Below are 144,179 nucleotides of genomic sequence, written 5' to 3' on the forward strand. Positions count from 1 at the left end.
ATGTCGGACTAAGTCCACCTGCAGGATTTAACATGACAATCCTTATGAGCTCCTCTTGGGGACATTATCAACCTAGTATCTCTAGGACACAGTTTCCTTCTATAATCAACAACACACACTATAAGTGATATCATTTCCCAACTTATCGGGTTTATTGATTCATCGAACTAAATCTCACCCATTGATAAATTAAAGAAATAAATATCAAATATATGTGCTTGTTATTATATTAGAATTAAGAGCACACACTTCCATAATAACTGAGGTATTTGTTCCTTTATAAAGTCAGTATAAAAGAAACAACCTCAAATGGTCCTACTCAATACACTCTAAGTGTACTAGTGTAATTATATAGTCAAGATAAACTAATTTCTAATTACACTACGACCTTCCAATGGTTTGTTCCTTTCCATTTTGGTCGTGAGCTACTGTTTATAATTTATAAGGTACTGATAACATCATCTTCTATATGTGACACCACATACTATGTTATCTACAATATAAATTAATTGAACAACTACAATCAAATGTAGATAAATTGACCAAATGTGATTCTTTATTTAACATAAATGTTTACAAAAGCTTAGGCTTTCAGTATACACTCCAACAATCTCCCACTTATACTAATGACTAAGCTGTCATATCTTCTACCTTACATCTGATTCCCATTCCCTCCATATGCCGATCGAAAGCTTTCGCCGGAAGGGCCTTAGTGAAAGGATCTGCCAGGTTATCCGCTGATGCAATCTTGGCGATGACAACTTCTCCTCGCTTCACGATATCTCGTATCAGGTGGTACTTATATGTTTACTTGCCTTATGAGCTCGTGGTTCCTTCGGAGTTTGCAACTTCATCGCTATTATCACAATAAATTGTGATAATTTTGGGCAAACCAGAATCACATCTAAGTCCATTAGAAAGTTCCCGAGTCATATCGCTTTAGCGCCTCAGGTGCTACATACTCGCCCATGGTTGAGTCCGAAACGCATTTCGCTTAACACTCCTCCATGAAATGGCTCCACCTCCTAAAGTAAACACATAGCCTGATGTAGACTTACTCGTTGTCCCTATCTAATTGAAAATCTGAATCCGTGTAACCCAGGGAGCAAATCGTCCGCTTGGTAAACTAGCATATAATCTCTAGTCCTTCTCGTGTACTTTAATATATGCTTTACCCATGATCCAATGTCCTTGTCGAGGTTACTCGATATTCTCTGACCATGCCCACAAGCAAAACAAATATCGTCTCGTCATGATTGCATGAATAAGGCTTCCTACAGCCGAGGCATAAGGAACTGCTTTCATGTCTTCTATCTCCTTTTATGTCTTAGGAGACATCTCTTTAGATAGAGCTACTCCATGCCTAAAAGGTAAGAAACCTTTCTTGGAATCATGCATGCTAAAACGAGCAAGGATTGTATCTATATATGAAGCTTGGGACAGACACAACATTCTTTTCTTGCGATCCCTTATAACTTTGATCCCAAGAATATGTGCACAATCTCCTAAGTCCTTCATATCAAATTATTTGGACAACCATACCCTTACGTCCGATAATACCTTGACATTGTTGCCAATTAACAAAATATCATCTACGTATAGTACAAGAAATACCACCACGTTTCTGTTACACTTCTTATATACACAAAACTCATCCGGACTTTGAATAAATTCATATGACTGGATTACTTCATTAAACCAGATGTTCCAAGATCTTGAAGCTTGCTTCAGTCCATAAATGGACCGATTGAGCTTACACACTAGATGCTCTTTGCCTTTTTCAATGAACCCTTCTGGTTGCTTCATATGGATGTGCTCTTCAAGACTTCCATTAAGGAAACATCTTGACATCCATTTGTCAAATCTCATAATCCATATGAGCAAGAATGGATAAGAGTATCCGGATAGACTTAAGTATGGCTACCGGTGAAAAGGTTTCATAATCAATTCCCTCTTTCCGAGTGTACCCTTTCGAATAAGCCTAGCTTTGAAGGTTTCTACCTTCTCGTTTCCTCTTTTCCTTTGTAGATCCACTTGCATCCAACGGCTTTTACACCATCAGGTGATTCTACAAGCTCCTGACCTTATTAGAGTACATAAACTCTATTTGAATTCATCGCCTTTTGCCGATGATGCATCTATATCTTGGAGTGCTCGTCATATAGGGATCAGATTCATGTTTACCCGGATCAAGTCTCAAGACTCTCCCAAAAACATGAATCTCTCGCCTTACAACCTCCCACTACGACGAGGCACTGTCTGTGGTTGTGTATCACTTGTGACACGATTGCAGTTTCTTGTGGTACTTCATCTTGTCGCTGGTACTAAAGTAGACGTGTCCTCTCTTAGTTCTTCTAAAACAACTTTACCATCGGGCTTGTGATCCATTATATAGTCTTCTTCTAAAAACCGGGCATTGGTGCTAACAATGACCTTCTCGTCTTTTAGGACTATAAATAAACCTCCTTTCGCTCCTTTGGGATATCCCACAAACACTCAAACTTCTATTTAGATTCTAACTTATAGCATTGGTTTACATGTGCTGGACTACCCCAACCGAATATGTCTTAGACTGGTTTTCGCCCATTCCATAATTCCATGGGAGTAGAAGAAACTGATTTAGAAGGTACTAAGTGTAACGCCGTTGTTTCTAGAGCATATCCCCAAACGAATTTGTAATTCGAATAACTCATCATCGATCTAACCATCTCCATAAGAGTCCTATTCCTTCGCTCGCCACACCATTACCAGGTGTGAACAATTGGGATTGAATTCCGCCTCGATAAGTAATTCCTAAACTCTCCTAAGAGGTATTCGCCACCACGATCAGATCGTAGTGTCTTGATACTTTTACCTAGTCGCTTCTCCACATCACCTTGTATTCTTTGAACTTATCAAAGCACTGCGGCGCATTAGGTAAATGTATCCATATCTTGAATAATCGTCTATGAAAGAGACAAAATATTCAAAACCTCCTCTTGCCTGGACAGACATAGGACCACACAAATCAGAGTGAACCAACTCTAACACTTCTTTGGCTCTATACCCCTTGGCCTTGAACGACCTCTTGGTCATTTTACCTTCTAAGCAGGATTCACAAGTTGAAAAATTTTCCAACTCTAATGAACCCAAAAATCCATCGGCTATAAGCCTCTGAATCCTACTTAAGTTAATATGACCAAGCCTTAGATGCCAAAGATATGCTTGGTTTATTTCCGAAGGTGCTTTTCTCTTATTAGAGTTAGAAAATGAGTTATAAATTTTCATGTTTTGCTTTGTGGAAGAAATTGGATTTAAAGTATACAAATTGCCAACTAATGTACCAGAACAGATAATCACTTTATTTCTCTTAATAACTACATCGTTACTGAAAGAAACTGAATATCCATCTAAAAACAGTTTAGAAACTGAAATTAAATTCTTTCTAAAACTGGGTACATAAAGACAATTTCTTAAAACCAAATTTTTATTTCTACTAAAAGATAAGTAGACGTCTCCCACTGCAACAGCCGCCACCTTAGTAGCATTGCCCATGTAGACGGTAATCTCTCCTTCAGATAGTCGTCGGGTTTCCTGGAACCCCTGCAAGGAATTGCAGACATGATCAGTGGCTCCCGTATCTACACACCAGGTGCTGGTAGATAACACCTCTAAACATGTTTCAACAACTAGAGCATGAGATATACCTTTGTTGTTCTGATTCTTACGAAGACAGTCCGCCTTCCAATGCCCTGACTGCTTGCAGATGAAGCACTTGCCCTTCGGCTTCTTCACTCCAGCTTTAGGTCCTGTACTCTGAGCTTTATTCACTTTCTTTGCTGAACCAACTTGTTTCTTCTTCTTCTTTCCTTTCGGCTTAGAAGTAGAACCATTTTCAACATAGTGAATATGAGAGTTGTGACGAAACAATCCTTCTGCTGCCTGAAGTTCTGTCAGTAGTTCCGCCTTTTGTTCATATTGTAATTCAGGCGGAATTGCTCAAAACTTCTAGGTAGTGTTTGGAGGATCATATCAATCTGGGTTTCCCCATTAATTTCTCCTCCAAGGATCTGTATCTCGTTCAGATAAGTCATCATCTTTAGGATATGATCCCTCACAGGAGTACCCTCTTGCATGGTGGTTGTCATTATCTTTCTCATGGCTTCTTGTCTAGAAGCCATATCCTGATGACCAAAGAGTTCCTTGAGATTGTTCATAATATCATAAGCTGTTGGTAAATCTTGATGCTGATGTTGCAATACATTTGACATTGAAGCCAAAATGTAACACCGCGTCATCTCATCTGCTTTTACCCATTTCTTATGATATTCAATCTCCTCTTGGGTAGATTCACCAGTAGGTGCTTCAGGGCAAGGCTCAGTCAGTACAAATTTATAGCTTTCAGCAGTAAGAACTATGTAATTAGGTCCAGTAAGTCTATTCTGTTGAAGTATGATGGACAGTGGGTTGAAAGTCATCCTAAGAATCACAAATAACTTTTGGTCAGAACTCTAAATTGAGAATAATATTGATTCCTCAAACAATACTATTTTAAATTAACCAACACCTCAAAACACCGTGAATTTTGTATGCCACAATAGTGTGGACGTATACAAATTCAACATTTGTAAAAGGAGGATTTTAACCCATTAATTTTATTATCTTGTCAACCTAACTTTTTGACAAATAAAATTAATAGTTGGTATCCTTTGGTCACACAAATAATAACAGTAACTCCAATGGGGAGGATACTATTAGTTGTGCCTAAGTGTATACCATTACTTGACACTAAGTCCATTAATAAGATTGTGTCTCTTCCGATGGGGAAGATCACACGCTCTTAATTAACTTCTTATAGTCATCCCAAATGGAAGTTTGTTCTAGTGATCCACAAACAAGCTCATCCGATATGGAGGAAGGCACTCAGAGCCAACGCGCAAGCTTGTTTGCATCACTTACAAACCAATAATGGAGACCATGGGTTTTATTTAAAAATCCCTCTCCCACTTAGTTATTTATAAATGAGGATTTTTAACTATGCTAGCCTACTAGACATGTATATTAACATGCACACACAGCACAATATAAAAGCAATAAATAGAAAATCTAATTTTCAACTATTATGGCTTTTATCTATAATTGTCCTCCGTGTGTTGTCATCCCAAGCTGCTGCCATATTTGGCCACCGCCACCGGGTCTAGCTGTCGCATCTATCTTACTCCTTGTTCCGCTGCGCCTCTGGTCCTCAGAAGGTTCCACGCTTTGCAAGATTCGATCCGCGACATAAATAGAATTTTACAATTTTGATCCTATATTCCATAAAAGGAATGTACATGTATCTAGATCAAAAATAAAATTCTAATAAAACTAAATGCAGCTCCTGCTGTATTTTATAATACAATCATGCACACACATATAAATGCCCTTGACATGTCCAAGGGTCCAATCACACACATAAAACTATAAGCCATAATAGTTGAATCCTACATCCACAAAGTTAGCACATCCTACTATTATCCTGCCTAAATTATGTATGACATGTGCATAATTAAACTAATACCAAATACACAGAGGCAAAACCCTAGCTCTGATACCAATTGTTGGTTGCTACTCAGAAAACCTAGAGGTTCCACTGTACAAAAATTTTGTACAAAGGCCTGAACCTTTTCCTAGCTACCATGTGTTCTTTTAAATTAAATTTTGGATCGCCTGCGGAACTTAACACGTTTGATCCAAAACATAATCTATTCGTTCTTTTAGGTTTTGACTTGGGTCTCCTGCGGAACTTAACACGTTCGACCCAAATCACCTTAAGTTAATAATTCCATTAAATATTAATTTCCATAATTGGTTCCCAGTACTGACGTGGCGAGGCACACGACCTTCTTGGATATGGGAGCAACCACCACCGACTAGACAAAACCTTTTATGGAAAGCTAATATTTAATTTCCTAAAATAACTTTAGGTTAACCGAAAAGAACAATCAAATCACAAGGATAAATAAAACAAAAGAACATAACATCGAAAAACATATTCGAAATACTAGAATCGTAAGCCTCTTGTATTTGGTATTATTTCCAAAAATAACTAGTATGATGCGGAAAGAAAAATTACTAGTTATACCTTTTAGAAAGACCTCTTGATCTTCTACCGTATTCCTCTTCTAACCTCGGACGTTGTGTGGGCAACGATCTTCCGAGATGAGAAACCACCAATGAACCTTCTTCTCCTCCTAGCTAGGTTCGGCCAACACAAAGAAAGCTTCACCAAGGATGAAAGAAAAACACCAACCAAGCTCCAAGGGATGCAAGCTTTCTCTCCTTCTTCTTCTCCTTCTCCAAGTAGTATCCGGCCACCACAAAAGCTCCAAAGGAAGAGAGAGAGGTTCGGCCACCACAAAGAGGATGAGGAAAAGAGAGGATGGCCGGCCACACCAAGGAATAAGAGAGGGAGAGAAATAATAGAAGTTGTTCACCTTGAAGGCACCCCCACCCCTTCTTTTATATTCCTTAGCCTTGGTAAATTAGGAAATTTAATTACAATAAAATTTCTTTAATTTCTTTGACAACAATTAATTAAGAAAAAATAAATCAAATTTCCTAATTAATTGAATTGTGGCCGGCCACCTCATGGAGAACAAATAAGCCAATTTTAATCAACAATTAAAACTTCCTTATTTGTCTTTGGAAATTTAAAAAAAATAAAATTTCCTTTAAAATCTCTTCATGGTTGATAAAAAGAAATTTCTATAATTTTAATTTTCAATCATGTGAATAATTTTCAAAGAGAAAAAATAAAATATCTTTCCAATCTACAAATAAGGAAAGAGATCTAATCTCTTTCTTTTAATCTTTTGTAGATCTTTTAAAGAGAGATATTTTAATTTTAATTCTCTGTAATAAATTATATCTTCCACATAATAAAAATTAAAATTAAAATTCTTTTTAATTTAATGGGGGCCGGCCACCTAAGCTTGGGTTCAAGCTAGGGCCGGCCGACCCTAGCTTGAACCACAAGCTAGCTTGGCCGGCCCCCTTCTCATGGATATGAAGGTGGGTATAGGTGGGTATAGTACTCTATAAATAAGAGGCTACGATAGGGACCGAGAGGAGAAATTGTTTTTGGTCTCCCGATAAAATTAAGCATCCCGTGTTCACCCCGAACACACAATTTAATTTTATCAATAATAATTCATTCCACTAGAGAACTATTATTGAACTACCGCACCAATCCCAAATTACATTTTTGGGCTCCTTCTTATTATGAGTGTGTTAGTCTCCCTGTGTTTAAGATATCGAATGTCCACTAATTAAGTGAGTTACTGACAACTCATTTAATTAATATCTTAGTCCAAGAGTAGTACCACTCAACCTTAACGTCATGTCGGACTAAGTCCACCTGCAGGGTTTAATATGACAATCCTTATGAGCTCCTCTTGGGGACATTATCAACCTAGTATCTCTAGGACACAGTTTCCTTCTATAATCAACAACACACACTATAAGTGATATCATTTCCCAACTTATCGGGTTTATTGATTCATCGAACTAAATCTCACCCATTGATAAATTAAAGAAATAAATATCAAATATATGTGCTTGTTATTATATTAAAATTAAGAGCACACACTTCCATAATAACTGAGGTATTTGTTCCTTTATAAAGTCAGTATAAAAGAAATAACCTCAAATGGTCCTACTTAATACACTCTAAGTGTACTAGTGTAATTATATAGTCAAGATAAACTAATTCCTAATTACACTACGACCTTCCAATGGTTTGTTCCTTTCCATTTTGGTCGTGAGCTACTGTTTATAATTTATAAGGTACCGATAACATCATCTTCTATATGTGACACCACATACTATGTTATCTACAATATAAATTAATTGAACAACTACAAATAAATGTAGATAAATTGACCAAATGTGATTCTTTATTTAACATAAATGTTTACAAAAGCTTAGGCTTTCAGTATACACTCCTGAAATTCAACATAAATGTTTACAAAAACTAATTTCCTGAAATTCAATTTCAGCGAAATTCAGAAACTCCCCAAAAATTCTACAAGAATATAAAAATCATGAAAATTCATGTAGACACTACTTAGGGTATATACTATCAAGAAAAAATAGTTTTCTATGAAAATACTTCCTGATCCTGTCCGAACGCTGAGTCGACGGACGCTGGGACGTGACGCTCTTCCCACTGATGATGTGGATCTCCGACCGGCTTTATTTTCTTCCACACTAGGTCGCTGACCTGGAATGCTCTTGGGATCACGCGCCGGTTGTAGTTTTGCTTCATTCTCTGTCGGTATGCCATCAGCCGAACGGACGCCTTGGCTCGCTCTTCGTCGATCAAGTCCAACTCCATGTTCCTCTTCTTGGCATTGTCATCATCATAGTTCTGGATCCAGATGGACGCTACACCGACTTCAATTGGGATAACTGCTTCGCCTCCATACACTAAATGGAATGGCGTGACGCATGTTCCCTCCTTTGGGGTCGTGCGGATAGCCCATAGGACGCCCGACAGCTCTTCCACCCAGCTTCCTCCCATATGGTCGAGCGGAGCCCGAAGAATGCGAAGGATCTCCCGGTTGGCTACTTCGACTTGACCATTGCTTTGGGGGTACACCACGGACGTGAAGTGCTGTTCGATGCCATAACTTTTGCACCATTCTTCGAGCTGCTTCCCGACGAACTGTCGCCCGTTATCATATATGAGCCGGCGAGGAATGTCGAACCGACAAATTATATGCTGCCAAATAAACCTTTTAACCATCTGCTCGGTGATCTTGGCCAGTGGCTCGGCCTCCACCCATTTGGAAAAGTAGTCGACCGCCACTAGTAGAAACTTCCGCTGACCGGTCACCATAGGGGACGGACCTACGATATCCATTCCCCACTGATCGAACGGACAGGATACTGTAGATGCTTTCATCTACTCCGCCGGTCGGTGGGAGACATTGTGGTACTTCTGGCAGGAGAGGCACGTCGCGACGGTCCGAGCGGCATCTGCTTGCAGGGTTGGCCAGAAGTACCCGGCCAGCAGGATCTTCTTGGCCAGCGATCGTCTGCCCGGATGACCTCCACAAGATCCTTGGTGCACCTCCTGTAGGATGTACTTGTTGGTTGCTACTCGGAAAACCTATAGGTTCCACTGTATAAAAATTTTGTACAAAGGTCTGAACCTTTTCCTAGCTACCATGTGTTCTTTTAAATTAAATTTTGGATCGCCTGCGGAACTTAACACGTTTGATCCAAAACTTAATCTATTTGTTCTTTTAGGTTTTGACTTGGATCTCCTGCGGAACTTAACACGTTCGACCCAAGTCTCCTTAAGTTATTAATTTCATTAAATATTAATTTCCATAAAAGGTTCCCAGTACTGACGTGGCGAGGCACATGGCCTTCTTGGATATGGGAGCAACCACCACCGACTAGACAAAACCTTTAATAGAAAGCTAATATTTAATTTCCTAAAATAACTTTAGGTTAACCAAAGAGAACAATCAAATCACAAGGAAAAGAAAAAACAAAAGAACACAACTTCGAAAAAACATATTCGAAATTCTAGAACGTAAGCCTCTTGTATTTGGTATTCTTTCCATAAATAACTAGCATGATGCGGAAATAAAATTTACTAGTTATACCTTGTAGAAAAACCTCTTGATCTTCTACCGTATTCCTCTTCTAACCTCGGACGTTGTGTGGGCAACGATCTTCCGAGATGAGAAACCACCAACCACCTTCTTCTCCTCCAAGCAAGGTTCGGCCACAAAGGAAAAACTTCACCAAGGAGAAAAACCAAAATACTAACCAAGCTCCAAGAGATGCTAGCTTCCTCTCCTTCTTCTTCTTCTTCTCCTAGTAGTATCCGGCCACCACAAGAGCTCCAAGGGAGAGGTTCGGCCACCACAAGAGGAAGAGAAGGAGATGATGGCCGGCCACACCAAGGAACAAAAGAGGGAGAGGAATAATAGATGTCGTGTCTCATGAAGGCACCCTCACCCCTTCTTTTATATTCCTTGGCCTAGGCAAATTAGGAAATTTAATTACAATAAAATTTCCTTAATTTTCCTTGACATGAATTAATTGAGAAAAATAAAATAAAATTTCCCAATCAACTTGTAATGGCCGGCCACAATCAAAAGGAGCAAATTAGGAGAGTTTCAATCAACAAATTAAAACTTCCTAATTTGTTTCCTGAAATTTTAAAAAATAAAATTTCTCTTTAAAATCTCTTCATGGTTAATAAAAGGAAATTTCTATAACTTTAATTTTATTAACATGTGAATAATTTTAAAGAGAAAATAAAACATCTCTCCAATCTACAAATAAGGAAAGAGATCTAATCTCTTTCTTTAATCTTTTGTAGATCTTTTACAAGAGAGATATTTTAATTTTAATTCTCTTTAAATTATATCTTCCACATAATAATAAAAATTAAAATTAAATTTCTTTTTTTAATTTAATTTGGCCGGCCCCCACTAGCTTGGGTTCAAGCTAGGGCCCCACCCAAATTCATACCTAGGCCGGCCCTAGCTTGATCCCAAGCTAGCTTGGCCGGCCCCTATAGAAGGTGGGTATAGGTGGGTATAGAACTCTATAAATAAGAGGCTACGATAGGGACCGAGAGGAGGAATTAGTTTTGGTCTCCCGATAAAATTAAGCATCCCGTGTTCGCCCCGAACACACAACTTAATTTTATCAATGATAATTCATTCCACTAGAGAACTATCATTGAACTACCGCACCAATCCCAAATTACAATTTTGGGCTCCTTCTTATTATGAGTGTGTTAGTCTCCCTGTGTTTAAGATATCAAATGTCCACTAATTAAGTAAGTTACTAACAACTCGCTTAATTAATATCTAGCTCCAAGAGTAGTACCACTCAACTTCATTGTCATGTCGGACTAAGTCCACCTGCAGGGTTTAACATGACAATCCTTATGAGCTCCTCTTGGGGACATTCTCAACCTAGATCACTAGGACACAGTTTCCTTCTATAGTCAACAACACACACTATAAGTGATATCATTTCCCAACTTATCGGGCTTATTGATTCATCGAACTAAATCTCACCCATTGATAAATTAAAGAAATAAATATCAAATATATGTGCTTGTTATTATATTAGGATTAAGAGCACACACTTCCATAATAACTGAGGTCTTTGTTTCTTTATAAAGTCAGTATAAAAGAAACGACTTCTAATGGTCCTACTCAATACACTCTAAGTGTACTAGTGTAATTATATAGTTAAGATAAACTAATACCTAATTACACTACGACCTTCCAATGGTTTGTTCTTTTCCATTATGGTCGTGAGCTATTGTTTATAATTTATAAGGTACTGATAACATGATCCTCTGTGTGTGACACCACACACCATGTTATCTACAATATAAATTAATTGAACAACTACATTTATCATAAATGTAGATATTTGACCAATGTGATTCTTATTTCTAGATAAATGTTTATACCAAAAGCTAGGCTTTTAGTATACACTCTAACAGTACTCTGCGTCCTCCGAGCTTACACATTTCAAAAGTGGGCGGGAGAAAGCCTTCTTGTAGAGTTGGTCTCCAACGAGCGTGAACCGGCCGGCTCTCCTTCTCAATAGCTGGGCTTCCTCCCGATCGGACGCTGTCGCACTTGAGCGCAGAAACTCCATAATGGTTGTCCTCCAATCGCTCGGGAATGTGAGGTCCTCCATCCGGTCAATGTGCGCCACCAAGAATACTTGCTCAATTGGCTGCTGGATGACGACCGGTGATATTGAACTTGCGAGCTTGGCTAACTCATCTGCCGCCTAGTTCTCTGCTCGGGGTATCTTCTGGATAATGACTTCTCTGAAGTGGGTCTTGAGCTTTTCGAAGGCCTCAGCGTAGAGCTTGAGCCGAGCGTTGTTAATCTCAAAAGTACCCAAGAGCTGCTGAGCGGCCAGCTGAGAGTTTGAATGGATTGTCACCCAACCGGCTCCTACATGCCGAGCTGCCTGCAAGCCGGCTATGAGGGCATCATACTCCGCTTCATTATTTGTGGCTCTGTAGTTCAGCCGGACGGATAGGTGCATTCGTTCTTCTTGGGGAGAGAGTAATAGCACACCAATCCCGCTCCCGAGCCGAATGGACGATCCATCCACAAATATTTTCCACATAGCTTCGGGCTCAGGATTTTGCACTTCGGTAACAAAATCTGCTAAGGACTGCGCCTTTATTGCCGAACAAGGTTGATACTGAATGTCAAATTCACTTAACTCCGTTGTCCATTTGATGAGCCGTCCGGACGCTTCTAGGTTCAGCAGTACTCTTCCTAATGGGCTATTTGTCCAGACGATGATTGTATGTGCTAGGAAATAAGGACGAAGTTTCTGGGCGGCGAGGACCAAAGAAAAAGCCAGCTTCTCGAGCCCAGTGTAGTGAGATTCAGCATCTTTTAGAATATGGCTCAAGAAGTACACGGGTTGTTCTTCACAGCTCATCCTCACTAATGCCGAGCCTACTGCCTGCTCGGTTGAAGATAAATAAATACCGAGCGGCTCAACTACAGCTAGCTTGGCTAGCACGGGCAAGGAGCTCAGGTATGTCTTCAGCTCTTCAAACGCCCGATCGCATTCCTCGTCCCAATGAAACTTAGTAGCTTTGCGTAGGATCTTGAAAAAAGGGAGACTCCGGTCGGCAGTCTTAGAGATAAATCTTGACAATGCAGTTATCCGCCCGGTCAGGCGCTGTACTTCCCTCATATTTCTTGGGGGCGACATATCTTGCAACTCTTTTACCTTATTGGGATTTGCCTCTATGCCCCGCTCGGTCACTATATAGCCCAAGAAACGCCCACCTTTTGCTCCGAACAAACATTTCTGAGGGTTCAGCTTGACTCCATACTTCCTCAGTGTTTGGAAGGTCTCCTCCATGTCCGTAAAAAGATCAGCCACTCGGACAGACTTGATGAGAATATCATCCACGTACACTTTTAAATTACGTCTGATCTGCTCCTTGAATACCTTGTTCATTAAGCGCTGGTAGGTTGCTCCCGCGTTCTTCAGTCCGAACGGCATTACATTGTAACAGTAAGTGTCGTCGGCTGTGACGAAGCTGACCTTCTCTTGATCTTCTCGGGCGAGCGACACCTGATGGTAGCCCTGATAGGCGTCTAGCATGCATATCAGCTCGCACCCGGCTGTGGAGTCCACCAGTTGATCAATCCGGGGCAGAGGGTAGAAATCCTTTGGGCATGCTTTGTTGAGATCCCGGAAATCGATGCAAACCCTCTAGTTGTTGCCAGGCTTGGAGACTAGCACTACATTTGCGAGCTAGCTCGGGAACTGGACCTCCCTTATATGGCCGGCCTCCAGGAGCTTCTCGACCTCCGCTCGGATGATGGCGTTTTGTTCGGCGCTGAAGTCCCTCTTCCTTTGCTTCACCGGCCGAGCGTCCGGTCGAACGTGAAGCTCATGCTGTGCTATACTTGGCAAAATTCCCGATAGCTCATGCGTCGACCAAACGAAGATGTCGCAGTTTCTCTGGAGACATTTAATCACCTCCTTTTTCTGGCTTGCCTCCAGATCGGCCGCAATGAATGTGGTGGCCTCCGATCGGGTCGAGTGGATCTGCACCTCTTCTTTTTCTTCATAAACCAAAGAGGGTGGTTTTTCGGTTATGGCATTAACCTCGATCCGTGGCGTCTTCCGCGCGGAATTAGCTTCGGCTCAAACCATTTCGACGTAGCATCGCCGAGCCGCCAGCTGGTCTCCTCGCACTTCTCCAACTTTATCTTCAACCGGGAACTTAATTTTCTGGTAGAAGGTGGAGACGGCCGCTCGGAACTCACCGAGCGTTGGTCGCCCCAGGATAACATTGTATTCTGAGGGAGAGTCGACCACGACGAAGTTGGCAGTTCGCGTCCTTCTGAGCGGCTCTTCTCCCAATGAAATAGCTAGTCCGACCTGTCCAACCGGTAGAACTTCATTGCCCTTAAACCCGTAGAGGGGGGTTGTCATGGGCAGCAACTCAGCTCGATCAATTTACAGTTGGTCGAAAGCCTTTTTAAATATAATGTTGACCGAGCTGCCTGTATCGATGAAAATGTGGTGAATAGTTTAGTTAGCTATTACCGCTTTGATGATGAGGGTGGCGTCATGTGGCACTTCGACTCCCTCAAGGTCCCTGGGCCCAAAGCTGATTTCGGGCCTGCTCGCCCGTTCTTGATTGCAACCGACCGCATGGATCTTGAGCTGCCTGACACTCGCCTTCCTTGCTCTGTTGGAGTCGCCTCAGGTTGGTCCGCCAGAGATGATGTTGATTTCGCCCCGAGACGTGTTGCTTCTATTTTCTTCCTCCCGTGCGGAAGGCCTAGGCCGCTCCTTAGATACCCAGGGATTGTCCTCGTGCCCCTAAGGATGATACCGCTCGGGAGACTTTCTGGATATCCGCCGATCGGCTTCATGGTGTCGATGTCGCCTGTCAGATGATGGCGATCGACGACGACCACTCCGGGGAGCGGGGTGGGCGATCAGGGGAAGACTTCTGCAATCTCGTGTGTTATGCGTGTCGGTCCGGTGGAACGAGCAAAACATAGGGGTCCATACCTTCTTTTTTGGTTTGGGCCGCTCGGCAGCTACCTCTTGGATGGCGTGGGGGCTTGCGTGGTGAGGGCGGACTGCTTCGGTGCGCGGTCCTCTGGGCGGCTGGTGGCCAGTGAGCGGCTTCCGCTCGGCATGGGCTAGCCGCTCAGTTGGAGCTTCTTTTCTAGAAGCCGCCTGTGCTTCCTCCACATTAATGTACTCATTGGCCTGGTGTAACATATGATCATAGTCTCGGGGCGGCTTTCGAATAAGTGAACGGAAGAAGTCACCGTCCATGAGACCTTGCGTGAACGCATTCATCATTGTTTCTGAGGTGGTCGTTGGAACATCCATGGCCACCCGGTTGAATCGTTGGATATAAAATCGGAGCAGCTCCCTGGGCTCTTGCTTGATGGAAAATAGACTAACATTGGTCTTCTGATAACGCCGACTGCTCGTAAAATGATGGAGAAAAGCGATGCGGAACTCTTTAAAGCTGGTGATGGATCCGTCCGGCAGCCTCCGGAACCACCGTTGCGCCGATCCCGAGAGGGTGGTAAGGAACACCCGGCATTTCACTCCATCTGTGTATTGATGTAGTGTAGTGGTGTTGTCGAACTTTCCTAGATGGTCGTCCGGGTCGGTGGTTCCGTTGTATTCCCTTATCGCCGAGGGCACATAATGCTTGGGCAAAGGGTTCCGCAGGATGGCCTCTGAAAACTGCCGGTTGATCCGCTCGGGGGAGGCGTCCGTTCGGGGAGCCTTGCCTTTTCTGTAGTCTCGCCTGGGCGCCTCGTCGGATGAAGATCCTCGATCAAGGTTAGCTGGTGCGGCTTCAGGAGGCGTACGGAATAGGGCCCGATGAAATGGAACCGGGGCAGGCGGTGCTTCCGCTCGGCCTCCTGATACTGACGTCGCTTGTTGCTCCATTCGCTCGGCTTGCGCCTTCTGTTTCTATTGCTCCACGAGCTTAGCTGCTCTTGTCTCGATTAGAGCGTCGAGCTCCTCCTGGGAGAGCATCACGGTGTGCGGTTGTCCAACTTCGTCCATCTCTTCCGCTCGGATGCAGGTGCGTTCCCACAAACGGCACCAATTTGATCATGTCCGAACGCTGAGTTGACAGACGCTGGGGACGTGGCGCTCTTCCCACTGATGATGTGGATCTCCGACCGGTCTTATGGATCTCTGGCGAACCTGCAAGGAAGTCGAGCCGGGAAGGGGTTCCCGGCGACGACCCTCCGACGCTCAAGTCAGGCAAGAGGAAAATGATGAAGTGGCTCCAAAGATGAGAGATTGCGTACCTCCGGCGAAGTCTGAGGGCTCTTATATAGAGCTGTGGGGAGGCTTATGCACACCTACCGAGGTGTACACGTGTCCTTTATCATACCTTAGTATGGACTTACCATAGGAGCATGTCTGACACCATACTGCTACAGTCCGAGCACCTCTCTGATGGGACAGCAGAACCTTCCGTCGTAGGATTCTGTGTATGGCTTGGTCGTCGAACATGCCTGTTGTCAGAAGATGTTCCCCAATGTCCCCTTGTCCTTGTCTCTTCTTTCCCCGAGCCGAGCGTCCATCCGCTCGGCAGGCATCGGTCCGACCGGGCGTAGGTATCGGTCTGACCGGGAAGGTTTCACTCCATCGCGTGCTCGGTTGAGAATGTTCCTTCACAGCATTGATGCTTTACGCCTCGGCCGAGCGGGCTACCCGCTCAGCCCGGCGACCCTGTTCACCATGAGCGTCGGAAACCCGACTCTCCGTCGGGTTGTCTTTGATTCCGCCCAGACCCGTTCGGCCGATTGACCCAACCCTTCTCCGATCGGCCGGGCCTCCTGCTGACCCTTTTGACTTTTGACCACCACGTGGCGTTGACTCCCCTCCAAAGAGGGTCCCCCGTCCTTACTGCCGGATCACTTCCTATTTTCAAAGATTGACACAATCTTGAAAACTCTTGAAAACTTCAATGTTTTCTTCAAATTGTGTCCAACTTTCCAATGATGATTGCTATCAAAAGATAGCCTTCATCAAGGTTTTCAAAAAGTACATTTAAAATCATTTTCAAAACCAATATCCAACCATATTCTTTGGGCTCAATGCATGTGACTTGTACATTAGCTTTCCCAATGATTGGAAGACATATAACTATGTGTTTTGATGAACTTAAAACTCAACAAGATGCACTAAATCAACATCTTGAGTTTTGTTCACCATCCTAACATCTCACTTGTATCTAATATGTACTAAAACATATACAAGTCACCTTATGATTCTTTGTGATATGTATATTTGGTTTTGCCTAAAATTAAGGGATCATGCATATCTATCTAGGCATTAAGAGACTTATGATCATCCACCTTGGATGTCATTTGGTATAATCCCACTTGTTAGGATATTTACCATTCTTAATATATGTCTTTTGTCCTTAATTATAAGGAAATTAACATAATACATGATGATCAATGGCATACATCAAAATAAATAATTTTCAAAAGAAAAGCATGCTATAGCTATATGATGTATGTATGACATGACATGGTATTTGTGTGTTTTTCATAATAAAAATGAATGCAACACATGATGTCATGACATATGATAGGCAATCAAACATGACATTTTAGCATAATTAAAATATACCTAGACAATCTATCTAAGTATCCTTAATCCTATGCTAAACCTTAAAATTTAATCCTAGATTATCTATTTCTCCCTTAAGAGAATGTCAAAACCCAACTTGGCATTTCTTTTTCCTTTACATATGTGCCAATTGAAATCAATTTTACACCCTCAATTTTCTTGGCACAGTTCACTCCCTGTTAAGAATTAATCTTTGAGACTTAAGACTTAGTTCCTTAAGAACACACTAAGATCTCGACTAGACATTTCTTATCCTTCTTCCAATTGTGCCAACTAACATTAAATGTGATTCCTCAAAGTTTGGCACAACCTACTCTTCCAAGGAGTAATTATTTAGAATTAAGGCTTAAACATACCTTAATCCCCTTAAGAAGATACCAAAATCCCAACTTGGTATTTCTTATCCTTTTTCCATATGTACCAATTTAGACTAAAATCAAAACCTCAAACTTTGGCACATTTTACTCTTTCTAAGAGTGACAATTTTGGATTAAGGTTTATATTTCCCTTAATTCCATAAGAAAATGTCAATTTCCCAAATTTGACATTTCTTTGCTTCCCTCAAGTGTGTCAATTTGAATTAGATCCAAGTCCTCAATTTTTGACACATTTTACTCTTTCAAAGAGTAACTCATTAATCCTTTTCATTTTCAAAGGTTAACAATACCCTTGAAAATGCTCCCAAGTGTCAACTTCACCAAGGTTAGGTTAATTACCTCTCCAATTGGAGTTGACACTCTCTAAACCCATCTAGGGTGTAGAGAATATGCTCCTAGGAACCCAAAATCTATTGGTGCTCCTTGGGTGCTCTAGGTACTCCCTAGGGACAACTTCTCTAGATACCTTCCTAAGGACCTTTTTAGGCTTCTTAGAAGCCTTGGTCACTTCTACTAGGTCACTCCTAGGGATAACTTCCCGTGTAATCTTCTTTGTGACTTTATTTGTCCTTTTTGGAGCCTTAGTCACCTTGGTCTTGACAAAAGTACTCTTAGGGATGACTTTCCTAGTATTTTTGGCTTGACCCCTAGACCTAAGTTTGGTTTCATAGCTATATGAACCCCTATGATAGGAAGTCACATCCTTCTTGACTTTAGGTTTGTATCCCAAACCTCTATAGTCATTGGATGACTCTTGTCTAGCTTTTCCTAGGTTATGCTCATTTTGACCCCTAAGCATGTTTTCCATTCTAGCTAGGATTCTTTCTAAGTTATCAAGTCTTGACCTCAAGACTTGATTTTCTGTCATTAAATCCATAGACTTAGATTTTTTTTTTACTCCTATGAGCATTTCTATTCTTAGGGTTGTATCTAAAATTCCTAGAGTTATATTCTAAATGATTTTCTACCTTCCTAACCTTAGGTGTGGTAGATCTAGCATGAGGAGGTATATATTTTGCATTAATTCTATTATGTGGAAAAAGGCAATTTGCTTGCCCCCAGCACCCCCGTCAACCCGTCCCTAGACCAACACGGATGAGGTAAATCACGGGTGGCTACTAGCCATTAGTGCAAATGGCCAAGACATGAGGGAGGTCATGCTCGGTCACGCCGAGGTCATGCTCAGTCATTCTTATGACCTAATGATGGTTAAGGCATTAATTCTATCATGCTTCCTATTGTCATGACAATTAACATTAAAAAAATGAGAGTTATTTCTAACATACATTTTATCATGATTAGGAGGAATTGTACTCTTAAAGGTTACCTTGGGTTTACTCTTCAAAGCTCCCCCTAGACTTGTGCTTCCTCCTTTAACTTTGGTTGGCTTCTTCCCATTAGGACATTGACTTCGGTAATGTCCTTTTTGATTGCATGAAAAGCATACAATATGCTCATTGCTCTTGTGTTCTTTGGGACCAATCACTTTAGGCTTCTCCTTAGCCTTGATTGCCACTTGACCCTTCTTCTTAGCCAATTTTGGACACTTGCTCTTATAGTGTCCATGTTCCCTACATTCAAAGTAAATGATATGATTTTTATTATTCACTATTGAATTCTTTATACCTTTGCTTGTAGGGTTGATTATTGATTCTCCATTTGATGTAGCTTGAGTTGTGGAGGTAACATCATCTTCTAATTCTTCTTCTCTACTTGGAGGTGTGGGTGCTTCTACCTCTTCAACTCTCGAGGTCGTGGATGCTTTCACCTCTTCCTCTCTTGAAGATGTAGAAGATCTCTCATCTTCTTCCTTCTCCTTCTATTCCTTCTTCTCCTCGAATGTTGACCTTGTGTCAACATCAGATTGGTCCTTCTCTTCTTGGACCAATGAGCCCTTTGTTAGGATCCTACGTACTCGGCTAGAGAGGGGGGGTGTGAATAGCCGCCCAAAATCGCTCGTTTCTTCCTACAATTCATTAGCGCAGCGGAAAAATAAACTAGAAACGAAAGGAAGAATATCAAACCTTAACACAGCGATGTACGAGGTTCGGAGATGATGCTCCTACTCCTCGGCGTGTCCGTAAGGTGGACGAACCCAATCAATCCGTCGGTGGATGAGTCCCCGGAAAACCGGCTAATAAAAACTCCTTCTGGGTGGAGAAACCTCGCCACACTTGTTTGCAACAGCAAACAGGAGTACAAGTACAAAGAATAAGCAAGAAATACAATAAGAATACACAAGCACTCTACCAATCTTGCTTTCTCGTCGACTGGAGTCCGGATGAAGCAGCAGCTTCAAAAACCCTAACAGCAGCAGCTGTTCCAGTCGGGGAAGCTCACGCGAAGCTTTCGGGAGGAACTCAACAGAGCTCTTATCGCAGCCCACAAATCTTCAGCAGAAGAGAAGAAAGAAGGAAGAAGAAGAAGTTGCACCAAAGCCTTGATCTCCTTTTATAACCTGCGAACCTGCACAGCGAAGACAGAAGCCAGCGGAGAAGATGGAGCGACCCGTTGTGACTCAACGGTCGAATCGTGGACCGATCAGGCTCCACCCTGATCGGTCCAGAACCCTTCTGATCGGTCTGGGGACCGATCAGATTGCTCCACAGAAAGTGCCCAACTTTCTGTTCGTTTCCTGATCGGTCTGTGGACCGATCAGGCCACAGCTGGATCGGTCCACAGACCGATCCCACCTCTCTCGGCTGCGTCTCTGATCGGTCATGGAGACCGATCAGGCTTCATGCTGATCGGTCCCCAGACCGATCAGTAAGCTCACAGAACTGCGCTTTGCCTTCTGTTTGTTATCTGATCGGTCACCAGATCGATCAAATACACAAACGTATCGCTGGATCGGTCTGCAGACCGATCCAGAGCTTGGTTTTTGCCCAAACCAAGTCCCAAACCTTCAAACCAATATCCGGTCAACCTTGACCTATTGGTACATCATGCTTAGCATCCGGTCACTCCCTTGACCTGCTAAGACTCCCCACCAAGTGTCCGGTCAATCCCTTTGACCCACTTGGACTTTCCTCTTCGTGCCAAGTATCCGGTCACTCCTATGACCTACTTGGACTTCCCATCACCAGATGTCCGATCACCCTTGATCCATCTGGATTTTCCCTTGCCCGGCTTCACTCACCAGGAGTTTCACCTAGCTTCACTCACTAGGGTTTTCACACTGCCTAACATCCCAGTTAGGACTTTCTCACTGCCTGGCTTCACTCACCATGACTTTCCAACTGCCTAACATCCCAGTTAGGACTTTCCCACTGCCTGGCTTCACTCACCAGACTTCACCTAGCTTCACTCACTAGGATTTTCACCTGGCTTCACTCACCAGGATTTTCCCGAATGCCTGGCTTCACTCACCAGGACTTTCACCTTCACCTAGCTTCACTCACTAGGATTTTCACCTGGATTCACTCACCAGGATTTCCTGACTGCCTGGCTTCACTCACCAGGACTTTCCACACTGCCTAACATCCCAGTTAGGACTTTTCCGTGCCAAGTCTCCATACTTGGACTTTTCCAGTGCCAAGTCTCCATACTTGGACTTTTCCCGTGCCAAGTCTCCATACTTGGACTTTTCGCGTGCCAAGCTCCCTGCTTGGACTTTTCCAGTGCCAAGTCTCTATACTTGGACTTTTCCCGAATCAGGTCAACCAGGTCAACCTTGACCTACGGTTGCCCCAATAATCTCCCAAACATCTATTCTTGTCCCATATCAAGAATACAACTCTTCCACGAGTGTCAAACATCAACATGCAACTCAACTAGGTCAACCTTGACCTAAGGTTACACCGACAATCTTCCTAAGTCAAACATCAAAATACAACTCGAGTCAGGTCAACCTTGACCTAAGGTTGCACCAACACCCTTCTCCTTTGGCTCCTCAACTCCTTGGAATTGTGTGGGGTTCTCATGATAGGAAATGATCTTTTTCCAAAGATCACTTGCACTAGTGTATTCACCTATACTCAATATAATGTTAAAAGGTAATAAATTAAGCAATATTTTCGTTACCTCCTTATCCGCCTCCGCTAGCTCCTTTTGTTCCTCGGTCCAATGTCAAGGTCAGAGCCGTTTACCCTTCTTGTCCGTTGGAACTTCAAATGGGTCCTCCAAGATAACCCATTGGTTCTAATCCATTTGGAACCAAGTCTCCAACCGATTCCTCCAAAAATTGAATTCTTCTTTGTCGTATGGCGGTGAATCTGGATGTCCCATCCAAGTGGACCTCCCTAGTCCATCTTCTTCCTCTAGCTTCTTGCTCTCTTAGCGGTTAGTCCTCAGAAGAGCGGCCTCGCTCTGATACCAATTGTTGGGACCTTTGTACCTGCTAGAGGGGGGGTGAATAGCGTTTCGTTGCGCTCCTTGCGTCGTTTGTTTTGTCTTGATAATGTGCAGCGGAATAGAAAGACAAAATAAAACAAAATACTCACAACGCTAACACCTAGGGTTTACTTGGTATCCACTTCAAGAAGAGGTTACTAATCCAAGGATCCACACACATGACACTCCACTAATGAAAACCTCCTTCTCGGTCGTAGTCGGAGGCGGAGAAGCCTCGTACAACACTCACACACAACACAACACAAATACAACAAGAGGAAACAAAAATACAACACAACACACTCCTCTTCTTGCTTACTTGTGCTTGTCGTCGCCTCTTGAACCTTGGAGAAACTCTCCAAGTGCCTTCAAGAACTAGCAGTGAAGATCTGAAAGCTCGCGTGAAGAATCACAGAAAAGTCACAGATGAAGCTCACCAAGAACTGCGAAGAAAAACACTCCGCCAAGGTTTTAAACAGTGCTCTCAATCGATCCAATCCATCTCCAATCGATTGCCACGTCAGCACCGCTTCATCCCAGTCATCCATCGCTCGTTTCCTGTCTAAGGGTCACTTTCCAATCGATCGACCGATCGATTGGGACCATCTGAATCGATCGGTCGATCGATTCAGAACAATTATGTGCTCTCGCGTATGCGCGAGAGCTTCTCCTCCCCAATCGATCGACCGATCGATTGGTAGATCCCAATCGATCGGCCGATCGATTGGGATGGCTTCTGTGCTCACGAGTAATGCTCTCAATCGATCGGTCGATCGATTGGAGCCAGCCCACACTCGCAGCACACTCCAATCGATAGACCAATCTATTGGAGCCCGGTTCAATCTATTGCCCGATCGATTGAACTGCCTGGACTTGACTCAAACTCAAGTCCAAAGCCCCCAACCCAACTCCAGGTCATCCGTGACTTGTTGGGTCTCCATGCCTAGCATTTGGCCACATCCGACCAATCTCGAACTAGCCTTCTAGCCTCCTCCATCAGCCTTGCGTCTTTCGGATATCTCCCATCCTTCACACCTTGCCTTCAGGAGCTTCCTTCAGCCTCATCCTAGTTGTCGGATTATACACCAAACTCGATCAACCTCGAACTAGCCTTCTAGCCTCCTCCATCAGCCTTGCGTTCCTCAGATATCTACCCATCCTTCACGCCTTGCCTTTAGGAGCTTCCTTCAGCCTCATCCTAGTTATCGAGTTCTCCTTGCCAAGTTACACTAGGACTTACCTTGCCAAAACCACATGCTTGGACTTTCCAATTGTGTGGCTCCTTACCAGGACTTTCCTTTTGCCAAGATCACACTTAGACTTTTCAATTGCCTGGCTCCTTACCAAGACTTTCCTTTTACCAAGATCACACTTGGACTTTCCAGTTCCCTGGCTCCTCACCAGGAATTTCCCTTTGCCTAGCTATACTAGGACTTTCCAATTGTCTGATCTCACTTATCAGAACTTTCACCACCAAGTCTGGTCAACACTGACCTACTTGGATTTTCACCCTTGCCAACCTTCCTGTTGGACTTACCTTTGCCTAATCTCCAATTAGGGCTTTCCCAGTCAAGTCTCCTATCAACCTTGACATACTTGACTTCTCTCTTGCCTAACCTCCAGTTAGGACTTTCCCATTTCCTAAACTCCAGTTATGACTTACCCGGTCAAGTCTCTGGTCAACACTAACCCACTTGACTTGTCTTCTCATTAACCTGGTCAATCCCTTGACCATCTCCACAATCAAACGATTGCTCCAGCAATCTCCATATATTGTCAAACGGGCGATTGCCCTAGCAATCTCCATATATTGTCAAACATCAAAACTCAATTCCCGACTCAAGCTTGACTCAACTCAAGCTTAGTCAAACTGGTCAAACTTAACCTTGGGAAATTGTCCCAACAAGTAGAAGCAAGGTCAAGCTCACGGCCAAAACAAAGCAGTTGGCCGATGAGTATGCGACGGTGAAGCCACTGTTGGAGCTCATCCTGGTAAGAACACGCAAGAGGGACTAGTCCTAGTGAGGAAGAAAAATCTGCTCAAGAGCATCCACTCACCGGTAGGGCAGACGAAGATAGGCGGAGGTGGGGAGGAAGAAGGGGTGACGGCGCGGCCCTCGTGGCTCACGTGAAGTAATGAATCGGCGATAGCAACCCCTACATAACCGGCGTTGAGTTGGCAATGTTAGATCTGTGATGCCATCGGAATAGATCCAGTAACATCGACGACGATGCAGAGTCGAGCAAAAAGAGATCAGCAGATCCGTGCCGGCAATGAGAGGTGTTGCGGTGTCTCGCGGCAAAGAGGGAACGAAGCCACCACTCTTCCTTGTATCGACTCCTCCCTTCCAGCAACGGTGTCTCTCGGCGTCTGTCGGTGGCACGACATGGGGCGATGTCCACCGGCAGCGCGACATCGAGCGGCATCGGCAAGGTTGGGCAGAGGCGACGCAGCGAGAGGGGAGAGGGCAAGGGTTCGGGTGGAGAAAGGGAAAAATGAGAAAAATGAGGGTTATTACCTAGGTATTTAATATTTATACTTGGTTTAAGTAATCAACCCCTAAGTTAATTCCTCAATCAACTCCCTCTTAAATGGTATTTTCAAACATGTCTTTTCCTATCCAATCGATTCATCCCCTTAAACGTGTCATACGAACTCCGTTTAAATCCAGAAAAATTTCTAAAATTCCTAAAAATTTCACTAAAATTATTTCTCCAATAACATTATTACTTATTTATTATTTGGGTGTCATATTTTACACTAGAGGGAGTTCCTAGCGAAGGTCCTCTGATGCTTAAGTCAGTATAAGTCCAGACAAAGTTCCTAGCGAAGGCCCTCCGATGCTCAAATCAGTACAAGTCCAGACAAGTGAATGAAGAACAGCAGAGAACATGCATGCGAGAGTAAGTTACAGATGTTCAGAGAACGTACCTTGCCCACGGAGAGGACTCCTCCTTTATATACCATCTCATATAACTTTCGTAATAATGAGGTGACGCGGTGTGTCAAAGTTTGTTAGGTAAAGGAAAGTGTATAACTTAGGCAATGTGTAATAATTGTCTGAGGAATCTTCCCTTTACTCACATGTATACCTCTTTTGTCGTTTATAACTTATGTCATTGCTAAGGTTATTGAGGGAATATGCTCTTATAAATAGTCTCCTGATAGGAAACAAGATGGTCCCTAGAGAAGGTTCCAGAAAAATATTCTCTGACAGGTTGTTAGAATTATTTACTCATGTTGTCTACTGAGTATACCCCAAATGGCCTATAAGATTGATTGTCTTTATGCCTATTTTCTCGTTAAGTTGTACGTGTCGGAAATCCGTCAGGGTAGTAATATAAAGCTAAGAGCCTTAGGCCCAATAATTTGTCCAATCGGGCGTATAATGAGCCTCTGGAGAAATGAAGTTCAGTTCTAAGAGGTTCGGCCGATATTTTAAGCCAAAGTTCCTTAGGCCTGATCGTCCCTTTGTCCGACCGGCCGCATAATAACGTATAGGTAAAGTGCACTTGGAGTTTCAACCAAATCTATAAAGCTATCTTACACTTATACATATAAGAGACAAGTGTGGAGCCATATAAACTCGTTCAACTCTATTATTGAACAGATACTCATAGGGTTGATCGATAACCAGGTCGACCGGGCATGTGTAGAGAAGCTCATACAGAGTAAGGAGTTTGGTCGTCCCTTCAATTAAAAATATGACTGATCGAATGTAGGGTGAGTTGGTCACTCCAGCCAGCCTATAAGGGTTGTTATCCTTAAACTCGATCGGCTATTGAGTGACTAGACGTGTTATCTCTTTACTTCAAGCGTAAAGTACTGAAACCCTTATGTTCAACTGTTTTTACGGTCGGTCGGCTTTTGTCCGCACAGCTTAGAATCCAACCAAGTCGATCCAGCGAGCCTTAGTGTTGGGCAGCCAATCAGAGTCAGGTGGGGAGATATTCTCCTTCATTGACTTTGACAGTCACGTTACCTCGACTTTGACTGTCATGTCATCTCCTGGGTCTGCTCTTATAACCCGTATCACGTATCAAATACATTTCATGAGAATTCGTGAATGTGTCAATCCATTTTGACACAATTGGATTTTTATTAATTTTATTATTTCATTGGGTAGAGTTCTATTAATTAATTTCATAATAATAATAATTTAATTTCGGATATTTTTAATTTAGATTTGACTTATTAAAATTTATTTTCTTGCATTAATGTAATTAATTTTGAATTTTTTATAGTTAAATTTTAAGTTTTTATAATTAGCTTTTGAATTCATTGTTTCCTAATTAAACTATACTTGATGATAATTTTATATTTTTGGACTTAAGTTTAGATTTAACTTGCTATAATTTGTGATTTATTTTCTTAATTCTTGGTATTTAATTTTAGATTTTTAGAATTATTCATTATTTCTCAGTAAAAGAATACTTTATTATAATTAATTTTAAAATTTAGTTTCAAGTTTTTATTATTTAAATTTGAATTAATATTATTAAAATTTATAGATTTATCTTTTGAATTTTTAACATTTATTTTTGAATCTTTTCCAGATTTATTTTTGAATTTTTCAAATTTAGATTCTTGAGATTAGATTTTATAATATTTTATTTGAAATTTTATCTTTTGACTTTCTAAAATTTAGATACTTATTATTTAAATTTTTAAAATTATTATTAAGATAAGAATTTATTTCATTAAAATTTGAAGTTTTATCTTAGTAAACACTAGACCAAAGCGACTTTCCTACGACAGAGTGCTCTACACTTTTCTAACTCAAAGCGACTTTCCTACCAGTAAAGAGCAAAACTAGGCCATAAGCTGGAGTTCCAGTTAAGATTTCCACCTGCAGCCTCTGCACGGCTGTGCTGTTCTCCATTACCTCGAGGTTGACTATCCCCATTAAGTGCAAAAGATTCTAGCTTTCGAATCCAAAAACAAGTTAGGTAAGCATGGATTCCTAGCATGCCCAAACTCCATTCTCTGAAGCACTGGAGAACCAACACGAGTCCTCGTCAGAATACCAAACACTTCAAGATTTATAATATCGAAAGATCGTAGACTTGATTGTTGCACCTTTTGGGGTTGAAGAAATGAAAATTTCCACTCGACAAGTAAAATATTTTAAACTCAGTGCGGATCAAATTTGCATTTTATTCGTGTGGACATGGAAAAGAAAGTTGGAAGCATTATTTTAAGCTCTGGTAAAAGCACTAAGCTCCAACTCTATTGGGCTCTAATAGAAACCTTCTACCAAGTTGGCATTTCAACGAATGCCTTCCTATGCGCCATTCATGAGAGGTCTCCTCATCTCCCATGCATTCAGCGTCGAAACTTTCACGTCTGCAATTCCATTGTTGAACGCAAAGAGATGAGCGTCTCTCCTCAAGGCTAAGCTGGGATAAACCCTGGAAGTAATGCACGTCATGCCTCCCGCTCCAAAGCTCTCCACCACAGAGTGATCAATCTGCAGCGGTGGCGAAGGTTTCAGTAAAAGGAGAACATGGCAAATGGATTTTAGGATTTCAAAGATTCATCAGCATACCAAGGTCCTCAGTGATATCTTGCCGGTTCTAGCTATATCGACATCAACAAAGCCCGCGAACGTTGGCTTGTACAGATTCGGCCTCAGAGATGACCTGTTTAGGTGTTATAAACTCACTTTTATATCAGCAACAAAAATGAAAATGATATGTAACAGACTGACCTGGTAGGATCATGGCACAGAAGGACCTTATATTTGTGTTCGGCCTTGAAGATTCTGAAGAAGACAGCAGTCTTCTCTTCCATGTTGGCTGAAGCTAGAACATGGAGGCCGAAAGGTCCGACTCCACCTTTGACGTCTGCTCTCTTCCGGCCACACAGTGTTTCGGCATCGGCTGCCCATGAAGGATGAAAGGCCTCAGCTTTTTCCAGCCCCGAGACTTGGAACGTCACCTCCACATCCGCCTGCAAACCAAATTAGACATCGCAAATGTATCAATCGCGTTTTCCCAATTCTGAATGATCTGTCTGTAAAACTAAATTTTCGTCAGGGTGAAAACAGTGTGAAAAGTTTCGATCGATTCTAACCTGGGAAGAATCTATCCCCTTCACTTCAAGTAAACCACCACTCGGCACTTGCTTGTTCTGGACGACGATGTGCTTGCTTCTCAGAGATTCGAGCTCCTCAACTGGCCATTGGATAAGCTGGCGACCGTTTCCGGCGAGCCACACAGCCCTTGGAATAGCCTGAAAGATAGATCAAATTCGAAAATTAAAAAGGGAAAAAGTTTGCATCTTGAATCTAACCAAACTTGCAGACCTGGATACCGGCCCATCCTTTAGCTATGTCGTCGTTGACGGAGTCGGATTCATTGGTCCACCCCCACAAGATCCTCCTGTTCTTCTTATTGTCGAAGAACGTCTTCGAAGCGTAGAAGTTACCGTAGTCGTACCTCAACCCGGTGTTGCCGTCCGGCGACGCGCCGTCGGGTACGTACCTGTCCTTGATGTGGTCGTAAGTCCCGACCGTGTAGTACTCGTACCTGGTGACGTCCAGGCTCACTTTCAGAACGTGCTTCACGGCGGCGCCTCCTAGCGTCGAGGTGTCCAGCCCCAGGCGGCCGCGCAACGACACCGGGTATAAGTCCGGGCACTCCCACATCCCGGTACCGGTCGCCGTGTGCAGCGAGTGCTTCGCCTTGACCCACCGCACGAAGTCGCGACTCCGGTACAGGATCACCTCCCCCCTCGTGTCCCTCTTGCTCCCGATCACCAGCTTCCAGTGGCCGCTCACGCCGCGCCACGCCGTCGTCGGGTCGCGGAACGCGCTCGCGTTGACGCCGGACTCGGGCGCGATGACCGGGTTGAAATCGGGCTTGACCCACTCGCGGAGGTACGGGTCCGATAGGTTCTTCGGGTACGCCACGTTCTGGACCTGCCGGTTCTGCGGGTCGACGCCCGTGTACATGATGACGGGCCGGTTTCCGGGTAGGATGGTGGCGGATCCGGACCAGCATCCGTTAATGTCGAATGACTTGGACGGATAGATCGCCGGCTCGAGCGCCTTCCAGTTGATTAAATCGGTCGAGACCGAGTGGGCCCACACGATGTTGCCCCAGACCGATCCCTTGGGGTTGTACTGATAGAAGAGGTGGTACAGGCCGTTGTAGTACATGGGACCTGGGTTGGTTTATTTATCAATCCCGATTTGTTTCGACCGGATTAAACAAAAGAGATGAGTTATTGAGCGGGCATACCATTCGGATCTGTGTCAGGGTTGAGTAATTGAGGTATTTCAGATCCGATGTTGACGCCGAAGAGAACCCAACAAGAAGAACATCAGTGATTTTGGCAATAGACAGCGACCAATCACACAATTAATACGTGTAACAATAAAGACTAAAAAGAACAGTTTTGACCATTTGATTATTAATTTTAAAAAAAATACTAAAGAATATTATTCATTGGGTGATTCAGATCATTTAAATTCCATTTCCCACATGAAACCCTAAAAAGATGTTTTTTTTTTTCTCTTTAGAAAAAGCAATCGAAAATGTCAAAATCAAGAACCAAAATGTGACCAAACCTGTGGAAGTTAGTTACGGGTGAGAATAAAACTAAAAATAATTCAGTCGAAATAAAGCGAGAAAAGTGCGACAGGAATTCGATAAAACGATGCGGCTAGGCCCCATACCCCAACTCTTCGAGCTTAAATGCGCCTTACAACTCGCCGGCGGCGTCGCCACCGGCGAATATTCGCAGAACAACGATGACGGAAAGAAAGAGGAAGAGGGTCGAAGACGCACCGTTAAGCCAATTTCTCTGCGACTGAAAGTGGAACCGGGGCCTCAACTCGCTGCTCACGACGGCGGCGGTCACGGATTGGAGAGATTCGTACACCACGTGCGAAGCCTCCGCCGCCGCCCACCAATGCGCCAACACCAGCGCAATGGCCAGCAACCGCCCCAAAATCCGTCGCGCCATCGCCATCGCCAGTCGGAGGAGGAGGGAGAGGAGGTTGGGATGAGGAATGGGGCTTCGAGCGGGTATAAATAGAGGGCGGTAGCCGTGGGGGTGACGCGTAAAACCGCACAAGAAGAGCAATGGCGATGTTATTTTTTTAATATTTTCGAAAATATAGCTAAAATCTGTTTCTGTTATTTTATCGGTCTCAATATTTCCAAGTCATGATTTACGGTGAGCTGGAAAATATCAAATTCAATTTAATTTAAAATTTCAGAGATAAAGTCAGCAAAAACATCTGCGAAAATAGGCACTTAGTTAAGTCTCGGATTTTGAATCTAAAATTAGTAAAATTTCACCAAAATAATCTTTAATTGTAAAATGTGATTAAAAAAATGGTCTTTAACAAAAAAAAATGTTGTAAATTTTTGGGGAAAAGAAAAGAAGAGAGGGAATTCCTCCTCTTCACATTTGCAACTTTGAAAGCTCTTTTAAATAATTACTTGTCTCAGTTTGCAAGTGAAACAATGAGCTGCCCTAATTTGGTTTCTTGTTCTAAGAATAGTTTTGTTCTGTAATCCCAGAAAACAACACATTAATCATAGAAAAAGCAAGCCATGCAATGCACGCGTGCCAAGGGGGAAAAAAAAAGTTGTTTAACGCCCACAAGATCTAATGAAATTAAGGAGGATGGAAGACAAATTTGCTTTTTGCTAACATTATCGATAAAAAAAACAACTTGGTACGTGGAGCTCTCGTCGGTCTAGAGTCACAGAGAAAAAATTATTATACACAATCTTATCTATTGATTAGGGATATAATTACATGAGGCTGAGGGGGTGCAACCCCCCCGGAAATTTGTGGGGAGAGGGGGTGCGACCCCCCCCCGCATGATTTAAAAAATATATATATTGATATTGTTGTCGTCCACATTGTTATCGTCGTACGCCGCTATCACCAACACCACTGTCATTTGCTGCTAGTGTTGTAGTTATTGCTTTGTCGACGCTCCACAATAAATGTTTTTTTATTAAGGTAAAGTTTTCTTACTTTATCTCATTCGATTACGAATTTAAGTGTTGGAAAAAACATATAGTGTTAATTTTTCATGTATTTATATTTTTATTTGCTAGTCAAGTATGTCAAATATTTACAGATATTGAGATCTTTCATGTATTTGATGTTTAATTTGTTATAGGAAGGTAACCAATTTCATCACGATCATTCAAAAATTTGGTCAATTAAATCATATTATTTATTACAACTCATCATATAATTCACTGCAAGAAAACCCGCAATTAACGATAAAATTTAATTTCTGCCGCTAATTAGCGACCGAAATAAAATATGATCGCTAATTTAGTAACAAAAATTAAATTTCATTGACAATTCCATCTCTATACGTATTTAACCTATTTAATTACCTACGAAAACTAATTCTGTCGCTATTTTAACAATGGAATAAGTTTTTGTCAATATTTTAGCGACTGAATTAAGTTTCTAACACTAATTAACTTTCTAATTAGGGTTTTCATTCTCAATTTTTTCTTCCCAGCGCCTTAAAATTTTCCTTTCTAATCGACCTCCTCTCTGATCTCTGAGATGCTCCTCTCCTCTTCTCTCCTATCTCTGGCATCGATGCACCCCGTCAATATACTCGATCTTCTTCCCTTCCCTCTCCTCTCTTAGTGGTGAGGTCTTGATTTGGCTCCGGTCTCATAGTGAGATCTTGCCTTGGCAACAACCTTGCAGCGAGGTGGCGTGTCATGACCTCAGCACCATGTCATGGCTCAAATTGCAAATTCTAGCTATGCCACTGCTACTAACTTGTCAATCACGACTCTGATATTGATGATGTTTGACTCACAAATTCCCGAGGCAATCAACAATGAGGCAATAGGGCCTTGTGGCCACATTAACCCTAAAGCTCACGTTAACAAGCGGGTCAAATCATACTTCAATCTAGTCAATTAAACTCGAGTCTCTTTTGACTAGACTCAATGAAGAGGCTTGTGATGTGGTGAATAAAAGTCTCCATGTGGCAAGATCAAAAGCAAAAGTCAAGCCCTTAGTCAAAGGTCAAGTCCTTGGTCAAAGGTCAAGTAGAGTTGTAAGTCAAGCATAACGGAAAGTCAAGATAGATCTCCGGCCTGGCTTCCCAGACTCCTCCAACTCAACTTCCCAAACTCCTCCAATCTGATCCACCCGACTCCTCTATTCGACTACCTAGGCTACTCTGACTCAGTATTCCCGAGTCCTTTGTTTTTGATTTTACCCCAACTCCTTCGACCTAATACCCAACTCCTCTGACCTGAAACCTGACTCCTCCGAACCTAGTCTATTTGACTTTCTGACTCAGTACCCGACTCCACCAACCCAAGTCTACTTGACTCCTTGAACCCGATCTACCCAAATCCTTAGCTTGATCATTTGGGCTCCCTTGACTCATCCTCAACTTGATCATCTAGGCTACTAGACTCTGCATCTTCCTCTTGGCTAGGGTCCATATTCTACATGGCTTGTTGGAAACATGAGGACGTCTCCATGATGGGGTCTTTCCTTCAAAAAAAACATGGAAAATAGAAGCGCATATCTTGATTGAACGTGTGTATCGAAAGCACACGTTTCAGAATGTGTGGTGAACGAACATATACACCTTGAAGAAACATGTATATTAGTAAAGTTGGCCCTCGGGTGGTCAAGGTGGGGCCGGTACATAGGACCCCATCTCCCTCAAAATCCATTTTTCTAAAAAAAATTAATATTTTTTAAAGTAAATATTAATGAAACCCGTTCATTGAAAAATAAATTAAATTAAAAAGATGGGGCCTATCTTTTTTTAATAATTTTTATATATTTTTTAAAATAAATGTTAACAAAACAATGTCCGGAACAAAATAAATTAGAAAAAAAAATCTAAATATGAATTCTAAAACACTATGAATTTTTTTTTAAAAGTGTAGCTCACCTTTTCTCCCTCTCATCAGTTTTTTCATATTTCTATCTCCTTAAATATAAATTTAGTTTATATGGTCTGTTAATACATTATTTTTATAATATCAGTTTTATATATTTTTTTTACACTGGACCCCTTCAAAATCTAGGATTGACACTGCTCTATTATTTTCACCTTTCTCTAACCTCTATACTAATTTAAGTATTAGAATGATCATATTGAGTTCAACCTTGACCCCTATTCTAATTTTTGGATGAGCATGACAGGTATCCTCGACGCTACCTTCCTCACCAAAGTATATAAGATCTCCACCTCAATAATTACTTATCGTTGACTCGTCACATTACGATCTCGACAGGAAGACCTACTTTGCTAGAGGCTTTTGCTAACCTCATCAATACAGTCTAATAATTGTTAATCAAACAGGAATGTAGTGGCATCATTAATTATGGTCCGTGCAACTGTGAATCCTTAATGGGAGCTTTTTTATTTGGATAAGGGGATCAGCCCATTACATGACGACAGCTAAGTCGCCATCTGGACGCCACTGGCTAATCTATCGGCACACTAATTTCGTGCACAGATCAGCAGCAACTACACTTTTCCAAAAGTTAAATTGATTACATGTCAATCTTTTCCTATATATTATCTATCAAATACTTTTTTTTCTTTTTAATTAATTTCATAAAATACTCGACGAGACGACACCTCAAATTAAATGTGTACTGTTATCATACGAGCGGCGGCTTCAGAGTATTTGTTTGTTCACCAAAAGAGCTGGTTAATGGGTCAAAAAGTGATGGCTTTCAAGATAAGCTTTAATTATGCAACTGTTAGCTCAGTCACCCAATAAATCATCCAATATATTTCTTTTTCTTTGTGACTAAAGATATAACCGAGTTAATTATCCCAAATTAAATTTATAGAATTCAACTAGGATCAAATTTCGATAAAAATAGAGAAATTACTCTCGTATGTAATAGGTAGTTTTGATTTTCTTATTTACTCCCTTTTAATGGTGATTTAATTCTTCTGTGTTAGTGCTAGGACGGAGTGACCAAGGTGTTAGAGTGAGTGCTTTGCCTTTTTCTACATGTCCACTATTACTTATCTCCCTAGTCAATTTGACGGTCGACTATAAGCTGACTCCATAATTTATCTCTTTTCATATAACTTGAGGATGGACTGCGAGGGGTACTTAGAGTGGATGTAATCACCTTTTGTTACAATTATCTACTATTGCTTTGACCCCGGGGCTATGGTGTGGAGGAAGGACATCAAGTTGTCACTCAGACACCTGCGGTTAGATCCCCAGCTACGACGCATTTGTAGGGAGTTTTCTTCCAAATGAGGTATGCAAACACGGGATGCTTTTTAACATCAGGTTTAGTGTTACCTGATTCATCATTTTTTTTTTATCCACTGGCCACTATTGCTTGTGGGGAAAAAAACTCCTCCCGCTCCCTAGTCAACTTGGTGATCGACCATAAACTGACCCCGGTGATTTATCTCCCTTCACATAATATCTAGATGGGTAATCACATGCGTCTAAGGTAAGCATAATCATTTTTTGTTACAATTGTCCATTGTTGCTTGTGCTGTCGTAGAAAAATTTCTTCTACTCCCTAGTCACTTGGCGGTCGGCTATAAGCTAACCCCGTAATTTACCTTCTTTTACATAACTTGGGAACAAATCGTAAGGGATACTTAGGGTGATCATAATCGCATTTTACTACAATTGCCCATTATTGCTTGAACCCTACGAGTATAGTTGAAGTGGTAAGTGGATAGAGATTTGTCACTTGAGATTGAAAAGTCGAACTTCTGAGTTAGCAGAGTGTAAATTTCTACACCCCGTATAACTCACCTCCTCATACACTTACTTTCTCAATCATTATAATTTATCTCCGTCATATTAATTTTGAGGTAAACGCATGGGGCACTAAGGATGAGTGCTTCGTTTTGCCACTTGTCCATTGTTGTATTATCTAACTCAATATTTGTTTTCCCACTATTATTTATATTTTAAAATATAATTAAATTGATTATCACATGATAAATTTATAGATCAAAAGGAGAGTTAAGTTTTAGTGAACTCAACGAAAATATCCTCCCTGTAAAGGTTTATTTCAGTTTTCTAATTTAAATCTCTATGCATAAGCGCGTGGGACGTTCAGGATGATCTTTTTGCCAAAAATCCGCTCGTCTATTTCATAATTTTTTTTAAAAAAAAATTGTACGTGAAATTCGATGTTTTATAAGCGTCCCATTTACTTACTTTTTCTTTAATTAAAGTACATTTGGCAGCAGCCTAAGCCATGTCTCCACCCAATAGAACTCATGCTTTTGCAACGCCAAAAAGAAAAAGGAAAAGAAAATGAAAGAAAGCAAAGAATGAAAATGAGCGATGTAAACCAAAAGGAAACAAATAAGTGAGTTAGCTAAGCATTCGGTAAATGGAATCTAATCAACCAACCTAATTAAATTAATACACACTAATTTAATTAAATTTTTTTGACAAATCAACCGAAATTAATTTACCATTAAAATGGAATAAATAGAGCGGATATTAAATCAATTAATTTGATAACCAATTTTTTTCTTTAAAAACAAAATCAACGATAATTTATTTAAGTCCTCCCTTATTAGCCTTGTTGCTTCACCAATAGTACATTATTATGTATCTAATGGAGCATCTCAATCAATTTTTTAATTTAGTACTGTATCCATCATTTTGAATTTTATAAGAGTGAACGAAGCAAATAAATCAAAATAATTGAGATTTTTAAAAAAAATAAATTTAATTAGTTCCATCAATCATTTCAGTTTAATCAAGATTTTGCTCACCCTTAGCTTAGCTGTTGGTGAAGCATTGACCCTAGATTTAGTATATTGGGTTCCCTCTAGTGGTAGGTGTAAAAAAAGATTTATAGGGGCGGTTGGGTGGACAAGATTCCTCACACTCGCACTGACTTCTTCAGCACATATATCTTTGCATCATCATCCTCGATGAATATTGAGTCCTTGGCCACTGCTGTCGATCCCACTCACCATAACTACTGTAACCCTGTTCCACTTGACAAGCTAAAAGTATTAGGTTTCGCCACCAGCTAGCTTTATGGTGAGCCATGCACGAGTTCCACTTGCCCTCGGTGGATATGTCAGGACTACTCTTCTTATCACTCCAGTACAACAAACCAATCCGACCAACAAAAGAAAATCTAAAGAGATATATATCTAAATTTAGATTTGTAAACAAATCTATATACATCTGTCTGTTTGATCTTTAGCTACTATACTAAAATGCTAGTCATAATTTCTTTCTTGCTTTCTTTCTTTTTCTATCTTTGGTGCAAAGTTTTGCAATCTTGCAATAAATCCGAATCATGATTTGTCAGGCTTCAATTTTAATGCATAGATTTCTCAGATAGCATGCGTTCCGAACACTGATAAACAGTGCAAGTTGTGAGGCATCAACTCATTGGAATTTCCTCAACTGCATAAACAGCTTACCAGAGTTTGATATTTTATCATCTGTGGCATCGTTTAGACAGTGGAAAGGCAGGACTTGAAGTTGCACTGAGCCTAGAAAATATACGAGTGATTTTTAACAAATTACTTATGATATAAATTAAATTACTTATGTTCAATTAAATATAAAAATTAATTTCCAACAAGTTGGCAAAATTTGATGAAAAGGATAGGGTTGGAAAGGTAAATTCAAATGATTAACATGGAACCTTTTGGAATCAAAAGCCCGCACCATCCTCTAATTTTTAGTAGTATAATGTCAGAAAAGTTGTTATATTCATATTTTAATATTTAATATAATAAAAAACTTATAGGGAATTTATAATTCGTCCTATTGAGAGTGCTCTATCACTGCACCAGCATTAAATTTGATGGTACGTCAGATACTTTTGGTGGCACCTGAGATAAAATTGTGGGAAAAAAAATAGACGCCTATTTTTTTTATTGGAATTGTGAGAAGGAGCGTATCTTTTTCATTTATGGGCAAAAGTCGAAAGACGTCTACATATTTTTTATTTATTATTTTTTATTATAGTTCATACTTTAATTTTTTTTTCTATGTATAGAAAGCACTGACTCCCTGTATAATTACTCAATTATTCTTCTTATACTATTTTTATTATTATCTTTCATCTATATTTTTTACCTAAATTACGAATCAAAAATGTATTATAGCAGTTATAAATTCATAGTTACTATATAGTTACAACAACTACGATTTATTAACTACTATAATATGAAATTTTTTAAAAGGTAAATTATTCGGAGCCTACTGAAAAAGATTCTAGCGACGTCTTATGAGCCTGGAATTGTATTGTTATAAGTTTCGCCTTATAACCAATTGTTGAGAGCTCTAAACAAACTTCAATTTGATGTCTTTCGTGATTTAACTAGAGTCAAAAGTTATGATCTCTCAAAATTTAAAATTTAACATTCACATTGTAGCAGTTATAAATTGTGCAGTTGCTACACTACGAATGTTAAACCCTAAATTTTTAGAGGTTATAATTTTTGACTCAAATTGAATCACAAGACATATAATATATCAAATCAAAATTTGTTCAAAAATTTACAATAGTTACCTAATGGAACCCTTGACTGCCCGATTTTAAGCTAAAAAAAAAATATCATTTAAATCCCTTTCGAAGACCCCGAATAATTTTAGTCTTATTTTTCTATGTATGTAGTAGTCATGAAATCGTAACCACTACAACGTGTAACAGTTATAGTTTTATAGATGCTACAATACGTCAGACCAGTTCACAATTTAGGTGGGAGATATAGACATAATAATAATGAAAAAAATACTGAAGAATAATTATATCATTTTACGAGGGATGTGGCGCTCTTTTGATAAACAATTTAAGTAGGGTGCCCTTTGACGATTTATTAAAAAGGAGCATCCTTTGGACTTTTGCCTTTCATTATTTATTATCAAAAGGCCCTTCATCCCATGCCAGTACATTCTACTTTTCAAAATTGGGTTTATTTTTGGTATTGTTGGTGCAGCTACATATTCATAGCTATTACAAGATTCATAACTATTACAACATGAACATTTCAATTTTAACCAACATAAATAAACTATATTGTAGCAGTTATAGTTCACAGCTACTGTAATATAGATACTTTATCTTTGGTCAACACTGGTCAATATTATATTATAGTTGTATTTCGATTCTGGTCAACATTAATAGTACTGTGTTGTAGCAACTACAATTCATAACACTTATAATATAGATGTTTCATCTTTTGTCAATACTAGTCAATATTGGTCAATATCATATCATAGTTGATACGAATCATAACTGCTATAACATAGATAGTTTATTTATGATCAATACAAGTTAGCATTATGTTGTAGCAATTATGGGACGATAGCTACTATAATTGTATAGATGTAGCAGCTATGGAATCGTAGCTATTACAATTATGTATTAACTATGGGTAGAGTTATCAATTTAGGTTGGGTACGTCAGATTAGCCCGTTCAGTAAACAATTTTAAACGAGTTGGATTGAAATTTAAGCAATCCATTTAAAAGAGGGTCTAAACATATCAACCCGCAAGGGTTGTAGGTCTCGACGAACCTATCTATGGCGGGCTTGGGTTGACCCATAGATTGAGAAGATTTTTTTTTTCAAAATTATAGATTTTGTAGTGAATATTATAATTTTTTTAATGTCAATTACTTTGGTTAATATGTATAAATGTGCAGTCGAGAATTAGAAATTTTATTGAAGATTTTTTCTAAAATATTTATTTATGAAATGATTAAATTAAGAAATTTTCTATATTTATTTAATTTGTGATGGATTTGTCTGTCTAACCCATAATCTATCTTGGGTTGGGCTGGATTAGAAATTTCCTAGCTCACTAGGATGTCGAGCTGACCTGCCCCGCTCTACCCTACCTCGCTCCACCCTGTTAGCTCCTTCATGGACTGGCCTATCAGACCGCTCTAACTATAAGATCATAGTCGCTATAATTACGTAACAATTATGAATTTGTAGTCACTACAATAACATCAAAAATAAGAATAATTTTGAAAAGTAAAATGTACATAAGTGGAATGAGCCGTCCTTTCGATAATAAATCAAAAAGAACATCCCTTTAAAGATTCTAATAAAAAGGATGACCTTTCAATTTTTGCCTAAATTTTATAGTATCCAGGATGTAACTTGGTAGAATTTATAATTTAACAACACCTACTATATAATTTTGATAGTACTTTGAAGCCACTAAAATAAATAATGTTTCAAGATTCATGGCCAAATATTAGAATGAATTTGGAAAAAAAAACAATATATCCATCCTCTTATTCATACCAAAATCCATAGTCATTCGTCACAAGTTTGTCGATCAATCAACATGTCGAAGGTTGCATTAAGAACTAGAATGATACAAGTGTTGTAGAGTTGAATCTAGAACATGACAATAAGGTAAAATTCTGTAGTGGTTTTACCAACTGAAGCACAACAGAGAATGTTCCTTGCAAGGCATCTCTTTTGAACAAACAAGTTCAAAGTGTCCCTAATCTCTCATCTATGTTTAAACAAGACTTGGGGGCCCAACATTGTGCTCCCATGAACTGAACTACTGAGCTAGGGAAATGATGCATGCCACTGGTGACATGAAATGTTAGCTCATCTTTCAAGCCAATTTCATATTGTTCAGATTGTGGACCAAGGCTCCTGTTTCATCAAACCTCTTCAATGGAGGATGGACCAGAGCAAAGACAAGTCATTTCTCAAGTCTTAAGCTAGAGTTGAGTTGGCATCGATCGACCTTAATCATTAACCTTCGCCTCGAAGAAACTTTCAGTACTTTTGCATGTGGTTGAGAATTAGAACAGAGTTGCATCATAGATATAATGCCGTAGTCATCTTCATGCGTAGCCTCACGCCAGTTCATGCAACTCAAATTCATGAGCAGAGGCAGAGAAAGACTCATGATTCTGGTTTCTTGCACTCAAGACTTCTCTATGACAAATCTAGAGAAGTCAACGTACACGTAGCACCTCATGGAAATTCCCAAGTCAAACTGAACCAGTTTTGCTTCTCTTCAATTCCCCCAAGGCCAAAATGAAGTCGAAATATATACATATGTTTGAGTCAAGAAGAAGTAAGGATTCCCTCGTACGTCCCACCACTTCAAAACCTTTCTCCAATCCAACTCCAGCGACCACCAATTAAGTAGCTCGTTTTCTCCACCCTCCTACTCCCTTTATGGAAGCTGGTAATTAAGGCAGCAAGAGTAGTGGAATGTAGAAGTTGCCATGTTCTAAAAAGTGTACTTTATTTTTTGTCCAGCCCTGGTTTCAATAATTGAGTGTTTATTGTAGCAATTTGTTCTCAAAATATAATCTTTATTGTAGATTCGTTCTCAAAATCTAATCTTTATGTTTTATTCGCGATCGTTGTTAATCATATAAATCTCAACTGTTACTTGGCCCACCTTCGTCTTCTCGTAATACTATAAGCCATGGCTGACTGCCGGCGCGATAGAGATCAAAAAAAAGGGGAGGGAGGAGGCAGAGTGGTGACCAAGGTGGCGGAAGACGAGAAGCAACAGCTACCGCCATTGGCGTTCTTCCCGACTGTACTCCGCCAGTGGGTGCTCGATTACAAGAGGAAAAGCACTGCTCGATGGAGATCGAGTGGCCAACCGGCGTACGCCACGTCGCCCACGTCACCTTCGACCGCTTCCGTGGATTTTTTGGCCTGCCCATCGAGTTCGAGGCCTGAGGTTTCGGTTTCTGCTCAAGTTCTCTGCATCTCATTGATTATTTGTTTCTCTAATTCTCTCCGGAATAAATTCCATTGCAGTGCAACTTGTGTTTGGCGTTTCCACTGAATCAATGCAATGCTCATTTGATTCAAGAGGCAACAGTGTTCCAACCATACTTTTGCTCTTGCAGTGCACTTCTGAAAACATTTACACTACTCTCATTAAAGGGATGTTATAACATCCCTTCAATATTAAAAGAGTTATAAAAGAGTTGTGAAAGGTGTTATAACACCCCTTCGTGTTCAAGAGATTGAACGAGTTAAGTGGGCTTGGCCCATCCCACTAGTTTATGCTTTTTTATATTTATTAAAAAAATTAAAATTTTTAAAATTAAATAAAATAAATAAATAATAAAATATGAAAGTAATTTTTTAGTAATAATAATAATAATAATTTTTTAAAATGGTAATAATTTAATTTTTTATATATTTTTTTCAACAATTTGGACTTATATTTTATATTATTTATAATTTATTTATTTAATATGTATTAATTTTAAGATAATTAAATAAATTGTAAAATATATAAATAATGAATGTTAATATTAAAAGGAATATGATAAAAAAAATATATTTTTATAATAAGTTGGAGAATTAATAAGATGTTATAACGTTCATAGGACGTTAAAATCAATGTAAGAATGATTATAGCATGTATGAGACCCATAGAAACATTGAACACGTTTAATGTGTGTGTGTGTTTTTTTTATATTTTTTAATTTGTATGTGTCCCACCCTGTGCCACATGGGTAAAACTTATTATTATTTATATTTAATAATTTAAAATTTTAAAAATTTTAAAAAATTTATAATCAACGGATAGTTTTAAAAAAATTTGTTATATATATATATATATATATATTATTAAAAACATTAAAAAATTAAAAAAAATTCAGACGGATAATTTTTAATAAATAAATAGTTTGAATTTTTCAACAACTTTTTTAACAGATAGAAAAATAAAATAAAATAAAATAAAATAAAATTTCATCTATTAATAAACATCACCTTATTTCAATCTTTCAACACTAAATCCCTCTAAAAATCCTCTTATTTTCCTCTAAAATTGATGAAAATAACCGAGAATCTCGACGTGACATGGGCGTGAAAGAGGTTCAAGAATCAGTTTTCTTTTTATAAGGGCTAAAAACGAATTACTTATTTTGACTTTTTGACCCCATATTGTAGGGTGGATCTCGAAAGATATGAAAGATCTCCCTCCAAGCCGTACATACGACTTTCATCGAATACGGCTTTCCACAGAATTCTATATGTATCTATGAGATCGAGTATGGAATTCTGTTTACTCACTTTAAATTGAGTATCCGTTTCCACAGAATTTTTTTAAAAACTTTATGATTTATCAAAAAATACCAGAAAAAAATCTTTCTTTTCAAAATTCACAAATTCCACTAAATTATGCATATTTTCCATATCTACCAAATTTTTCACATAATCTATACTCACCAAATCCATATGGTTCATATCCACTAAGTTATCTATATAATCCATATCCATAAAATTATCTATCTATTCCACATGCAGCCGGTATGTCTTTTACATCTCCGGCGGAAAATGAACTGTTTACTCCGAATTTTGTTCCAGAGACTCAATTGTCTGACCGTGAATCCCCAATTGAACTCACAAATTTGGATAAGGCGCATTATAACGCTACGGGTAGAGCAAAGCGGTCAACATGGAGTAAGGTTAAAGACGAGGTTTTAGCGAGATCGTTTGTTACTATCAGTGATGATCCAATCATCAGCAATGATCAGAAGGTGGATGTTTTTTGAAGACGTTTTGCAAGCTACTATAATGAGAATCGTCCTTCAGGTACATCCAATAGAATTGCTAGTGTCATACGATCGCACTGACACAATACCATACAAAAAAATGTATATTGCTTCAAGGCAAATTACAATAGTGTTATAGTGCGTATCGTAGCGACCACAATGATAAGGACATATTGCAGCTTGCGTATGAAAAATATCGCGAGGAAAATAATGGCGTTGCATTTAATCTCGAGCATGTATGGAGAATGATAAAAGACCGTCCAATGTTTACTCTACAGTTCGTTGATCACCTTGTTGGCACGAATAAGGCAAGGACCTCGAAGTCGGGAGCAAACAACATCTCATCTAACCAAGATGCGAGTCTACATGTAGATCTAAGTGAAGAAGAAACTTGTCCAATGGGTCAGAAGGCAGCAAAAAGAAAGAGAAAAGGCAAAATGAAATCAGACATTGAAGGTATGACAACAAATTTGGATAATATGTTTGCAGTTTGCTGAGTATACAAGCATAAAAAATGACTGAAGTTAAAATGAAAAAAAAAACAACTCAAAGTTGAGGAGATGAAAACAAGCACTGTCGAGATGAAAGCAAAAGTTGCCTTAGCCAAAATTTAATTAAAAGAACACGCAATCCTTTTCAAGGTCACTTCGCAAATGATAGAGGAGCAATTAATCATCCACAAACATCTATGTCAAGAGATTAGAGGAGATGAAATATATGATTTTCATTTATTGTAATGTTCAATTATTATACTTTTCAATTAATTTAATTTTTTATTATTATACTTTTCAATTAATGTAACTTTCAATTATTATACTTTTCAATCGCAATTTTCAATGAATCAAATATTTTTACTTAGAAAGAAGAAATAAATAAATTGGGTGGCCCACCTAAACAAGTATCCATTGAAATATATTTTATTTAATCAATTAATGAGAATCATTCTATTAATATAATCATTGGAATATATGTACAATTAATGTACAATTCTATTAATAGAAAGTAGCCGTTGGAATATATCCGTTGACAAGCAAAGAATAAATAGACATCTTGCGCCCTACAATTCTTATTCTAAACATAGACTTGAATTAGTTTCCTCCAAAATGTCTCAATATTCAAGTAGCACCAGCTTTGACTCGACAAGTGAAAACGAAGTCTAAGATGAAGTTGGTGACGAAGGTTATGATCCGGGGGAATGAGCTAATGTCATTGATACTTCAACAAAGTCGACAAATAGTTGAAGCATATAAAAGTAATAACGAGATGTGGCAAAGAAGAAAGTTCATCTAAAGAAATCGTGAAGTCGAGCATGCGAGGTTCTTTAATGATTATTTCTCTACAAACCTAGTGTATCCAGATCAATTATTTCGAAGATGATTTCGCATGCAAAGAGATTTATTTTGTCGCATAGTTAATGCACTCGAGAGTCATTCTTCGTATTTTCAACAGAGGGATGATGCTGCGAGAAGAAAAGACTTGTCACCACTACAAAAATGCACGGCTGCGATTCGTCAATTGTCTTATGGAGTCCCAGTCGACCATCTTGATGAGTACCTACGCATGGATGAATCAACCGTCATCAAGTGTCTATTCAAGTTCTATGATTATGTGGTTAAACTATTTGATGATCAATACTTGAGAAGGCTAAATGCTGATAATGTTCAATGTCTTCTTCAAATGCATAATGAGAGGCACAGATTCCCTGGAATGTTGGGCAACCTTGATTGCATGCATTGGGAATGAAAAAATTATCCAGTTGCTTAGAAAGACCAGTTTACAAGAGGTCATGGATCACCAACATAGTCCTTAATAAAAGTATTGGCGGATTGTTTGGAGGTTTTGGCAATGAAGCAGGTCTTCGGACTAATTCATTAAAGTATCATATGTATATGGAGGGGGATTGATGATAGAATGAAGGATCGACTGCTCCAAATTATTGGGTTCCAAGAAAGAACATTTCTATTCCGGTTCTTGGGGATTCCACTAGCAGCGGAGAAGTTGCGGATTGCAAACTATGAGCCATTACTTGATACTATTACAAAGAAGATTAATTCTTGGCCAAAGCATACCTTATCTTATGTGGGGCGCTTGGAGTTGGTGAAGATGGTGCTTCAAGGAGTAGAGTGTTATTTGTTAGTGAGAGCCCTAGAGTCGATCATGTGATGATTGTTGTATGGACTTGATGTATCATATTCCTATATTTATAAAGACATTTCTTATGGTTATTATACTTACTTGTATTGGTGCCAAATAACTAAGTATAATAGCGTCCTTGAGTAGAAGGTTCTTATCTATATCAATCGATTGGTTGAATTGATAGTGAGATGATATAGAGAACACTACTCTTAATCATTCCTAATCAAGTATTAACATTCAGGGATAATGTTAATGCGCTGAGACTAGCATGTAGGTCAACTCGATGACTTAATCTCATAAGTCATGGATATTAGATATCAAGTTGACACATGGGTATGCATTGGAGAATGTATACTGAATGACCCGCTATGAGAAAGTATCATGGATCGTTATATGAGTGTCATATACTTTCTCATGTGACTATTAGTGTGACTATCAGTTCTTGGACCTGAAGTCACCATGGTTTCCTACATAAGGAGTTGCATACTTTGGCTTCGTCAAACGTCACCCGTAAATGGGTGGACTATAAAGGCGACTACTGGGTATGTAACAAATTATGCGGAGGGATGTGAGTGATGTAGATGAGATCTATCCCTCCTATATGACAGGAGTGACATCATGATTCTTGATAGAGTGAGACCACTAAGTGCATGGTCATGCCCAAATGAGTCAATATGAGATATTGAGCTCATTTGATTAGAGTGAGTCTACTTGGAGTTCAAGACATAGATTGATTAGAGGATGACATGGTGTATGCCTCAATTGACCAATCTAGATGTCAAGGATAGAAGGACATTGTCACATATTGTGAGAGTCACAATTAGTAGTCACAATGGTGATGTTGGATCTCAACATTCTTGTAACTTGGGTAGTAATGATGTGTTGCTAGATACCGCTCATTGCTTATGTTTCTAAATGAGTTTATCAGCATTGCCAACGTTACAAGAACCTATTGTTGGAGCAATCCCAATGGTCCGTGCGACCATGTGTTTTGGTGTTTGGGCAAAGGGTTTAAGTTAGGTTCACCCTTGTATTTGATATGTGTATTTGAGTTGTGCAGGTTTGCAGGATACACATGTGACTCAGGTTGATGGCTTCGGGTCCGGTGAAGGATGGAGCATCCGAGGGACCGTGGACAAGACAGCGAGGACAAGAGCCAAGGGAAGCGACTTCGAGGCATACGCGAAGGATGGCATTGGGGACGAGCCGCGGGCTTGAATGCATCCGAGGGACGAGAGCCAAAGGAAGTAGGCTTGAAGGCAAAAGGTCAAAGCTGCAAAGGAAGAATCAAGTGAGTCATAAGGGTGAGGGTACGAGTGCATGAGAGATTGTACTCGGAGTAAAATCCTAGTTTTAGGGTTTTACTGTAGCAGTACTGTAGCGCTACTGTAGCAGTACTATAGCAGTCGACTGGGGCAGTCGACTGGCAGCGAGCAGAATGTCTCTGTTCGCTCGGTTAGTGTGAAATCGAGCCGTTGGGATGTAACGGTTGAATTTTCACAGAGGGCAGTCGACTGCATGTTTTAGCAGTCGACTGGTAGGCGGGGTTTTCCAACCCGTGGCCTATATAACCAAGCCTTGGGAGCTTGGTTGAGGTTGACAAAATAGAGGTGGTTAATCTCTATTAGTAGTCTACTTGTGCCCTAGCGTCAAAAGAGCTCTTGTGAGGGTTGTGGTGAGGTTTCTCCACCCACAAGGAGGTTTGAGCTAGCCGGAAGTTTTCCGGGGAGTAATCCACCGAAGGATCGGGATCGTCCACCTTACGGACACGCCGTGGAGTAGGAGCTTTATCTCCGAACCACGTAAATGATCGTGTAGCTTGGTTTGAATTCTTTCCTTTAGTATTTAGCTTTCTACTTGTTTTGTTTGCATTTCCGCTTGCGCACTAACGTTGTAGAAAGAAGCGAGTATTTGGGGGCGCCGTCTATCCAACCCCCCTTCTAGCCAGCCACCGATCTCCAACACCTATAAGGTCACACACAAAGGGAAATTAGATGGAGATTATGTTCATATGATGGACCAAGAGGATTAGCTTCATGTGATGAACCAAATTAGATTAAGAGTAATCCAAATTAGACTAATTGAGTTGGACTCAATTTGATTTATGTGTCGAATGAGTCTAATTTAGATTATGATTCATTGAGTCAATTTAAACCAATGAATAAAGATTCATTAAATTAAATTAATTTGAATCAAAGGTTAGATTTGATCAACCATGGGAGATAAGAGGTCAAGTTTGACTTGACTTGAGAGGGAAGATGAAGGGTCAAGTTTGACTTGACCAAATACCACCTCATTGTGACTTGGCATGGGCCGACCAATGATGATGTTCCACATCATCAAGGCTACATCAATGTGTGCCACCTCATGAGGGAGACCAATAGCCATGACTCTTGGTATTACATGGAGGTTTAAAATGCTAATAAGTGGCCGGCCACATTAGATGATGGTGTAAGTGCAATTGTGTGCTCATTGATTATCCCTTCTTCTTCTTCCTCTCTTCTCTACTCTCCCTCTCCTCCATTGCTGAAACCTCTCAAGGGTGCTAGCACACTCTAAGTGTTTTTTCTCTACCTTTTGTCCGTGTGGATACGTGTAGAGGAGTGTACACTTGACACTCTATGAGATCCGACAACCGTTTGGACGAGCGGGATAAGCGAAGGGCATCGCTACAAGGGTATACTTCTTTTCATGTAGATCTAAGGTAGATATAATGTACACAAACATGTATATGTATAATTTTATTTATCTTCGCACGGATCCGTGGCTAGCTTCGGGGTTTCCGCAACGCAAAAAGCGGTTTTTGCGGTTCAAATTGCTAACATTATTGGCTTTCTATGCTCCCCATTCCCGGCGGTGTCATTGATAAGATCAAAAAAATATGTCATGCATTTGTGTGGTCTTCAAAACATCCTCCTATTTCTTGGGCCACTTTATGTCTTTCGAAACATGAGGGTGGTTATGGACTTCGCGACCTTCATGCATGGAATGAGATTCTTCTTAGCAAAACAATATGAGAGATCCAAACTAATGTGAATTCGCTATGGGTAAGATGGGTGCACCATCATTATCTCAAAGGGGTTAATTTTTAGCAATGGGAGATCAAAGCCTTGGACTCTCCGCTTATCAAAAGGCTTGTGGGCATTCGGAACAAAATCAAAGGGGTTACAAGTGGAAGTGGAGAGGTGAACAGATTGATGGTTGAGTGGTTTACGATAGGGAAAAATGGGACTGCAAATGCATATGGTTTTTTTATGCCGAGAGGTCCTGAATAATGTTGGAATGTATACTAAAAGCCTAGTTTTTTGTAAACATTTACTTAGAAATAAGAATCACATTGGTTAAATGCCTACATGATTAGTGTAGTTGTTTGATTAATTTATATTGTAGATAACATGGTGTGTGGTGTCACACACAGAAGATCATGTTATCAGTTCTTTATAAATTATAAACAGTTGCTCACGACAAGATGGAAAGGAACAAACCATTGGAATAGTCGTAGTGTAATTATGTATTAGTTTATCTTGACTAATAAATTACACTAGTACACTCTAAGTGTATTGAGTAGAACCATTTAAGGTAATTTTTTTTATACTGACTTAATAAAAGAACAAGACCTTAGTTATTATAGAAGTGTGTGCTCTTAATCCTAATATAATAACAAGCACATATATTTAGTATTTATTTCTTTAACTTATCAAAGGGTGATATTTAGCTCAATAAATCAAAAGGTCCGATAAGTTGGGAAATGATATTACTTATAGTATGTGTTGTTGATTATAGAAGGAAACTGTGTCCTAGTAATCTAGGTTGATAATGCCCCCAAGAGGAGCTCATAAGGATTGTTATGTTAAACCCTGCAGGTGGACTTAGTCCGACATGATGATAAGGTTGAGTGATACTACTCTTGGACTAAGACATTAATTAAAATGAGTTGTCAGCAACTCAATTAATTAGTGGGCATCCGACATCTTAAACACATGGAGACTAACACACTTATAATAAGAAGGATCCCAAAATGTAATTTGGGATTGGTGCGGTAGTTCAGTAATAATTCTTTAGTGGAATGAATTATTATTGATGAAATTAAGTTGGGTGTTCGGGGCGAACACGGGAAGCTTAATTTCATCGAAAGACCAAAACCAATTCCTCCTCTCGGTCCCTATCGTAGCCTCTTATTTATAAAGTATTATACCCACCTATACCCACCTTTATACCCATTCTAAGGTGGTCAGTCAAGCCTTGCTTGGAGCCCAAGCAAGGGGTCGGCCAAGTTAATCCTTGGATGAACCAAGTGGTGGCCGGCCCTAGCTTGAGTCCAAGCTTAGGTGGCCGACCACAATAAAATTAAAAAGATTTTATTTTTTAAAATTTTTCTTATGTGGATTCCATGATTTTAAAAGAGAGTTTAAAATTTAAATCTTTCCTTTTATAGCTTTCTATAAAAGATTAAGAAAAGATTTGATACTTTCCTTATTTGTAGATTGAAAGGAAGATTTTAATTTTGATAAAACTTTCCTTTGTAACCATGTTCATGATTTAAAAGAGAGTTTAAAATTAAATATTTCCTTTTATAAGTTTCTACAAAAGATTAAGAAAAGATTTGATATCTTTCCTTATTTGTAGATTGTAAGGAGATTTTAATTTTAAAGATAACTTTCCTTTTTGAAAATCATCCACATGTTTTAATAGAGAAATTTTAATTTATATATTTCCTTTTATAACCAACCATGAAGGGATAAATTATTAGAGAAAATTTTATTTTAAAATTTCCGGAAACAAATTAGGAAGTTTTAATTCTTGTTAAAACTTTCCTTGATTGGGATTGTGAGGTGGCTGACCATATGATTTAAGAAAAGGAATTTGATTTTAATTAATTAAAATTTTATTTTCATGGCAAAGAAATTAAGGAAGGTTTTATTTAAATTTTCCTAATTTGTCAAGACCAAGGATTATAAAAGAGATGGTAGGGGTGCCTTCATGGCTATCAACTCTATTCTATTTTTCCTCCATCTCTTCCTTGGTGGTGTGGCCGACCCTTCTAAGTTTTCCCTTCTCCTTTTTCTTTCTTCTCCTTGGCTGAAACTCTTCATCCTTTGGAGCTTGGAAAGTGGCCGGATATTGCTTGGAGAAGAAGGAGAGAAAGGAGGCTTTATTTCTAACATCCCTTGGAGCTTGGTGGTGATGGCCAAACCTCACATCTCTTGAAGTTTTTGGTGGTGACCGAAACTAGCTTGGAGAAGAAGGAGCTTGGGTGGTTCTCGTCTCGGTAGATCGTCGCCCACACGACGTCCGAGATAAGAAGAGGAATACGGTAGAAGATCAAGAGGTCGTTGCATACAAAGAAAGGTATAACTAGTAATTATTTTCCGCATCATGCTAGTTTTTCTTTGTATGAATTCCAAACACAAGAGGCATATGATTCTAGAGTTTCGAATTTATGATTCGAGTTCGTGTTTTTTTTTATTTTTCGAATTTGTGATTCGATTGTTCTTTTCGGTTAAACCTAATATTATTTAGGAAATTAAATATTGAATTTCTATTAAAGGCTTTGTCGAGACAGTGGTGGATGATCCTATACCCAAGAAGGCCTAGTGTCTTGCTATGTTTGACCTGGGAGCCGATTTTAGAAATAAATATTTAATTAACTTTATAACATAGGTGGATTTAGATCAATAGTGTTAAGTTCCGCTTGCGATCCAAATCTAAACCATTAAGTACAGTTAAGTTAAATTTGGAATCAATAATGTTAAGTTCCATTTGCGATTCCTAATTTAATTTCTAAAGAACACAATAGGTTGTTTAGGAAAAGTTCAACACTTGTACAAAATTTTTGTACAGTGGAACTGGTACGATCTTCCTAGGACTAACCAACAATTGGTATCAGAGCTAGGGTTTTCCTATGTGTGTTTGATTTTCAGATAGAATTATGCACATGTCATACATAATTTAGGCAGGATAATAGTAGGATGTGCTAACTTTGTGGTTGTATGCTCCAACTATTATGATATATAGATACTGTGTGTGATTGGACCCTTAGACATGTCAAGGGCATTTTATTGTGTGTGCATGATTGTAATATTAAATACAGCATGAGTTGTATTAGTTATTAGGATTTTACAATTTTGTTTCGATCTAGATTACATGTACATTCCTTTATTGAATATAGGATCGATATATGTAAAATTCTATTTTTTCTGTCGCGGATCATATCCTTGCGAGGCGTGGTGCTATTGAAGGACTAGAGGTGCAGCGGAAAAGGAAGCTCGATGGACCCAACGACATGAACCCTAGGGCTGGCAGTATGCGAAGGACAGTGATGGAAAAGACCATAATAGTTGGAAAATTAATTTCCATATTTATTGCTTTTATTTACTGTGATGTGTGTGTGCATATGATGTGTACTTGCATAGTTAAAATTCCTCACCTTAAATAACTAAGTGGGAGAGAGATTTTTAAATAAATTCCACGGTCTCCATTACTGGTTTGTAAGTGATGCAACAAGTTTGCGTGTTGGCTCTGAGTGCCTCCCTCCACAATGGATGAGTTTGTTGCAGATCACTAGATCAAACTTCCTTTATAGATGGTTATAGGAAATTATTTAGGAGCGTGTGATCTTCTCCAACTGAAGGGGCATAATCATATTTAATGGACTAAGTATCAAGTAATGGTATACACTTAAACGCATTCAATAGTATCCTCCCCAACGGAGTCACTGCTATTATTTTTCGGGACCAAAGGAATATCAACTATTAATTTATCATAAAGCTAGGTAAAACCCCCTCTTACAAATGTCTGAATTTGTATACATCCACACTAACGTGGCATACAAAAATCACGGTGTTTGAGTTAATTTTATTTGTCATAAAGTTAGGTTGACAAAAAAAATGGGTAAAACCTCCTTCTATAAACAATTGAATTTGTATACGTCCACATTAACGTGGCATACAAAATTCATGGTGTTTGTGGTTGACAAGATAATTAATGGGTAAGACCCTCCTTTTACAAATGTTTGATTTTGTATATGTCCACACTAACGTGGCATACAAAATTCACGGTGTTAAAAGTGTTGGTGAATTTAAATGATATTGTTTTGAGGAATCAATATTATTTTAAATTCAAAGTTTTGACAAAATATTTGATTAAAAACAGACCAACTATTAATTTTATTTGTTATAAAGTTAGGTTGACAAGATAATAAAATTAATAGATAAATCACAAGGATTTTAAGTTGTTGGTCTTGTCCAAATATTTTTGTGATTCTTAGGATTTCAAATGTTTGTCAATTCCCTAGCTGTTATACTATAGAATAGACTTAGTTGTCCTAATTATAATGATTGGAAATAAGACTTGGACATTAAGATGGACTGTCCTCTTAGAACTGAGAACAATATAGGTGTATTTTATTCATTAGTTGTTGAAACATGTTTAGTGGTGTTATCTACCAGTACCTGGTGTGTAGATACAAGGAGCCACTAATCATGTCTGTAATTCATTGTAGGGTTCCAGGAAACTGGACAACTACATGAAAGGGAAAGCACTGTCTACATGGGCACTACTACAAAAGTAGCAGCTGTTGTAGTGGGAGATGTTTATCCTCTGATAGGAATAAAATATGAATTTTGAGAAATTGTCTTTACGTACCAAGTTTAGAAAGAATTTGATTTCGGTTTCTAAACTATCAAAGAACTTGATATTCCATCTCTTTTGATAACAAAGTTGTTATCAAGAAAAGAGGGAACACTACAACATTTTTTATTTTTGGCAACGCCTCTCATTGCAATGGCTTAAAAACCGTTTTCTTAAAGTACATTAGGCAATGGTTTTTAATAGTGTTGGTTTAATAAATTTTTTTATTATGCAACGATTAAAAATTGTTCTCTAAAATACATTTATTAAAAAAAATTATACTAAATAGATTAGGCAACGGTTTTTAATATTTTTTTAAAATATTGTTGCGCTACATTAGGCAACGGTTTAAATTACAATATTCTTTATTTTTTGCAACGCCTCTCATTGCAACAGTTTAAAAACCGTTCTTTTAAATACATTAGGCAACGATTTTTTTTTTATTTTTTTGCAACGATTAAAAATCGTTCTCTTAAAATACATTAGGCAACGGTTTTTTTTAATTTTTCTCCAACGATTAATAACCGTTCTCTAAAATAAAATTTCTATTTTTATTTTCCTTTTCTAAAAAAAACCCTACCCGCGCGTGCATTTCCCTACTCATTTTTTTGCCCGATCTTTTCTTTTCCCTACTTTTTTTTTCTTTTCCCTCCTAAAGTTTCCCTACCCGCGCGTGCATTTCCCCCAACCACGCACCACGCACCCTCCAAAAATTGTTGTCTACCCCGCCGGCACAAGCGTCGTCTCCCCCGGTTACACCAGTCCATGTTTATGTGGGCTCGCTTGGAGTAGCTGGTTAACAAACAGCAAGCTGGCCGCTTGCACCAGTCCTGAGACCTGATCGCATCCCTTACGAGGGAGAGGACGACGAGCAGATAGATTTCGGCTTGAGTTCCGATTGAGAAGGCAACGGGTGGCCTTGAAGCAGGTGCGAGGTCCGTAGGTTGTTTCAATTTTACTATTTGTTGATTGCAAATGCTATGGCAATCTTGCACCCTTGATCCAACTATAATTTCAGTCTCTGCTTGATTATCGCTACTTCATTATCGCCAGATCCTTCGTTGTAGTAACGTGCACAATAATTGTTTGATATAATACTTAGGAGATGTTTTTTATTCACTATTTGCATTATTTTTTCTTTTCAAGTAAAAGGGGGAAGGTAGATTCCCTTCCCTGCTATAAGAAAACTTCCCTGCTATAAGAAAGCATTATTGAGTATGCTTGTGATATTGAGGGAAGTGCCTTCTCGTCATCCCCTAAAGATCAACTTGGACAGAGCAATTGGAACTTGAAGGTTTTGATATGTCTCGCCCTTTTATGTAGACATCTAATCCAATCATGACTTTAACCGAATCTATCATGACAAATTACTTTTTACTAAATACTCTTTATACATCTTAAATGGAGCAGAATACAAGAAATTTATACCTACTCTACCATGAGAGTGAATTAAGGTCAGTCCTAACAAAATGTCTCATGAACTTAATTCTCAGAAAAGGCTTGTTATTCGATGAATGTAATCATCTCGTAGTATGTTCTTGTAACCCACCATGCCCTTGGCTGACCATCAACATATGTAATAAGAGCTCCTTTTACTCTCTACATCCCATACTCTAGAAAAGCCATTCACCTTGTTGAGCCAAACAGACTCAATAGATCAAGCTGCCCAATTGTTATTTGTACTGTCTTTGGCCAATTATATGAATCTCAGTACTAATGTCTTTAAGCTTATATTAATGTTTGTACAGAGGAATCTGTGCTCTTGTTGGTATCTCTATTTCACCTCTTGTACTAACACTTCATTGACTTCCTTATCTCTACATTCTTTTGTCTTTACGTCTACAAAACCTTTGGAATCCAGCTGCGATATTATTTAACAGGGAAGTTAAGGAAGTAAATTATATTATCTCTTTTGAAGATTGTCGCCAACTTCATCTTTTGAAATAGTCTGTCTTGGAATATTTGTTACCAACTATGTTTTTGAAGATATCTCCATTAGAAATTGTCAAGTTTAATCCAATTATCATTTCATTTAAAGATTAGTCTAGAGAGTTATCTTTGATATATTAATCCTCTTTTCATTATTACATTTAGGGGCATCTTATATTTTACATAGAAAATTGGACAGGTTGTTTCTATGCTCTAACATGGGAGGTAGATTAAGATATAATAGTTTCTATTGTCTATTAATAAGTTAATGGAATTGTTAGAGCTACTAGTAATGCTAGACTTCGTTTGATGCCAATATTTTTGAATTGGTTGGTAGGTGTAGAAGCTATATCATTAGTTAGTTCTCCTTTGATTGAATAATAAAAACAACCCATCATTTTTTAATCTATTAATTTTGATTATCTATGTTCATTTTTCCTTATTAAGCTTTGACTAAAATGCAGAAGTGTTAAGTGTTAGGATGTATACTAAAAGTCTAGCTTTTGGTATAAATATTTATCTAGAAATAAAAATCACATTGGTCAAATGTCTACATTTATGATAAATGTAGTTGTTCAATTAATTTATATTGTAGATAACATGGTGTGTGGTGTCACACACAGAAGATCATGTTATCAGTACCTTATAAATTATAAACAGTAGCTCACGACCAAGATGGAAAGGAACAAACCATTGGAAGGTCGTAGTGTAATTAGGCATTAGTTTATCTTAACTATATAATTGCACTAGTACACTTAGAGTGTATTGAGTAGGACCATTAGAGGTCGTTTCTTTTATACTGACTTTATAAAGGAACAAAGACCTCAGTTATTATGGAAGTGTGTACTCTTAATCCTAATATAATAACAAGCACATATATTTGATATTTATTTCTTTAATTTATCAATGCGTGAGATTTAGTTCGATAAATCAATAAGCCCGATAAGTTGAGAAATGATATCACTTATAGTGTGTGTTATTGATTATAGAAGGAAACTGTGTCCTAGTAATCTAGGTTGAGAATGTCCCCAAGAGGAGCTTATAAGGTTTGTCATGTTAAACCCTGTAGGTGGACTTAGTCCGACATGACGATAAGGTTGAGTGGTACTACTTTTGGACTAAGATATTAATTAAATGAGTTGTCAGTAACTCACTTAATTAGTGGACATTCGACATCTTAAACACAGGGAGAATAATACACTCATAATAAGAAGGAGCCCAAAATGTAATTTGGGATTGGTGCGGTAGTTCAATAATAGTTCTCTAGTGGAATGAATTATTATTGATAAAATTAAGTTGTGTGTTCGGGGCGAACACGGGATGCTTAATTTTATCGGGAGACCAAAACTAATTCCTCCTCTCGGTCCCTATCGTAGCCTATTAATTATAGAGCACTATACCCACCTATACCCACCTTCTTACCCATCCCATAGGGGCCGGCCAAGCTAGCTTGGAGACCAAGCTACGGCCGGCCAAAGTTTGGTTCATGGGTGCTTCAAGGTGGCCGGCCCTAGCTTGGGTTCAAGCTTGGTGTGGCCGGCCCAAATTAAAATAAAAGGATTTTTATTTTTTAAATTTTTTCTTATGTGGATAACATGATTTAAATATTTTCTTTTATAAGATTCTACAAAAGATTAAGAGAAGAGCTAAATCTCTTTCCTTATTTGTAGATTAAAAGGTTGATTTTAATTTTGGTAAAAACTTTCCTTTTAATTAATGTTCATGATTTAAAAGAAAGTTTAAAAATTAAAAATTCTCTTTTATTAGTTTCTACAAAAGATTAAGAAAAGATTTAATATCTTTCCTTATTTGTAGATTGAAAGGAGATTTTAATTTTTAGAGATAACTTTCCTTTTTGGAAATTATCCACATGTTTAAAAGAAAGATTTTAATTTATAAAATTTCTTTTTATTAACCAATCATGAAGGGATTAAAATTATTGGAGAAATTTTTATAAATTTCTAGAAACAAATTAGGAAGTTTTAATTTTTGTTTTAATTAAAACTCTCCTTGTTTTGGGGAAAGAGGTGGCCGGCCAAATAAATTGGAGAAGAGAAAATTATTTCTAATTAAATAAATTTTCCTTTTCATGGCAAAAGAATTAAGGAAGTTTTTATTTAAATTTCCTTATTTGCCAAGACCAAGGATTATAAAAGAGGGGGTAGAGGAGGCTTCATTCTGAACGACTCTATTCTTTTTCTTCCACTCTTTTCTTCCTTGGTGTGGCTGGCCCCTAGAGGTTCCCCTTCTCCTTCTCTCTTCTCCTTCTTGTGGCCGAGACTTTATCATCTCTTGGAGGCATAGAAGTGGCCGGATCTAGCTTGGAGAAAAGGAGAGAAAGGAGTCTTGTTTCATGCATCCCTTGGAGCTTGGTTGGTGGAAAAAGATCTTCATCTTTTGGAGGCATTGTGCTTGGCCGAAACTTGAAGAAAGGAGAAGAAGGTGTTTTGGTGGTTTCTCATCTCGGAAGATCATTGCCCACACAACGTCCGAGGTTAGAAGAGGAATACGATAGAAGATCAAGAGGTCTTTCTAAAAGGTATAACTAGTATTTTTCCTTTCCGCATCATACTAGTTATTTTAGGAAATAATACTAAATACAAGAGGCATACGATTCTAGTATTTCGAATTTGTTTTCGATGTTGTGTTCTTTTTATTTTTTTTATTTTCCTTGTGATTTGATTGTTCTTTTCGGTTGACCTAAAGTTATTTAAGGAAATTAAATATTAACTTTCCTTAAAAGGCTTTATCTAGTCGGTGGTGGTTGCTCCCATATCCAAGAAGGCCATGTGCCTCGCCACGTCAGTACTGGGAGCCAATTTTGAAAACTAATATTTAATGAAATTAATAACCTAGGTGATTTGGATCAAACGTGTTAAGTTCCGCAGGAGATCCAAGTCAAAACCTAAAAGAACAAATAGATTAAACTTTGGATCAAACGTGTTAAGTTCCGCAGGCGATCCAAGTTTAATTTAAAAGAACACATGGTAGCTAGGAAAAGGTTCAGACCTTTGTACAAAATTTTTGTATAGTGGAACCATTAGGTTTTCCGAGTAGCAACCAACAATTGGTATCAGAGCTAGGGGTTTGCCTCTGTGTATTTGGTATTAGTTTAATTATGCACATGTCATACATAATTTAGGCAGGTTAATAGTAGGATGTGCTAACTTTGTGGATGCAGGATCCAACTATTATGACTTATAGTTATTGTGTGTGTGATTGGACCCTTGGACATGTCAAGGGCATTTTATTGTGTGTGCATGATTATATTATAAAATACAGCAGGAGCTGTATTTAGTTTTATTAGGATTTTATTTTTTGATCTAGTTACATGTACATTCCTTTTATGGAATATAGGATCGATGGATGTAAATTTTATTTTATGTTCGATCTAGTTTATATGTACATTCCTTCGAGGAATATAGGTTCGAAAAATGTAAAATTCTATTTATGTCGCGAATCAAATCTTGCAAGGCGTGGAACCTTTTGAGGATCAGAGGCGCAGCGGAACAAGGAGCAAGATGGATGCTACAACTAGACCCGGTGGCGGTGGCTAAAGATGGCAGCAGCTAGGGTGGCGACACACGGAGGACAGCAATAGATAAAAGCCACAATAGTTGAAAATTAGTTTTTCTATTTATTGCTTTTTATGCTGTGTTGTGTGTGCTTGTTAGTATGCATGCTAAGTAGGCTAACATAGTCAAAATTCCTCACTTTAAATAACTAAGTGGGAGAGAGATTTATTTTTAAATAAATTTCACGGTCTCCATTACTGGTTTATAAGTGATGCAACAAGCTTGCGCGTTGGCTCTGAGTGCCTTCCTCCATATCAGATGAGCTTGTTTGCGGATCACTAGCTTAAACTTCCATTTTGGATGACTATAGGAAGTTAATTAAGAGCGTGTGATCTTCCCCATCGGAAGGGACACAATCTTATTAACGGACTTAGTGTCAAGTAATGGTATACACTTAGACACGTCTAATAGTATCCTCCCCATCGGAGTCACTGCTATTATTTGTGTGACTGAAGAAAACCAACTATTGATTTGTCAAATAAATAAGTTGACAAGATAATAAAATTAAAAACCCCTCTTACAAATGTTTGATTTTGTATATGTCCACACTATCGTGGCATACAAAATTCACGGTGTTTGAGGTAATTTTATTTGTCATAAAGATTTATTGATAAGATAATTAATGGGTAAACCCCTCCTCTTACAAATGTTTAAATTTTGTATACGTCCACACTATCGTGGCATGCAAAATTCACGGTGTTTGAGGTGTTGGTGAATTTAAATAATATTGTTTGAGGAATCAATGTTATTTTAAATTCAAAAAGTTTTGACCAAATATTTGATCAAAGACAGATCAACTATTAATTTTATTCGTCATAAAGAAAAGTTGACGAGATAATAAAATTAATGGATAAAATCTTTTTTTTTGATTTTGTATACGTCCACACTATCGTGGCATACAAAATTCATAGGGATTTTTAAAGAATTGATCTTGACCAAATATTTTTGTGATTCTTAGGATTTAAAATGTTTGTCAATCCCCTAGTTGTTATACTAAAGAAAAGACTTAGTAGTGTTAGGACCTTCAGATGGCTAGAGAGGGGGGGGTGTGAATAGCCTCCACTAAAAACTCAATTAATTCCTCACAAAAATTTGTTAGCACAGCGGAAATAAGCAAAAGGAAAACTGATGCAAGGAAAAGAAACAACTCACCACTAACACAACAAGGATGTACGAGGTTCGGGGATAACTTGCCCCTACTCCTCGGCGTGTCCGTAAGGTGGACGATCCCTTGATCTTTCGGTAGATCACACCCCGGACAAATTCCGGCTAAGTATTTCTCCTTCTCGGTGGAGTAACCTCTCCACAAAGTCTCAGACAAGATTTGAAATGAAGCACAAGACTTACAGAGTTTAGTGGCTAAAAGGAATGAACAATAAACTTACAGCCACGATGAAAGCAAAGCGCAAAGACAGAAGAAGTTCCTCAGCCAAGAGCTCAAACACACAGCACTCTTGCTTGATCGACAGAGAATTTTTCAAAATCCTTACTCCAACCTCTCTTCTTCCTTCTTCTTATTCCTCTGCTTTCTCACTGTCTTTAGCCAGAGCCGAATCACTGTCACCTGTATCAAATCACTGCGACCAACTCAGGCGTTGCCAATCACTCTTCCTCCTCATCTGGTTCTCTGAACTCACACCAATACCATCCATGGTCTTCACTGGTGTCTCTGAGCTCGAACCAATAAGCAACTGATCGCAGCCAGTGAACGTTGACGCTCCAATTGCACAATTTGCAGTGAAACACAGCAGAAAGAGCACTTGGTCTTATTCTTCTGATGGAGCTTAATTTGAATTCAAGCATTGGCACGACACTTGCAATCTGTAACTCAAAAAGCTTACAGCAGATGATTAGATCAGATGAATCAGAAATCGCATAGAAACAGCAAAAGACAAACGACATCGTTGTGGATCGGTCAACAGACCGATCCATAGCTCTCTGGACCGATCAGGACACATCCTGATCAGTCTGGGATGATGCTGATCGGTCTGTGGACCGATCCCCCTATAGTTCTGAATCACATCGCTTTTTAACTGATCGGTCACCAGACCGATCAGATAAGCCACAGAGAGCTACTGTGTGGTTACTGATCGGTCATGAGACCGATCAGATAACCCAGGTATCACTGGATCGGTCGACAGACCGATCCAGACGGCCAAAGTATCACTGGATCGGTCTGTTGACCGATCCAATGCCTCTGTTGGTTTTAGAGCTTCCCAGCCCTAAACCCTAACGTCTTCCTGGTCCAGAGAACGAGCTACCAAGCCCTCTCTGACCTAGTCTGGAGAACAAGCTACCGAGCCCTCTCCGACTTCCACGTCCGAGTCAGAGAACGAGCTACCGAGCCCTCTCTGACATAGTCCGGAGAACGAGCTGCCGAGCCCTCTCCGACTTCGTCCGGTCCAGAGAACGAGCTACCGAGCCCTCTCTGACCTAGTCCGGAGAATGAGCTACCGAGCCCTCTCCGACTTCCACGTCCAGGTCAGAGAATGAGCTACCGAGCCCTCTTCGACCTCGCGTGCCAAGTATCCGTACTTGGACTTTTCCTCTCCACATGATCAACCTCGATCATTAATCAGTCTGAGTTTAATTAATATTTGATACAAACTTAAATCAGTGTTAACATCAAAACAACAGCCAGGTCAGACTGTATTAACAAGTAGTCCCAATTGTAATGATTGGAAATAGGACTTGGACATTAAGGTAGACTGTCTTCTTAGAACTAAGAACAATTTAGGTGTATTTAATTCATTAGTTGAAACATGTTTAGTGGTGTTATCTACCAGAACCTGGAGTGTAGATACAGATGCTATTAATCATGACCGCAATTCAATGCAAGGTTTCAGGAAACCCGACAACTAAATGAAAATAAAAACACCGTCCACATGGGCACTGCTGCAAAAGTAGCAGCTGTTGTAGTGGGAGAGGTTTATTCTCTAATAGGAATAAAATATGGATTATTAGAAATTGTCTTTACATACTAAGTTTAGAAAGAACCTGATTTCAGTTTCTAAACTATTATAGAATAGATATTGTGTCTATTTTGATAACAAAGATATTATCAAGAAAAATAGGGAAGTTATCTATTCTGGTATGTTGGTTGACAATTTATAACCCAATAACTCCCACGATGCAACAAATGGAAATTAGTAACACATCTTCTAACTTTAAGAGAAAGCAACCTTTGGAAATGAACCAATTATATCTTTGACATCTAAAGCTAGGTTATATTAACTTAAGTAGGATTCATTGGTAGCTGATGAACTTTTGGGTTCATTAGTAGTGGAAATCTTTCCAACCTGCGAGTCTTACTTGGAAGGAAAAATAACCAAGAAGCTTTTAAGTCTAAGGGGTATGGAGCCAAAGATATGTTGGAATTGGTTCATTCTGATTTGTGTGATCCTATGACTATCCAAGCAAGAGGTAGTATCGAATATTTCATTTATTTTATAGATAACTATTCAAGATACAAATACATTTACTTAATGTGCCACAAGACTAAGTACTTTGATTAGTTCAAAAAGTATAAGGCTGATGCGGAGAAACGTCAAAGTAAAAGTATCAAGATACTACGGTGAGATCGTAGTGGCAAGTACCTCTTGGGAAGATTTAGGAGTCACTTATCAGAAGTAGGGATTCAATCCCAACTAACTGCACCTGGTACACCCCAACAGAATGGTGTAGAAAAAGGAAGGTATAGGACTCTTATGGAAATAAGTAGATTGATGATGAGTTATTACCAAATTCATTTTAAGGATATACTCTGGAAACGGAAGTGAATATAGTACCTTCCAAAGTCAGAACTCTCTACTCATATAGAATTGCTGAATAAGCGTAAGCCTATTTTGAAGCATATTCGGATTCGGGTAGTCCAGCACATATGCTGAAGAGAGATAATGATAAGTTGGACAGGAATTCACTTGTTTGTGGGTTATCCTAGAGAAATGAAAGTAGGATTATAATCTTAAAAATTAGAAGGTCATTGTTAGCATTAATGACCGATTTTTAGAAAAAGACTATATAATAAATTACGTGCCCATAAGAAAATTTGTTCTTAAGGAAATAATAAAGGACATGTCTAACATAGTACCAACTATACAAGATGAAATATCACAAGAAACTGCAACACGTATCATAAATGATACACAATTACAGAAAGTGCCTCGTCGTAGTGGGAGTGTTGTTAGGCAACCTAAAAAGATTCATGTTTTGGGAGAGTTTTTGGACTCGATCCCTGGAGGACATGAACCTGATCTCCGGACATATGACGAAGCACTCCAAGATAACATCTTGGCAAAGAGTAATGAATAACAGAATTAGAATATATGTATTCTAATAAAATCTGGAAGCTAGTAGAACCACCAAATGGTGTAAAAGCCTTTGGGTATAAAAAGGTCTATAATAGGAAAAGAGGGATAGACAGGAAGGTAGAAACTTTCAAAGCAAGGCTTGATGAAAAAGGAAACTTTTTCATTGGCAGCCATGCTTAAATCTATCTGGATTCTTTTATCTATTTGGCAAGTGGATGTCAAGACAGCATTCCTTAATGGAGGTCTTGAAGAAAGCATCCATATAAAGCAACCAGAAGGGTTCATTGCAAAGGGCTAAGAGCATCTTGTGTGCAAGCTCAATCAGTCTAAGGACTGAGACAAAGCTTCAAAGGTCTTGGAACATCCGGTTTATCAAAGTTATCCAGACCTATGGATTTATTTAGTAACCGGATAAGTCTTGTGTATACAAAAGGTGTGATGGAAACGTGGTGGTATTTCTTGTACTATACGTAGATTACATTTTTGATAGTTGGAAACAATATCAAGGTGTTATCGGAAGTAAGGGTATGGTTGTCCAAGCAATTCGTTATAAAAGACTTAGGAAAATAAGCACATATTCTTGGGAACAAGGTTCACAAGAAAAGAATGTTGTGCTTATCTCAAGCTTTATATAACAAGCTCGTTTTAGCATACAAAACTCCAAGAAAGGTTTTCTACCTTTTAAGCATGGAGTGTCTTTATCTAAAGAGATGTCTCCGATGACATCAAAGGAGATTGAGGACATGTAGGCAGTTCTTTATGCTTCGAAAGTTAGACAGCCTAATGTATGCTATACACGAGATCAGAAATCTGTTTTGCCAAGGGCATAGTTAACAGATATCAAAGTAACCCTAGACAAGGACATTGGACTGCAGTAAAACATATATTAAAGTACCTTAGAGGCACTAGAGATTATATGCTAGCTTACAAGGCAGTTAATTTGGTCCCTGTGGGCACGAATTTTAACTTCCAATCAGATAGGGACAATAATAAGTCAACCTCGGGGTTTTGTATTTACTTTAGGAGGAAAAGTCATAACTATGGAAGAGTGATAAGCATAGGTGTTTTTCTGGACTCCACCAAAGAAGCTGAGTATATGGCAAGCCTTTGAGGTAGCCATAAAAGTTAAATGACTCAATAACCTCAAGATGGACTTAGATATGATTTCTGGTTTGTCCAAAGATTATTACAATTCATTGTAATAATAGTGGTGCAGTAGCAAACTCGAAGAAACCATAAGTCTATAAGGAAAGTAAACACAATAGAGCGCAAGTACCACCCAATACGAGAAATCGTATAAACGAGAAGAAGTTGTTGCTGCCTAGATTGCATCAAGTGATAACCTAGAAGATCCTTTCACTAAATCCCTTAAGGCAAGAGCTTTTGATGGGCATGTTGAAGGGTTGGGAATCAGATGTATGGCAGCAGATATAGCAGCTTAGTCTTTTAGTATAAGTGGAAGATTGTTAGGATGTATACTAAAAGTCTAGCTTTTGGTATAAACATTTATCTAGAAATAAGAATCACATTGGTTAAATGTCTACATTTATGATAAATGTAGTTGTTCAATTAATTTATATTGTAGATAACATGGTGTGTGGTGTCACACACAGAAGATCATGTTATCAGTACCTTATAAATTATAAACAGTAGCTCACGACCAAGATGGAAAGGAACAAACCATTGGAAGGTCGTAGTGTAATTAGGTATTAGTTTATCTTAACTATATAATTACACTAGTACACTTAGAGTGTATTGAGTAGGACCATTAGAGGTCGTTTCTTTTATACTGACTTTATAAAGGAACAAAGACCTCAGTTATTATGGAAGTGTGTACTCTTAATCCTAATATAATAACAAGCACATATATTTGATATTTATTTCTTTAATTTACCAATGCGTGAGATTTAGTTCGATAAATCAATAAGCCCGATAAGTTGGGAAATGATATCACTTATAGTGTGTGTTGTTGATTATAGAAGGAAACTGTGTCCTAGAAATCTAGGTTGAGAATGTCCCCAAGAGGAGCTTATAAGGTTTGTCATGTTAAACCCTGTAGGTGGACTTAGTCCGACATGACGATAAAGTTGAGTGGTACTACTCTTGGACTAAGATATTAATTAAATGAGTTGTCAGTAACTCACTTAATTAGTGGACATTCGACATCTTAAACACAGGGAGACTAACACACTCATAATAAGAAGGAGCCCAAAATGTAATTTGGGATTGGTGCGGTAGTTCAATAATAGTTCTCTAGTGGAATGAATTATTATTGATAAAATTAAGTTGTGTGTTCGAGGCGAACATGGGATGCTTAATTTTATCGGGAGACCAAAATCAATTCCTCCTCTCGGTCCCTATCGTAGCCTCTTAATTATAGAGTACTATACCCACCTATACTCACCTTCTTACCCATCCCATAAGGGTCGGCCAAGCTAGCTTGGAGACCAAGCTAGGGCCGGCCAAAGTTTGGTTCATGGGTACTTCAAGGTGGCCGGCCCTAGCTTGGGTTCAAGCTTGGTGTGGCCGGTGTTGGTTGCTACTCGGAAAACCTATAGGTTCCACTGTACAAAAATTTTGTACAAAGGTCTGAACCTTTTCCTAGCTACCATGTGTTCTTTTAAATTAAATTTTGGATCGCCTGCGGAACTTAACACGTTTGATCCAAAACTTAATCTATTTGTTCTTTTAGGTTTTGACTTGGATCTCCTGCGGAACTTAACACGTTCGACCCAAGTCTCCTTAAGTTATTAATTCCATTAAATATTAATTTCCATAATTGGTTCCCAGTACTGACGTGGTGAGGCACATGGCCTTCTTGGATATGGGAGCAACTACCACCGACTAGACAAAACCTTTTATAGAAATCTAATATTTAATTTCCTAAAATAACTTTAGGTTAACCGAAGAGAACAATCAAATCACAAGGAAAAGAAAAAAACAAAAGAACACAACATCGAAAAACATATTCGAAATTCTAGAACGTAAGCCTCTTGTATTTGGTATTATTTCCATAAATAACTAGTATGATGCGGAAAGAAAAATTACTAGTTATACCTTGTAGAAAAACCTCTTGATCTTCTACCGTATTCCTCTTCTAACCTTGGACGTTGTGTGGGCAACGATCTTCCGAGATGAGAAACCACCAACCACCTTCTCCTCCTAGCTAGGTTCGGCCACAAAGGAAAAGCTTCACCAAGGAAGAAAATTAAAACACTAACCAAGCTCCAAGAGATGCTAGCTTTCTCTCCTTCTTCTTCTTCTTCTCCGAGTAGTATCCGGCCACCACAAGAGCTCCAATAGAAGAGGGAGATTCGGCCACCACAAGAGGAAGAGAGGGAGAGGATGGCCGGCCACACCAAGGAACAAAAGAGGGAGAGAAATAATAGATGTTGTATCTCATGAAGGCACCCTCACCCCTTCTTTTATATTACTTGGCCTAGGCAAATTAGGAAATTTAATTACAATAAAATTTTCTCAATTTCCTTGACATGATTTAATTGAGAAAAATAAAATAAAATTTCCCAATTAAATCTACATTGGCCGGCCACATCATTGGAGAACAAATTGGACAAGTTTCAATCAACAATTAAAACTTCCTAATTTGTTTCCGGAAATTTAAAAAAAAATAAAATTTCTCTTTAAAAATCTCTTCATGGTTGATAAAAGGAAATTTCTATAATTTTAATTTTATCAACATGTGAATAATTTTAAAGAGAAAATAAAATATCTCACCAATCTACAAATAAGGAAAGAGATCTAATCTCTTTCTTTAATCTTTTGTAGATCTTTTATAAGAGAGATATTTTAATTTAAATTCTCTTTAATAAATTATTTCTTCTACATAATAAAAATTAAAATTAAAATTCCTTTTTAATTTAATTTGGCCGGCCCCCACTAGCTTGGGTTCAAGCTAGGGCCGGCCACCCAATTTTATACCTAGGCCGGCCCTAGCTTGGTTCCCAAGCTAGCTTGGCCAGCCCCCTATTGGTAGGTATAGAAGGTGGGTATAGGTGGGTATAGTACTCTATAAATAAGAGGCTACGATAGGGACCGAGAGGAGGAATTGGTTTTGGTCTCCCGATAAAATTAAGCATCCCGTGTTCGCCCCGAACACACAACTTAATTTTATCAATGATAATTCATTCCACTAGAGAACTATCATTGAACTACCGCACCAATCCCAAATTACATTTTTGGGCTCCTTCTTATTATGAGTGTGTTAGTCTCCCTGTGTTTAAGATATCGAATGTCCACTAATTAAGTGAGTTACTGACAACTCATTTAATTAATATCTAAGTCCAAGAGTAGTACCACTCAACCTTATTATCATGTCGGACTAAGTCCACCTGCAGGGTTAACATGACAATCTTTATGAGCTCCTCTTGAGGACATTATCAACCTAGTATCTCTAGGACACAGTTTCCTTCTATAATCAACAACACACACTATAAGTGATATCATTTCCCAACTTATCGGGTTTATTGATTCAACGAACTAAATCTCACCCATTGATAAATTAAAGAAATAAATATCAAATATATGTGCTTGTTATTACATTAGGATTAAGAGCACACACTTCCATAATAACTGAGGTCTTTGTTTCTTTATAAAGTCAGTATAAAAGAAACGACCTCAAATGGTCCTACTCAATACACTCTGAGTGTACTAGTGTAATTATACAATCAAGATAAACTGATACTTAATTACACTACGACCTTCTAATGGTTTGTTCCTTTCCATTTTGGTCGTGAGCCACTGTTTATAATTTATAAGGTACTGATAACATCATCTTCTGTATGTGACACCACATACTATGTTATCTACAATATAAGTTAATTGAACAACTACAAACAAATGTAGATAATTTGACCAAATGTGATTCTTTATTCAAAACAAATGTTTACAAAAGCTTAGGCTTTCAGTATACACTCCAACAGCCGACCCAAATTAAAATAAAAGGATTTTTATTTTTTAAAATTTTTCTTATGTGGATAACATGATTTAAATATTTCCTTTTATAAGATTCTACAAAAGATTAAGAGAAGAGCTAAATCTCTTTCTTTATTTGTAGATTAAAAGGTTGATTTTAATTTTGGTAAAAACTTTCCTTTTAATTAATGTTCATGATTTAAAAGAAAGTTTAAAAATTAAAAATTCTCTTTTATTAGTTTCTACAAAAGATTAAGAAAAGATTTAATATCTTTCCTTATTTGTAGATTGAAAGGAGATTTTAATTTTTAGAGATAACTTTCCTTTTTGAAAATTATCCACATGTTTAAAAGAAAGATTTTAATTTATAAAATTTCTTTTTATTAACCAATCATGAAGGGATTAAAATTATTGGAGAATTTTTTATAAATTTCTAGAAACAAATTAGGAAGTTTTAATTTTTGTTTTAATTAAAACTCTCCTTGTTTTGGGGAAAGAGGTGGCCGGCCAAATAAATTGGAGAAGAGAAAATTATTTTTAATTAAATAAATTTTCCTTTTCATGGCAAAAGAATTAAGGAAGTTTTTATTTAAATTTCCTTATTTGCCAAGACCAAGGATTATAAAAGAGGGGGTATAGGAGGCTTCATTGTGAATGACTCTATTCTTTTTCTTCCTCTCTTTTCTTCCTTGGTGTGGCCGGCCCCTAGAGGTTCCCCTTCTCCTTCTCTCTTCTCCTTCCTGTGGCCAAGACTTCATCATCTCTTGGAGGCATAGAAGTGGTCGGATCTAGCTTGGAGAAAAGGAGAGAAAGGAGTCTTGTTTCATGCATCCCTTGGAGCTTGGTTGGTGGAAAAAGATCTTCATCTTTTGGAGGCATTGTGCTTGGCCGAAACTTGAAGAAAGGAGAAGAAGGTGCTTTGGTGGTTTCTCATCTCGGAAGATCGTTGCCCACACAACGTCCGAGGTTAGAAGAGGAATACGGTAGAAGATCAAGAGGTCTTTCTAAAAGGTATAACTAGTATTTTTCCTTTTCGCATCATACTAGTTATTTTAGGAAATAATACTAAATACAAGAGGCATACGATTCTAGTATTTCGAATTTGTTTTCGATGTTGTGTTCTTTTTATTTTTTTTCTTTTCCTTGTGATTTGATTGTTCTTTTCGGTTGACCTAAAGTTATTTAAGGAAATTAAATATTAACTTTCCTTAAAAGGCTTTGTCTAGTCGGTGGTGGTTGTTCCCATATCCAAGAAGGCCATGTGCCTCGCCACGTCAGTACTGGGAGCCAATTTTGGAAACTAATATTTAATGAAATTAATAACCTAGGTGATTTGGATCAAACGTGTTAAGTTCCGCAGGAGATCCAAGTTAAAACCTAAAAGAACAAATAGATTAAACTTTGGATCAAACGTGTTAAGTTCCGCAGGCAATCCAAGTTTAATTTAAAAGAACACATGGTAGCTAGGAAAAGGTTCAGACCTTTGTACAAATTTTTTGTATAGTGGAACCATTAGGTTTTCCGAGTAGCAACCAACATTAAGATGGTCCAAATTCAAAATAATTTATAACACTTTGAGTTTTGGTAGCTTAGACCCACTCAATCACAAGGATTGTAGTTTCCAACCTTAATTTTGAATTGTGTTGCCATAGTGAATAGTATATAACCCTTTCACATTAAATTTATATGTTTGTTATAACAGATGTTTTTCTAGGTTTTAACTGCAACAACACATTTGACCAGGAAACAAGTAAGGTGCCATGACAAAAAATGATTTGGAAAAGTAAATATAACTCAACATCATATTCATGCCTTTTAAGAATGTTTTTATGGACTCACATTCATGTTATTTTGGTGGGTGAATCTAACTCAACATCATATTCATGCCTTTTAAGAATGTCATAGCTTTTCATTACATATTGGCATACAAGTAAATATTCCTTATCCTTTTTTATTTGATGCTATCCTAAGGAAGCCGATGGACAAGGCGTGGATGAAATTACCAAGATATAGCCCAGAATACATTAATGGTGTTGAAGTTTTTCTGAATTATGCGTACACAAAAGGAAACCCCCAAGGAGTAGAGATTTTGTGCCCTTGTGCTAAATGCCACAATGCTTTTTGGAGGACAAGGGCAGTGGTGCTTGATCATTTAATTGGATACGGATTTGAAAAAGGATATGATGTTTGGTTCGTCATGGTGAGGGGCTAATAAACCCGATGGATCTCAATGGTGATATGGATGATAGAGAGGATGCAATTGATGATATTGATGGACTATTGTATGAACAATTTAGAGATGTGGCACAAGAAGAAAATGGAGTTGGCGAAGGCCCTAATGAATATGCTAAAAAGTTCTATAATCTACTTGAAGATGTAAAGCAAGAGTTGTACCCGGGTTGTAAAAACTTCACTAAATTGTCATTCACTATTCGACTGTATTTGTTGAAGTGCCTTTATGGTTGGAGTAATGCATCTTTCAATGCTTTATTAGTGCTGTTGAGAGAATCTATGCCTCAATTGAATATTCCCAATTCATTAAACAAAACTAGAGGCATGATAAGGGATTTGGGGCTTGATTATAAAAAGATTGATGCTTGCCCTAATGACTGCATGCTATATTGGAAAGATCACGAGAATGACACCTCTTGCCATGTTTGTGGAGCTCCACGATGGATTGAGAATGTTGAAGGAGATCACCAACTTGAGGAAAATAAGAAAGCTTACAAAATTTCTGGTAAAGTTTTGAGACACTTCCCCTTGATTCCTAGGCTTCAAAGGTTATTTTTGTGTTCAAAGACAGCTGGCTCATTAAGGTGGCATGAAGAGGAGCGTTCAAAGGATGGAAAGTTAAGGCATCCCGCGGATGGAGAGGCGTGGAAAGACTTCGATAAATGTCATCCTAACTTTGCCAGTGATTCACGAAACATAAGGCTTGGATTGACCAGTGATGGATTTAATCCTTTTAGATCCATGAATGTGTCTCATAGTACTTGGCCTGTGGTTTTGATACCATATAACTTTCCACCTTGGTGGTGTATAAAGGCTGAGTATGCTATGCTATCTTTATTAATCCCTGGCCCGCAATCACCAGGGAATAACATTGATGTGTACCTCCAACCATTGATTGAGGAGTTGAAGTTATTGTGGGATTCAGGAGTAGAAACATATGATTCTTTACTAAATCAAACTTTTCAAATACGAGCAGCTCTATTGTGGACTATCAGTGATTTTCCTGGGTATGCTGTGTTGAGTGGGTGGAGTACAAAAGGGAAATTAGCATGTCCTTGTTGCAATTATAACACTAATTCAACTTATTTGAGGTATAGTCGAAAGATGTGTTATATGAATCATCGTGTTTTTTTGCCTATGGATCATGAATATAGATCAAATACAAGGGCTTTTAAGTGGAGAAAAGAATCCAGGCCTCCACCAACTTTGTTGAAAGGGAAAGATATCTTAGAATTATTAGAAAACTTCAATAATGTCTTTGGAAAGATGCAAAAAAAACTTACCAATGGTCCTTGGAAGAAAAAATCAATTTTTTTTGAGTTGTCATATTGGAAGCAGAATAGCTTGCGCCATAACCTTGATGTGATGCATATAGAGAAAAATATATTTGATAATATAGTTTGGACTTTGTTGGATATCCCAGGGAAGACAAAAGATCATGAAAAAGCTCGTTTTGACTTACAAGACATGGGCATTAGAAAGAAACTTCATCCCAAAGAGACAAATGAAGGTAAAAATATAATGTTCTCAAAAGCATGTTTCTCCATGACTCTGAATGAGAAGACTATTTTTTGTGGTGTTTTAAAGAAAGCAAAAATACCGGATGGTTGTGCGTCAAACATCTCAAGATGTGTTCATGTTGCTGAGAAGAAAACTTATGGTTACAAAAGTCATGATGCACATTTCATTCTACATTACTTGCTACAAGTAGCTGTGAGAAGCACAATGTCCAACCAGGTTTCCCACCCTTTAATTCGTCTTTGTTCATTTTTTCGTTGCTTATGCCAAAAAGTAATTGACGTGGGGATCTTAATATCTTGCAATCAGAGATTACTGAAACACTTTGCCAGTTGGAGACAATTTTTCCTCCTAGTTTTTTGATATAATGGTTCATTTGCCTATACATCTAGTGGATGAGATAAAATTAGGAGGGCCAGTACAATTTAGATGGATGTGCTTTCCAGAAAGATATTTAGGTAAATTGAAGAGTTATGTTCGTAACAAGAGTCGACTAGAAGGTTCTATTGCTGAGGGATACTTGGTTGAGGAATGCTTAACATTATGCTCACGATATTTGCATGGTGGTGTAGAAACAAGGCTTAATAGAATGACAAGGAATAGTGATAGATGTGATCCTTGTGAAGTTGGCATTGGTCATTCTATTGGAAGTGCAAAAGTAATTTCTCTAGAATACAAGTTAAGGAGTCAAGCCCACCGTTACATCTTGTTTAATCATGATGAAGTTCAAGAATTCATTAGGTAAGTAAATCTATTGGTTGTTGGCTTTAATTATGTTAAAAGTATTTAACATTCATTTTAACAATGCAATTTCAATTGTAGGGAGCATGAAAACGTAATTACAAATGTTAAAAAAAGAAAGAAGTGGAGCAAAGCAAAGAGTCAAGGACAAGATTTCGTTGAGTGGTTCAAAAATCGTGCTTTGATGGATGATGTACCTGACCACCTTAAGGAGCTATCTAGAGGACCAAATACAATTGCAAGATGTTTTTCTAGCTATGTCATTAATGGTTACCGGTTTCATACAAAGCAACGTGATGCAAAACGCAAGACACAAAATAGTGGTGTTTCGGTGGTGTCAGTGACCCAAAGCTTTGCTAGCACTAAAGATGAAAATCCAACAACAAAACCAATAGCATACTATGGATCAATTATTGAAATAATTGAACTGGACTACTATGGTAGTTCTAAATTTGTGTTATTTCGATGTGATTGGTATGAAGTTGAGGACGACAAGTATGGGTTGACTTGTGTTTACTTCAATAAGAGATGTTATGTAGATGATCCTTTTGTGTTGGCTTCTTAGGTCCACCAATGCTTCTATATTGAAGATCCTTTTGATGCTAATAGAAAATATGTTATGAAGACCATTCCACGAGACTTTTTTAATATGAAAGATGATATAAATTCAAATGCCCAGGAGTTATATCAAAGCGAGTCGTCAGATCATGCTGTAAATCTAGCTATAGTTGATTCCAATTATGAAGTCGAGTTGGTCAGGGATGATATGTCGATGACGTTTATTGAAAATCCATTGCTTAAGTCAAATATGGTGGAATCCGAAGATGAATTAGATTTTGATGCCACTTTGTCTGAATCCATGGAATTAGTCTATCTGTACTGATTTTATTTTGTGAATTCAATAGTAACTAATTAGTCTATCTGTACTGATTTTGTCACTTTTTGCGCTAGACATTTAAACACAATGAGTATTTTTTATTTGTTCCAAATTGCTAATATTTGCTTATCTGCTATTCAAATAGCTTCTTTACTTTATTTGTTCTAAATTTCTAATATCTACTATTCAACTTGGCTAGTTCTAGAGTATTGTGTTGGTGGTGACCTCGTGACATTATTGAAGCAGGTGAGTGTGTTTATTTTTTGCAAACCAAGATTTTTTTTTCCAGATTGCATTTTGATTGGCCAGATAATTGAGTAGTTTCACCTCTGTAGCAAGCTCCCATCCTAAAAACAAAGGTCATGTTCTTAGTGGTTTATTTTTTGCTATAAAAGACGTTAGCGTCCTGACAATTTCGCTACTTCTTGACTTGAGAAACTTCAACATTCTTCTACCATAAGAAAAGCAACTTTACAAAAATAGCTCTTATGATGGACTTACAACATTTGTAATTTGTTGATTTCGTTTCGTTTCATTTAAATTGACATTAGTTACATATATGTTTTAGTTATAATGATAACCTGCTAGTTGCCAGAAGTTACACCTATCTTCAACCTGCTAGTTGCCAGAAGTTACACCAAGGAACTGAGACTGAGGAAAATAATATACTGAAGGGTCTTATAGTATGTGTGCATCCCTGCCTCCAAGCGGACCTGTTCTCCCCTTTGGTGCATGTTTACACATGTTATGTTCTTGGAAGATTAGTTCTTCCATAGTATTCTTTGTTTAATTTGGCTTGCTAAAAGTTGATTGGCATTATGATTCATAGCTATTGCCTTTGTAAACATCAGATGTCGATTCTTATGGTAGAAGCATTTGTATATTCCTCTTTTGTGACAAAAATTGGGAATTAAACCAATCTTGAGAGTTTCTAACTAACGTAAATTGTTGATAAACAGGAATCTTGGCATTGGAATAGTTGTGTAAAGCCCTCTTCAACGTCAGATGTCGATTCTTATTTTTTTTGCTTAATACTTGATCCTCCGATTTCAGAAATGATTTTAAATCACAAGTGTATGAGGATTTGGTTTCTTTTCAAAATTTTCTTTATTACTTTAAGACATGATCCTTCAATCACATAGATGATTTCTTTTTCCTCGGTACATAAAACATACAAATGCACATGAATTTTGTTTAATATCACAATGACAATATCCGTACTGCGTATGAAATGATCAGAAGGGTATGACAATTTTGTTTCTTCTTATATCGTACTTGTATGCTCAAGGCATGATCCTTCTGTATAAAGAAATTTGATCCTTCAGTATAGAGATGCTTCCTTGGTTGGCTCACTAGTTGTTTTCCTCAGTCTCATTTCCCTAAGTTCTCTGGAGACAATTTGATCCTTCAGTATATTATTTATCTTATAGTATCACTAGTCTCTTTGTTTACAGAAATTTGTTCTTAATTCCAGTGCTTTTGTTCTTAATTTTTCATACATTGTCTCACTTGTTATGTTATTGTTTTAATCATTTTATGTGCTTTTGGTTTTTTTTCCTTTTTTAGAAAAATGAACAGGAGAATTGATATTGAACCTCATCAATTTCAAGGTAAGTCCAGTGCTGAATTGCTCAAACTGTATAAAGTAAAAGTAGAAGGTGCCAAGAATATGAAGAAAAACAAAGAATCTACTTCAAAGCAAGAGCCAAGGAAAAATTCTACGGCTGGAAGTGTAGTCCAAGAAGCTAGAAATACTCAAATACAACATCAAAAGAAAGACCAAAGGAAGCAGCCATTGACCACTACAAGTGAAATTCAAGAAGGTGCCAAAAATATGAAGAAAAACAAAGAATTAACTTCAAATCAAGAGCCAAGGAAAAATTCTACTGTTGCAAGTGTAGTCCAAGAAGCTAGAAATACTCAAATACAACATCAAAAGAAAGACCAAAGCAAGCAGCCATTAGGCACTACAAGTGCAGTTCAAGAAGTTAGAATGCAGCAAGAAAAGTTAGAAGTAAGATCTACTTTGATGCAACATGGAAAGCAAGAACAGAGGAAGAAGCTATTAGCCATTGGAAGTGTAGTCCAAGTAGGAAGATCTACTCAAACACACCACAAAAAGCAAGACCAGATGAGGCAATCCTTAGCCACTGGAAGTGAAGTCGAAGTTGGAGGATCTACTTACATTCCAAGTCAAAAAGACCTTGATAACCATGCATTTTTAGTCCAACCTGAATCATCTAAGAAGATTGATGACCAAAATGACAGATTTTGTCCAAATAATTTGAAGAGACAACTGAGAAATACAATAGGAGATCATGGTCAAGGATCTACGGAAGAACAACCAACCTCTAAGAAGCCAAAGGCTACTTCAAAGTGTCCTGCTATATCACTTGAAAAATATATTAATAACCATAGGGATCAACTTGAAGAAGAGGAATTAGAAGATGAAGAGAGTGAAGAAAATGACATAGAACAAGAAGTTGAAGGGGATATCAACTTTGAAAATGAAGAAGATGAGGATACTAATGACAATACAACCGAAGGTAACATTTTTTCTAGTTTAAGGGGATATCAACTTTTGATTTTAACTCATTTGTGTTTTAAGTGTCTTTGCTTATTTTAGACATTATGAAAATATGAAATTTCTTGTTTATTCGTAATGTTAATTAGGGGCAACATCGAAGAGAAAACGGGGAAAGACATTGTGTAAAAAAGTTTATGAACGATCAATAAATGATAGACAAGAAATAATCTTGAATAAAGAAGGAGAACCCGTTGGACCAGACCAGAAGACAGTTTCTCAACTTAGTTGTTTCTTGGGAACAATAGCAAGAAGTGCAGATTTGTGTCCTCTTACTTACACAAATTGGAAAGCTATACCAAACAAACAACACATATGGAATTATATCAATGTATCAATTTTTTTACTTTTGTGTTTCTACTACATGTGTGTTTTAGTATTTTTATAAATTAGATCTTTATAACTGCATTACTTTTCTTGGCAGCAAAAATACATCATTCCAGAAAGAGGGGAGAAGGCTGTGTATGGTATTATAAATGATGCTTGGAGGCGATATAAATGTTGGATTAAGAAAAATCATTTCACCGAGTATACAACCATGCACGAGCGGCTGAAAAATCGTCCTCAAGACATACCAGAAGCACACTTTAGAGTGTTGATGGATTATTGGAGACTTGAAACCATTCAAGTAAGATACATATTTTTATAATTAAGTAATATTTTATATTATATTTTTCATGTTTGATAAAATTCATTTTTCATTGATGAATTTAGGAAATAAGTGATCAAAATGCTAAAAATATTGCTCAGCAAAAATGGAGACACCATGCAGGGCCTATAAGTTTTGCTTGTATAAAGGAGAGATTGGTATTCTATTCTATTTGTTATAAGCATACATTTAAATTGGCCTAAATTTAGTGCTTAAATCATTGTTTTCTTCATGCAGAGTGCAAGCAAGGAGGATAAAGAGTCTCCAACTCAAGCTGAAATGTTCATTGAAACTCGACAGAGTAAGAAAGGAAAACAACTAGAGTAAGAAACAAATAATGCAATTGTAAGTGTTTCTCTCCGCTTTACATGTCAAATGTAATTATTCACTATCACAATTAACATTACTTATACAATTGCTAGACAAAACTTCAAGACTTGATTGAAAATTCTGGTGTACCTTCTACTGAGGCTTTTAAGACTGTATTTGGCAAAGAGAAGCCAGGGAGAGTGCGATGCTATGGAAGAACTACAACACCTACACTCTTAAAAAGAAATGAAGAAATAACAGAAATTGAGAAAAGGCATGCTAATGAAGTCAAACATTTAATTGATAAGGTGCACGAGATAGAAGCAAAACATGAAGAGATGGAGGTAAAACATAGTAAAGAGATGGCAGCAATGGAGCAAAAATTTCAACTTCTTCTAAGGACCATGTTAAATCAAAATGACTCAAGAGTAGACATGGAGTCTTTGGCAGCTTTGTTATCTCCATGTGATGCTAATAGTGGTCTACGTTCATCCACATCTACTCATGCTCCAAATAATCCCAAGGTAAAAATGAAGTTCATATTAAATAAATATTTTTGGAATTTATTCAAATATTTATGCACTCAAGGCATAACTTGTGGTAATTCCCTTTTTCAATAGACTTATTGCATCCTTGGTATACCTGTCTAACTTGACTTATTGCACGTAACCTCTTGACTTATTGCATCCTTCAATAGACTCCAAATTTAGTTATTAGTTAGATCTTCATATCTTGTCCTTGGTATACCTGACTAACTTGGGGTCTCGACTTTCACTGTGTTTGAAAATTGGAACAGATAGTTGGATCTATTTTGTAAAATGTTGCATCTTTTACCACCCCTACATTTGCGATAATTACTTTGTACTAATTTTAGGCTGTTTTTATACATAATCACGTGATAAATTTCAAATGTAAATAGTCAAATTCAGTTGTGGGTATTAACCTATACTGGCACATCTTTTCCTCTAGGAGTCACCTATTCTTGCCTGGTAATTAATGTGTGTAATCAAACAAAGACACCTGCTCAGGGTTTGACAAATAGAAATTTAGGTTTGGGCTAAGAACTTATTGACATACTAGGATTTGAGTCTGAATCTTCATGATGCAAGGCATCGTCACCGGACCATATTATGGATGCCCTAGTATGTGTGTGATATTCTACCTCTGACCTTAGGTATCATTTTAGGCTCTGAATTGGTTTAAAGGCTCACTTACAGTAGCACAAGCCTAGAAGAAGCAATGCAAGGAGACATGCAAATTATAACCAGTAATATATACACAGATTTGGTTGGTCATGCTATGAGTGTTACATTACAAGCATTGAATATGCACCAAACTAACATCTGTAGTGGGTTAGATAATATCAGTTCTCATTATGCACCTAATGTTTTCTTTGTAATTCTACAATATTCTTTTTTTTTGTGCTATACATATGTTTTTTTTAATATTTTCTATAATTAAATGCCTTTTCTTAGACTTGAGCAAGGCTTTGTGGTGTGCGAATGTCTAATGCTTTGCCAAAGACATTGATGCACCCAGAGACTTTAGTAACTTAACAGTGGCCAACTCGAGTTTGAGGAATACAATCTTTTGTGGTAGTCAGCTAATCTAAGGTCTGCAATTGTAGTTTAATATTCTCTATTCCGCTATTTGATTCCAAAATCCATTAACCACTACTTCCCTCTAGGATTGATTTTTTTTCCTCCCTGATGATGGCAAGCACCAATCTGTTGTTTCTTATCCGATTTGTCTGTATGCTATTCACTTCGCTACTACCTCCAATGCCTGACCCCTATCCAATGCAGATGATGGTATCAAGAACTCAAATGGACCTAATCTATAACTCGATGCCAAAAGAATATTGCTTTTATGATATGATATCACGCCTATTTTTTCTTATTGACAACACTTCTGTGCTCACTCAACATGAGTCATGTCATCAGTATTTTTCTTAGTTACCCCTGTGATATCGGATTGTTGCTTTTATGCATTTTACTCCTGTGCTCACTCACCCCTGTGATATCAGATTGTTGCTTTTATGCATTTTAGTTTCTGTGTATTTTTCTCAGTTATCAGTATGAATCCAATTATGTCATTCAACATGAGTCATGTCATCACCATGAGTCAACATTTATCTAATAATTTATTCAACATTTATAACTCTCTAGTAGTTATGATTTTTCAATTATTATTTATGATGATTGGTGAGGTCTTAATATTTTAAATTTTATATATAGGATCCTAATATGGATGGTGATCATGTGGATGAAGATCAAATGTTGGACATAGAAGCGGAAGAAGATGATGCTATATAGCTTGATTTTTTAGTACAAGTACTGATAGCGGATGAAGGTCAAATGTGGATGCAGATCAAATGTTTTGATCAGTAATGATAGATGACAAATGATTTTATATTTTGTGTGCAAAGATTTAAGTTTAAGGTAGAGAAATATTAAGACAAATGTGGATGAAGATGATGCATACTTTGTTAATTAGTATATTTGTTTGAGTATTATAATATTTTGTTTTGGATAACAATGTAATTAATTTTCTTCAATATGTATGTGGATGATTAATATATTTTGAGCATGTTTTTCTTTAATTGGTATAATTTTCTTCAATTGGTATATTTTCAGTATTAATTTTTTCTGTTGCTATCAACGACAACAGTTTTCCTCTGTTGTTATCAATAACAACGGTTTTCCTGTGTTGCAATCAAAGGCAACAGTTTTTCCTGTGTTGCAATCAAAGGCAATGGTTTTTTCTGTTGCTATCATAGATAACGGTCATAAACCGTTGCCATAGAATGATTAAAAAACCGTTGGTTATATTCATCAAAGGTTGCGATTTTTTTTATAGTGTTGCGAATTATTAGTAAAACCGTTGCCTAAACAAAAGGCAATGGCTGACTATACCACGGTTTAAAAACCGTTGTCTAAAGAAAAGGCAACAGTTTTTATACTTTAGGCCACATTTTTTGGACGTTGCCATTGGTGAAAAATGTTGTAGTGGAAGTTATCTGTTCTGGGACGTTGGTTGACAATTTATAAATCCAATAACTCCCACGATGCAAATGGAAATTAATAACACATCTTCTAACTTTAATAAGAGAAAGCAACCTTCAGAGATGAACCAATCATATTTTTGGCATCTAAGGCTAGGTCATATTGACTTGAGTAGGATTCAAAGAATAATAGTCGATGAACTTTTGGGTTCATTGGTGGTGGAAAACTTTCCAACCTGCGAATCTTACTTGGAAGGAAAAATGACCAAAAGATCTTTTAAGTCTAAGGGGTATAAAGCCAAAGAAGTGTTGGAATTGGTTTATTCTGATTTGTGTGGATCTATGACTATCCAGGCAAGAGTTGGTTTTGAATATTTCGTCTCTTTTATAGATGATTATTCGAGATACGGGTATATTTACTTGATGCGCCGCAAGTCTAAGTGCTTTGATAAGTTCAAATAGTACAAGACTGATGTGGAGAAACGTCAAAGTAAAAGTATTAAGACACTACGGTGAGATCATAGTGGTGAGTACCTCTTAGGAGAGTTTAGGAGTTACTTATCAGAGGAAGGGATTCAATCCCAACTAACTGCACCTGGTATACCCTAACAGAATGGTGTAGTAGAAAAAAGGTATAGGACTCTTATGTAAATGATTAGATCGATGATGAGTTACCAAAATCATTTTGAGGATATACTCTGAAAACAGAAGTAAACATAATACCTTCTAAGTCAGAATTCTCTACTCACATAGAATTGCAGAATAGGCGTAAGCCTAATTTGAAGTATATTCGGATTCTGGGTAGTCCAGCACATGTGCTAAAGGGAGACACTGATAAGATGGACAAGAGTTCACTTGTTTGTGGGTTATCCTAGAGAAACGAAAGAAAGTTTATAGTCCTAAAAATCAAAAGGTCATGGTTAGCACCAATGCCCGATTTTTAAAAGAGGACTATGTAATGAATCACAAGCCTATAAGTAAATTTATTCTTAAGGAAATAATAAAGGACACGTCTAATCTAGTACCAACTGTACAAGATGAGATATCATAGGAAACTACAACACGTACCACATATGATACATAATTACAGAAATTACCTCGTCGTAGTGGGAGGGTTGTTAGGTAACCTGAAAGATTCATGTTTTGGGAGAGTCTTTGGACTTGATCCCTGGTGAACATGAACCTGATCCCCGGACATATGATGAAACACTCCAAGATAAAGATGCAGCATCTTGGGAAAGATCAATGAATACTGAATATTAGAATATATGTATTCTAATAAAGTCTGGGACCTTGTAGAATCACCAAATGATGTAAAAGTCATTAGGTCCACAATAGAAAAAGAAGGACAGACGGGAAGGTGGAAACTTTCAAAGTAAGGCTTGTTGAAAAAGGGTATAGATTATAAGAAAACCTTTTCACCGGTAGCCATGCTTAAAGTCTATCCCGATTCTTTTATCTATTGCCGCTCATATGGATTATGAGATTTGGAAAATGGATGTCAAGACAGTTTTCCTTAATGGAAGTCTTGAAGAAAACATCCATATAACGCAACCAGAGGAGTTTATTGCAAAGGGCTAAGAGCATCTAGTATGTAAGCTCAATCGGTCTATGGACTGAAGCAAAAGCTTTAAAATCTTGGAACATCCGGTTTAATGAAGTAATCTAGATCTATTGATTTATTCAGTGTTCGGATGAGTTTTTGTGTATACAAGAATTGTGATGGAAATGTGGTGGTATTTCTTGTACTATACGTAGATGACATTTTTTTGATAGTTGGAAATAATATCAAAGTGTTGTCGGAAGTAAGGGTGGTTGTCCAAGCAATTCGATATGAAGAACTTGGGAGAATGTGCACATATTCTAGGGATCAAGGGATCACAAGAAAAGAATGTTGTGTTTATCCCGAGCTTCATACAATCCTAGCTCATTTTAGCATGCAAGACTTCAAGAAAGGTTTTCTACCTTTTAGACATGGAGTAACTTTATCTAAAAGAGATGTCTCCGAAGACATCAAAGTAGATAGAGGACATGAAGGTAGTTCCTTATGCTATCGGAAGCCTAATGTATGCTATGGACAAGACCAAATATCTGTTTTGCCGTGGGCATGATTAGTAGATATCAAAAGTAACCCTGGACTGGGACACTGGACTGCGGTAAATCATATATTAAAGTACCTGAGAAGGACTAGAAATTATATGCTTGTTTACCAAACAGATGGTTTGATCCCTGTGGGCTACACGGATTTTGACTTCCAATCAGATAGGGATAATAGTAAGTAAACCTCGGGGTTTTATGTTTACTTTAGAAAGTAAAGCCATAACTATAGAGGAGTGTTAAGCAAAGGTGCTTTGTTAGACTCCACTATAGAAGCTGAGTATGTGGCAGCCTTTGAGGCAGCTATAGAAGTTATATGACTTAGAAACTTCATGATGGACTTAGATATGATTTCTGGTTTGCCCAAAAATTTATTACAATTTATTGTAATAATAGTGGTGCAGTAGCAAACTCGAAGAAACCATAAGACCATAAGGCAAGTAAACACAATAGAGCGCAAGTACCACCAAATACGAGACATCGTATAACGAGGAGAAGTTGTTGCCACCTAGATTGCATCAGGTGATAACCTAGGAGATCCTTTCACTAAGGCCCTTAAGGCAAGAGCTTTTGATGGGCATGTAGAAGGGTTGGGAATAAGATGTATGGCAGGGTATATGGTAGCATAATCTTTTAGTATAAGTGGGAGATTGTTGAAATGTATACTAAAAGCCTAGCTTTTTGTAAATATTTACTTAGAAATAAGAATCACATTGGTTAAATGCCTACATAATTAGTGTAGTTGTTCGATTAATTTATATTGTAGATAACATGGTGTGTGGTGTCACACACAGAAGATCATGTTATCAGTTCTTTATAAATTATAAATAATTGCACACGACAAGATGGAAACGAACAAATCATTGGAATAGTCGTAGTGTAATTAGGTATTAGTTTATCTTGACTAATAAATTATACTAGTACACTCTAAGTGTATTGAGTAGAACTATTTAAGGTAAGTTCTTTTTATACTGACTTAATAAAAAAACAAGACCTTAGTTATTATAGAAGTGTGTGCTCTTAATCCTAATATAATAACAAGCACATATATTTAGTATTTATTTCTTTAACTTATCAAAAGGTGAGATTTAGCTCGATAAATCAAAAGACCCGATAAGTTGGGAAATGATATTACTTATAGTGTGTGTTGTTGATTATAGAAGGAAACTATGTCCTAGTAATCTAGGTTGATAATGTCCCCAAGAGGAGCTTATAAGGATTGTCATATTAAACCCTGCAGGTGGACTTAGTCCGACATGACGATAAAGTTGAGTGATACTACTCTTGGACTAAGACATTAATTAAAATGAGTTGTCAGTAACTCAATTAATTAGTGAATATCCGACATCTTAAACACATGGAGACTAACACACTCATAATAAGAAGAAACCCAAAATGTAATTTGGGATTGGTGCGGTAGTTCAGTAATAATTCTTTAGTGGAATGAATTATTATTGATGAAATTAAGTTGGGTGTTTGGGGTGAACACGGGAAGCTTAATTTCATCGGAAGACCAAAACCAATTCCTCCTCTCGGTCCTTGTCGTAGCCTCTTATGTCACGCCCCAGAGGAGTCCCTGTCCGAAGAAATTTCGGCAGCACCTCCCCTGTACGGGTGACAATCTGAAGCATTTCTACAGGCATAATATACATCAGCCACAGGCGGCTGGAATATACACACAACCACGCAGTTATATATATATCATCAGCCCACACGGCTGGAACAAAACCAACACAACGAAAATGACAGAAAACCCAATACAAACCAAAGCACAAAAACTACTAGCCGGCTAGGCTTACACAACCAACAACAAATACAAAATACCACATAACAACATCAACACTCCAAAAATAAAACCGGAGTACAGAGCTAAACAAACTGATACATAAACAAACAAAACATACGTGAAACCGATAAGTCTTCTGATGTGACGTGGGGACCAGCAGATAGGATACTCCAAGCGACATCATAACAACCTGGTACCTGAAAAATATAGAGTCCACGGGGGTGAGTTCAACAACTCAGCAGATACCTAGTTGACATGTATAGTAAACTATATCAAATAGTAATAACTATGGAGTACAGTCTCCTGAACAAAAGAAGGTAATGCATAATAGAAAAAGCTGAAGAATACTGCACTCACTAGGGCCACCTATCAGAATAATGACCGAGAGGTATCATAAATCTACATGCATGTCAAACATATGCATCCATCCAAATGCGACATATAAGTGCAGCAAAAATAAATGCAATGATGCCTATGACATGGTCACCCCTGACGCCAGTCAGTCATCTCACACACAATGGTGAGACCGAGTGGGTAGGGCTGTGACAACCGTGCACTCTACCATCACTACACCTGATGAGTGAGTGAGTGGACGGGATGTTGTCGGAGTACTCCTGTCCTCTGACCCCAAATCATAAATGGGGGAGCTCAATGCTCTCATCTCCCGGTATACGATAACGGGGAGGTATCTCTGTCGGCTCCCACGCTGAGTCACCTGACCAACGGAGCCAAACAGAGTCCACCGTCTGCCGGCTACTATGCTGCTACACTAAATGCCAGCGGAGCAAACAGAGCGAAACTGTCTGCCGGCTACCACGCTGAGTCATCTGACCAACGGAGCCAAACAGCAGAACCACCACACACTTGCCTGATATACCACTAATCCATGAGTGGTGGTGTGTGCAGTATATGTAACTGGCGATGTGCTCTACCATAGTGGAGCCGACAATCGCGCAGCATGCAATCATGATGCATGACACTAAGCATAACAATAAACTGATCAGCATAACCATATCCATATATATAACATGAGTATCGTAGTATCGATGGTCAAATACGAAGAACTAAAGTACACAGGTCAGATAGGATATCAAAAACCTAAGTCCTGAACATAACAAGCATGATATGTCACTACCTCACTGAGCATATATATATAATCATATGGATACTAGCATAAAATGCATAACAGGTGAGCAAACAAGCATGTAACGAGTATCCGGTAGTGACGTACCAAAATAAGGACGAACATAATTATTACTAAAAGCTATAACCTACTAGACATATCAACAAGACATATCAAAAAGATAAGTCAAGGTACCCGCCTCAAATAGCAGGTCCAATCCAGTCAAATCCAACGTCTCGTCTCGAATCAAAGTCCTGTATCAATCAATGTGTATATTTTATTTAGCTAAATTCAAATAAGTAGCTAAATAAAATCTCTAACACTGAATTAGGGCAAAAACCCTAGTCAACACATAAATATAAACCTAATTCACACTCGACAACTAATTACAACCTCCAATTCAAACCTACACATAATCATGTAATTAGATCATACCTAAATCAATCCATTATCCACTACAACACGTAGCCAAATTCCTACAACATACCTCAAACTCACAGCCATAAACAAGGTGGGCCGCTGGAAATCCCCCTCACTGCCCTAAAGCTTCTATCGACAACCACCTAAGGAACAACAAAACATCCATTCCTCTTAGAATCAGTCCAAACAACTGAATTACAACAAGAAAACTTCTGATACCCGAACCTTACCTCAATTCACAGCCGCTGTGGCTACTGAAATAAAGTGAGCTGCTAGATGAAGGTTGTTTGCTGCTGGAAAAATGTGACCGAAGCAAACCAGTGTGGCTGTTGATCCCTAAAGCAAATCCAACACTCGATAATTCATAGCAAACAAAGATTCATTGTTGAAATCGATAATCAGGGTTGGATGAAACTACTAACCTCCAAATCAAATCCCCTTTGGTGTCGAGGAATCCACGATTATGTCAGGGTGGATTGTGGCATTCTGTGGCAAGAAAAAGGGAAGAAGGAACGACGACTAACCAAGGCTAGTGCATGAATCCTTCCTCTTGGCTGAAGTCCAGCCCATACCGAGGCTACACTCTAATAGGGAAGAAGGGGCGACAATGAATCAAGCTAGGCTCGGGTGGCGGTTGTGCTGCCATGTCGTAGCAAAGGGGCAGCCATCTGTCGGTGCTAGGGCAGAGTAGAGATTCTGGCCGAAACAAAGGAGATAAATCCAAGAGAAAAGGGTAAAGCTCCGGCGTCCAGTGGATGATGATCGGCGGCCGGCTAGCTGGCGACTAGGGCACAGGTGAGGGGGTTGGCGTCGGCAGAGAAGGGAATCGACTGGGTCGATTAAGGCATATCTTGCGGTCCGCGAGGAAGACACGAGGAAGAGAATCGACGGCTTGCGACAGTGAGTGAAAGAAGAGTAATCAAAGGAGAGGAGGAGAAGAACCGACGTTGAGGAAATGGAAACCGTCGGTGTTGGGGAGAAGAAAAGGATCGGGCACGCGGGGAGTCGGCGAAGAAAAAGAAGTAAAGAAAATAAAAGAAAAAGGAAAAATAAATAAACATTTCCTCGCTAAAACGGGGTAGCCTAAACAGGCTTTTCCGGGCCCCGTTTTAATCCCCGTTAACTCGTCCGTACGAGCTCCGAAAAAATTTCCGAAAAATTCCAGAAAATTCCCTTATCAATATTTGCCTATTTTTAGTATTTTATATTCTCCCCCACTAATAAAATTTGGTCCCCAAATTTCGTTACCTACCATCAGCAAACACTAACAACAGGTAAAGCGTATAAATGCTGAACGGTAAATTAAATCACATACCTTAAGGAAAAAGATGGGGATATCGAGCTCGGATAGTATCCTCGAGCTCCCAATTAGCCTCCTCATCCGAATGATGTTACCATCCGACTTTAACCAGCCAGATAATCTTGTTCCGCAACTGACGCTCTTTCCGGTCAAAAATTCGTATCGGAACCTCCTCATAAGTGACATCAGGCTGAACGGGAACTGGTATATCTGTCAGCACAATGCATCGGGTCGGGTACATATCTTCTCAGCATAGATACGTGGAATACATAGTACACGCCTACCAAGGACAGTGGTAGTGCTAGCCAGTAAGCTACCGCTCCAATCCTCTCCAAAATCTGGAAAGGTCCAATGTATCGCGGAGCTGGCTTACCTCTGAGGTCAATCTCTTCACTCATTTCGTGGGTGAAACTCGCAGAAATACATGGTCACAAATGGAGAACTCTAAAAGTCTCCGACTCCGATCAACATAACTCTTCTGGCAGTCCTGTGCCTCTGACACTCTCTGTCTAATAGTACGGACTAACTCTGTCTCAAGCTGAGCTCTATGAGGTCCCAATAACTGGGCCTCCCCAACCTCCTCCCAGAGGGTGGGTGTCCGACAAAGTGTACCATACAACGCCTCAAACGGTGTTATCTGGACAGGCCAATGTAAGCTGTTGTTGTAGACGAACTTTACCAATGGCAGATGGTCCTTCCAACTACCTCCAAAATCCAATACACACGATCTCAGCAAGTCCTCTAGAGTCTGAATGGTCCGCTTTGACTATCTATCTGTCTGAGGATGGAAAGCTGTACCGAAACAGAACTGAGTGCCCAAGGCCTGCTGCAGACTCTGCTAGAATCGAGACGTAAATCGAGGGTCTCTATCCGAAATGATAGTCAAAGGGACACCATATAATGTGATGATCTCCCGGCAATACAGATCTGCCAATCGATCCAGGAAATCCATCTTCTGGATCGCTAACGAGTGCGTGGATTTGGGTTAAATAAATCAACAATTACCCAAATCGCGTCATAGCCTCGTCGTGTCCTAGGCAGATTCACCACAAAGTCCATGGTAATGTGTTCCCATTTCCACTCGGAAATAGGAATCCGCTGAAGTAATCCGACAGTCTCTGTTCATTCTTCGTCTGCTGACAAACAAGACATCTAGCTACAAAATCCGCGATGTCTTCCTTCATGTCGTTCCACCAATAGAAACACCTCAAATCTTGGTACATACGGGTACCGCCTAGGTGAACAGCAATCATGAGCAATGAGCCTCCGGAGGTAACTCCTATAAGACCGGATGAGACTGAAGTACGCATAATCTGCCTTGGAAGTGTATAACACCCTCCTCGTCTCGTGTGAACTCGGTCTACTGCCCGGAAGCTATCTGACTGTAAACAAACTGCAAATACTGATCAGTAGCCTAGGGCTCTCGGATCCCCGTCCTGATCGATGACTGAGCAACCATGGTAACCAGAGTACCCTGCTCTGTCTGTCCTTACCCCTCAAGGCCCAACTCGGAGAAATCTTGTATCAAGTCTGTGACCACAACTCGGTGGTAAGCTAAAGTCCCTTTGGACTTCCTGCTAAGTGCATCGGCAACCACATTAGCTCTCCCTGGGTGATAGCTAATGGTACAATCAAAATCCTTTAGGAATTCCATCCATCTCTTCTGTCGGAGATTAGGTTCCTTCTAAGTAAAACAGATATTTGAGACTCTATGGTCAGTGAGAATCTCAAATGTAATGTCGTACAGATAATGCCGCCAAATCTTCAAGGCAAAAATAATGGCAACTTGCCCAGATCATGTACAGGGTAGATCTTCTCATGCTCCTTCAACCGACGAAAAGCATAGAAGACTACCATATCGTGCTGCATCAGAACAACGCTCAAACCCTGAATAGATGCGTCGGTGCAGAGGACATATCCGTCCTCTCCAGAAGGAAAAAAAATAATTCAAAATCAGAGCCGACACTAGTCTCCGCTTCAGATCCTAGAAGCTGGTCTTGTCATTCTCAGTCCAAGTGAACTTCACGCCTTTCCAGGTCAGGCGTGTCAGTGACATAGCTATCCGAGAGAAACCCTCAACGTATCTCCGGAAATATCGAGCCAAACAAAGAAAGTTGCGAGCCTCTTCTATAGACTTCGTCTACTTCCAACGGTAACAACCTCGATCTCCTGTGGAACCACGGTATACCCTATTGGTGACCGTGTGTCTCAAACATCTCACAGAAGACAACCAAACTTCGCACTACTGATCTTCGCATATAGATGTTCCATCGAAACATCTCTAGAACTATACAAAGATGATGTGCGTGACTCACCGCGGATCCGAAATAGATCACAACATCGTCGACAAAGACAATGGAAACCGATCCAAACATCCTCGAAATACCAGAATCATCGAGTTCATGCTAACATCTAGGGCACTGCAAGCCCTAATGGTGAAACCAAGACACATAATGTCCGTATCACAGACATTCCTAATCATAAGATCCTCAACAATAAACAGATCTGATCACCAACAATATAAATCACCAAAGAATAGATCCTCCAGTGTGAGAGCAACGCTCCATCACAGAAAATACCACATATGTGGAAGCAACGCTCTACCACAAGAAATATTCAATATGTAGGAGTAACACTCCACTACAAATAATCCGTAACATATATCTGAAATAAATATGGAAGCTATGCTCCGCTACAAGCAATCCACAATATGTGGAAGCTACGCTCTACCACAAACAACCCAAAATATATGGGAGCAACGCTCCACCATAAACCAACAATAATATGTGGGAGCTACGCTCCACCACAAACGATCTATCAGTACTCAGGACACCTAACTATCTAGCTAGAGACTGCATGAGGTCACTCTATCACAGATCACTGTGGGCAGCCAAGGGTATAACACCCTAATAAGCAAATCAAATCCATCGTCAACTGTATCATCATCCTAGTGGGTCGTCCACCCACTAATAGGAGAATTAATTGACAGGGTAATATGACCAATAACATAATGTAGACACTCCCATTCTACATCCAACATAGGTAGAATCATCATGATGCTACCCATCATACACCTGGCACACGTGCATACATAACATATGTATAATCGACATAATCCTCCAACTAATACACAACAAACATACTCACAACATAGGTAATAAATCATCATGATACCTCCAACAATGCATATCGAACCCGTGTGCATATAACAACATAGGTATAATCGACAATACACCTCAAACAACACTCACATGACATATATACACATATGCCAAGAGTATAATCAACATATACTTCCAATAAGGCATACTAAACCCAGGTGCACTCACAAATCACACATAATAAACAAGATACCTCAGATACCACACCAAACACATATGTATATATCACAACACCGATGTAGTCGACAAGATACTTCCAATATGACACTCAAACACATGTACACATTTCACAACATAGATTTAATCAACAAAATACCTCCAATAAACCAATCAGACCACTCGGGCATAATCTATCAGAAACCCACAACAATTATAACTGGAAAAATATACACTCACTACATGCAATTTGACCGTCCATCAAAACACTCCTACCACACATAACAATCATATGTACACGCAACAAAGATAGACATAATCAGCATATTTGACCCAATCAACCTAGCATTCTGAAACTGCAGGGTTACCTTCTAAGTTATCCAACTAGGTACATACGGTCAAAAATTAAAGTCCACATGGAATAGGATACATCGATCCACTATAGACTGACCCAAATCAACAATGGTATACTGTCAATTCAGTCTTTTCCACGTCAGTACAAAACATGTACTCAAATGTGCTCTAGATACCAAACTAAGCACAAATAACCCAAAGATTCGAACCTCTAAAAATAGAATATGACTGTCCTCTACTGATCAAACCAACAAAACTAAATCAGTCATCTACTAACTAATCAAGAATACCTTAATCCTCCACAAGCAACTAAGGTATATCAATATACAACTACCCAAATCAACAAGTGTAAATCAGACTCCTACTGACCGATCTAACAAGAGTAAACCAATATTTACTGATGAAATTAACTAAAATAACATGATATACTACTGGCTAGGTCAACATAAATAGGTAGATACCATCCACTACACAGCTAATAATAACAGAGGCTGGTATGTGCCTCGATCTTCTAACCAACTAATCGTAACAGAAGCTAAAACTACTGGGGGTATGATATGTAAAATCACCAAAGCCTATAATCCTTAATCTCTATTAAGGTCAATCAAGATTAGTGGCTAACCCATCACATATAATATATGCCACAACAACCAGACAGGTACTAATAAAGAATACTAATACATGTCATAAACTATAATAGTCAACAGTGCATATACTAACCAAAAGGTAGGATAACAGTATACCAACATACCTCCTATAGCTTGGAGATGTCCTGCTGCCAGGTCCCAAAACCCGAAAAGTCACATCGAGAAGACCAAAACACAAAATCCGAAACACAGGGAAAATAAGACTCGTAAGCCGATCTCTGATACCAAATAAATTGGTATCCGATAAATCTAAAAAATCTAGAACACATAGCAAGTATCGTATACCTGCTCTGATACCACTAAATTGTCACGCCCCATAGGAGTCCCTGTCCGAAGAAATTTCGACAGCACCTCCCCTGTACGGGTGACAATCTGAAGCATTTCTACAGGCATAATATACATCAGCCACAGGCGGTTGGAATATACACACAACCACGCAGTTATATATATATCATCAGCCCACACGGCTGGAACAAAACCAACACAACGAAAATGACAGAAACCCAATACAAACCAAAGCACAAAAACTACTAGCCGGCTAGGCTTACACAACCAACAACAAATACAAAATACCACATACCAACATCAACACTCCAAAAATAAAACCGGAGTACAGAGCTAAACAAACTGATACATAAACAAACAAAATATACGTGAAACCGATAAGTCTTCTGATGTGACGTGGGGACCAGCAGACAGGATACTCCAAGCGACATCATAACAACCTGGTACCTGAAAAATATAGAGTCCACGGGGGTGAGTTCAACAACTCAGCAGATACCTAGTTGACATGTATAGTAAACTATATCAAATAGTAATAACTATGGAGTACAGTCTCCTGAACAAAAGAAGGTAATGCATAATAGAAAAAGCTGAAGAGTACTGCACTCACCAGGGCCACCTATCAGAATAATCAGGTCGTCAGACTAAATCCTGGATGCATGTCAAACATATGCATCCATCCAAATGCAGAATATAAGTGCAGGCAGTAAATGCAAAAATGCGTATGATGCCAATGATGCGTCCTGGTCACCCCCGACGTCTCACACACAATGGTGAGACCGAGTGGGTAGGGCTGTGACAACCGTGCACTCTACCATCACTACACCTGATGAGTGAGTGAGTGGACGGGATGCTGTCGGAGTACTCCTGTCCTCTGACCCTAAATCATAAATGGGGGAGCTCAATGCTCTCATCTCCCGGTATACGATAACGGGGAGGTATCTCTGTCGGCTCCCACGCTGAGTCACCTGACCAATGAAGCCAAACAGAGTCCACCGTCTGCCGGCTACTACGCTGCTACACTAAATGCCAGCGAAGCAAACAGAGTGAAACTGTCTGCCGGCTACCACGCTGAGTCATCTGACCAACGGAGCCAAACAACAGAACCGCCACACACCTGCTTGATATACCACTAATCCATGAGTGGTGGTGTGTGCAGTATATGTAACTGGCGATGTGCTCTACCATAGTGGAGCCGACAATCGCGCAGCATGCAATCATGATGCATGACACTAAGCATAGCAATAAACTGATCAGCATAACCATATCCATATATATAACATGAGTATCGTAGTATCGATGGTCAAATACGAAGAACTAAAGTACACAGGTCAATTAGGATATCAAAAACCTAAGTCCTGAACATAACAAGCATGGTATGTCACTACCTCACTGAGCATATATATAATCATATGGATACTAGCATAAAATGCATAACAGGTGAGCAAACAAGCATGTAACGAGTATCCGGTAGTGACGTACCAAAATAAGGACGAACATAATTATTACTAAAAGCTATAACCTACTAGATATATCAACAAGACATATCAAAAAGATAAGTCAAGGTACCCGCCTCAAATAGCAGGTCCAATCCAGTCAAATCCAACGTCTCATCTCGAATCAAAGTCCTGTATCAATCAATGTGTATATTTTATTTAGCTAAATTCAAATAAGTAGCTAAATAAAATCTCTAACACTGAATTAGGGCAAAAACCCTAGTCAACACATAAATATAAACCTAATTCACACTCGACAACTAATTACAACCTCCAATTCAAACCTACACATAATCATGTAATTAGATCATACCTAAATCAATCCATTATCCACTACAACACATAGCCAAATTCCTACAACATACCTCAAACTCACAGCCATAAACAAGGTGGGCCGCTGGAAATCCCCCTCCCTGCCCTAAAGCTTCTATCGACAACCACCTAAGGAACAACAAAACATCCATTCCTCTTAGAATCAGTCCAAACAACTGAATTACAACAAGAAAACTTCTGATACCCGAACCTTACCTCAATTCACAACCGCTGTGGCTACTGAAATAAAGTGAGCTGCTAGATGAAGGTTGTTTGCTGCTGGAAAAATGTGACCGAAGCAAACCAGTGTGGCTGTTGATCCCTAAAGAAAATCCAACACTCGATAATTCATAGCAAACAAAGATTCATTGTTGAAATCGATAATCAGGGTTGGATGAAACTACTAACCTCCAAATCAAATCCCCTTAGGTGTCGAGGAATCCACGATTCTGTCAGGGTGGATTGTGGCATTCTATGGCAAGAAAAAGGGAAGAAGGAACAACGACTAACCAAGGCTAGTGCATGAACCTTCCTCTTGGCCGAAGTCCAGCCCATACCGAGGCTACACTCTAATAGGGAAGAAGGGGCGACAATGAATCAAGCTAGGCTCGGGTGGCGGTTGTGCTGCCAAGTCGCAGCAAAGGGGCAGCCATCTGCCGACGCTAGGGCAGAGTAGAGATTCTGGCCGAAACAAAGGAGATAAATCCAAGAGAAAAGGGTAAAGCTCCGGCGTCCAGTGGATGATGATCGGCGGCCAGCTAGCTGGCGACTAGGGCACAGGTGAGGGGGTCGACGTCGGCAGAGAAGGGAATCGACTGGGCCGATTAAGGCATATCTTGCGGTCCGCGAGGAAGATACGAGGAAGAGAATCGACGGCTTGCGGCAGTGAGTGAAAGAAGAGTAATCAAAGGAGAGGAGGAGAAGAACCGGCGTTGAGGAAATGGAAACCGTCGGTGTTGGGGAGAAGAAAAGGATCGGGCACGCGGGGAGTCGGCGAAGAAAAAGAAGTAAAGAAAATAAAAGAAAAAGGAAAAATAAATAAACATTTCCTCGCTAAAACGGGGTAGCCTAAACAGGCTTTTTCGGGCCCCGTTTTAATCCCCGTTAACTCGTCTGTACGAGCTCCGAAAAAATTCCCGAAAATTTTCCAAAAATTCCAGAAAATTCTCTTATCAATATTTGCCTATTTTCGGTATTTTACATCTTATTTATAAAGTATTATACCCACCTTTATACCCATCCTAAGGTGGTCGACCAAGCCTTGCTTGGAGCCCAAGCAAGGGGCCGACCAAGTTAATCCTTGGATGAACCAAGTGGTGGCCGGCCCTAGCTTGAGTCCAAGCTTAGGTGGCCGGCCACAATAAAATTAAAAGGATTTTATTTTTAAAAAATTTTCTTATGTGGATTCCATGATTTTAAAAGAGAGTTTAAAATTTAAATCTTTTCTTTTATAGCTTTCTACAAAAGATTAAGAAAAGATTTGATACTTTCCTTATTTATAGATTGAAAGGAAGATTTTAATTTCGATAAAACTTTCCTTTGTAACCATGTTCATGATTTAAAAGAGAGTTTAAAATTAAATATTTCCTTTTATAAGTTTCTACAAAAGATTAAGAAAAGATTTGATATCTTTCCTTATTTGTAGATTGTAAGGAGATTTTAATTTTAAAGATAACTTTCCTTTTTGAAAATCATCCACATGTTTTAATAGAGAAATTTTAATTTATATATTTCTTTTTATAACCAACCATGAAGGAATAAATTATTAGAGAAAATTTTATTTTAAAATTTCCGGAAACAAATTAGGAAGTTTTAATTCTTGTTAAAACTTTCCTTGATTGGGATTGTGAGGTGGCCGACCATATGATTTAAGAAAAGGAATTTGATTTTAATTAATTAAATTTTCCTTTTCATGGCAAAGAAATTAAGGAAGGTTTTATTTAAATTTTCCTAATTTGTCAAGACCAAGGATTATAAAAGAGAGGGTAGGGGTGCCTTCATGGCTATCAACTCTATTCTATTTTTCGTCCCTCTCTTCCTTGGTGGTGTGGCTGACCCTTCTAAGTTTTCCCTTCTCCTTTTTCTTTCTTCTCCTTGGCCAAAACTCTTCATCCTTTGGAGCTTGGAAAGTGGCCGGATATTGCTTGGAGAAGAAGGAGAGAAAGGAGGCTTTATTTCTAGCATCCCTTGGAGCTTGGTGATGATGGCCAAACCTCACATCTCTTGAAGTTTTTTGTGGTGACCGAAACTAGCTTGGAGAAGAAGGAGCTTGGGTGGTTCTCATCTCGGTAGATCGTCGCCCACACGACGTCCGAGATAAGAAGAGGAATACGGTAGAAGATCAAGAGGTCATTGCATACAAATAAAGGTATAACTAGTAATTATTTTCCGCATCATGCTAGTTTTTCTTTGTATGAATTCCAAACACAAGAGGCATATGATTCTAGAGTTTCGAATTTATGATTCAAGTTCGTGTTTTTTTTTTGTTTTTTGAATTTGTGATTCGATTGTTCTTTTCGGTTAAACCTAATGTTATTTTAGGAAATTAAATATTGAATTTCTATTAAAGGCTTTGTCAAGGTAGTGGTGGATGATCTCATACCCAAGAAGGCCTAGTGCCTCGCCATGTTTGACCTGGGAGCCGATTTTAGAAATAAATATTCAATCGACTTTATAACATAGGTGGATTTGGATCAATAGTGTTAAGTTCCGCTTGCGATCTAAATCTAAACCATTAAGAACAGTTAAGTTAAATTTGGAATCAATAATGTTAAGTTCCGTTTGTGATTCCTAATTTAATTTCTAAAGAACACAATAGGCTATTTAGGAAAGGTTCGACGCTTGTACAAAATTTTTGTACAGTGGAACCGGTACGATCTTCCTAGGATCAACCAACACTGAAGTGGCGTGGGCATCATTGGTTTGGAGGCCGGAGATTATGCCGAAGCATCGCTTCATTCTTTGGTTACTTTCCCATGGGAGGCTACAAACAACCGATAGTTTGTCATATGAGGAAAACAAGACATGTGTGCTTTGCCAAGGTCAAGATGAGTCGAATGGTCACTTGTTCTTTGAGTGCCCTATCACATGTGCTCTTTGGAACAAGGTGAGGGGTTGGCTAGAGATAAATCATGAAATTAACTCAGTGGTGGAGCTATTTCACATTCTTGGCCAACACTACAAAGGTGCAAGTCGGAAAATGAAAGCTCGGTGTCTTAGAGTTTCTAGTATGATATATGTTCTGTGGAAAGCCCGCAACAGATGTTGCTTTGAAGGAATTGTTCCTGATATCGATAGGATGTTGCGGAAAATTCAAATTAATGTTTATCAATTTGTGGACTTATGCAGAAGTTGAAGTGGTTGCTGCCTGTGAAGAATTTGCTGTCTGTGTTTTGTTGCTCCACATGTTGTTTATAGTTTTGAGGCTATATCTGTTGTCCGTGGTTTGGAAGTTCATGGTTTTGAAGCTTCAGCTCCTGTCCGTGTTTTTGAAGATTCATATACTGTCTGTGGTTTTGTAGCCTCAAGGCTTGTGTGTGTACATGCAAGTTACGTTAAGGACTTGAGTGTATGTAAGCAAGTCAAATTGTTGACTTGTGCATGTCTTGTGACCGGTGGTGAGAGTCAAAATCTTGACTTGTGAGAGGATGTGTGTTAGGGACATGGGCGAGGATGGTGAATAAATCCACCATAATTGATCTATTTAGTCCGCAGCAAACGACTCACGGTAAAGACAGTGTCAAATCCGTTGATGGCTAAGACTTTACCAAAAAACCCAGGAGGGTGAATAGATCCACCATAATGATTTACCTAGTTCACAGCAAACGACTAACGGTAAGGACAACACCAAATCCGTTGACGACTAGGGTTTTACCAAAAAGCCCAGGAGGGTGCATAGGTCGGCCAAAAAAGACCTATCTAGTCCGCAGCAAATGGCTCACGGTAAAGACATGATAAATCTGTTGATAGTTGACCACTTGCTAAAAGTGGGGTGACGACCTATGGTGGGATGCTTTCTGTTTGGAGTTCACCGTTTCTTCCAATCCAAGGTGTGCAGGATTGCTTTTGCTTGCATCTGTGGATGGATGTGCTGCCATCCGTGTTTTGAAGCCACTATTCATGCAATTGCTCATGCCCGTGCTTTGCCATGACCGAATATCACTTGCTCCACACTTTGATTTTGCTTTGATGTCATTGTTTGATTCTCTTTTGTGATGCATGTCATGGTGTTGTGTGATATTGTGTGAGTGTGTGATTTGTGGTTGGATTGACTTTGTTTTATGTTAGAGATGGAGTGAGTTACATTGAGTGCATATCATGTAAGTGAAATGTGTGATGGTCAAGGGGTTTACCTCGACTGTAGAGGATAAATTCCAAGTTATGATGTATGTTTTGACATTCGGTTTGAGAGTATTTACTCTCAAATCAATTTTATACATGTACCTATTTCCGTGAAGCGGTCGCGTCTCAAGACTTGTGGATATGGTTACATTATTTGGTGTCGCAGGTTCACGTAATGATATTAATGTGTTATACGAATTTCTGATATTCAATAACGTCTTGCAAGGAAATGTCCTGGAGATTAATTTCATAGTCAACGAGACTCAATATACAAAAGGGTATTAGCTGACAAATAGAATATATCCGGAATGGGCTACTTTCGTGAAGACTTTTTTTTGCTCGGAAGATTCCAAGAGAAGGTTGTTTAAGGAAAGACAAGAGGTTACAAGAAAAGATGTTGAACAAGCATTTGGGGTGCTCCAAGCTCGATAGACAATTGTCAGAGGTCCAGCTCATTATTGGTACAAGAAAAGTTAAAACATATTATGTTAGCATGTATTATTTTGTACAACATGATTATTGAAGATAAGAGATGCCAAGTGACAAATTGATATAACGATGAAGGTGATGAACCCGGACAACCCATCTAGGGTTCAAATCGAGGATTTCATGATTATTTCAAGACAAATTCCGAACTACATGATAGTCATGTGCATCATCAATTTCGTGCAGACTTAGTTGAACATATTTGGTCACAATACAACAACAATCTCTGAAAGTATTATATTTTAAGTTTATGCAAGTGTAATTTTTTTTATATGTTGTACTCTTTCATTTCAAATTTATAATAATATTTTAATTTTAAATAAATATATTAATATTATTATTTATTTTAATTTTAAATAAATATATTTTAATTTTAGGTAAATAATATATTTAAAATTATTATTATTATTTATTTTAAATAACAATAATTTAATTTATGTAGATACAATTGAAATTATATATATTTAATTTATAATAAAAATAAAGATGAATGGACAACGGAATCCACAAATAATGAGTGTTAATGTTAAAATAAGTGTGAAAAAAATGAATGCGTCAATATAATATGGATGTGACATGTATATTCTATACTTTTTGATTAGATTATGAATATTATAATACCTATCAATATAGATGTTTTACAGAGTTTTTGTAGTTCTTCATATGTTCTTGGACTTAACTCCATTAAAATAAACTAAACAAGAAAAAGGAATCTTCAGAATTAATGCCGAGAATAGCCAAGAGAAATATGTCAAGAACCAACTAAATAATGGAATAGTTCCCGAAGGAGTGATGTGCATTGCCTAGCAGGTTTAATAAAGGTACTTATTCCAAACAGAATAAAGCTAGCCTCAAGTTCTTGAGCTCAAGGCTTTCATTTCAAAGATCGATGCATCTACAGGCCTAGTTTAGAGAGATCCCTACTGGGTTGTTGGACTCACTCTCCTCTAAGTAGGTGATGAAATGCCAAACCGAAGAAGATTACGGTCGACTCACAAGATCACTACTCGAAACAGAGGCTGCTGTTGCTCTGTTGGATTGGGCCATCAATTTGATGGCTAATGTTGTTCTAGAAGAGCAAGAAAACAAGATGAATGCGCGAAATACTGCCACAATTTTTGCTCCAACATGAGTCAGGTGATCAACTGATACCAAATGCATTTTAGTCTCAGTTTTTTATTTTCACTGCAGTGATGATTTGTTTTGACTCCATATGATGGATCCTTTGATGACTAATGCACACAGTGCATGTAATGAACTTCTTGAGGATGCTAATCTCGAAGACACTAAAGAGAGACAAGAACCGACTTCACTTCAGATGATACTTCATGCAACTTCTAAAATCATAGGAGAGGAAGGCAGGCTAAAGGACAATCCAGCAGCAAAGCACCAGTCTAATGCATCATTAACTTGTATATGACTAGATGTGTGCAGATTCACTATGGATGTATATATGCTTCTGATTGGTGAATGTATTTTTCTTGAATGTAAAATTCTCACTGCTTTAGGTTTGGTTAATACTGATAGTGCCATCTCCAAGGAAGGATGGATCATTTGATTTAAGTAAATAGACATGAGAGAATAAAAATAGGCAAAATAATATAAAAATAAGTATTTGATGGTATTCTTTTTTAATCCGCTCGGGATCCTCCTCTCTCTTCATCTAGGGCTACGACAATGACCTTTCTTTGACTGATCTATTCTCGGTGTCCTACGAGTCAAAGTATATCAACAGGAGCTAACATTGACGGTGTGACCCCTTTGACAGTCAAATTAACGTTGAGCTGGAAATGGGGTGTAACGCCTCGGCCCGAGCGGGCTCCACCCGGACCGAATCCGGACCGAACCAGGGTATTACAATCACCCCACTTAAAGACACAACGTCCTCGTTGTGTAACCACGAATCACACCACAGGCAAATCCCAAAATCTCCCTCGCTAGGTGGTGCCCTGGGTGCTCTTGCCACAGGCACACTCACGGTCGCAAGGTCGCTCTGATACTATCTGTAACGCCCCGGCCTGAGCGGGCCGCACCCGGACCGAACCGGGAACACCACTAGAATTGTCCATCGGGTTGACGACTAGTTCCACAAACCACCGGAGGTCCTTTCAGCGTGCTTTGTCCTTACTCGCACGCATCCTGGAAAACTTCTCAGGATGTCACTCATCCTCAGATTTCTCCAAGCCAAGCGTGCCTTTGAGTTCTTAAGTTTAGGCTTCCGAAAAGGAAGGTGCACCTTGATGATATGGATAGTACCATCTAACCTTTAAGCCATACTTAATCAGAATCTCAGAACCAGAGTATTACATGGGGGCTTGTGAATGCACGAGAAACAAAGAGAGAGAATAGTTGAGAGAGAAGAGTGACATTCACACGCTAGAAGAAAATCATACCTTTCACTTATCATTGCCCGGTCTTAAATGGCCGTGGGAAGAGAATGAGCTAGGAATCACAAATAGGTTGGTTGGACGACAGAGGGGACAATGATGGAGCCATAGAATTGACATAGCCGAATCACTAACCAGGTGTTGCCTTTAGTGCATGTTGTCTTGCCAAGGGAGGTTGTGTCGTAGCGTACGATGACTATGATTGTCAGAAGTTGTCAGAGGTTGAGGTTATAAAAGAATCGGTTCAACAAGGACTCTACATGAGAAAGTTGTTGTGGCCGAGCAGAGTCAAGAAGGTTAGGCCGAATGGGAGACATGGAGCGCTATGTCAACATGATGCCTCTATGCGATTCATTCTAGAACCCGAATGAGTTGCATTCTTGAGTACCTTAGCTTCCCAAATACTGTAGCAGTCAATGACATTGTAGTTCCTCAAGCATTGTAGCATTCCAAGTACTGTAGCTTATCGAACACTACAACAATATAATCTTTTTGATATTGTAGTTCTCAAACAATATAGCATTTCAGGGACACGATAATTTCTTGAGTACCGTAGCATCCCGAGCACTATAACTTTTTAGAAATATTTGGTTGATGGGAATAAGAGTGGGAAATAAAAAAAAGATTGAAAATGAGTGCTTAGTTTGAGAGATTAGTGATGAATCTCACGGATTTAATCCCTTAAATATGGAAATAAGTCATTACTTAATAAAAGGGAAGAGTGAAAATCTCTCATTCCTATTCTCCACTTTTATCATTCACATTTTCATTCTGATTTTTTTCCACGAACCAAGCAGGCCCTCAGTCATGGTAGCTCTGTAGCACTGTAGCTTCTCGAGCAATATAACTTTGCAAGTAATGTAGCATCCCAACACTATATGTTCCCGAAAACTATATCATCCAAGGCACGGTAACTTCCCAAGTAATATATATAGCAATACGAGTTTAATGGGACCCTTAGAGGTGTCAGACTGCAAGGGCACAGAAAAGAGGGGACGGGTTCACCCGGGCTACATCTGTAAGTTTTTTTAATGCTAAATTCTCAAAAAGACCATTTTAATAATTTTAAATATTAATTAAATTTTATATTAATAAAATTATTTGGGCCTAGCACGTCTATCTATGGGCCGGCGAGTTGCGGGGATTTTTACGTAGAATGTTAATTGTGGGAGGGTCATATTACAAATTAAATAAACTAGTAAAGTAATGAATGAGAAACATAAAAACATACTGTTATAACGCCATTATCCTATCCTTTCTTGCCTCTCGTCTCCTCCCATTCCGCCATGGAAGCCATCTACTTCTCGGCCCCGCCTTCCCGCCATCTCTCCGTCGGTTCGCCGTCTCTCCAGTTCGCAAGAGCCTTTTGCAGCTCAATTAGAGGGGCTGGAACTGGAAGGCAGAGCCTTCATTCCAATAGTTCCTGGACCGGCTCGGCCCTCTACACCGGATCTTCCGGCAGAACCCTGTTCGTTGTAAGCTCACCTTGAGCTTTAAAAATTTAATCCGAAGTCACTTTGTTTTCTTGTTTTTCACTTTCCATGATCGGAAGATCTATTAATCTCAGAGGGAAGTTTGGAGCTGGATTCATTCGAAATCTGAGCGTGTTCGTAGAGGGAGATGTTGTATAGTAAGGGCGGAGATGTTTGGTCAATTGACTACTGGTCTAGAAACAGCGTGGAACAAGCTCAGAGGCGTAGGTCTGCGGTTATTCTTTTCCCTCACTTCTTCCTTAGAGTCCTTATTACTTTAAAGTGAAAATGCTGGCCTTTTATTTTTTCTGGAATGAATACTTTGAATTGGTGGAAATTTTCAATATTTGGCAGATGTTTTGTCCAAGGAGAACATTGCAGAACCAATGAGGGATATTAGGCGAGCTCTCCTGGAAGCAGATGTGAGTTAATCGTCATATCTTTGATGGAAAACTCATATATCATTGGATTCTATGGCCTTTTCATATTCTTTTGTGTAGGTAAGCTTGCCCGTGGTGAGAAGGTTTGTGCAGTCTGTTAGTGATCAGGCTGTTGGTGCAGGTGTGATACGAGGTGTGAGACCTGACCAACAGTTAGTAAAGGTAGTTATGAAAATAACGCTTTTCTCACAATTTTGTAAGATATATCAAACATTGTTCTTTGACTGAGTTTAACCCATTTCCCACTAACAACATCGTGTGCACAGATTGTGCATGATGACCTTGTGAAGTTGATGGGTGGAGAAGTTTCAGAATTGGTATTTGCAAAGTCTGGTCCGACAGTAATTTTACTAGCTGGTCTTCAAGGTGTCGGAAAGACAACTGTTTGCGCTAAGCTTGCCTTCTACTTAAAGAAATTGGTGAAGAATGAGGATGCTCTTGTTTTCTTAAGTCTTTGCTGCACTAAAAAACTCCACATTCTATTGGAGCTAATAAAGAAAAAAAAAATGGTTTCCAGGGTAAGAGTTGCATGTTGGTGGCTGCTGATGTGTATAGGCCTGCAGCTATAGACCAACTCAAGATTTTGGGCGAGAAGGTAATTACAATATGTTTTTTGTACAGTCAAGAAATCCGTTACTTCTTTTCCCTCTTGCACTTCAAATGAGGTTAGATTTTTGTATGTTATATTCAGGTAGTTTTGTCATTGCCATGTTCTTATCATCATGAAGTTCTTCTCATTTTGTGGTGGTATCTTGCATAAATGCCAGTGTATAAGCTATAATCATCTAGTAGAATCTTGTGTTAGAGTTGAAGGTGTAAGGGTCCGAGGGAGACCAAAAAATCTCTTGTTAATGTAATTATAACTGATGTAATTGATCTAACTATTACCAGTGCTACAACCTTGCATAAAGTTTGATGGAGGGATAAAATTCATATAGCTAACCCTAACTAGTTGGGATTTATAACATGATTTCAGATTTATATTGTTTATGCTACAGATTTTTTATTTTCCTAGGTATGATATGGTTCTTTGTATTTATTCCTTTTGAGCATTTTAATACTGACTGTGTTCTAGTGCAGATAGATGTCCCTGTTTATGCAGAAGGTGTGGATGTAAAACCAGCAGAAATAGCTAAGCATGGTCTTGAGGAGGCCAAGAAGAAGTCAATTAATGTTGTTATAGTTGATACTGCTGGAAGATTACAGGTCATTAAACCTTATTTGTGCCATGTTGCTAATGTACATGATGCTTCATTATTTTTTATACATGACAATGGGAGTAATTGCTTTTCTGTTAGTTTATATAAATATCAGCATGTAGTGGGCTATCAAGTTTTTGTTTTACCATACTAGTGGAACAAATAACTATGTTTATCATGTATTTACGAAATCCATTGTAAAGATGACGAAGCATGTTAAATGAGACTCGAAAATTCAGTCAAAAAAATTCCTTTACTCATTTGAAAGAGAGTCGTCGACTTGTTTCTTAAACACTTATATATGCAGCCAAATCTCCTTCAGTTTACTATCTTGTCTATGGAGAATGAGGAGATCCTTAACAATGAAAATCATCATAACATTTTATTTTTAAGTCCAAGCTCATTTTAACATTATACTTCAATTCAATTAGATTGATAAATCGATGATGGATGAGCTGAAGGAAGTAAAGCAGGCACTGAATCCTACTGAAGTTCTGCTGGTGGTTGATGCAATGACTGGCCAAGAAGCTGCAGGTGGGTGAACGCTTGTGCCAATCTGCTTACACTCTTCCAGCATTCTTTGTTGACATGCTGTATATTGCAGAAAACTAAAAACTAGGATCAGTAATAGACTCTTTATTGATTGTTTATTTAGTTATTCTTACTATTAATATTCATCTACTTAATACTACCAGTTAGTAGTTAATATAACCAGCTGCTTGTAATATGGAAAATGAGGCATTGTTTTCACTGTACATTACAGTTTGAACTTACATCTGATTCATTATCACTGTTTACTTTGTAGCCTTGGTTACTACATTCAATATCGAGATTGGTATTACTGGTGCCATACTAACTAAGCTGGATGGTGATTCTAGAGGTGGAGCAGCTTTGAGTGTTAAAGAGGTATGCCTTTCAATATGTTCCAAGTGGCTATGTCATCTATTTCTTCATTCTTCATCTTTTGCTTCTAGAAAACTACTACAACTTGTTTCATCATAGAAAATTGAACAGATCACATCTTTGGGAAAAGAAAATTTGAAGATAAAAATAAACCATAGCTTGGTCTAGATGGATAAATGCATTTAAAAGTTTATGCATATGCCACAATTTAGCCAATGCAATTGCATAACTGCTCATGAATCTGTCCATTTGTTTGTTTAACATTGACCTAAAAAATTCTTATTTATTCTAATAAGTAAGAAAAGTTTTTTTTTTTTTTGTGCATTTTACTTCTACAACTATTAACTATACATCATTTAGTTCTCTCTCTCTCTCCCCCTCCCTCCCTTTCATTCAGATGTAAGTTCCAGGAGGTGCCATACAGTAAGAAAAGTTCAAACTGTAATGAATCAGATGTAAGTTCAAGCTGCAGGTGCTGTTACAGGAGGTGCCATACAACTGATTCATTACATCTGAAAGAGGCAAAGTTTTGTGCACTTTCATATTCATTGTTATCCTGGGGAAACTATGTAGTTTTATACTCTGGAATATGATCATTTCATTCATATGTCTAGAATATCTCAGTTTCCTATACCACGTAGATCACCATGTCTTAGTATCATATTAAAAATTGACCAATCTCCTTGCTTTCCGAGGACCACTGATAAAATTTTGTGATCTCATCTTTCATAACAATTCATTCACACTTGCTGTGAACCCACTCTTGTTCTTATACAATGTTTTCTTCTTCTTGTGCATCACAGGTATCAGGAAAACCTATAAAGCTAGTAGGAAGAGGCGAGCGGATGGAAGATCTAGAGCCGTTCTACCCTGACCGCATGGCAGGTCGCGTATTAGGGATGGGTGATGTTCTTTCATTTGTTGAGAAAGCACAAGAAGTTGTAAGCATCTCTTTCTGTCAAAGTTATTATTTTGGGTGACTTGTTACTTTGATTTAAGAGGATCTATTATGCTAGTAGATGCGGCAAGAAGATGCTGAGGAGTTACAGAAAAAGATCATGAGTGCAAAATTTGACTTCAATGACTTTTTAAAGCAAACACGTGCTGTTGCACAAATGGGTTCAGTGAGCCGGGTAATTGGTATGATTCCAGGGATGGGCAAGGTATCCATTTAGATGCCTGTTCTTTCGTTCCATGTTTCCGTTGACCTACTCCTAAGGTCAAAACTTGGAAATAAAGCTAAAAGAGATCATTCAAAACCAATTCCATCGTTAGGAATTAGAAAATTAGTTCTAATTTTTCACATTTTATGTCTGAAAAAGGTGACTCCAGCACAAATTCGTGAAGCAGAGAAAAACTTGAATATCATGGAAGCGATGATTAATGTGATGACCCCAGGTAAATGTGAGGTTAATGGAAGTTCAATTCCTTTGTACACCTTAGTTATACCCCTACTACATGGGATAATAGCATAGTTTCTTCCCTCCCTTTATCTTTTCTGTCTTCTCTCAAATTTACAACTCCTAAGAATATAACATAACATTCTTGCTCAAACAAAACTGTATCAATCTAATTTCAATTGTAATGTGGATGCGCCAAGAATATAATTACTTAATTTTGACATGGAAATATACATTTTAATCATGTATTCCTAAAGGTCATATCCCCATGGAAAGTATGTGTTTTCATGTTTTAAAGGCTGCTCATTCTAGTGACTTGACCTGCAGAGGAACGAGAACAGCCCGAGCTACTAGCTGAGTCAGCTGCTAGGAGGAAGAGAATTGCTACAGAGTCTGGAAAGACAGAACAACAGGTCTTTTAATTTGCTCGGCTTTACAATTTCATTCAAGCATAAAAAACTATGCTGGATCCTAAAGAGGTCTGTGATGTTGCAGGTTAGTCAACTTGTTGCTCAGTTATTCCAAATGCGTGTTCGCATGAAGAATCTATTGGGTGTGATGCAAGGAGGATCGATCCCGGCATTGAGCAACCTAGAGGAGTCTTTGAAAGCCGAGCAAAAGGTACCAATTGTGGTCGGATTTAACATCTTGATAATCCTTGTCTAATGTTTGTCATAGTAGTTTGTTCGACGCTAGTAGAGTAGTAGAAGAATATTAATGTTCTCTTCTAGGATTTTGGTGCTATCAGATAGGCAAGATTACCCCAAATGATCTTGGCATAAAATCAGCTTCGAACAGAAGTATTGAGGCCTTAATTTCCTTGATATAAAGAGTTGATCTACAAAATGATGGATTGGAGGAACTCATCGACATCTTTGTTTTTGTAATCTACACTTGGAGGAACTCATTGGCACAATCTATTATATGTATTTTGACAGGCACCTCCTGGAACAGCACGAAGGAAAAGAAGACAGTTTGCAGATTCAGCGTCGGCAAGGCCTACTCCTCGTGGATTTGGAAGCAAGAACTAAGATCATATTTGGAACTTTTTGTAGCTGCATAATGATCTGTAGTATCTTTTGTTCCTAGAGAGTCAAATTTTAGAATGTCTTCCGGACTTGATTTTATTGCTATTATTCTGGTGACTGGTGAAGGTACTTGTTTAACCACTGCAACTTGATCTAAATTCATTCTACAATACCTCTAAAATGCCTTCTAACATTTTTATTAACATCAAATTACATTCTAAAATGCCTCTTATCAGAACTAAAATACCTTGATTTAAAATGCCTCCGAATATTTAAAATGCCTTTATCCTAAATTAAAATATTTATTTTACCTAATCAAATTATCATCCGAATTTTCTCACATTAATAAAAAATGTTTAAAAGGAATGATATTATAAAATAAAATAAAAATATTAGAGAGAAAATTAAAATTATATTTGTTAAGGAAATATTTTAAAAGATACAGTTTAGGATGGTGCACATTTTTGTAGTATAAATATGATTATGTTAACCCTAAACGTATCTCATAGTCCCTAATTTATGTTAAGAGAAGTAAATTACAGGATCAATTTATAGTTGATAGTCAAGTGGTTAGAAAGTGAAAGAATTTTTTTTCATGAGGGTATGTATTCATTAGAAATTAATCTCTTGTACCATTGTAACATATCTACCACTATAATAAATATACATATCAAATAAAAAAAGGAAAAAAAACATGATTAATAATAGTAAAATAATATAAAATTTATTTAAATATCAAAAATGTTAAATTTCAATGACATAACACATAACAAGATATATATAACCAAGGGAGAAAACTTGGTTGTATAGTTAAATAAAAACAATTAAAGATTATTTTACTATTAATAATACTATTTTTTTTATAAAAAAATAGATGATAATAATAATAAATTGGACTCATCAAATATTAAATTTAAGTTTTTTTAAAAAAATTAAATTGATAAAACAGATGAAGTTAATTTATTAAAAATTAAAACTAAAGGTTGAGTTGAAGTGGAATTGGATTCGAATTAAATTCTTATGAACACAGAAATTAAAATTATATTAATTTAAATTAGAGTAGATGTGGATTTAATTATGATTACTATTTATAACTAAACTAAATTTAAATGGATTACGAAATAAATTATTTTTAAGGAGTTAGGTATTCTCTTTTTTGTTTTCCCCCAAAAGAGCGAGCGTCGTCGGAAGACTCGGAACCGCCACCTCCTCCTTCTTCGTCCACGCACGCGCCGGCATCTCCTCCTCCTCCTCCTTCTTCCTTTATTTTTCTTCTCCTCTTATTTCCTCTTCTCCTCCCAACACCAGCACGAGCACCAGCAACAGAAACTTCTCCTCCCCTTCCAGCCCTCTCCCAGTCGCAGCTGCTTCTTCCCAGCAGCTTCTTTCTCTTTTTCCAAGCAAAAAACAGCAGCAGCCCCCTTTTCTTCCTTTTTCTTCAGCCAACGGCAACAGTTCCTGCCTCTTCTTCCCAGCAGCTTCTATTCACCGCCGCTGGCTGGCTGAGCCAAGGGAGAGAGCCACCGGCCCTCTTTTTGCCCTAACTAAGAAGGATAATAGGTTTATCTCCATTTTCGAACCTCTTGGCATCGGTAAGAATTGACAAATAATTATTTTTGATATTGAGAAATAATTGATTAATTCGGATTAATGATGATATTTATTTGGGTTTGATTGACTCAGGTCTTTGTATCAACAAAACAACTCCATTGTATGTCGGCCGGTAATGGTGCCAGGTGAATATTTTATTTCATTATATTTTTGATATAGGTTGGTGCATAATTCGTCGCAGAACGATCACAACATGGATTTATAAAAAAAATAAATAGAATTAAGTGGAGTATGTTGATTTGTTAACACTCGGAGTTTTTGGCTGTACATAGAGGTGGGTAAATGTATTCTTTGGCTTCTATATATTTCTATGTGCATCAATAAGTAGATAAATGGATTATATATCCTTGTGCATGAGTCATCATCAAATTTCTCAGTCCTTGTTAAAAACTAGCCAGCCTTTTCTGGGTGGTCGGTGCCTCAGAGCAGCTTTCCGGTTAGCTTTCTTTATGCCAGTTGAAGAGCTAGATAGTTCAAGTCCCCTGAATCAGGGTCATAGACATGAAACGGTAAGAAACTTACAATTAGTGAGCAACTTAAACACTTTAATATCTCGAAATGGATTTTAGATTTAAAAAGATTGACCCTTCTCGGTTAGTTTCCAAAGAGATATGAGGGAAACATGCATTATTTTTGTTGTGAAATGCTCAAACTGGCCCAAGTTGGAACTATAAATCACTTTTCCATATTTTGATTTTGGAAGTCCATTTTTTGAATCTTCATCTTGTTCTCTGGCACTATAACGGGAGACAAGATGGAGTTTAAACCCACTTTGGTTTAATCTGAAAATTAAAAGGGAAAATATATATAGAGAGAGAGAAGAAGAAAAAAAGAATATCCTATAACTAGATATCCCATGCGGATTATATCCATAAAATATATTTGGTCTCATCCACAAATGAACTGAAAGTTGGATTGTAGTTGATGACAATCTTCAACAGATATCTACAAAATATGTATTTGGTGATAATCTTCAAATGGCTTAACATAATCTGCTACCTTAACTCCACGTGTAAGAATACCACAGAATTTTGAAGTTTGCAAATACAAAATGATAACTTCTGAAGGTTATCAGGTGAAAGAGAGAGATAGTGATTTCAGTATCTAGACTAGAGATGAATAGTTAATATAAGGATAATGATTATGAAATGTTTAATAATATCTTTGGAAAGAGACAAAGACTAATGACTACTCTATCCTTTTGAAGTTGTATTCTATAGAGTGACAAACCAAAATAAGATTAGAGTTTCAACATGAACTCCAGGAATGTAGACGTCAACCCTTTTTAAGAGATTGTAACACTCCAGTCTAACACAAGGGGTTGTAGGCTAATCAAGGGGTTTATAAACTTTATATGAGTAAACAACTCTTAAGTTTAAACATTTTGGGTTAGTGGATGGGCCCAGCAAGCTGATGACTTCTCATTTTTGGCAACTTGTGACAAATAACCTCCATCCTTTCAAACCTGGTGGGATGTTATCATGTCCAATTATCGAACAAGTACTTGTATATTGGTCTTGAGTAATTGTTGCACATCCTTGATATTACATATTTACATTCATGTTGTCTAAAACTAGTGAACATGCATTTGAGATACTGGTTGTATCATTTAAAAATGGCAGGAAATCAAGTTAATAACAAAATGTATTTTCTATAAAAATTTGCCTGAAACTAGTGGATATCAGATTCTGAACAATAATACCCAAGAACATTTAACCAGCTATAAGCTGGTTAAACCAAACACTTACAATATCATGTCCAAATTGGGAGTTGTCTCCTTTTGGCTTCCTCTTCCACACTATGAGGACACATATGGGCATGGCTCATCAGCATTGCAACTAGTTCTTCTTGATTGGCCATCTTGATTAATTTTTATCCTTAAACTGCTTTTCCAAAAGAGAGGCAAGCCTTAGGAGATCATTAGTTGCTGGAACATAATCTCTAATCATCTCATTCACGGTAGCTCTTGTAAATCTGTCCATGGATCATTTTTACAATAGGTAAATGAAGGAAACTGTTTCCACTCTTGTGCAATCCATCCTTTCTTCCATCTATGCTTCGAAGTAAACAAGGCACTTGCCTATGACCTTGGATGCATCTGATGTGTCACCCCCACAAAGGTCCTATTAAAAACTACCACTTAACAGAGATAATAGGGTAATGCTCTTTACAATCTCACCAGGGAATGCCTTACAATCAAATCATTTCTCTCAACAAATATAAAATGTAAAGTTAATGTAAAAAAGAATACCAGGTTGCTTGAATTTAGCTCTTAACATTATCTAAGCCCTTGGAATTTTAAGATGTCTTCATGTAACCCTTCACCAGCTTAAAGCCCTCCAAATCTTATATGAGAAACAACCCAACAATTATCTTTTGTCTGCCTCTAGTCGACTAATTGAATAAATATAACCATTAAGCAACTAACAACTCTTTAGGCAGTTGATTCAAAATTTCTTCAATTGGAAATATTTCTAGTTGACTATATTCGAATAGAAATATTTTGTTCTTTAAACCTTTGCTTTAGTTGCCACCTGAGTCAACTAAACTTCTGGCTGACTTTCTAAGTTGATTTAATTGACTAGTTGATTAAATTAAACCCTCCGCTTGATTGAATTTACTTCTCTTTTGTCTGCCTCTAGTCGACTAATTGAATAAATATAATCATTAAGCAACTAACAACTCTTTAGGCAGTTGATTCAAAATTTCTTCAATTGGAAATATTTCTAGTTGACTATATTCGAATAGAAATATTTTGTTCTTTAAACCTTTGCTTTAGTTGACACCTGAGTCAACTAAACTTCTGGTTGACTTTCTAAGTCGATTTAATTGACTAGTTGATTAAATTAAACCCTCCGCTTGATTGAATTTACTTTGAGGTCCCTCTTTTTGACTTACCTCACGTAAGCTTGCATAAAGTTCTAGGACTGTACATAGACAAACTACAACTTGGGACAAGCAATCCTCCAGTTGAAGAATTTACTTAACTCGCTATGTAGTCTACCCCTACCTAACTAAATACATCATCCCAAAAACACAAACTCCAAGATTACACTTTACTCACATAATATCTCATGTTCTCATGGCTCTAGATCTTCAATGTTGTTGATACTCTATGCCTTACAGGTCGCCTTGCTAAGCCTTTCGTACCTCATTTGCACCAAGCCCTCTAAGCTTACTTCACCTCACCTCACCTCACTAGGCCTTCCCTTGGATGCTCCAAACTCTCCAAGCTTGCTTCATGCCATCCTTCGCGTTGCCTTTGACTTCACCTCATTATGAGCTTCCAAGACATCAAACTAACAGTCGCTCTATGCTGCTCGTCCTAGAGTTCACCTTATCAGCTCTTCGATCTCTCATATCCACTCAGCTTCTCGAGCATGCTCCATGCCTTCCTTTGTCTTCCTTTCAAATTCACCTCATTACAAATCTCCAAGCCATCGAGTCAAATGATCTCACAATCACATCAAACTTTGTCAACTTCATCGAGTCAACAAGCTCCATGAGAGTCATGTGTACTTTGTCAAGCTTTTGCACACTTAATGTACACCATTACAAACACAAAATAAACATAATGTAAACCCTTTGTCAAATACATCAAAATAACCTTTTGACCACTTGGGAGCATCATTGCACCAACAAACCATGTATGGTCATTTAGCCTTACTGAATGTTGGATCCTATTCCTTGCTTATACCCTGGTGTGCCCAATTTGACTTATTGAATTGTTTACACTCTGTAGTTTAATAAATGACAGTTGATTATTCTTATTAGAAATAACCTTTCATAAATCATTAATAAGACATTCATGGCTACTTATGCTCTCTATTTTTGAAGACCTATATAATACGTGGTGGATTTCACTTAGCTGAATTTCTCTAACACAATGCTATAGCCCTGCCAAAATTCTAATATGCCTATCTAGTTCAATGAGCAAGATATTGAGATCTCACTATATGTCGTGTTATGGGCTTATGGTTTCAATTAATGAGGTGCTTACTGTTGACATTGCTGCTGTAATTTTTTTCATTAATAATGCTAATATCAAATGAAAATCTTTGCATTAGTCATAGAACTTCTACTATAGAGGTTTTCCTAATGCCCTGTTTTTTTTGTACTTTATACACACTGATCTTTAATTTCTAGAGATGATGCACTATTTCATCTAAATGCAACGCTTGTTAATATATCTGCATTGTGGATCACTTAAATACTTGCTCTACAAGGCTATTTTCAGCTATTCTTATTTGTTTGTTCTTTCTATTTTGTAATTAATACCTTGCCCATAATATAATTATTATTATCTTCAGAAGGGCCTATGGCTGAAGAGCATCTAGCAACATCAATAGGGGAACTGACTCTTGAAAAAGTTGTTGTTTCATCCATTGGATTTGAAGAAAATGTTCAAATCGGTATGCTTAAGTCTGAAAATTTCTAATTTAAACTGTCAGTTCCTTCCACCAGTCCATCAATTAGGAGAATGGTTTCACAGCAATCAAATAACTACATATGAATAAACGTATATCCTTTCTTACTATTCTCTCTTGTGAATTTTTCTATGTTAGTTATTTTTAGTATTTCCACTAAACTAATTGTACATTGACATTTCTTAAAGCTTTCAGAATTACAACTTGGTCATGCTTCTGACATGAACTCAATTAATTAGTAGTCAGTACTACTCTTCTTGGGGTTTTTATGCTCAATTTTAGTGATTTGTATAGAACCAAAACAAATTGCTTCTGTCTCGAAATTAATTAGTTACAAGTTAACAGTTATTTCTAGAATTTTTATGCTGGATCTTAGTGATTTGTATAACACAAACTGACTTCATGAGGGGTAGATTTATGATTTATGTTTTAAAGATCAAATATATTGTTTAACGTGAAACCTTTTTCTTTCATTTCAGAGCATGCGTCTGATGACTGTTGGTTTGATGATGAACCTCCTGTTGAGACTTCAGATGCCGAGTTAATCAGAGAGCAGAAGTGGCGCCATGACCATTTTTATACAGTATCCTTGCTAACTTTATTCTGTTCTATTCTTCTTGATGAACTTTTATTAAATTATTTAGAGATTTTAAGTTCTAATGCCAATAAATCCTTGACAAAAACTTATATGGGTTATCGAGATGGTATATCTGCAGGCAAAGAGGCTTCTGCCCAAGAAGGCTTCAATGTGGGCTTCAAGCAATCCGCACATGATGGTTATAAATGGGGCAATGTTAGGGGCATTGCAAGGTGATACTTTTTCATCCTTAATTAGCTTTTGATGCATTATCGATTAATTATTGTAAAACAATCTCTTTTTCTTGGAAGTTTCAAAAGGCATAGATTGACAGAATATGGCCTACCTATGCAACAAACAATTTCAATATTTTTATTTATCATGTATAAGAAATTTAGAACTAGTCATACTAGATACTTGATATCCAGAGTAGTACCTGGTTCCTCTAACAACATGGTTGTTGTTAACAACATGGTTGTTGTTAAGTCATGGCACCCTTCAGATTCTGATGTGAATTGTTTTGCTTTTATTTTAAAAAAACATGGTTTGATATTATAGCATAATATTTTTATATAAAAATTCATCATGTTAGTACTACACTATTTTTCATCTTTTATGGTAAAAAATATAATCTTAACTGTTGGGATCTTGTTTTTCTCCTGTCTATGTTGGGTTAGTTATCTTAATTTCTCATCTGGGTGTTTATCTCTATGGATTACTATAACTTATTAATTTTTTTCCCTTTATTTGCAGTGCATTTGCTAGTCTTCCCGATGATTCAAAGAAGAAATTGTTGAAGAAATTTGACGATAAAGAAAATTTTCACAGTTTATACGAGTCGGTGCAAGCAATTTCCACCGACAATGCTCTGAAAATATATTATGTCCATCTCTTGCAAAATGATAAGCAATTCAAAGAACAACTGAAAGGGAATCCTCAAGAATCAGCATCAGCATCAGCAGCAGCAGGTAAAGAATCAAACTCTAATGAGTTAAACTTCCTTCTTGAGGTTCTTACATCACTCGTTCACGAATCTTCAAGAATCAAGTCGAGTATTGTGGAAAAGAGTGGATTTGATAACAAGTAGCATTGTTTATGCAAATTCAGCACTATGATTTGATACTATAATTAGATATTTGGAGTTTGAGTGAACACTTGATAAGTTAAGTTGTGGGATCTGATCAATTGATTTAGCTTGTAAAACCAAATTGTGGTAATGGGAATCAAAATTTTGATTGGGTTAGATTGTAGCGGGATGTAATTTGATTGATCATTTAGTTTATTAACTTGTTAGCATATTTGATTGGTTAATATTAATATTTCACTACCATTATTTGGGGATTAAGTTCATCTCAAGCGTCTCTCATAGTTCGTTCCCAGGTTAGTTATGTGAAGGTAGATAAATTATGAAGTTAATTTATAATTGACTTCTAAGTTGATTAGGATTGAGGATTTTTTTTCTAGAGGTTATGTATCCGTTGGGAATTGATTCTTTATTCATTGTAATAAATTTGTCGTCTTCTAACCAACTGAATTGGACACAGGTGAGACAACATTATCATTAAAACTCATGGAACATGGGCTCTAATGTTTTTTTATCCAGCGTCATATCCAATTTATGAAAACTTAAGGCTATATATTATTCTTATCAATATTACGATAGAGATTGAAAGCTTTAACTGCATATACTAAATCACACACTAGGATTTACAAATATCCAATAGAATTCACAAATATCTAAATTGAACCAAATTAAAACAAAGTAAAAATAATAATTTAAAAAATATTAGATTTATATCAAATTAATACTTTTGTACTTTTAATGACATTCTTGAATCTATTTATATTTTTCAAAGAATTTTAAACTTTTAGATTCATCAATGAATTTAAAAAAAAAAATCATAGACTTGAGCACATCAAATGTATTCCAAAGTTGCATCATTCTATTCTGACACTCTCTTAAGTTCTATCATAATCTTTAATCTCTTTTCTAGCCATCAATAAATTTCAATCAAAACAAAACACAGTGATGAACTTAGAGATTCTAGAATTAATTTAAATATGGACTAATATTTTCTAAAAACTCTGAGTCTAAAAATGTTTTTAAAAAATATATTTCTAATTCTTTAAAATATATATAAAATCTAACTAATTTTTTAATATTTAATGAGTTTGATGCTTTGTTTTTAAAGGGTGGTGTCTAATTATTTGAATCGATTATTTATAGAGATGATTGATTTAGTTCTACGGATATTTTTTATTGGCTATTAAGGTAAATCAGAAAGTACTTATTAGAAGTCCATCCAGATGGTAAGTATTCTTAGGTTCATTTTTTAGGAAAAAAAAAATCCCTTGTATCGTGTGATACTATAGATTCAAATCTTAAATCTTTTAATTATTCATTCAAAGATATAATCATCTTACTATTATCCGGGAGCAGTAGGATGCATTGTTACTTAGTGTGTACATACATATAGGGGTGTAAATGAACCAAGTCACTCGTGAGCTATTCGAAGCTCGATTCGATAAAAGTTCGTTTAATCTCGTTTAATGAGACTCGTTAAGATAAACAAACCAAGTTCAAGTTTCACAATACTCGACTCGTTAGCTCGTGAACATATTCGTTAAGCTCATGAATCAACTTTTAAATAAAAAAATAATAGTTTTGATATTAAATTTATAGATTTTATACCCTACTTATGAAAAATATAAACAAATATTTTAAATTTATTTATTAGAATAAAATTATAAATTTTAATAAGAATATTATAATTTTCTCTAAATATATAATTTAATTTTAATGAATATTTAAATTTATAATTTATATTTATTAAGCTCGTCTAGGCTCGATAAAAGTTCAAATAAGCTCGTGAGTCATGAATATATTCGTTAAATAAAGCTCGAGCTCGGCTCGATTATAAACGAGCCAAACTCAAACATTCAAGAGTTCGGCTCGGCTCGGCTCGGCTCGATTACATCCCTACATACATGGAGTCACGCCTAAGTTTGCCCAAGTCCATTTATTCCTTTTTTTTTAAAAATTAAATAAATAATAAAATAATAAAAATCTAAAATTTAAAAATAGAAAAACCATATAAACATTTGTTAGAAAATAAGAGGCAGAATATTTTTAGAATTTTTAATTTTTAAATTGATTTTTTTTTTCAAAATTTTTATTTTTATGTATCTAAACCGGACTCAATATTTGGATTCCGTCTATGTTAGTGAGAAGTTCGATGCGACCTAGAAGTAGGTCATGCCTAGCTTGGCTCGTTGGTTGGATCATCCTCAACCGACTTAACTCCCAGACTAAACGAGACCTAAGATGACACAATCCAAATCTTAACAAATTGTGTCAGACACAACTATAAATTAGCCCGAGTCATGATCAATTTGGCCCGATCAACATCTATAATTGAGGATAACAAGGTGAGGGAGGTTTGACCAACGAGGTTCACAAAAGAAACACAAGACAATGACACTAGAGTTCGCAACATAGCAAAGGGACCGAAAGAGTTAAAATAAGGTGACACTACGATTCATATGGAGGGAGTTATTTAAAGGCAGGGTCTCTCATCTCTCATGGGTGAAGGAGTGGATAGTTAGCATAAGAAAAAAAAAATTATTTTACTTTATAATTTGTCTATTTTTGTTTTAGCCCAACAAATTAAAATATTATATTTTAACTTATCATAATTTATAAAAATATATTCTTTAATATGCATTGATGTATCCGGGAAAACTAGTTCAGCTAATGCATCTGTGGGTCACTTCATGTCGGCAAGATGATAGTTAGATCTGAGAAAGGATCCTCACTGAGTCACTGAGCGGACCTACTTCGACCTCAACCTTTGACTCTTCCGAACAAGCACAGGCTTAGCACCGATCCAAGGTAGGCAGCTTACGCCAAAGGCAACACTGTGTTGACTTATAATCAATGAATAACACATCCAAGACATACACTAATATACAAGAGACATACACTAATATACAAGAGGAATAGAGTAAGAGAAATTTTTTCTTTCTGTTGAAAAATCTTACAATGAGACTCTTTAAATACATAAAAGAAAAGATTAATTCAACTAATTAATAGGAAAGATTAACATCACTAAACCATAAAAATATGAGAGATTAATTCCACTAGTTAATCTCTTAAAACTAAGAAAGATGACTAATTCCACTAGTTAATCCCTTAAAACTAGGAAAGATTAAGACTACTAATGCAAGGAGAAAAAAATGTGACCACTACTTATCATATCTGAATTATATGCTCACATTACCCCTCCTAATCTTGATATAGTTCTAAGTCACGGACATTGAGTAGTTGTCGTATGACAACTAACTTCACTCCTGACAATACTTTAGTTAATACATCGGCTCGATGTTCTCCGGTATTAACAAACTCAACCACAATCTATCATTTCTCAACGCATTCTCTGATAAAATAAAACCTTGTATCTATATGCTTGCTTCGACCATGGAATACCGAATTCTTCATGAGAGTTATGACAGATTTGTTGTCAACAAACAAAGTTACCGGCTTTGGCTTTACACCTGTTAATTTGCTGGCAAGGCTCCTCAACCACAAAGCATGGCAGGCCGCAGCTGTAGCTGCCATGAACTCTGCCTCACAAGATGAAAGCGCCACTGTTTTCTACTTCTGTGAGTTCTAGGACACTAAACTTTCATTAAAATAGAAAGTCATTCCACTTGTGCTTTTCCTTCCATCGAGATCGCCGGCTAAATCATTGTCCGAGTAGCCGAATACACCAATTTCCTGGGGTCCCTTTATGTAAGCAAGTCCAAAATGGATTGTACCTTTCAAATACCTGAGAGTCTGTTTGACCACCTTGTGATGAATGATTGTAGGCCTTTCCATATATCTGCTGCAACAATCACCTCGTCGGTGTCGAATGCATCCATCACCATAAACTCTAGTATCTTTTCTTCATTGTTGGCACCTGCATTCCATGTCCATTAACAATTTTCTTGAAACATCACATCTCTACTTACTTGTAGCTTGTCATGCCTTGGATCAAATAGACAATGAGCTTTACAGCCTTCCTCGACACCCAAGTATACCATGGGTGAGCTTTTGTCGTCAAGTTTCTTGAGGTGAGAGGCTGTATTTTTCACATATGCAACACAACCGAACACTCTTAAGTGGGCGAGATGTGGCTTTCTCCTCATCCAAGCTTCAAATGGCGTACACTCTCCTAGCGCCTTAGTTGGGAGAGGATTTAACAGATAGACAGCATGCCTAACTGCCTCTCCCTAGAACCTTGCCAGCATGTGTGTACCCTTGAGGACAGATCTTGGCATAGCCATCACGGTGCGGTTCCGGTGCTCCACAACACCATTCTGTTGGGGTGTGTAGGGAGTCGTGAGAAGCCACTTGATTCATTCATTTTCAAAGAACTGAGTGAACTCCGTGGATAGAAACTCGTTGCCCCGGTCTGTCCAGAGTGTTCTGATTTTGTATTCAATCTTATTCTCCATCAAGAATTTGAACTTCTTGAATACTCGGAATGCATCATTCTTTGTTGCCAATATAAACACCCACATCCACCTTATGAAATCATCAACAATTAGAAAAAAATACTTGTTACCGGCTAGTGTACATAGTGAGATTGGCTCGCAAATATCAGCATGGAGAAGTTCCAATGACTTCTCCGCTCTAAAATTTGCTTGATACGGGAATGACGACCTTACATGCTTGGCGATCACACACACCTCGGAAAGCTTGTTCGGCCGGGTAATGGTGGCACATCAACTACCAAATTCTTCTCCCCTAACAGCTTCAAGTCATGGAAATTGACATGTCCGAGCCTTGCATGCCACAACCAGGTTGGGTCTTCTAGGCTTGCTAGGAGACAGACTTGCTTAAATGTCTTCAAGGTTATCTTGTACAAGCGATTTTGTGTTCGCTTTACTAGCATCAAGAGCTTCCCGCTCCTATCAATCATCTTCATGGTATCTCCTTCCATGTGCACCTTGTTCCCAGTTTCTATCAATTGACCAAGACTAATGATATTACTACAAAGTTTCGGAATGTAGTATACCTCGTTGAGAGCCTTCCGATCGCCGTTCTTTCATTCGAACACAACTGTCCTCTTGCCCATGATCTTAATGGTTGATCCATCGCTAAACCTCACCCTCCCGGTGATGGTTTCATCTAGTTCTTAAAACTTCTCACGATAGCCAGTCATGTGGTTGCTGGCACCGTTGTCAAGGTACCAGACGTCTTTATCTTCTCCTTTCTTAACGTTGCGATACATCTCCAGTAAAAACCTGTCTTCACTGAGTAGAATGATATCTTGCCGCTCATGCCTAGTGTGAGACTCCTCGTGGGACACGGTCATCATCAGTGCTGGCTCTTCATCGGTGACACAAGTGAGGTGAGTCTCATCATCACGACGCTTGTTGTAGCATTCGGACGCATAAATCCCCATTTTCTCGCAATTGAAACACTTTATATGACTCTTGTCTCGAGTGTCACTGTTGTTGCCGCTAGTCCCTCCTGCACTATCTTGGCGCTGCATATCATGGCCACAATCGCGCCCTCACCCACGCCATTTGGCACGACTAGGGATGCTGGACCCACGCCCCTTGCCTCCTGACGAAGTGTCCACGTTGCTCCCCTTCTGTTGCATTTTCCATGCGACATGAGTAAGTAGGAGCTCTCCTTCAGTGCCGTTGGTGTTGCCGCGTAATCGTAGTGTTCGTTCCTTGTACGCCTTCAGTCGCCTAATAGTCTTCTCAAATGGTATCGTCTCAAGATCGTGAAACTGCTTAATACCGATAACAATAGAGAAGAACTTATCAGGGACAGAATCGAGCAACTTCTTTACCAAAGATGAATCTTCAAGTGTGGCACCAAGAGTGGAGAACTTGCTGCTCATAGCGCTGAGTTTGCCAGCAAACTTATCAATCGTATCGGTCTCCTTCATCCGGAGGGCATCAAACTCGCTCTTCAACATTTGCACGCGTGCCTACTTCACTCGATCACTACCAAGGTATCTTGTCTTGAGGCTGTCCCAGACTTCCTTTGTCGTCTTCTTTTTTGCGATCTGGAGAAGTATGTCTTCAGGGACACACTGCAAGATGTATGCACGTACCTTTTTATCCTTGTTTACATCCACCTGGGCTCCTTCCACTGCCTCCCAGACTCCTTGGGCATCAAGAATCGCCTCTGTCTTTATTGCTCACACAGTATAATTGTTAGGACTTAGCATCAGATAGGGAAATGACACTCCACCGTTCTCCTTCGTAGCAGCTAGTGGGATGCCCGATATTTTGTGAAATCGTGGATTCTTGGGTGTTTTATACTACCAAAGCTCTGATACCAGATGTTGGCTTAGAATCGATGAATAGCACATCCAAGGCACACACTAATATGCAAGAGGAATAGAGCAAAGAGAGATTTTTTCATTCTGATGAGAAACCTTACAATGAGACTCTTTAAATACATGAAAGAAAAGACTAATTCAACTAATTAATAGGAAAGATTAACATCACTAAATCATGAAAATAAGATAGACTAATTCCACAAGTTAATCCCTTAAAACTAGGAAATATGACTAATTCCACTAATTAATCCCTTAAAACTAGAAAAGATTAAGACTACTCATGCAAGGAGAAAAAAAACGTGGCCACTACTTATCATGTCCGGATTATATGCTCACACACTGGAGTAATAGTGTCAAAGGTACGATCTAACTGTTATCACCCTTGACACCCTACTTTCTTTGGTGCGGCCAGCCGTCTAGGGATGTTTTACTCATTTAGTCGTCTACATAAACATAGCCATGTAAAAATGAAATCAGATCTTTTGTCCCAAGATTCTCATATTCCTTTATCAATTAGACGGTCATGACACCCTTATGATGTGCACTGCATCCTTGAGATGTGATCGACGAAGGAATACGGGAATACAAAAATCTTGGAGCAGAGAATCTGATTTCTGTAAAGGTTGTTATGGACTATAGCCCAGTCTTGACATCTTCAGTTAAAAATTTAATTCAAGCAGCGTTGCTAGAAATTTAAATTAATAAATTATAATTAAATAATAGATATTGAATTCTAATATAATATTATTCATTAATTGTTTTTTAAATTTTCTTTCATAATTATTTTATTCTCAACTATTAATCAAATATGTATTTAATAAATAAATAAATTACAATATTAAACACGAAGTGAAGATGTTTATTTAAAATGTTAATTAAAATTCATAGATAAATATAAAGATAAGAAGTATGTTGGTCTAAATTATAAATTATTTAATTTTGATTTGGTAAATTTATGACTAAATTAAATAAAATTAAATAATTTAATACAGTTTGGAATGATATGAAATTCAATTCTTTTTAGAATTGGAATTGAATTTCATGCTTTGGAATGATTTTTTAGCTAAGAATTGATATGGAATTCAATTCCAATTCCATCAAACAAGGCAAAAGTAAATCACACCTCTTTATGTGTAATTTGGATAGGGAATTCAATTCTCTATATTATATCCATTGTGCTCTCATTCTCTCTTCTTTGTAAAAAAAGAAAAGAAAAAAGAGAGAAGGATAAAATGATAAAACATAAGAATTCCATAACTTAAGTTACAATTCATTCTAAACATGAGAATTGAATTCAATTCCTTTATGAAATTCCATTCATAATGAAATATTGAAATTCAATCTAATTCTATGACTTAAATTATTTTCATACAAGGGTGATAGAGTTATAGATATTTTTAAAAAATATATTCTTTCATCTATTTTCGTTTTTATTTTCTTCCAACTACTCACGTGCAAGCCTTCACCGTCAACTTCTGATATTCTCCATCCTTCAGAAGGACGGATGCACATGCATGATTATGCATAACTATAGTCCAATCTTTTTATATTATTATCTATATAAATTTTATTAAATATAAATTGAAATAAAAGTACTGAATTAAAATTAAATTGGGATTGAATAAAAGGTACACAGAGATAAAAAGTATATTGGTCTGATTAATTTGGACTTTATTTGGTCAAGATCAAAATAAATTTAATTGATTAAATCAGTTTAATCCATTTTAAATGAGTTGAAAATTTATAAAAAAACCTATTCTCTCATCTCTATTCTTTTAATTCTCTTCCACATATGCAATTTCACTCCCATCGTAAGCCTCTGCTCATATCCATGGCCATTCTCTCCATGGCTAGGCCCTCTCCCTATAGGCGTAATCATCAACATGATCGCCCTCGACTGTGACTGTCACGACCGGATCAACATGTACCTCATTGATGTATCATTACGAGTCACGTCTATGTCATAGGCAAGTAGTTGTTGATTGAAGTTCTACATAAGATATTCGCTCGTAGACTAACACTGTGTTAGTGGCCAAGCTTTCCGTTATGACCTCTAAATTTTCAACATCTACGAATTAAATATCATTATCAGTAAATTAATTTAACAATTTCATAAATAAGAAAAAAATCATACAATAAAAATTTTAATATAGAAAAAAGAGAGATGCTAACATGCTAGCACAAAGTGAACTTGAACTTCTTGATGAACTCGACCAATTCAATATCAACCCAACCCATCTTTCATTCCTGGATCTGTCCATGATTGTCTACATGGCTCGTCTAGCTGTCTCTAGGGCATGCATGACAGCACACATACGTAACCACCCTCCCTTGTTGACTATGTAAGGTTGGGCGGTAGGTATCAAGTATAGTTTTTTTTTCACGTAGAGGCTACTCTTCTCTCATTTTCCTTCTCTCGTACCTCTACGAGCCTCATTCTTTCAGCTTTGAGCTAACTTGATCGTCAGAGGGGTCACACCGATTGGTCACGTCGATGCTCACTGACTGGTGTTGAATCGTAGGAAATCAAGGATGGATCGATCGAAGAATTGACACTACCACAACTCTGAGGAGAGGAGAGGAGGGGCCCAAGCTCACGTAAGGCGCACCATCATGAATTTTTCTCTTTAAAATATGATTTTTGTGTCGTATACATGGCATGATAAGCTAAGTTGTATATTTGAAAATGAATAAAAATCAAAAGGGCATCCAAAATTTTACAAATCATCAAAAGGAACATCTTTTTCTAACAAAAAAAAAAAAATCAAATGGACACCCCTCTCATGGTTTTGTTCCGAAAATATCCCTTGACTCAGAGTTGTTGAGAAGTTACCATGTAACTTGTACAACATATTTAGAAGTTACCATGTAACTTGTACAACATATTTAGTGTGAGTTTAGGATTTATAATTTAGAATTTAAGATTTATGATCTTTGAATACTATCATATTAAAATATTATTTTAATTTCACTAAAATTATTTTAAAATAATTGTAAAAAGCTATTATGTAACCGTTAAACTTTAAATCTTAAATTCTAAATTCTTACTAAACAAATTGTAACAATTATTAGATAGCTTTTACATGATATAAATCATAAATCTTATACCCTAAATCCATTTTAAAATACGATGTAATAGCTATGGGTTAATTTCTACCATAGCACCGGATCCCAAGCTATTTTCAAGGTAAAATTATAAAAAAGACGTCCATTTTATTTTATTGAAAAACAAGACCCGTATGATGTTTCTCTTATTTTGAGACACCATTTTTTGTTTTGTCCATGAAAAATCAAATTTAGTCTACCAGATTAGATTAATTAAGTATATGATATTGAAATTTTATTCCATAGAAATGTATTTGTTTTTAGATGAGGTGCTCCAATTTTAATATACACTTGTGTTAATAATAGTTGGTAGAACATGCAACAAAAACTACCAAATGCTCCACATTGCACGTTTGTGTATGTATCCAGCTAGGTTCTTCTTCCAAAAATGGCGTATCGTTTGTGTACAGTGTGCGTATTATTTAATTGTAAAAGGAAACAGAGGGGACCTTAATGCCGGCGTCTCGGAGGAACGGGATGGCCTGCGGCCGCTCGACGAGGTCGCGGTAGAACTCGTACTCCGCCGGGTAATCGTGCAGGCCGAGCTCCGCCTTCTGGTTCGTGTGGTAGTGGTGCTTCGCTTCCGGCGACTTGCCGAATCCGAAGGCGCTCACTTTATCGCACATGCCGAGGGCCAGCACCACGGCCTGCATCCCCGACGAGTAGTGGAACATCTCCACGTCGTGGAACTTGCCCCACATCGCCGGCGGCTTCCCCGTCTCCTCCACGAACAGCTTGAGGGAATAGTACTTCACGATCCGGGCGCAGAGGGTGTCGAGCCCACCGTCCGTCACTAGCAGCGGCGACTTGTGGGTGGAGTTGCAGACCAGGTACTCGACGAAATGCGCGGGCTGGCAGAGGTAGAAGACGATGGGGACGAAGTCGCCGTAGGGATGGCAGAAACAGCCGTCGCGAACGGCGCACGAGCGGAGCACGTTGCTGTTGATGAAGGAGAGGGAGGTCTTGGCCCCGACGTGCCGCTGGTAGCCGGCAATGCGGGCGTTGTTGAGGCGGATGACGAGGTCGTGCCCGTCGATGAGGTCGCCGTGCTCCGCCTTCAGGAGGATGCCGCTGTTGCCTACCACCGCGCAGGTGGCGTAAGGCCGGCCGGTGTCCGGGTGCCCGTAGCTCCGGTCGACGGGGCGCTTGATGCGGTCGACCAGTTCCGACATCACCTCCTGTCGGAACTGTCGGCGATTGCGGAACCAATCGGTGAGCAGCCGTCGGAACTCCGGGAGGACCGGGCCGTGCTCAGGGTGGCCCGGCCGGGCCGGGAACCTCAGGCTCCCCAATGACCTCGACCTTCCCCCCGGCATCGTTCCGCTCCTCCACAGAGAGATCTCCCTGTACCGGCCGCCGGCGATGTCGATCGATTCGAGGTTCGCTGAGAGGAGGTCCGCCACATTCTGCTGCAGCTCCGCAGCGCCTGGCTCCTCTGCGGAGAGGAGGAACAATGTCTCATTGACAGCCTCCACGTCCCCAGCGTCGTAAAGAGGGCCGGGGATTTTGCCGCGGAGGCCGACGGAGCGGCAGCTCAGCGCGCCAGCGACGAGGACGAGGAGAACTAAAGGGAAGCGGAGGGAACGCTTCATCTCTCCCAGCACCAGCTCAGATCAGGTCGCCGCTCCTCCGTCTCATCATCGGAAATCCTCCTCCGGCGACTTCCCTCTTTCTCCACTCGACCCCCCATAAAACGCCCCTTTTAATCATCAGTCCGCGCTACACGAGCCACTCCATCATCTACCTCTCCCCGAACACGAAGCATTCAGAGCACACCTTCCACCACCGCGCGATTCTCTAACTGAACGAACCATATGCAGCCACGTACCTCAATTTCGGTGGTGGCTGTTGGAATTCGACGTCTGATACGGAACGCAAGGGAATGAAGGCGGAACTAGGAAGAGACATGCCGGGGGAGGAGAAGAAAACCGGTGACGTATACGAGGGTTTGACACATAATTAATTAGTTAATTAATAAATAATTGACCGTTTTCGGATCGGACTGTTATGGGCAACCCATTTTCTTACTCAGATTGAATACGTCTCTCTCTATTTGTCCACCTCTAAAATTAAAACTAAAAGCATGGGTATGTTGTTGGGTAAGATAAAAAATTTACGCGTGGAAAGATGTAAACCGCCTCCACCAGTTGAGGTCGAGTCCGGTTATCAGATTGGGCGTCGGAGTCAACCTGTCACAGCTTCATTTTATTCCATATTTATTTTGTAGAATATTTTTCAGTAATTTTTTAAAAAAATATATATTTCGTATTCTCTTTGGTGTTTATCTGCTGTTAGTAATTTAATGTCGTTTTCATTGGGATCAAACGGTGTCTTAATTACACGGTGTTTGTGATTAAGAGATATTGGTGATAGCTACTGCCGCCCACAGGGTCGGTCCTAGACTTTGAAGGATCCGGTGAAAAAAACAATTGATGCTAAAATCACATAAACATATTAATGGCATAATGCCTACGGTGCACCCTTTAATTATCGACCTTAATTCCTAGATATTCAAAAACCACATATTTCAGAGAAAAAAAATACTTTAATTTGATGTTGAAACTAACAATCAATGGAAAGTATAATCCAACCAAACATATTTAAGTAAAACAATTGATCATAGATGCGTAAGTAGAAATGAAAACTTGATACGCCAACCGGATATTGTGATAATAGCCACGAAGACCAAAGGTGACTGTGAAATTGTGAATTTATGATGATGGCGCTCGAGATCACTAGGGTTTGTCATTCACGACTTCACGTGACCGGTGGGTTATCTACCTCCTATAAAGCTTGTCGAACCTTCGGCTCAGCCTCGGCGTCGGCATGGGCACGCACGAAAAGGTTCAAAAAGCAAAAGGCAAAATTTTAGTATTTTTATAAAAATGTCCATAATAATTTATAATTTATAACTAGATCATTTTTAATTAAACTTTTTTTTATTGATATAGGAATGTTAGTTAATACTATGAAAAATATCAAAACTTTATTTTAAAATTTAAAAAATGGGGCCCATTAGGGAGATGGGCCTTGTGCACCGGCCCCACCTTGACCACCTCAAGGCCGGCACTGGCCGCCCACGTCCGCAGGGACTTAGTTTTTTTATGAGAATACCTATTGATTTGGTATGAAGTTTGTCGCATACAAGAAGAAGACCAAGTTAAAAGAAGAATTTTTATTATAACAAACCTAATTTATCTAATCATTTACGATTGTTATTACAATTTTAAAATATTATTCAATACTTGGGATTCTAGAATATGATTCAGTCTAAACTTTCATAGATTTTTTTTAAAAAAAATAATAGAACTTTTGGCCATAAAACTACTCTACCAATTTACTTTTAAAATTCAATAAAATATTATAGAAATTATAAAACACTTGATTATGATATATTCTCCGTGATTTAATTTTCTACTAAGTTATTACATGTATAATACTCTGTTGGAATCACTTATGTGATCTTTTGATCAACTTTTGAGTGTCTTTGATATTCATAGGGTTGACATTAGAAGGGTTGTTAAGATAACGAATTTATCTTTTTTAATCAACTTTTGAGCCAGTTAAAAAGTGAAATATATATTGATCCAGTCCGAGCGCTGAGTCGACGGACACTGGGGACGTGGCACGCTCCGCTGTCTCTGACTGGTGGTGTAGCTCTTCGGCGAACCTGCAAAGAAGCCGAGTCGGGAGGGGTTTCCCGGCGACGGCCCTCCAACGCTCAAGTAAGGCAACGAGAGAGGCAGCGTAACTGTGGCTACAGTAAAGATTTGCGCATACCTTTGTCGACGTCTGGGGGTCCTTATATAGGACCCCGGGGAGAAGCGGGCATGCTTCTCTATGCGTGCACGTTTTCCCAAACATACCTTAACGAGCCCCTGTTAGAAAAGTACCTCTGGCGCTATTCCGCAATCGTCCGAGCATATCCCGGATGTGACGGTGGAAGCTTCCACCGTATGATCCTGTGTACGGCTCGGCCGCCAACTCTGCTGTTTGTCGGCGGCAGACGTCTCGAGGATGATGTTATCCCTTGTCTCCTTTGTCCTCTTGCGCTTCTTGTCTATTCCGGGCCGAGCGGTTCGGCCGCTCGGCAGGCCTATCACTCTACCTCGGTCGTATGCCCGGACAAGATCACTCCTGACTGTCATTGTTGCCTTATGCCCCGCTCGAACGTGCATCCCGCTCGGCACTGCGACCTTTCTACCTTGAGCATCGGAAACCCGACCCCTAGTCGGGTTGTCTTTCATTTGGCCCGGGGGATTCCCGCCGGTCGGCCATCTCATTACGGTCGATCGATGCCGGTCGGCCCTCTCAGTCCGGTCGGTCGGGCCTCAGGGTTTCATCTCTTGACCTTTGACCTCCACGTGTCGTTGACTTTCCGCCAACAAGGGTCCCCCGTCCTTATCACCGGATCACATGCCTCCCCCTCAAGTCTAGTCGAAGGAGGCGCTAAGTCCGACTGACTGGACACCCGGTCGGCTAGAGTAACACCGCTCTGCTACTCCTGGAAGTATATCTTCGCTTGGCCGACCGGCGAGTTGATGACTATGCCTTGTAGTTTTAGTTTCCATTCGCTGCTTGTTGCGCTACTGTTTTGGGGGCGGTCGGAGTCGTCGGGTCTCCTCGGAATTCGTTTCAATCCTTATTAAGCTGTCCACGCGCGAGTAATGGCGCTCATTAAATGCCGCCCAATCGCTGATCGCCACCTGGCAAGTCCGTCGTCATCGTACGGCGAGGGCATCAGCTTCGATTGGACAGGCGTCGGTTCAAATCTGACGGTTCGATGCTAACGTTTGTTTCGATGACCTGGATCGGACGGTTGTGGTGGACTGAGCCCGGGGTTTATGAAGCGCCGACGCTGACCCTCCTTCTATCCTCTTGCCTTCGCGTTTTTGGTGATTCCTCTCGCAACCATCTTCCCGACGTTCGCTTGCCTCGGTGCTCCGACGTACTTTCGACCTTCTCCTTCACGCTTTGCTTCCAGTAAGCCTTCTCCTATCTCTACTTTCTTCCGTTTTCTCCCTTCTGGTGGTCTTTGCCTCCGTTCAATATAGTTTCGGTCTTCTCCGTCAACCCTTTCATTTTTCTTTCCTCGATCCTTTCTTCCTTGGCACTGTTCCGGCGATGGCTAGCACCTCGCAGCCTTCAGATCCCTCTCCCGGCCTATGGTATATGACCATGGTAAGCCGGTTTGACGAGACTGACGCGGGACGCTTCCTTAACGAATTCGAACTTCCTCCTGACCATAGACTAGCTTTGGTCACCTCTTCCAATCGGCCCCACAATCCGCCGACCGGCACCGTTTGCTTCTTTCGTGACCAATTTGTGGTCGGTCTGCGATTCCCTCTACATCCCTTTATCCGTGAGGTTTGTAATTACTTCCGCATCCCGCTCGGCCAACTTGTCCCCAACTCTTTTAGGTTGCTGTGCGGCGTAGTAATCCTTTTCAAGATGCACGACATTCCCTTAGTCCCCAGAATTTTTCATTACTTCTACTATCCTTAACAGTCCGAGTGGGGTACTTTCCTCTTCCAATCGCGGATCGGCCTCGTCTTCTTTGATAAGATGCCGACCTCGAACAAGCACTGGAAGGAAAGTTATTTCTACCTTCGCTTTCCCGAACTGCCATCCTTTCGCACCCAATGGCAGACCATTGTGTCGAGCCCGCCAGATCTCGGTAGATACAAGAGCCAGCCGGATTATCTTCACGCGGCCAATCTATTAGCCGGCCAGAGGTTCAACATCAACAAGCTACTTCACGAGGGGGTGTTGTACATATTCGGCTTAAGCCCGATCCGAACGAAGCTTCCGAGCAGCATGGGTAAGCACTTTCCTTCTCCTTTTCCTTTTGGTCTAACTGATTTATTCTTCTGTTATGCAGCTGACATTATGTGGCGCGCCAAGGTTGCTGATCGGCTGAAGTTGAAAGCTGCCGAAATGGAAGCGGTGGTGGCCAAGGAGATGGCCGATCGAGGCATCGAGCCGGTCGGCTCGCATGAGGGCGAAAGCGGAGGAACTCCAACTGAGGGCCGAGAATCTGCCGCTCAGGTCCTTGCAACTGGAGCGGCCGGGGATGCTATCTCTTCGGCCGGTTAGCAGCTTACGTCAGAGGACGCGGAGTGGTCGGCAGGCGATTCCCCATTGATAATACGCAAGCGACGCCGGACGGCCATTGCGCATGAGGAGCCGGTGGTTGGGCCAGTCGACGCCCCCTTAGAGGCAATCAACCCGCTACCCGCCGCACATGAGGCCATCTCGTCTGATCGGACTCCCTCCCAGCTCGACGAGCCAGCAGCTTCAATTGGGGCGCAACCCGTTAGTTCTTTGCCCCGGGTTCGCCTTCGGCTCAGAGCTCGGACATTATTTCTGTGCCGCTCGGCGAGCCATCCAGCCGAGCCGTCTCTTCCCAATCCGATCCGAGCGGTCATCGAGTGATCAAGTTCGTCCTCCGTCTTCCTATCGAGGAGTTCCTTTTGGTGGCGGATCGGCCCACTGCTCCCAAGCATCAAGTTACCATCCGGGGGCGGCTTGCCAAGACGTGGGAAGATGCGAGGGCTCAAGTTGCCCTGATGACTCCCGGTCAGCTACGGACAACCATATGCAGCAAGCCACCGGGGTATGTTTCTTAACACGCTATTATGACGACTTCACCAAGTTCCTGACATTATCCCATCCGAACGCAGCAATGGGTGGAGAATATTACGGTCAGCAATCGTTTAGCCGAACTGGAGGAGGAGTTGAAGAAACTCCAAATTTCCGGAGGGGCGCCGGCTGAGGGGCCCTCGTATGCTACGCTTAGGTTCGAGCTGACCAAGACAGAAAAACTGCTAGCGACCGAGTGGCACAAGTCTTCCGGCCTAGAAACCAGGGTAGCTGGACTCGAAGTCCAAGTCAAGTCCCATGACCACCAGATCACTGTGGCTACCAACAGAAAAAATAGGGCCGTTGTTGATCTGGACGCGATGAAGGTGCAGGTCCGAGCGCTGGAGCAGCGCGTTACAGAATTGACCGACCTGCTATCTGCTGAGCAAGAGAGTCGATCTGCCACTGAAGCTAAACTTCAGGAAGACAAGAAAGATCTCCAAGGAGCTCTCGACGCCTCCCGAGCGACTCTAAAGGAATACCAGGACGGAGAACCTGACCGCTTCAAGGTGATGAAACAGAACTACCTTCGATCGGACGCATTTGGTGAAAAGTTTAGCGATCGGCTAGTTCTGTCCTTCGAAGGGGCCATCCGGGCGACAACTGTCTACTTGAAGGCCAAGGGCCATCTCCCTGAAGATACCTCTATTCCTCCTCGAGACATGGCTGGCCTGCAGAAGCTGTTCCGGAGTCCATCTTCGAGCCCCTGGAGTGAGGAGTGCCTTTGTTCTTTGTCTGTTTCAAGCTCTTCTTCGTTTGCCTACCGTTCGGCGTGTTACTGTTATCTGTTTTGTTTTTTGCACTTCTAGACAATTAATCAATATCAAAAACTTATTTTTGTTGCTACTGTTTGAGCCCATACTTTCCGGGCAACATTCGTTAGTGTGCTCCCGGTCGACGGACAGTTGAATGTAACTTGGAATGCCAACTTTTGCTCTGTTAGCCTTTCTTTTGGTGCTCCTTGTGACTGCGCCATCCAGTTAACCTTTTTCCCGTATGGAATTTCTTACCTCGGTCGAATGACTTCTTACTATGCCTGGTCTCTCTTAACTTCTCAACTTCGTCGCCCGGTCTAATGACTTTCCATTTTACATGGAATTTCCGCTAGCAACTCGTTGAAGTGCTCTTACGAGGCGCTGTCTCGACGGGGAGGGGGGGGTTTATAGTCGCCGGCCAGATCGACTCTAGGGTTTAACGTCAGTGCTCGACGGTCTTTCGACCGGGGGGTTTATAGTCGCCGATTCGACTCTAGGGTTTAACGTCGGAGCTCGACGGTTTTCCGGCCGGGGGGTTTATAGTCGTCGGTTCGACTCTAGGGTTTAACGTCGGAACTCAACGGTCTTCAAGCCGGGGGGTTTATAGTCGCCGGTTACACTCTAGGGTTTAACGTCGGAGCTCGACGGTCTTACGGCCGGGGGGTTTATAGTCGCCGGTTCGACTCTAGGGTTTAACGTCGGAGCTCGACGGTCTTCCGGCCGGGAGGTTTATAGTCGCCGGTTCGACTCTAGGGTTTAACGTCGAAGCTCGACGGTCTTCCGGCCGGGGGGGTTTATAGTCGCCGGTTCGACTCTAGGGTTTAACGTCGGAGCTCGACGGTCTTACGGCCGGGGGGTTTATAGTCGCCGGTTAGACTCTAGGGTTTAACGTCGGAGCTCGACAGTCTTCCGGCCGGTGGGTTTATAGTCGCCGGTTCGACTATAGGGTTTAACGTCGGAGCTCTTCCGCCGGGGTTTATAGTCGCGATTCGACTCTAGGGTTTAACGTCGGAGCTCGACGGTCTTGCGCTCGATAGTCGCGGTTCGACTCTAGGGTTTAACGTCGAGCTCGACGGTCTTCCGGTTTATCGCTGGTTCGACTCTAGGGTTTAACGTCGGAGCTCGGCGGTCTTCCGCTATAGTCGCCGGTTAGACTCTAGGGTTTAACGTCGGACTTCCGGGGTTTATAGTCGCCGTTCGACTATAGGGTTTAACGTCGGCGCTCGATTTCTACTGGTTTATAGTCGCCGGTTCGACTCTAGGGTTTAACGTCGGAGCTCGGCGGTCTTCCCCGGGTTTATAGTCGCGGTTCGACTCTAGGGTTTAACGTCGGAGCTCGGCGGTCTTTAGGGGGGTTTATAGTCGCGGTTCGACTCTAGGGTTTAACGTCGGATCTCGACGGTCTTCGGCTCGGTTTATAGTCGCGTTCGACTCTAGGGTTTAACGTCGGATCTCGACGGTCTTCCGGGGTTTATAGTCGGTTCGACTCTAGGGTTTAACGTCGAAGCTCGACGGTCTTCGGGGTTTATAGTCGCTGGTTCGACTCTAGGGTTTAACGTCGGAGCTCGACGGTCTTCCGCTGTATAGTCGCCGGTTCGACTCTAGGGTTTAACGTCGGAGCTCGACGGTCTTCAGGCCGGGGGGTTTATAGTCGCCGGTTCGACTCTAGGGTTTAACGTCGGATCTCGACGGTCTTCCGGCCGGGGGATTTATAGTCGCCGGTTCGACTCTAGGGTTTAACGTCGGAGCTCGACGGTCTTCCGGCCGGGGGGTTTATAGTCGCCGGTTCGACTCTAGGGTTTAACGTCGGAGCTCGACGGTCTTCAATAATGAGCTTATAGCTCGGATAATATACGCCCGGCCGAACGACACTGGGTCTTCATCATCGAGCATTTGGCTCAGATAATATACGCCCGGCCGAACGACACGGGGTCTTCACCATCGAGCATTTGGATTGGATAATATACGCCCGGTCGAACGGCACGGGGTCTTCACCATCGAGCATTTGGCTCGGATAATATACGCCCGGCCGAACGGCACGGGGTCTTCACCATCGAGCATTTGGCTCGGATAATATACGCCCGGCCGAACGGCGCGGGGTCTTCACCATCGAGCATTTTGCTCCGATAATATACGCCCGGCGGAACGACACGGGGTCTTCACCATCGAGCATTTGGCTCGGATAATATGTGCCCGGCCGAATGACACGGGGTCTTCACCATCGAGCATTTGGCTCGGATAATATACGCCCGGCCGAACGACGCGGGGTCTTTATCATCGAGTATTTGACTCAGATAATATACGCCCGGCCAAACGGCACGAGGTCTTCACCATCGGGCATTTGGCTCGGATAATATGCGCCCGGCCGAACGACGTGGGGTCTTCACCATCGAGCATTTGGCTCGGATAATATACGCCCGGCCGAACGGCGCGGGGTCTTCACCATCGAGCATTTGGCTCGGATAATATACGCCCGGCCGAACGACACGGGGTCTTCACCATCGAGCATTTGGCTCGGATAATATACGTTCGGCCGAACGGCGTGGGGTCTTCACCATCGAGCATTTGGCTCGAATAATATACGCTCGGCAGAACGACACGGGGTCTTCACCATGCCTTTATATAGCTATCCGATGGGCGCACAATGCTCATGTCTTTGCTTTGTTCTTATAACTTTCATTCCTGCAGTTAAAGGATATGATCCGAACGGAATATTTATGAAATATATTACATCGGCGCACCTTTCATCCGGCCCAATAGGGTTGGAGGTGGTTTGCACTTCACGGCCTATTCAGCCGCCGTCCATCCTCATCCTCCAAGTAGTAGGCTCCTGATCGGAGCTTCTCGACGACCTTGAAGGGTTCCGCCCAGGGAGCCTCTAGCTTGCCTACGTCCCCAACCGGCTTCACTTTCTTCCAGACCAAGTCGCCCATCTGGAATGCTCGAGGAATCACGCGGCGGTTGTAGTTCTGCTTCATTCTTTGCTTGTAGGCCATCAGCCGAACGGACGCTTTGGCTCGCTCCTCGTCGATCAAGTCCAATTCTAGCTGCCTCCGCTCAAAACTATCTTCGTCGTAGTTCTTGATCCGGATGGACTCTACGCCGACTTCGACTGGGACGACCGCCTCACCTCCATACACCAGGTGGAACGGTGTTACTCCCGTTCCCTCCTTAGGGGTCGTGCGGATTGCCCATAGGACTCCCGGCAGCTCGTCCACCCAACTTTCTCCCATGTGGTTGAGCCGAGCCCGAAGAATTCGGAGTATCTCTCGGTTGGCTACTTCGGCTTGACCATTGCTTTGGGGATACGCCACAGACGTGAAGTGTTGCTCAATGCCATATCCCTTGCACCATTTCTCGAGCTGCTTTCCGACGAACTGCCGCCCGTTGTCTGACACGAGCCGACGCGGGATGTCGAACCGACAGATGATGTGTTGCCAGATGAATTTATTGACCATCTGCTCGGTTATCTTGGCCAATGGCTCGGCCTCCACCCACTTGGAGAAGTAATCTACTGCCACCAATAGAAACTTCCGTTGCCCGGTCGCCATAGGGAAGGGTCCTACGATGTCCATGCCCCACTGGTCGAACGGGCAGGACACTGTGGACGCTTTCATTTCTTCCGTCGGCCTATGAGAACAACTGTGGTATTTCTGACAGGAAAGACACGTTGCGACGGTTCGAGCGGCGTCCTCATGTAGCGTTGCCCAGAAGTATCCGACCATCAGGATCTTCCTAGCCAAAGACTGGCCGCTCGGATGACTTCCGCAAGATCCTTGGTGCATCTCCTGGAGAATGTACTCGGCGTCTTCCAAACTGACACACTTGAGCAACGGTCGGGAGAATGCCTTTTTGTAAAGTTGATCTCCGATGAGCGTGAACCGGCCGGCTCTCCTCCTCAGTAATTGAGCTTCGCCCCGATCGGACGGCGTGACCCCTGAGCGCAGAATCTCCATGATGGTTGTTCTCCAATCGCTCGGGAATGTGAGGCCTTCCATTCGGTCTATGTGCGCTACCAAGGATACTTGCTCGATTGGTTGCTGGATGACGACCGGCGATATTGAGCTGGCGAGCTTGGCTAATTCATCTGCCGCCTGGTTCTCCGCTCGGGGTATCTTCTGGACCACCACCTCCGTGAAGCTAGTCTTGAGTTTTTCAAAGGCGTCCGCGTACAACTTGAGTCTTGCATTGTTTATCTCGAAGGCCCCCACGAGCTGTTGAGCGGCTAGTTGGGAATCTGAGTGAATCACCACCCGGCTAGCTCCAACATGCCGTGCGGCCTGCAATCCGGCTATGAGGGCTTCGTACTCTGCCTCATTATTTGTTGCACGATAGTCCAGCCAGAAGGACAAATGCATCCGCTCTCCTTGAGGCGAAAGTAGCAGGATCCCAATTCCGCTTCCGAGCCGAGTGGACTTTTGTACCTCGGTCACGAAATCTGCCAAGGACTGTGCTTTGATCGCCGAGCGGGGTTGGTATTGGATGTCAAATTCGCTTAGCTCCGTCGTCCACTTGATGAGTCGTCCGGATGCTTCAGGGTTCAGGAGTACCCTTGCAAGCGGGCTATTTGTCATCACAATAATGGTGTGCGCTAAAAAGTAAGGGTGCAACCTCCGAGCGGCAAGGATCAAGGCGAAAGCCAACTTCTCGAGACCGGTGTAGCGAGACTCAACATCCTTTAAGATATGACTTAAAAAGTACACTGGTTGTTCTTCGCCGCTCGGCCTTACTAATGTTGAGCCCACAGCATGCTCAGTTGAAGATAAATAAATACGGAGTGGCTCACCTACGGCCGATTTTGCCAACACGGGTAAGGAATTCAGGTAAGTCTTCAGTTCCTCGAATGCCTGATCGCACTCCTCATCCCATTGAAACTTGGTGACTTTACGGAGAATCTTGAAGAATGGCAGGCTCCGGTCGGCAGTCTTAGAGATAAACCTTGACAACGCCGTTATCCGACCGGTGAGATGCTGTACCTCTCGGAGATTTCTGGGAGGCGGCATATCTTGCAATGCCTTTATCTTACTGGGGTTCGCCTCTATGCCCCGCTCGGTCACAATATAACCCAGGAAGCGCCCGCCTTTTGCTCCGAACAGGCACTTCTGAGGGTTAAGTTTGAACGTCATATCTTCTTAATGTTTGGAAGGTCTCCTCCATATTCGCATAGAGATCGACCGCTCGGAAGGATTTGATAAGTATGTCATCCACGTACACTTCCAAGTTAAGTCCGATCTGCTCCCTGAAGACCTTGTTCATCAGACGCTGGTAGGTGGTTCCTGCGTTCTTTAGCCCGAATTGCATTACATTGTAGCAGTAGGTGCCGTCCGCTGTGACGAAGCTGACCTTCTCCTGGTCTTCTCGGGCGAGCGGCACTTGATGGTAGCCTTGGTATGCATCCAGCATGCATATCAGCTCGCACTCCGCCGTGGAGTCCACCAGTTGATCGATCCGGGGCAGGGGCTAGAAGTCCTTCGGGCATGTCTTGTTCAAGTCCCGGAAGTCGATGCAGACTCTCCACTTGTTGCCCGGCTTGGAGACCAGAACCACATTTGCGAGCCAACTCGGGAATTGCACTTCCCTTATGTGGCCGGCCTCCAGAAGCTTCTCTACCTCCGCCCGGATGATTATATTTTGCTCAGCGCTGAAGTCCCTCTTCCTCTGCTTCACTGGCCGAGCGTCCGGCCGGACGTGAAGCTCGTGTTGTGCTATGCTCGGCGAGACCCCTGGCAGCTCATGGGTCGACCAAGCGAAGACGTCACAGTTTCGTTGTAGGCATTTGATCAGCTTTTCTTTCTGCCTCGCCTCCAGATCGGATGCTATAAAGGTGGTAGCCTCCGGTTGGGAAGAATCAATCTGCACCTCCTCCTTTTCTTCATAAACCAAAGAAGGTGGTTTTTCGATTATAGTATTTACCTCGACCCGCGGCACTTTCCGAGCGGACTTGGCCTCGGCTCGGACCATTTCCACATAACATCTTCGAGCAGCCAGTTGATCTCCCCGCACTTCCCCTACTTGATCTTCCACCGGGAATTTAATCTTCTGGCAGAAGGTAGAGACGACCGCCCGGAACTCATTGAGAGTCGGTTGTCCCAAGATAACGTTGTACGCCGAAGGAACATCAACAACGATGAAGGTGGCGGTCCTTGTCCTTCTGAGCGGCTCCTCGCCCAATGAGATACCTAGCCGGAGCTGGCCGACCGGCAAGACTTCGTTCCTAGTGAACCCATAGAGGGGGTCGTCATCGGCAGGAGTTCAGCTTGGTCTATTTGCAGTTGGTCGAAGGTCTTCTTGAATATTATGTTGACCGAGCTGCCTGTGTCAATGAAAACACGGTGAATAGTATAGTTAGCTATTACCGCTCGAATGGTCAGGGCGTCATCGTGTGGGACTTCAACTCCTTCGATGTCCCTGAGCCCGAAGCTGATCTCGGGTCCGCTCGCCCTCTCCTAGCTGCAGCCGACTGCATGTATCCTCAGTTGCCTTGCGTGTGCCTTCCTGGCTCTATTAGAGTCTCCTCCGGTCGGGCCTCTGGCAATGATGTTGATCTCGCCCCGAGATGCGTTGCCCCTATTCTCCTCCTCCCGAGCGGATGGTCGAGGTCATTCATGCGACGCCCGATGGTGGGCTCCGTGCTGCTGACGAGGCTGTCGCTTGGGGGATCTCCTTTCTATCCTTTGAACGGGGCTCCGTTATCGATGTCGCCGGTCTGGTGAAGGCGATCAGCGGCGGTAGCTCCTCGACGCAGGATGAGCGATGGGGGGGGGGAGGCTCCGACAGTCGCGGGTGTTGTGAGTAGCCGACTGTTGGAGTGCACAAAACATCGGGGGTCCATACCTTCCCCTTGGGCTTGGGCCGATTAGTCACGACTTGCTGGACGGCGTGCGACCGAGTGTGCTGATGAGGACGGGCGGCTTCGGCTCTCGGTCCTCTGGGTGGCTGGTGACTGACGGGCTGCTTCCGCTCGGCGGAAGCTGGTTGGTCACTCAGGGCTTCTTTCCTTCTCTCCGCCTGGGCTTCCTCCACATTGATGTATTCGTTGACCTTGTGCAGCATGTGGTCGTAGTTCCGAGGCGGCTTCCGGATGAGCGAGCGGAAGAAGTCACCGTCCACGAGCCCTTGCGTGAACGCGTTCATCATTGTTTCCGAGGTGACCGTTGGAATGCCCATGGCCACCTGGTTGAAGCGCTGAATGTACGCTCGGAGCGGCTCCCTCGCGCCCTGCTTGATGGAAAACAGGTTGACGCTTGTCTTCTGGTGGCGCCTGCTGCTTGCAAAATGATGGAGGAACGCCGTTCAGAATTCCTTGAAACTTGTGATAGATCCGTCCGACAGTCTCTGAAACCACCGATGCGCCGATCCCGAAAGCGTGGTGAGGAACACTCGGCATTTCACACTGTCTGTGTATTGATGCAGAGTGGTAGTGCTATCGAACTTACCGAGATGGTCGTCTGGGTCGGTTGTCCCATTGTACTCCCCGATCGCAGGGGGCACATAATGCTTCGGCAGTGGATCACGCAGGATGGCATATGAAAACTGCCGGTTGATCCGCTCTGGTGACGCGTCTGTTCGGAGCGCCTTTCCTTTTCTGACATCTCAAACGGGAGCTTCGTCCGATGAAGATCCCTTGTCTTGATTAGCTTGAGCTACCTCCGAGGGCGTATGGAACAGCGCCCGATGAAAAGGTATCGGGGCGGGCGGCGCCCCCATCTGGGTGCCGGCTGGTCCCTTATTCTGCCCCCATATTGAAAGCTGTTCCTACCTGTCTTCGGGTGGTGCTCGGCCCCCGAGGCTGATGTCGCCTGCCGCTCAGCCTGAGCTTTCTGCTGCTGCTCCACGATTTTTGCTGCCCGCGCTTGGACGAGTGCTTCGAGCTCCTCGGGAGAGAGCGTTACCAGAAGTTGACGTTCAACTTCTTCCATCTTCTAGGCTCGGATCCTGTCCGAGCGCTGAGTCGACGGACACTGGGGACGTGGCACGCTCCGCTGTCTCCGACTGGTGGTGTAGCTCTCCGGCGAACTTACAAAGAAGCCGAGCCGGGAGGGGTTTCCCGACGACGGCCCTCCGACGCTCAAGTCAGGCAACGAGAGAGGCAGCGTAACTGTGGCTACAGTAAAGATTTGCGCATACCTTTGTCGACGTCTGGGGGGTCCTTATATAGGACCCCGGGGAGAAGCGGGCACACTTCTCTATGCGTGTACGTTTTCCCAAACATACCTTAACGAGCCCCTGTCAGAAAAGTACCTCTGGCGCCATTCCTCAATCGTCCGAGCATATCCCGGATGTGACGGTGGAAGCTTCCACCGTATGATCCTGTGTACGGCTCGGCCGCCAACTCTGCTGTTTATCGGCGGCAGACGTCTCGAGGATGATGTTATCCCCTGTCTCCTTTGTCCTCTTGCGCTTCTTGTCTATTCCGGGCCGAGCGGTTCGGCCACTCGGCAGGCCTATCACTCTGCCTCGGTCGTATGCGCGGATGAGATCGCTCCTGACTGTCTTTGTTGCCTTATGCCCCGGCCGAACGTGCATCCCGCTCGGCCCTGCGACCTTTCTACCTTGAGAATCGGAAACCCGACCCCTAGTCGGGTTGTCTTTCATTTGGCCCGGGGGATTCCCGCCGGTCGGCCATCTCATTACGGTCGGTCGATGCCGGTCGGCCCTCTCGGTCCGCTCGGTCGGGCCTCAGGGTTCCATCTCTTGACCTTTGACCTCCACGTGCCGTTGACTTTCCACCAACGAGGGTCCCCCGTCCTTATCACCGGATCATATATATATATATATATATAAAATCTTTGTTAAATTATTGTTAAGTAATTTTATTTCAAAAATTTCATTTTATTGTATATTATTAGATTAACCATTATTTGTTTAATGAAGGGGACTTATTCTTCATTTTTAGATATTCTTATAATAAAGAGAAGGTTAGTTGAGGAGGGATCCTTTTGGATCGTTCGTTCAACAACTCAACTCTCTTTCGGTTTAGATTTAGATTGGAGCACAAACATTCCAGTTGGAGATGGAGATGCACCTATAAATTAAGCTCCACCTACTGCATTTCTATCACTGATTAATCTTTCTTGCAATTGTCAATTCTAACTCAATAAATTAATCCATAATCTCAGACTATCAAGTGCTCAGTGATAGAGTGCAGAGCGACATTTGTACAGGTCGTGTTCGTACATGAATTAATTTAATTTAGTATAATCTGGACCCTGAATTTATACCCTTATGCACAAAGAGAACCTCTCTTGATATATTTATTCACATCATACATGCATTTAAACCAATGTTAATTAATCAATGCACCTTAAAACTATCAATATAAGATTAAAGTCTCATCATAATAAAGTCTTTTTCCTTTCTATCTTTTTTTTCCATTCACATATATCTAACATTATTTGTAAGCAACTGAAAAAAATGCATCGTCTATTCACCTCTCAATTAGACCATTGTTATTCGAATATTTGGTAAATAATAGAAGCTCAAGCATTTTTCAACGTGATTGATGTAAAATATGATAATGCTTATGCCAAAAGCTCCTTTTCTTCCTTCCGATAGTGAGATGAAGAGAGGTAAATCAATTAATGAGTAGCCCCTTAAATGAGAGGGTTATTGTATTTCAATATGATGTTAGTATAGAAACAGAAGAAGAAGGTGAAGGAGCAGAAAAATAATATGTAGGCTTAATGAAAAAGATAGTGATATGATGTACCAAAAACTCAACTCACCATATTTGTCATGCAAAAATTAAGAGAAGTAGCCTAAATGGGTCAAGTATAAAGTAATTATCATTGAGCTGAGCAAATTGTCAAGTGAGATTTATTATGAAACATTGTCAATGAATTTTTGATGGAATTGAATGGTAATTCTTACATAATATCTAATTGTCAATCCTCTAGAGGTAATGGTAATGGTGTAGTGATAGTATAATAAATAGTTGATCTAAGGATGTTGGACTAATGGGTTGTTCATTATAAGTACTTTTTGATTTATCCTGATATAAAATTTTCGTAAAATTGTCCTGATCATTTTAAGATTAATTGACATAAATTAGATATCTAATGTCAATTAAAAAACATTATTGATGAGAACTTCATGAGATTGAGGCTAAACAAATAACTTTTAAAAAAACATATATTTAAATTTTAATAAATCTACGTTTTTAAAAAATCTAGTCTTAAAATTTCAATTAAAATTATAAAAAATACCAAATATCAAAATTAATTAAGCCTTCTTATTTTTTTTTTAAAAAATGAATTATAATAAAAAAATATATGTTAAGATCTCAAAGTTGTTGATAATTTTTTGAAAGCTCGTGATACTTTTTAAATTTCCCTTCATTACAATTTTAGGATTTAGAAAGTTATTATAAATTATTAATTTTAATTAGAATTTAGAAAGTTATTCATACGTTTCATTAATATTAGTTTATAATTGCTAAGTGCACATCACGCATCGTTATCCACATGGCACAAATAAAGAAGCTTGATTGACAAAATTAATCCCTTATTTTAAAAAAAAGAAGTTAGTGATGGATTAGAAAATGTTAGAGACGGATTAAAAAAATTAATGATCGATTGCATAAAGGTATGTGTGAGTGGTAGTAAAAAAGAGTTAGTGATTAAACCAAAGGTCAGTGGGTGGGTAACCAAAACAATAGTCCCAAGCTTTTGATCTTTTTAATTTCCTAACAATGAAACTAAGGGGGTAAACGAGATAAGCGCTATTTGGGTATCGATTTGAAAAGAATTTATTCGAATTTGTTTGATTAAGTTAACGAGCCGAGCTCGAGCTTAATTTCAAACTTGAAAATATTATCGAGCCGAACTCGAGCTTAACAATATTTAATTTATGAGCTCAATATTTAATTTATGAGCTCGAGAACATATTTATTTAGATATTCATTATATATATATATATAATATTTTGATATCCTGTGCGCTTGCATAGTGTGCAACTGTGCACGCGCAGGATATCACCGGCTTTAGTGTTTTTTTAATTTTTTTTTATTTTTGAATTAAAAAATAATAATTAAAATATTTTTTAAAAATTTTATATTTAGGGTTCAGACTTTGAGTTATAGTATCAAAGTTATTTTTTTTAGATTTTATCTCTAGGGTTCAGACTTTGGGCTATAGTATTAAATCTATTTAGGGTTCAGGCTTTGGGTTATAATATCAAAGCTATTTTTTTTTAGATTTTACCTTTAGGGTTCAGGCTTTGGGTTATAGTATCAAAGTTATTTTTTTTAAGATTTTACCCTTAGGGTTTAGACTTCCCAATTTGGTTATAATGTTTAGTAAAAAGTAAAATTAAAAATGAAATAAATTTAAGTATTTATGGAGTATTGTAATGTGTTTATGAGATATATTTATGTATTAAGGATTTATATAAATAAATATTAATTTTTTTAATTAGAATTTTTAAAAAATAATTGAAAAAAAAAGTTGGATATGCTGCGCGTGCAGTCACGCGCACTATGCGGCGCGTTATATATATATATATATATATAATAATGATATGTTGCATAACTTTTTCATAGGCTCCTTGCGCAACTGCCACTGTGACAATCCCCCAATCAGCATTTTTATTTTTTTTTTGTCATCTTTCTTTTTATTTTTCAATCTTTTTTTAGTTTTTTTCCCCAAACAGCGTCTTCTCGTTTTCTTTCCTCTCTCGACGGCAGCCATCGGGTTGCCCCCATCCTTTGGCGCTGCTTGCCCAGAAGCGACCCAGTGCCAGACGCCGACCCACCCGCTAGACGCCTCTCGCCGCCTTCGTCGTTGCCTGCCGAGTGAGACCCGGCGCCAGACACCGACCCTCACAGTTACTGGGACTACCCCAGCCGCCAGACACCCCTCTCCGCAAACTAGGTTTTCCTCTCAATGTCATCCTTCTTCGTTGCTGCCGCCGTCCTGGAGCAACTAGCGTACTAGGATTTCCTTAAGATGCCGTCCAACTCTGCCCCTGTGAGATCTTTCAAATTAAGGTACGAGGAAAGCTTGCTCATGGAAATTGGAAATTGGAATGAACACTTTATTGTAACCTATATATTTATATGTACACTTTATTTTAATCTAACGAACAGCATGCTCATGGAAATTGGAATGGACCAAGAATAACAACAATACGACGAATTTTGTAGAGAATTTTGTAACGAAACAACGGCTATTGTTTGTGTTTTGAGGTATTACTAACTTGTACTAATGATTGACACTCTTTACTAGAATGAACAATAAGTCAATTATAACTATTTTGTTTCTTTGCTCATATTTTCAAGTATTTTGTTTCTTTGCTTATATTTTCCTTGAGACAACAGATTACTTATGTTTCATACAATATAAATCATGAAGTATGTCAACCATTTTTGGGGTTCTGTAATTTGGACCATTCAGATAACCATAATCTCATCTATGGTGAACTTGAAGTTTGCCTACCTCATCAAAGGTGTGAAACACCATCCTCTTTGTTAGCAATAATTTCATCCATTTGTGTTCCATCAATTCGTGGTTGGCTTAGTTGGAGGAGAATGCACATAAATTCTTTGTCGGTGACATTAAAACTGAAGCCTCTATCGATGTCATCCCCTTCCCTTGTTTCATAAACCTAAAATTGAAGGAATCATCCTTGTGCAAAGTTTGTAAATACTTTGTGCAAATGCACACGAGTGAAATAGAATAAAGTTTAGTTTCTTCTATAGTTCCATATTTTCTTAGCAAATCAGCTGTTCAAAAAAAAATTATCTCACAAAAAGAATCATTTTGTAAACAGTAAAATGAAGACGATTTCTAGTAAAATGATTCATGAGATATAATCATAATTGTTGATATATAAAGTGATTTCTTATGTCTTTATCTAGTAAAATGCTTCATGAGATATAATCTTAGTAAAATGTTGATATATGATCTGACTAGTTGAACTCAATCACAATCTTTTTTTTATATTATTTTTTTCCAAGAGTCTAGTGCAGTCTTTTTTTTTTATATTATTTTTTTCAAGAGTCTAGTGCAGGTACTAAAATTATCACCACTTCTCACTTTTTCAAAGATCATGCTTTAGTACTAAAACGATACATTTTGATGTCACATTACTGCCACATGAGAATATTGTTTTATGTCTATTTGATTTAGTATGCTTTTGTGGCTATACTGTTATATGCAGAGCTTCACTTCATCTGACATTCCCAGTAATGGAAGAAAATGACGGTGAGGCCCAAATATATATTCCCCAAGTTGCAGATGATCGAAAGTCAAAAATTGGAATGAAATTCTCATCATTAGAGGAGGCATTTTCATTCTATAACCAATATGCACGAGAAGCTGGATTTAGTGCTAGGCTAAATAATAGCAAGAAAAATAAGATGACAAATGAAGTTGTCTGGAAACAATTTGTATGTTTTAAAGAAAGGCATACAGATCAAATGCGGTGGAATAATCATGCAAAAGGTGATCAACAGACAAGGAGAAGAGCACGTGGCGAACTTAGAACTAGTTGTCAGTCAAAGATTTCACTTGTCAAGGAACAAACTGGATCTAATTGGGTTGTTAAAAACATCATGGAAAGTCATAATCATCCACTCTCAACTCCTTCAAAGATACATTTGCTATGCTCATATCGTAATGTTTCGGTAGCAAAGAAAGCATTGACTCAACAATTTTCAGAGGTCAATGTGCCAACTTGTTAACAAATGCGATTATTAGAGATAGAGTATGGAGGTCCTGAGAGGGTGGGTTGCACAGAAAGATATATTAGAAATTTTGAGAAAGAACTAAGGGATGAACAAAAGGGTATCGATGCTGAAACACTAATTGAGTTATTTGCATCTGAGAAAGAGAAGAATCCAATTTTTTTCTTTGAATATGAGACTGATTCAGATAATAGATTTAGTAGGTGTTTTTGGGCAGATCATGTATCAAGGACAACATACAATATATTTGGTGATGTAGTTGTATTTGATACGGCATATAACACCAACAAATATGGGTTGATTTTTGCACCATTTGTAGGAGTTAACCATCATCATCAGACAATTGTTTTTGGTTGCGGCTTTATAAGTGATGAGAAAATTGAGTCTTTT

General features: G+C 39.4%; 4 protein-coding genes and 1 pseudogene across 6 annotated transcripts; 3 read left to right on the top strand and 2 right to left on the bottom strand.

Annotated features, from left to right (window-relative positions):
• Nucleotides 1–27,047: 27,047 nt before the first annotated feature.
• LOC121984210 (beta-fructofuranosidase, insoluble isoenzyme 3-like) lies at nucleotides 27,048–29,919 on the bottom strand. Its single transcript, XM_042537035.1, has 7 exons — nucleotides 29,700–29,919; nucleotides 29,151–29,159; nucleotides 28,214–29,073; nucleotides 27,982–28,140; nucleotides 27,617–27,858; nucleotides 27,455–27,548; nucleotides 27,048–27,376 (listed from the first exon to the last, which is right to left on the bottom strand). The coding sequence occupies exons 1-7, from the start codon at nucleotides 29,881–29,883 to the stop codon at nucleotides 27,191–27,193; spliced, it is 1,734 nt and encodes a 577-aa protein (XP_042392969.1). The 5' UTR covers nucleotides 29,884–29,919; the 3' UTR covers nucleotides 27,048–27,190.
• Nucleotides 29,920–40,490: 10,571 nt separating this feature from the next.
• On the top strand, nucleotides 40,491–97,942 carry LOC121986551 (annotated as a pseudogene).
• A 2,475-nt stretch (nucleotides 97,943–100,417) lies between these two features.
• On the top strand, nucleotides 100,418–105,820 carry LOC121984211 (signal recognition particle 54 kDa protein, chloroplastic-like). The gene is made up of 15 exons (XM_042537036.1): nucleotides 100,418–100,672; nucleotides 100,765–100,897; nucleotides 101,024–101,091; nucleotides 101,170–101,271; nucleotides 101,376–101,528; nucleotides 101,627–101,704; nucleotides 102,190–102,315; nucleotides 102,740–102,842; nucleotides 103,114–103,214; nucleotides 104,015–104,152; nucleotides 104,231–104,374; nucleotides 104,534–104,609; nucleotides 104,939–105,024; nucleotides 105,107–105,232; nucleotides 105,550–105,820. Exons 1-15 carry the CDS (start codon nucleotides 100,484–100,486, stop codon nucleotides 105,640–105,642), a joined length of 1,716 nt encoding a protein of 571 aa, XP_042392970.1. The 5' UTR covers nucleotides 100,418–100,483; the 3' UTR covers nucleotides 105,643–105,820.
• Nucleotides 105,821–106,769: 949 nt separating this feature from the next.
• On the top strand, nucleotides 106,770–113,538 carry LOC121984212 (putative tRNA 2'-phosphotransferase). 3 transcript variants are annotated; one of them, XM_042537038.1, is made up of 7 exons: nucleotides 106,770–107,231; nucleotides 107,323–107,375; nucleotides 107,649–107,759; nucleotides 111,561–111,662; nucleotides 112,157–112,260; nucleotides 112,366–112,487; nucleotides 113,008–113,538. In XM_042537038.1, exons 4-7 carry the CDS (start codon nucleotides 111,569–111,571, stop codon nucleotides 113,339–113,341), a joined length of 654 nt encoding a protein of 217 aa, XP_042392972.1. In that variant the 5' UTR covers nucleotides 106,770–107,231; nucleotides 107,323–107,375; nucleotides 107,649–107,759; nucleotides 111,561–111,568; the 3' UTR covers nucleotides 113,342–113,538. The 3 variants fall into 3 exon arrangements, with proteins under 3 accessions (XP_042392972.1, XP_042392971.1, XP_042392973.1); XM_042537037.1 differs by lacking the exon at nucleotides 107,649–107,759 and having other exon boundaries at nucleotides 113,008–113,536; XM_042537039.1 differs by lacking the exons at nucleotides 106,770–107,231; nucleotides 107,649–107,759 and having other exon boundaries at nucleotides 107,328–107,375.
• A 9,405-nt stretch (nucleotides 113,539–122,943) lies between these two features.
• On the bottom strand, nucleotides 122,944–124,378 carry LOC121987271 (sialyltransferase-like protein 1). The gene has a single exon (XM_042541150.1). It carries the CDS (start codon nucleotides 124,298–124,300, stop codon nucleotides 123,131–123,133), a length of 1,170 nt encoding a protein of 389 aa, XP_042397084.1. The 5' UTR covers nucleotides 124,301–124,378; the 3' UTR covers nucleotides 122,944–123,130.
• Between the last annotated feature and the right edge of the window lie 19,801 nt (nucleotides 124,379–144,179).

This window comes from Zingiber officinale, chromosome 5B, assembly GCF_018446385.1.
Source record: "Zingiber officinale cultivar Zhangliang chromosome 5B, Zo_v1.1, whole genome shotgun sequence".
NCBI lineage: Eukaryota > Viridiplantae > Streptophyta > Magnoliopsida > Zingiberales > Zingiberaceae > Zingiber > Zingiber officinale.

Coding starts and splice junctions, on each gene's coding strand:
- LOC121984212 (XM_042537037.1), top strand. Junction 111,663..112,156: donor TGAAGAAAATGTTCAAATCG/GTATGCTTAAGT, acceptor CTTTCATTTCAG/AGCATGCGTCTGATGACTGT. Junction 112,488..113,007: donor AATGTTAGGGGCATTGCAAG/GTGATACTTTTT, acceptor CTTTATTTGCAG/TGCATTTGCTAGTCTTCCCG.
- LOC121984211 (XM_042537036.1), top strand. CDS start 100,484: ATGGAAGCCATCTACTTCTCGGCCCCGCCTTCCCGCCATCTCTCCGTC. Junction 100,673..100,764: donor CCGGCAGAACCCTGTTCGTT/GTAAGCTCACCT, acceptor TATTAATCTCAG/AGGGAAGTTTGGAGCTGGAT. Junction 101,529..101,626: donor CCTTCTACTTAAAGAAATTG/GTGAAGAATGAG, acceptor AATGGTTTCCAG/GGTAAGAGTTGCATGTTGGT.
- LOC121984210 (XM_042537035.1), bottom strand. CDS start 29,883: ATGGCGATGGCGCGACGGATTTTGGGGCGGTTGCTGGCCATTGCGCTG. Junction 27,859..27,981: donor AGGGGATAGATTCTTCCCAG/GTTAGAATCGAT, acceptor TTTGGTTTGCAG/GCGGATGTGGAGGTGACGTT. Junction 27,549..27,616: donor CTGTGCCATGATCCTACCAG/GTCAGTCTGTTA, acceptor ACACCTAAACAG/GTCATCTCTGAGGCCGAATC.
- LOC121987271 (XM_042541150.1), bottom strand. CDS start 124,300: ATGAAGCGTTCCCTCCGCTTCCCTTTAGTTCTCCTCGTCCTCGTCGCT.